The 144,179-nt window shown below is 34.8% G+C and overlaps 2 protein-coding genes and 1 long non-coding RNA gene across 5 annotated transcripts; 2 read left to right on the top strand and 1 right to left on the bottom strand.

Annotated features, from left to right (window-relative positions):
* Nucleotides 1-53,871: 53,871 nt before the first annotated feature.
* Nucleotides 53,872-60,478, bottom strand: LOC123534173 (uncharacterized). Its single transcript, XM_045316283.2, has 5 exons — nt 60,323-60,478; nt 59,542-59,737; nt 58,517-58,650; nt 58,041-58,173; nt 53,872-54,351 (listed from the first exon to the last, which is right to left on the bottom strand). Exons 1-5 carry the CDS (start codon nt 60,357-60,359, stop codon nt 54,171-54,173), a joined length of 681 nt encoding a protein of 226 aa, XP_045172218.2. The 5' UTR covers nt 60,360-60,478; the 3' UTR covers nt 53,872-54,170.
* A 23,247-nt stretch (nt 60,479-83,725) lies between these two features.
* On the top strand, nt 83,726-124,348 carry LOC123533659 (uncharacterized). 3 transcript variants are annotated; one of them, XM_045315404.2, is made up of 5 exons: nt 83,726-83,788; nt 94,381-94,481; nt 104,038-104,968; nt 106,733-106,857; nt 120,698-124,348. In XM_045315404.2, the coding sequence occupies exons 3-5, from the start codon at nt 104,133-104,135 to the stop codon at nt 120,796-120,798; spliced, it is 1,062 nt and encodes a 353-aa protein (XP_045171339.1). In that variant the 5' UTR covers nt 83,726-83,788; nt 94,381-94,481; nt 104,038-104,132; the 3' UTR covers nt 120,799-124,348. The 3 variants fall into 3 exon arrangements, with proteins under 3 accessions (XP_045171339.1, XP_045171340.1, XP_045171342.1); XM_045315405.2 differs by having other exon boundaries at nt 83,729-83,768; XM_045315407.2 differs by lacking the exons at nt 83,726-83,788; nt 94,381-94,481 and adding an exon at nt 100,631-100,726.
* A 6,205-nt stretch (nt 124,349-130,553) lies between these two features.
* On the top strand, nt 130,554-138,346 carry LOC123534743 (uncharacterized). Its single transcript, XR_008366442.1, has 2 exons — nt 130,554-137,245; nt 137,347-138,346. It is a non-coding gene; the product is annotated as an uncharacterized LOC123534743 (long non-coding RNA).
* The last annotated feature ends 5,833 nt before the right edge of the window (nt 138,347-144,179 follow it).

Here is a 144,179-nt window from a genome sequence, read left to right as displayed (position 1 = left end):
AATGCTCAAGTGAGTTTTTGTGATCGCTCGATGTCAGGCGTCGGTCATCTGTCTGTCTGTCGTCTGTCAGCATTTAGCTTGTGTATGCGATAGAGGCTGTATTTTTCAACTGATCTTTATGAAATTTGGATAGAATTATTAACTTAATAAAATCTAGGTCAAGTTTGAAAATGGGTTATCTGGAGTCAAAAACTAGGTCACTAGGTCAAATCAAAGAAAACCACTGTGTATGTGATAGAGGCTGTATTTTTCAATTGATCTTCATGAATTATTGTCAGAATGATGACCTTGATAAAATCTAGGCTAAGTTTGAAAATGGATTATCTGGGATCAAAAACTAGGTCATTAGGTCAAATCAAAGAAAAAACTTGTGTATGCGATAGAGACTGTATTTTTCAATTGATTTTCATGAAATTTGGTCAGAATGATTGCCTTGATCAAATCTAGGTCAATTTCGAATGCATGTCATCTTTGCTCAAAAAGTAGATCACTACGTCAAATTACTTGTTTACCCATTTTTGGTCCAATCTTAATAAAAATTGGTCAGAATATTTGTTTCCATTAAATCGCTAGTTCAAACATGTTTGCACTGTTATGGTGTGTTTCTCAGGTGAGCGACCTAGGGCCATCTTGGCCCTGTTGTTTTTGTTTTCTCGTTTGGGCAAACAAACCGCTTTTCTTGGGATTGCACTCTGTGTGTATCATTGAAGGTTCCAAATACACCGTATGAACACATCTGCGGATATCTCTAAATTGATTATATACTTAGAGCATGTGCAAAGGCGTGAACGGAAGCATGTATTTCCACTACCACCCATGTACATGTTCAATAAAAACTAGCCGGTATTTATTTTATTTTAGTCATGATGGGTGGTCTGTGAAGTGGCCTATTTTTCTTTTTTGATATTTTGACTAGAGTTTGCACGTGCGGGATTGTTGTATTTAGTTGTATGTTTTTCCCTTTTTGTGAACAGAACTGAGAAAATGAGGAGTAAAAACAGACTTTTACAATGAGCTTCCAATGTTATATTACTGAAGACCAATTATTCGTTGAGAATCTTGTTTACTGTTTTGCTAAGATAGAAATGTTCCTGGAGAGAAAATATTGTTTGGCTGACCTGTTGTGTTTTATATGCATAGGAAGTATTCTAGATATCTGGGGTTAATTCTTTTTTTTTATCAGAGGTTTAGGAGTATGGAGCGCGTCAGCGTATTAAGCTATAAGAAGTTTCAATAGCTGTTAAAATAGTCAGTATATATATTAAAATACTTCTTAAATATTCATATTGTGACTTGATCTGATAACATTATTATCAAACAGAATTTCTGAAAAGCTTGCTGCCTATACTTTTCCTTTAACTGTAGAAGCACAATATCAAATTATGTATATACTTGATACTGCAGCAAGAAAGGTTTGCATATTTCCTATGGACCGTTTACAAAAGCCTGCTTACGAACGTATTAGAGAAAATATATTCTGTCTTGATCGAAGAATCAGTTGAATTCTAACATTTTTAATGTCAAAATGAAGTTCTGTAAATATATCAAACATGTAAATATGTCAAGAGTGCAAATATGTCAAGCGTGCAAATATGTCAAGGTGCAAATATGTCAAGAGTGCAAATATGACAAGAGTGCAAATATGTCAAGAGTACAATTATGTCAAGAGTGCAAAAATGTTAAGCGTGCAAATATGTCAAGCGTGCAAATATGTCAAGAGTGCAAATATGACAAGAGTGCAAATATGTCAAGAGTGCAAATATGTCAAGAGTGTACAATTATGTCAAGAGTACAATTATGTCAAGAGTGCAAATATGTCAAGAGTGCAAATATGTCAAGCGTGCAAATATGTCAAGGTGCAAATATGTCAAGAGTGCAAATATGACAAGAGTGCAAATATGTCAAGAGTACAATTATGTCAAGAGTGCAAATATGTCAAGCGTGCAAATATGTCAAGAGTACAGTTATGTCAAGAGTGCAAATATGTCAAGCGTGCAAATACGTTAAACGTGCAATATATCAAACGTGCAAATATTTCAGACATGTAGATATATAAATAATGTAAATGTACCAAGTATGCAAATATATCACAGCAAATGTTCTGCTATTTTCTCAGCAATACCTAATGTTGACTGATTTTGCTCAAGAGGTCTGGTATTTTACCAGCGATTCAGTTTCGATTTATTACTCTGAATTTGTACAGCTAATTGAAGGTTATATTTTTGAGGATGTGCAATTGTTAGAATGATTTAACGAGCTAAGTATAGTTAAAGTCTGCCAAGTGTAATCACTTACTGACTAATAATGTACTTTAAAAAAACAAAACGTCTGTAACTATGGCAACTTTATATTTCCTTTATTGATACGTTATATGGCATACTTTGTCAAATCCTGCCGTAAGCGTCTGTCTGTAAGTGTATTTGATACAATAAAAAAAAACGTCTTGATTAATCGCAAAACGATAAAAAGGAAAAAAACAATCTCTGTGGATTTGGCGCATACAAGAAAAAATATGTAATTTACAATTTACATCACCAGCTAATCCTCAGACGACAGTAGAATATCCTAACAAATATTTGTAGTGTATGTTATATATCTGTAGGGGTAAGTCACGTTTTGTTTGTAAAATGTCGAAGTGAAGTAGTCTGTACAAGTTTGCTGACAGTCTAACAACATCTGACCTGAAAGAACTAACTATTAATATGTTTTACCTATCAGTCAATGCATGGACATTTTGCATCTCAATAAGCAACAAAAAGAACTGTATGACACCAATCAATCAAACGGAACAGCTTTGAATTAATATATTTTAAGGAGCACAATAATACAATTAAATAACTGACTAGTTATAAAAACTATGCCGGGTTAAGCAGGACAGATGTCAAATATAGAAACAATAAGACCCTTGACTTAGAAGAATAAGAATGAGTTAAAATTTAAACAATATTTTAACAATTTTTATAAAAAAAAATAAATGCGGGCACACGTTTTCTATAAACACACATCTAGTTTGATTATTTTCAACCGTTGTATAGAAATCAGTTAATACGCATCTTATTAAAAGTCACAGACTATCATAAAATGACTTTTCATAGGAAACTATTCAAATCTCTCATTTCTTTCTCAGCTCTACCAGGTTTAGACATAATTGTAAACATTTAGTGTAAAAAGGTAATCAGCTCTGATATGGTCATCAATTATAAGAAATATTTCCATTCGTTAAGTTTACTTAACCTAGGAAATGTAATAATGATACACTAGATCGTCAAAATATGTTTTAAAAAACATTTCTGCATCTATTAAATCTTTGATTTTACTAGTAAATTGTTAACAGTAGACATGTTGCATATTATTTTTAGCTGTTCCAGAAGTCATGAGTAAAAGCTCGCTTTTGGTATCTTTTCTTCTTCTCTTACTCAAGAAAATATATTGAATAAAATAGGTTCAGTTTAGGAATCTTTTATCTTTAGAGACTGCATTTCAAGAATAAGAATTTGCTTGTCGCAACTACAGATATTGCATAACCTTCCGGGTAAACATTTATGTGTATATAACCGGTTCAATCTTGTGTAGACCATGACTTTCAAAATGCCGTTTACAAGAAATAACTTTTTTCCTTGCTTCTATACCATTTTCTCTCCTTTTTTACTTTTTCCAAATGTTGACCAAAAAGATTACACGAGTGACAAATAGAATTATCTGCTCTCATTATAGAACAATACTGATACAGATGTGAGAAGAAATGCCAGCGGTTGTTATTTTCAATTAATATGTTAATGAACATTGCCTTTTATTGAATTGTACATTGTACAGCACTTGATGAGTACTTTGAATGTACGGTATTTAGTCAATATCAACTAGTTATTTATCGGCACAAACAGGAATACCTGCGAGAAATTTATGGAAATTTACTATAGTAAACAAATACTGACAAGTAATGTATCGAAAACAAATATTGTAAGGAAACCCTAATTCAAATCAGTTGGATAAAGAAGATTAATGAAAGCGGTATAGACTGATCAAAGTCGTGTGTACATTGCTAACAAGAACCTTTAATCCTGACGTACCAGTAATCAGTCAGTGTGATTAGTTCAACAGTTGTTTGAATTTTGCTTTTGAAAGACATTTCTTAAGGAAATACTTTCTTGTCAATTCTCTTCAAAGATATAGCCTTACATATGCATTACTTTTACACTCTTCAGCAAAGTTCACTAGAATTCTAGTATTCAGCGTACGAATGAAAAAGATCAACTCATTGAAGATTTTAATTCAATTTATCTAAGAGTTTGTTTGTTGCCATAAACTGGATTTTGCAGTTCAAAAGTTCATGGCCATATCTCAATAAAGAACAGTAAGACGGAATCTGATGCCTATAATCAATGAGCTTTATGTTAATACTAATTAAGCACGCGATTCGATCATTAGTGGTGTTTAAAAAAAATCTTATAATCAAATTGTAATAGGATATAATATTGATTATCTATATCCCTTATCTATATCTATGTTTTATGATCTAGCACTTGTTTTGAATTCAGAGACAATCATCCGGACCCGGAGAAAATATAGAAAAAATAAAATTTTGCTCTTCTTGATGAGATGAATTACAACCAAAGTTTCATTAATACTGTTTGAGATAATTAGAATATATGCAGGACACGAATTTCGAGACTAAAACGTTTTGCCTTTACTTGTGACCTTTACAAAATCGGCCTGACTAATAGACAGACGGTCAGACAACGAGGTGACCGTCGTTCTCCCTTCTATTAGGGACAACTACAGTTGGTCTTAATAAAAGAAGGTTATCGGCAATTCATTATTTCTGGTCCTTTGGGATCATGGAATCCAATCAGTTTATTGTATGAAAGCGTCCAACTTAAGTCTGTGATATGGATGTGACAGATATTGAAAACAAATACTTACGTTTCTTGTACAAACTCGGTCAAGTCATGATTTAATCAAACGTATAGGGCAGTCCAAATAAAGAACTATTTCTACAATTTACATGTACATTTTTGTACATTGATAGAACACCCTTAGTGTCTTATTGTTGAATCCGAGAATAATTAATGACCTGCAACAAGTCTTTTAAGAAAGATCTGCATGGATGAAGGATATGGAAAACCAATATAAAATTGTATTAAAAATGAATGGAAAAAAAAGGAACTTGTCAACATTTTAATAATAGATGATTGTGTGCTTTTTTACAAAACGAATATGTTAGTAGACTAATTAAAAGATCATAGATTATAAATATTAGATGTTTCATATCTTTGTCCTTCTACGTCCGTTGTAAATTTGTGATTTTCGATTGATTACAAGTTGTGATAGGACCTAAATCGAACATCACATCGATACAGTATAAGAATTGACACAATGAAAGAAAATAATGGTATTTTCAAAAAGAATTTAAATGATATTTAGGAATAAACCTTAAAACCCACTATCTTGTGATTTGGAAGATATTGGTAACGTAATGTAGTATTACAAGAAAAATAATCCGGTGACCTAATATTTTTAATTAATTCACACCTACAAAAAATAAAATGTCCATCGTCATATTTGTCTTTTTTCCAGTTCTCTCATATCTGTTTTTACATGAGACCACATTAAAGGGAACATTTTAATTAAACATATGGAATCACTTTAGCGTAAATAGCGACTTTTAAGTTAAAAATATCTCCCCAAATTTAATATGAAAATATAAGGAGTAATAAGCAACTCGATTAATGAAAACAGTCTGGCAGTCTTTAAATAATGTTTCTTCAAAATGGATAATAATAGGCGTGTTTGAAGGTTAAAAAGATAAAAGATAAAAGTTAAGAATTATCTAGCATGCATTAAATCGAGATTATGCTAAATTCTGTATTCAACCAAATGCCGAAACGGAATCATTAACTTCAAATCTTAAACTATAGCGTAATTACGGAATCCTGTTCGTGCCACTTTAATTTTTGCCTCACCAACACGCGGCATTGCGGTCGCCTTGTCCCAAAACATATGCATGCGAGATTTAACAATCTTCGCGAGTTTTTTATGGCGATAACGATCGTCTTAATTTTCGCATGTCTCTTAATTCTCGCATCGGGAAATTGAAATTCCGCTTAAACAATGATACATAATTGTCAGAATTAGTGAAACCTTCTTTCTTTTTAAATACAGGACAGAACGATCCATATCAAACAGAAGTCTTAGGAACTCCAGAAATGATCATAGGATTTTCTTTTCGTTTTTACAAAATATCGTTGTTTTTAAATTCTTATGAGAAACCGAGTTTTATGGTGTATACTCCATTGTAAATTTCAGTCATTTTGGACATTCATTTTTTAACATTTGTATTAAATTATGCGGAGCATCTTCCTACTTTACGACTATTGACTGGTTACGATAAAATGTGCAGCAATTTCCGTGTTGATGACAAAGAACTTGAATCTTGGAAAATGAACTGTTTGGCTTTCACGAACTGTAATTCATGGTAATTATGTTTACAAACATACTTCCAATTTTTCTTACTTAGTGCATGAGTCGATACAAGTGTCTAAAGATTAAATGCACAGGTTTAAAAATGTCCGTTGTCCTTTAGATCCTTATAACATTTGAAAATTGGAAGGTTCTAGTTCATTGGAATCCATTATGCATATTGATATAACACAACACTAAATAATACAAAAGTAAAATCAAAGTGGTATATCAACTGTATAGGAAAAGATATTTTATAACCGGAATAGCAAGTAGTCATAATTTAGTCTGGAAAAAGATTTATAGTGCTAGTATGGTGCAGACGGAGAAAAGTGATCAGTAAAATATAATATTTCTTTTCTCAAATGCTCAATATGTATGCACTGATAGGTGTTTTATCGTCGGAGTCTCTGACGATAAAAAATCAACAAATTTCAGGATATTCGGTCTTTTCAAACAATATTTATGTATATCATGATTTCTTAGTTCATTAAAAGGTTTGCATTCCAACAAAAAACGAAATACATCTTCTAATTTATTGCATAATAAGCATTGTACTTCATTTTTGTCAATTTTTCTAGGTTAATGTAATCGTCCTGGTAAACTTGCTAATCTATGTGCAGACACTCAAAATCTTGTCAAAGCATATCTAAACTTTATATCTATATAGTCTAAATATATTTTATAACTAAACTCATTTTAGATGTTGATGCACGTGCTGAATTACTTAATTCTTCATTCCAGTTTTTACTTAACGTTTCGTTTTGTTTGAATTCGTTAATAAATACATTTCCAACTTCTTAAAAAATAACACTATTTATAATAAATTTCATATGTGGATTTAATAGATTTTGCTTGTTGTTCTTATTTGTTTTTGTTTTCAATGTCTTCAATCATCATTTTTAACCAGTATTTAATGACTCTACTTCATATGAAAATATTTGACAATTTCTATTTTAAATGATCATATATTCTCGTTAAGCCTCTGTCTACTCTTGGAAAAAATCATAACTTTACGTGTTTTTTTTTTCTACTTTGAAAATGAGCTTTCATTTGTCGCAGTAGCCATTGAGAACTTAGCCTTCTTGTAATTCATTAAAAGTTACAGAAAACAGTAAAACAGTACTATGTAGTCTGCATGTAATATGATAAGATCCCTTATATATAAATGACTTATCAAAAAATAATTTCCCTAAAAAGTTTATGAATTTTTACTGAGGTCCAATACATGTGATCGGCGCAACCCGTGTGTCGCAACAATATAGATTTTGTGATTTTTCTTTAAACTATTAAAACAACGCATCTTGTCAATATTTTCGCTAAATGTTCATATGTTTGTTAGCGTTAATTATTCTTAAGTCACGCTGCCAAATTTCGACTAATTGCTGTCAGTAGTTCTTTAACAGTTTTCGTTTCATACATACGAGTTATCAAACATATCATGTAAAAATGGCGACGTCGAAAGATTCCGTGGCGCACCGGAAAGTCGTCACATTCTGCGTAGAATACGGAATAACTCCGAAGCAGTTGTAACATGATGTGAGGCATCAGAATGTTTCGAGGATACTAGCCTTAAAAAGATTCGCAGATTTTCTACGGGGCAATTCATATTCAAAGCGACAGAAAAGCTGCGACGATAACAATATACGGCAGAAACAAGACGGCGTAAACGCCGATATTGTGAAATGGGAAAAGTACTGTACAGCTGTACAACGACTATTTTATATGTACCAACAGTTTATAAATGTCACGTGATATTTTCAATTGTATTCTCTGCCGTCAAAAGGATGCACATTACGCAATCTGTGGTTGACGGTAATGATGTTACCACTTGTACCGGTCGCTACTATGTCCTCTTATTTAACTTCATTAGAACACATTTTATTATTATTTTCTGAGTGTATTCCTAAATGCTGTGTTATATGACTATGAAAACCTCGGTAATTGATGTCAATTATTTTCCATTTTATTTCCAATATCTACGATGTAATGGGACAGTCTTCGTTTCTCAATATAATGTTGAAAAGAAGAAAATATACAACATAGCCTATTACTCAGATAGTGTTAGTATAAAATCTCGTGAAGCAATGTATCTTTATCATATGTTATCCCAAATTTTCGTAATAATCACGTTCCAACGTGCCTTACATACAGAGGCAGCCATTCCAGGTGCCAGTTTCTCCTCTTCCTGTACAAATGCGGAGCGTTCAAACCAGAAAGACAATGCAAACGGAAACCCTGTGAGCAGAGAAAAGAGAAATTGTTTAGATACAGGCAGGTAGTCTTGCTCGCCTGGTTGTTCACCTGCCCAAGGTATAGTACCTATACACGCGAGGCTGGCTTGCCTGAAACAAACAGTACTGGCTTTTAATCAATATTTTCATTATGATGTTATAGAGTTAGACCATGGGCTTTTAATTAATATATTTTATTCATTAAACTAAATTTTATAATTACAGATTATGATTTTTAGTTTCACCTACCTTAAGTTAAATGTTAACAAGAAGAAAACTTTAAACAGTTGACGTTAAATTGTAAGGATAACATCTTCGGTAACAAATATTTGCAATCAGTATTATATGTATGACTTTGATATTCATTTTACGCCTATACTTTAGTCTAATTGTCAGTTGTAATACATTCAAATCTTCTAGAACAGAACAAATTTGTGTATAAACATTCGACAGCAAACAAGTGGTGATTTATGTTACAATATTTCTTACATTTGAAACTTTGGGAATGTGTGAGCTCTGTCAGGAAGTAGCTGATCAAAGTAAGCACGTAATTTGCTAGTTTGCCTGATATCTAAACACTTAGTGAAAATATACTTTTTGAAGTTTACAATACGTTTAGAAAAAGCGGTGTTTACACCGTAATTAAATTTTAGAATGATCACGTTTTACTTTACTATATCACCCCATTTGTACAATGTGACAAAAATAAACATGACAGTTCTGTTCGACTATAGAAACAAACATATTGATTTTTTACAAGAAACAAATATTAAAATCTCTTTCAGCCAGGGCAGACCCCTGCGTTGTTTTTATATTTGTTATCATTCTATTTACACATGAAGGTTTTTTTCACTAATTTGTAAATTCTAGACGTTTTAGTGTTTTTTTAGAATTTTCAAAACTGGGTTGAAGTCGTAAAATGACGGTTCTATATACAATTAGCATCGAAATTTTGATATTTGCGTGGACGACGAGAACAACGTTATTCTTCTTGTAATCATCAATAAGTATAGAACGCAAGGTACGGTCTCTATAGCGTCTCATAAGCCGTATGTGACTGCGTGTATAACATGTGCTGTAAGCTGCTTAATTGTAAAAATATTCCCACATGGCAGAATAGTTTATTTTCAGAATATGTGTATCTTTTATGTAGGACAAATGCTTCAATTTAACGTACTCGCTCTAAGAGGGTATTTTATGTTGGAAAACTGTTAATAAAAATAGGTCTTTAAAGACATGATGCCGGCAGTATGCATTTTTCTGAGTCACAGATAACCAGTGACTACTTTTTCACTCGGAACTATTCAACCCCCTTATTTCTTTTACACTTTAATAAGTTATAATTGATTGTTTTCTATACAGCATTGGTTGTTTTCTATACAGCAAGCAGTGAGCGAAAAAACAACCTGTAGGAATTGGTGGTTTCCTTTATAGCAAGCGATGAGCGCTGAAACTGCCAGTAAAATGGGTGATTGTCTATAGAGAAAGTGTTGAGCGCTGAATCTGTCAAAAGAAATTGATGATTTTATGTACTACAATCGTCGAGCGCTGAAACAGCCAAAAGGAATTCGTAGTTTCCTTTAGAACAAGCGGTTAGCGCTGAAGCAGTCAATATTAACTAGTAGTTTTCTGTACAGTAAGCGGTGAGCGTTGTTCAGTCAGTATAGGAACTTATGGTTTCTATATGCGCTGAAGCAGTCGTTAAGAATTAGTGGCTTTCTACATAGCAAGCGGTGAGCCCTGAAACAGCCAACAGAAATCGGTAGTTTTCTATATAGCAAGCGATGGGTGCTGAAGTAGCCAGGATTTGGCGGTTTTCTAAATAGCAAGCGGTGAGCGCTGAAGCAGACTAAAGGAAAGGGTGGAGCGCATCTATTTTATATAGCTAGCGGTGAGTGCGTAAGCAGCCAATAGAAAATTGTGGTTTTCTATACAGTAACAGTTGAAGCAGCCAAGGAACACTTGGAACGGTAAGAGGGGAAATAATTTTCTTCTAATTCACTGCGTTTAACCGCAGAAAATTATATTTTTTAGAGCAAGCGGCAAGCGTTGAAACAGCCAATAGGAACTCGTGGATTTAAATAGTTTAAGAGACGAGCGTTGACGCAGCCAGTAGAATTTCTAGGTTTTCTACACAGCGAGAGTCGTGCGCTGAAGCAACCAAAAGGTACTGTTGGTTTTCTATAGAGCAAGTGGTAAGCGCTGAAGCAGTCAATATGTACTTATGGTTTTCTATATAACAAGCACGTTAAATTGTAAATTGTAATTAGGATATTTAAAATATCAAAATACATTAAAATCACAAAATCTTGTCAGTACATTTTAATCTTTTCCGTATTGTTGTTTTTAAAACCTTTAGCCTCCAATTTTGAAAAGTTATCATAGAACGACATTATTCTGATCATGATATTTTGTGAATGTCGTCAAATGGCGCCTGCAGTCTCAAAGAAAGGATCTCTATTAATATTACTGCTCCAATGTTGTTTATACGTAAATAAACATTATTTTCTTTCTTCCTATACAAATAGTGTAGTGTATGCAAATATTAGTATTTAAAACATTTAGTATCAATCACTTCCAATGTACATATCACATTTGGTAAAACGGAATGTTCAAAAGCAAGAAAATCGCTTTGGATTTTAACTGTTTCAACAATTAAAGGAAAACAATCATTGAGTTCAAAGTTCTTCGGAATCTTTAGTTTCAAAATCTATGTAACGATTTTTGAACATAATTCAATACGCGTATATAACCCTATAATTAGAGACATTAATGTTCAATGTCTTATAGGAGATAATGGCGCTGGCAATAATTACACTCGTGACAAGCAGAATTATCCGCTATCACTACTGGAACAAACTTGATATTAGAGGAAAGCCTGAACGTCAATGGAAGACATCTTACGAAATGATTGTAAATCAATGTTTAAACGTGTTTATGTCAGTTGCTTTCTTAAAGAATAAGTTTTATCGTCAGATACATCTGCTTCTAACCGCGCTTGGTTTGAAACGTTACTCAAAGTGTAACATTCTTTCATGTGAGGAAGCTATCTAGATGCCTTGCGGAAAAGTGTTTGCGCACGTACCTATAATTTAATAATAAATTCTGTGAAAATATCCTTTGGAAGGATAGAACGCACCAAAGCAGCAAAATAGTTGTTATTATCCATGGTGCGTAGTAAGTCATTGAATGGAAATGCTTCCGAAACTAAAAATATCTTGACTTCAGTTTAAAGCATTTGGACGGGAAGTTACAAGTATTTTACAATCAGATTTCACGGAAGCGTGTTGTTTTCCACTTTTTCTTTACATTAAACTGTTCGTAACGGGGAAAGGCTTAAAATTCGAATATCAATGTAGGTTAACGTTATTTCCTTTAATCAAACCAAAATGGACTCAGCAAACCGGAAAATACAAACGATTTTGTTTTTGCACTGACAATTTTCTGAAAATTTATTTTTGCAATAATTTCTGAAGCGGCTAAAATGTTCTTCTGGAAAATATACCAACATGACTGAATGTATGATTTTTATTTCTACGCATCTTTTGTGTAAATCAGATGCTCTGATTTAACGTGTGCACTGTTCGAATGATAGCATTTGATTTTTTAAAGAATATTAAATTTCAAAAATGAATAAATCTTAAGAATGACATTTTTATGTTATTACTGATATTTCCTGTACGAAATCATATTGAAGTATTACCACGCTACGCTTTATATGGCATTAAAGTTAGATCCCCACCTTTGATCATATATGTAATGAATGATTTATGTCTTCTTTTGTAGAACTAGTCACATGTTATATTTTAGTTTTATGTTTATTGTGTTTACCATATTCGTCATTTAGATATTAAATGACAGATTTCAATCAAACTTAGCTCTTAGTTTTGTTTAATACCATCAAACAGAGCTCATAAAGTGAGTTTACCAGGGAGCTTGCATAAAGAATATTAAATTTCAAGAATGAATAAATCTTAAAAATGACATTAAAGAAAACACGGGTTTACGCACACTTTTATATAACCTAAATAAAATGTAACGTTCCAATCTGTTTTGGCTAAATCACTTACTCTGTGCCACAGTACAATTTGTTGACCCCTATATCTCCAGTGACAAGAGCAATTTTGATAGTAGGTGTGTGTATGCTCGTCAACGGGAGATACATCAGTAAATTTAAATCGTCAGATAGGAACACAATATGCTTCTCATTGCCGTGTGTTTGAAACGTAACTCTGAGTGCATCATCTAAGAATCTTTCACTGATTGCGGGTAAAGATGGGAATATCCGGCACGAGGGTAACTGTTTAGGCGGTAACGAGGCTCCTTTTTCTTGCATGCCTTACTCTTCAATTTGTAGAAGATATAAAGAAAAACGAAGGTTTTTCTTTAAGGCGCTATTTTGTTATAGTAGCGTATGAATGCACGCATTCATTCATAAATTATAGCACGTGAGTCATCTTACACCCCTGGGTGTAAGATGAGTTTTTCTAGCACCGGAAAAGCACGGGAAATTCCTGCCTGGCATTCAAGAATACTTTTATCTGAGCATGATCATTTTGCCTCTCAGGTCTTCCACTACTATTAAAGCTGAAAGCTGAAAGGGACTGCTTCCAAACGTGAAATACCTTAAACTTAATTTGATATAACGTTTAAAGGCAGAATCATGAAAAGGTAAATCTAGTGTGCTCTATCCAAGTAAAAGGAGTTACTTTCCATAAATGTTAAATCTGAACCGTAAGCAAGATCAAAGACGGAAATATTCATTTAGGCAGATAAGTTTTAAGTAACTTGATTTATTTTATTATAATTAAGTAATCTTAATTTATTGGTGGGTTCTAAGGTATTTATATATATATATACAGTCAAACCCGGCTGTAGAACCTCCCTTCAAAGATGCTCTCGGAGATCTCTATGACATAAGATGATAACTATAGATTTCAACGAATGTAATGCATTTTAGATTATAATACTAATAAGACTTACAATATGCCATACCGAAATGCACATTACGTGTATTGAGGGCCACTCAATATTTTATGAAAATAAAATTCGTCAAAACGAGATTTGCAGAGAATACACGTTTACTTAATAGGTACAGCAGCTCATTGACAAACAGTTAAAGTCTTGAGCTAGAAAATATTATTTGCTATGTACCTTAATTTTTAACATGTATCAATATCTATGAAACTCGCTGCATATTTTACATATTGTATATCTTTTAACGTTACAATGTCATTCAGGTACATGTACATATGTACATATTACCCAATAGTTCGTTTACTATAAGCCAGGGTCATCATGAAACCTTTTGCGGAGGTTTCAGTCAAAATGTATTATCTATTTATTTTGAACGAACATCAGACGAACGGACGCACGGATAGGAAACAGATAGCCTTAAGACTTTCAACTAGAAGAGTCTTACTGCCACTGACTTGTTACGTCATAAACAGAATATGCTTGAACAGTTTCCTGTGACGTCTTCTTTGCATTCATGTTATCGAAATTATTATTCATATTATTATTGTTATTATAATTATTATTATTATTATCATTATTCTCATAATTGATTCAAGTCTGTTTTACACCTATTTTCGTTATTTCTTGATTATTTCGTTTTCCATATCAATGCATTTTTATAACTTATTCTTTTACACGCAGGCAGTTAAGTAATACTTGCACTGGACCTAGATAAATCGGATCTAATAAAATTAACCAGGTACAGCAGTTACCTTTCAACACAAGGTGCACCAATAGCTGCCGATCCCAACCATGTCACGCCGCTCTTATAGCTAAACTGTTTAAAGTCATTAGGAGAATAGCCGGTTGACGACATTAGTTTTCTGCAGCCCCTTATACCAGAGATTGACCGCTGTTGTTGTGTTAATGCTGGTGTTACAGTTGTTGACGTAATGGATTATCCGCATCAAAGCGTACAGGCTAGAACTGCGTCTAAAATTAATGTGTATGCATTTCATTAGCGTGTAACAAAATTGATAACCCAAATCCACATTTTAGTCATTAAGAAATATATTTATAGCTGAATATTGTTCAAAGTATAACAATAATCTGTATTAATTTATATAAGTCCTTGTATATGATAATCTTTTGCAATTGCAGAACGCAGCCATGCAAAGTATTAGCAGATTCGGTTCGATTAACTTGGTTCATGGAAAATCACTCGTCGCACTCCCAAGTAGTTGGGCTTATTCCATTTAGCTCAGAATGTTTGTGTTTTTATTTCTATAGCACCGTTCTCCATAAGTTTCGTTGTTTTGATGGATTTTATTCTTATGTAAAGTACTTTCAGAAACAGTAACTAGACTCAAGTATGTAAAGCACATCTTACCTTACTTCGAACATGTCCGCATGACATTATTTTTTACAATTCTGAAAGAGCTTTGTAATTTCACTACAATAAATTAATAATATAATTATGTATAAATCCGTGAATTATTTGACTTAATCATGTCGTTTTCGTGCTTTGGAAAAATATTTTTACGACTTAGAACTGTGACAGTCTGTTATTAATTTTCATAAGCATCGTTTATCATTTACTATTATACATTACAAGAGTTGAGATCCAGGTTACACTGCTGATGTATAAAATTGAAAATATATTTTACATTTCTTTCGAAACAAACAGGAGCTAACCAAGATGTTACATTATGAAAACATCCAATATACACGTATCTTTCTTGTCAGCTGTAAATGTTTCATGCCATGGTACGAACCCAACTGGAACGCTCTCTTGCTGGTATAGCTAATCAAGTTAAAATAGCCTATTTCTTTCCATGCAGTCTCTACAATCACTCCAACCATCTGACCGCCTTTGCATAACTGAAATACTGTTGAAAACGGCATAGAACCAATATTAATTGTATGTCGCCCCTTTCTCATCGGATCTGTTTGGCTGTAACTAGAATATGCAGCATGCTTTTTATCATTTGAAACAAGTTATTTAAATTTAATTTTGACAATTAATAAAGAAACAACCATTTGTATATTTCTTTTATTTAATGACATAATAGTTTGTATTTTTTTTTTTTTTTTTTTTTTTTTTTTGAAATATATTACGCTACAAAGAAAAATTCTTTGATTCACCCAAACGTTACAAAATCATGTTACAAAATATTTCCGCAACACGAGTATTCTAGACAATGTACGTTAGAAATGCATAAACCTCAATACACCTCGTGCGGAACCAGTACTTGCATATTGTACATATGATTTAAGTCCATAAATAATTATGACTGAGAAAAATGTATAGTAACTGACGTACTGCATTTTTCAAGCGCATGTACATGCAACCAAAAACGCTCGACCACGCCCATGTTTTACCTGTGAGTGTTTGTCAGCTCACTATACCTGTTTATATTTTAAACTAAAATTCACTTCAGACTGATCCGGTCAGTGATTGAATAGTACCAAAATAACTAATATCTTGCTGACTGTACGATAAAACATGTGTCTCCATTCCTTTCCAGAGGATATATGCAAATGCCGTATAAACAGAAAGTTAATCAATCAAATTAATAGGCGCAGACATCTAAAGAAAATATATAATGTATACTCATCTGAATTGTGAATTCTCAAAAACAGTAGCACTGCAGTTTTCCGCCGTATTCTTCTCCTATGAATTTTTGTAAACGATCTGTCCTCTACGGATTTCCGATAAAGAATGTACTTGTCACTGCACTAAATTTGCCCATGAAAAACCCGTGGGATTAAAACTTGTCAGACTAGTATTTGAACTGATACGACTATAAATACAAAAACAGGTGCGGATTAGCAGTGAGGCGTTATGTTAGGCAAGACGATACCCACCAAAATTAAAATAATCTATTTCTTAAGAGAACATAAATTTACATATTTACAGTTGTATTTTTTAAAAACATAATTGTATACATCAGAGTCAAGCAAATATGCGATAAATTGACTGCAATAGAATAACGTGGTTTTGTGTGCAGATTTGGCGAATGTATAAGTCTACAGTTGTTATTTGTATTGCCTAACGACCTCATCTCATATATTGCTAGTAAATCAGTATAAAGGATTACACCTAATATGTTATAATTATTTTATACGTCTCTTACAAACTTTAATAACAGGTGTTGTTAGGCATTTAAATTAAATCCGTAGAAACTTTTTCCTCACCTGTCAGTGTTTCCAAAATAACATAGCTTGTCCTTTGTTTGAGAACCTTTACAACAAATAGCAGTTATACATGTTGTATTATATATTAGTTTCATAATAACAACATCTTCGGCCTCATAGAAGCACTAAATGTTTGTACATATGAATCCTTTTTATGACTGTATGCAATTAATTACATATTTGCCTTTATGAAATCTATAAAAGAAATGATTTAAGGTTACATGAATACGGTGGCACAGAGGTGACATGCACTACTCTTTTTTTCAATTGCACTTCTCTTTTTTATGTCGTTCCCACGAGATACTAACTCGAGGGAACGACTTAGTGTGTTGTGGTAACGAGATACTAAGTCGTGGGAACGACATAAAAAAGAGAAGTGCAATTTTTAAAAAAAATGCATTGAAAAAAGAAGAATAGCATAATAAAAAAAGAGCAGTGTAATAAAAAAAAAAGATTCTAACACGATCCGATTTATTTTCCTATTAAACAAAGAAGGCTGAAAACAGTGAATTATTATACAATAATTCACTGTTCTGACGTCACAATTATTACGTCATATCGTCAAACGGCAGAGCGGCGCGCTGGAAAAGAAACCAATTGAAAACGGGCAAATATTTAATGAATGCCGTCAATGATGTACTTTAAAGTCCTTGGTAACGTGTTAGAATCGAAATAATATATCTCATTTAGTTATTTGCTCTTGAATAAAATCATTGTTTGTCGTTCAGATGCGTATTATTATATCATTCGGGCTGCGCCCTCGTGATATAATTCCTTCGCATCTGAACTCCAAACAATGATTTATTCAGCGACAAATCACTAAATGAGATATATTATTTCTTAAATAGTACAGTAAAAAAAAGAGTAGTGCATGCTAGCTATGTCGAGGGAACGACTTAGTAACTCATGGGAACGAGTTAGCTATGTCGTGGGAACGACTTACTATCTCGTTCCCACGACATAGTAAGTCGTTACAAGCTATCTCGTTCCCACGAGTTTATCAGCCAATCAAATTGTTTGTTATATTTATTATACCTGTGATCATCATGGCCGACAGAAACAATCATATCGTTAGATATTTATTACAAAGGGAAGTAACTTATCATTTATAGCAAATATATAAATTGCGCATGTTACGCAAAATTTGATTGGTTGACTAACTCGTAGGGACGAGGTAGTTATGTCGTGGTAACGACTTACTATGTCATGGGAACGAGATAGTATGTCGTTCCCACGAGTTACTAAGTCGTTCCCTCGACAAAGCTAGCATGCACTACTTTGTTTTTACTATACTATCCTTTTTTTATTACACTATTCTTTTTTTTATTGCGCTACTCTTTTTTTCAATGCAAGACTGTTTTTTTGAATTGCACTTCTCTTTTTTTCAGTCGTTCTCACGAGTTGGTATCTCGTTACCACGACACAAGTCGTTCCCTCGAGGTAGTATCTCGTGGGAACGACATAAAAAAAAGAGGTGTGCAGTTTAAAAAAACGTGTTTTGATGAGTAATTATGTCTCCCCCAGGAGACATGTTGTTTTTGCCCTGTCCGTCCGTCCGTCCGTTCGTCCTTCCGTCCGTCCGTCCGTACGTCACACTTCATTTCCGAGCAATAACCATTTGACCTAGAACCTTCAAACTTCATAGGATTGTAGGGCTGCTGGAGTAGACGATACCTATTGTTTTTAGGGTCACTCCGTCAAAGGTCAAGGTCACAGGGGCCTGAACATTGAAAACCATTTCCGATCAATAACTAGAGAACCACTTGACTCAGAATGTTGAAACTTCATAGGATTATTGGCCATAAAGAGTAGATGACCCCTATTGATTTTGGGGTCACTCCGTTAAAGGTCAAGGTCACAGGGACCTGAACATGGAAAACCATTTCCGATCAATAACTAGAGAACCACTTGACCCAGAATGTTGAAACTTCATAGGATGATTGTACATGCAAAGTAGATGACCCTTATCGATTCTGGGGTCACTCCATTAAAGGTCAAGGTCACAGGGGCCTGAACATTGAAAACCATTTCTGGTCAGTAACTTGAGAACCACTGGACCCAGAATGTTGAAACTTAATAGGATGATTGGTCATGCAGAGCAAATTACCCCTAACGATTTTGGTGTCACTCTGTGAAAGGTCAACGTCACAGGGGCCTGAACATTGAAAACCATTTCCGGTCAGTAACTTGAGAACCACTTGACCCAGAATGATGAAACTTCATAGGATGATTGGTCATGCAGAGTAGATGACTCCTAACGACTTTAGGGTCACTCTGTTAAAGGTCAAGGCCACAGGGACCTGAACATGGAAAACCATTTCCAATCAATAACTTGAGATTCTCTCGACCCAGAATGTTGAAACTTCATAGGATGATTGTTCATGCAGAGTAAATGACCTTTATTGTTTTTGGGGTCACTCCATTAAAGGTCAAGGTCACAGAGGCCTGAACATTGATAACCAGTTCCGATCAATAACTTGAGAACCACTTGACCCAGAATGTTGAAACTTCATAGGATGATTGAACATGCAGAGTAGATGACCCCTATTGATTTTGGGTTCAGTCTATTAAAGGTCAGGGTCACAGTGGCCTGTTCATGTAAAATCATTTTTTTGGAATTAACTTGAGAACCACTTTACCTACAATGTTGAAACTTAATAGGATGATTGGACATGCAGAGTAGATGACCCCTATTTATTTTGAGGTCACTTGCTCAAAGATCAAGGTCACAGGAGCCTGAACAGTGACTTGAGAACCACTAGGCCAAGAGTATTGAAATTTAGCGGGATGACTGGATATGCCAAGTAGATGATCCCTATTGCAGCCAACCATCAGTGTCTCTTTGACTTTCGCTCCTGACCCCTTTTGACTTCTTGCCTATAGGACTTTGCATTGGGGGAGACATGCGCTTTTTTACAAAAGCATTTTCTAGTTTTAATTGTTATTTAAGAATTATAAACACTGTTAAAACTAACGGTGGTTTACGAAAAAGAAATCTGCTTGCAACGTTTTACTAGATCAAATATCATTTCAATGTAGGGATATCGCATGTTTTTTCGTGTTATAACGTCTGTAGAATCCCGAGGGATTGGTTGGTGCCCGAGCCCGTAGGGCGAGTGTACCAACGTATCCCGAGAGATTCTGAAGATGTTTTTGCACGAAATGAACATGCTCTAACGCTATTCTAGCATAAAACGCGAAAAAAACGAATAAATGAATACATTATCCCTCAACGTCATTAAATTTCCATGAAATGCGCGGGAATATCTGAGTTGTTTTTTCACGTTGACGTTATTTCCATTTGAATTATCCGTTTTGGGGCCGTAATACGTTCACGCTTTGCCACGGAACGCGCATATATAAAAAGGTGTTATAACAGCACGTCAGCGCGAGAATCTCTCTGTTAACACACGTTTTCTCTCTTGTTAAAACACCCCCGAAAAGTGACAAGAACAGCAGTTTTATGTCAGAATATTGTATATCCTATCAACCCTGGCTCATCGTTTTTTGTTGTTGTTGTTGTTGTTCTTTTTTCTTTTCTTTTTTTTTTTTCTTTTTTTTATGGATATTGATATGCATGTCGCTTAAATGTAAAGTATCAAATGTTGTTGCAACAAATCTATTTAAACGCCTTTATGTAAACAGTCGTACATACTAAAACTTCATAATCAGTGATCAGTCAGGTTTGCCCTGACAGACCGAAGAAGAATCGTAATTAAAACTGTTATTTTCTGGTAATATTGACACACCAGTAGTATATGATCGGTTATATCTGTATGGGGAATCAGGTTGTTAAAGAGGATGCTTCCAAACGTCTAAATGTTAAATGAACAATTCTACTTAGCTTGCAACTGCAGGTAAATCGCATGCAATGAGTAAACTGAGATCAAATACCGCGGAATTGTCACGTGTAGACGTTTACGCGGTAAAATGGTAATCAGTTACAATCAATATTTCCCATTCAGAGACCTACTTTAAGGAAAGTGTTGAATTCTTGCCTAATTTCTAAGTTAACGATCAGCGTTGTCACATCAATTTAAGTCAGTAAATTATTTAGCGAACTAATTATTACAAGTTCTGAAGTTTCCGTAGCAAGTTTGTTTCCATACCTGGAATTTTAGCAAAGGTCATGTGCAGCAGGATATATATTTTTGTTTGGCTTTAGTACGAAACGTTCATAGCGCGTAAGTCTCTCGAGAAACACAAAAGGTCGCACATTGTATGTTTAAAAACAAGTTTTTTTAATTGCACTTTGACAGACCCAAGGTATGTATCGTAGAAAAAAAATGAATTAGCCCGTGCAATATGAGTAAAGTCCGAGTGGTTCTCTTAAAGTTTGGTCATAACAGATTTTTCATATAATGTCAATGCTGGTATAATGATGCATGAGCTTGTATGACGGTAATAAGACACATAAATTTAAATCATGTAATAATCGTGAAATAATGCTTTATAAATATTACATAGATAAAACAAATAAGAGAAACATATATGATATGTAATGAATTTCATAATATAATCAAAATACTGTCAGATAGTTATAACTGTTTTGAAAAAAAAATCACTTTTTGAAGCTCATTCAAAAGAACTAGTTCAAAAACATTATGTACTGTTGGAAATTGTGTCAGATCTTGATCACTTCATGTCTTCAAATTTCCTCATTAACCCCATTTCTGATGTTCAACATTTTTGCTGGCTTGAAGAACAATCAATTAACTTATCTCGACCCAATTGTTTTCTGGTGAATACGCTTGTGAACTTTTAAAATATTATTTTTCCTTAAATGAACATTTTTGCAGGAATATCTTTTGCAATGCATTGTGAATTATTTGGTCCATAGGCTAGGAGATTAGCTGCATTGCCAAAAACGATTTTGTGTCATGTTCGAAGTATTGCTTCTGTTGCAAGATTTATGTAAATAAATTTCTCTCTTTTATGTTGTCTGATTTATTAGCTTTTCCCATGAAGGTTATACCATTTTGGTTATTTCTCTTCAATTGGAAATGTTCAAATTTTGTCTTCAAACACCATCCAAAGGCAGTGCTTGTCCGTTTAAAATTTTTCAACCGCTTTGGGGGTTGTTGTTGACTTTTAACTAAAAATATCAGACAAAATCTTTCTTGGAATTCAGTACGAGCGATAAGACTTTAAAGGGCGTTCTTTCGTAAGAATAAAAGCAGATATGTAATTCGAAAGTCTAAAGAACAGAATCAAACACTTTTGTAAGGAATTGCATGATTGAATTCAGGTCACTAGTCTTCAGTTTATAATCGCAGTTTTTCTTTCCTTAAATGAAGATTATCAATAGTTTTAAGGTCTTGATGTACAAAACCTGTGTGTTTTTTTTTCATTTAGGGGCTCTCAGTGGCCGAGTGGTGAAGGTCGCTGACTTCAGTGCAAGAAGGGGCACCTGGGGTCTACCTCTACCATGAAAGCTAAGCTGGAAAAGTCACCATATGCCATAGTTATGTCCGTGCGACGTTAAACCAACAAATACAAAAAAAACAAGGTTATGCAGAAGATTCGAAAAGCCCGTCAAAGTTGTAGCCCATGAATCCAATGCCAAGTGTAGTGTACTGTCTTTCTGTATTTTCACTGGTTTCCTGCTAATGATATCATATCCATGATTAGTTATTGCGGCGTCATCAGTAGACAAAAATGCATTTGTAAAAACTCATTTTTAGAGTTGTAATCTGGATTCAACAGAAACTTCTGAATATGTAATATAATGTTCTGAACCACTGAGAGAAGGGTATAATCCAATAAGACCCATAAATTAGACTTACACCTTGGCTCAAATGCAGTTATTTGTGGGACCTTATTTATTATTAACACTTTGACTATGGCACGAATTATCATCTGGTATTTAAAAATGCAATAAAGATCTATTTTGAACAGAATGTTTCATTTTAAAATACATAGGGTGGATAAGAAAAGTACTTTTTTATATCGAATGCTATGCATTGGTTACATGTCTTTAAGTAGGAAAGATTGCAGAAGTATCTTCCGACAAATACTGATGAACTGTAACTAGTATTTCACGGCTTTCGATGCAGTTAACATATTGTCTGCATTTTCACAAGGTTTCCATAAATAGTATGATCTATATCATGCTCTTAGATAAAGTAGCTGAAATTGAAGTGATATTTTATTCGTCCTATTTCTCTCTTATTGATTAGTCAATGGGGAAACTTTGCTTCGATCTGGTTGTTTCTTTTTGTCCGCTTTTGGTATAAATAGTCAATTAGTCTTCTATATTTTGACTGTTAAACATAGGTTGATGTGTTAAAAGTTTTATTCAATATCAGTAGTATTTTGCATAAAAACCCTAACCAAGGAAACGTTAGGCCTGGGTTTATACAGGCTGAACCGCCGCTTGATTCAGGAAATGGGTAACCGTTTCTGCGACGATCTGAAATCAATAATAGGCTTTTAAGAAAATGATGCATATACTTTGATGTATAGTTACTGCCAGAATTATCAATTAAGATGTGTCTCATTGGTAAAATGTTTAATTTATTCAATCATAAGATTCAAAAGGCAAAATCTCCCTACATCTTGGCAGTAAGCAAGCTATTTTGGTTGTCAAATTCTATGAATCAAGCATGCAATCTGTATTTTGCTCTTGCTAATGGAGTTTCAATGTCCCTGTCTGCAAACTCAGAAAAATACATGGCCATTTCTTCTCCTTGTATTAAATGTTGCTTTATCCAATAAGCAAACACGACAATGATCTCACCATAACAGTAAATTAATTACATACAGCTTTCACAGTTATCATGTCTTTACTGTCATCATGTTGATCTCATTAACACGTTACTTACATCAGACACATCTGAACATTCCACTGCCGTGTTATTAACATGGTTGTTCCGCAGCTGTATATCTACAAGATATTTCACTCTCACTAAGTAAACTCATATGAAAATACTTGAACAGTTCTGAAACAATGAAGTCTTTACATACCGGTATCTTCATAATTTCAAAAGGACAGTGCGCAGTGATATCGGACTATGATGATGATAATGAAAGAAGCCAAGTCCACAGTATTATCATGCTGTATCTGGTGCCAGCATGCCTGAATTTTATCTGCTGTGAGGAACAAGAATTTTATTTCCTCAACAACAATTACACAAAAGCATGGGTGACTGTTCTCTATTGTAAATATGGTACTACAAGTATCATCCTCAAACTGAAAAGTTTGAGCAAATGAATCTTCAAAGTGTAAAATGGATATTCAATTGAACTTCAGCCCAATGTGCTGTGTGGAAACACTCTCCTTTTAAGATTTTAGTTTGTGTACATCAGCAAAGATGTATTCTAAATACTAGTATGAATGACTGATTTCTTTGACTATAAAAATCATCACCAATCCCCATAATTGCATGCATTATACTTTGGTTATTTTAAGAGTCGTAAAGCACTGCTGCAGCAATGAAAATACAACTTAGCATAGCTAATGATTTACGTAGTAAGATATTATTAGTAAATAGCATAATTCTTAAAAGTTCTCTTTTTTTCAATAATAATGTCATATTTTCAAGTAACTATTAAACAAACGGTGTAAAGCAACAACCACAATGATCGAAGTACAATACATATCTTGAGTCGTTTTAAAGAGGGTTAGAACTGTGTGTTTGCTGTGGGAATGCTTACGAATACACGAAAACCTTATAAGCATGGGATATTAATTTGCTACATTTTTATGCGAAATAATTCTAGTACACTGATTTTCATGGACATGTTAAATAGGGTTTTCTTGGATATAAAGATACCGGTAGTCAACTGAAGAGTAGTCGTTACTTTGAGAATTTTCCATTTAGATATATCCTATATGTTGAACTCTGTCTATTTGTTTGAAAGACGAAATTCACAAGTTAGCTGTCTGCATGGTCTCGCACATGCTCTGACATGATATATGTTATCATATTTTAATAATTCTCTTTTAGCAATGGATTCAGAGCAATATGTCTCTCATTTCACTACTCACATGGAAATTAGCTTAGATTTAGCCCTGTGCCTACGGAAAATCTACCCTGACGTTTTATCTTTCTTTAGTAATAACAGAGGTAATCAATAGACGGATTTACAATGCTATTTGTTGACCTGAATTTTTACCGGATGTTTTGACTTCAATGCGCATGCGTTCTTTACGTGTGGCAAAAAGACTGAACAATAAGTAAACCTACTGAAAATCATCATTATATTACGAATTGTTTTGCCACAATAAAGAAGATTTTAATCACACAATTTATTGTACAGAATGTACTGATTAAAGATAGATATCTTTATAATCATCTCTTACCTGAGAAGCCGGCTTTATTCTTATTTTCGTCAGAAAAGAACAAGCATTCCAAGGTCTGGGTCCACTCACAAAACAATTATAAAACTTGTTCCTTATATTTGAAAATGCCATTTTTTCTTTCATTTTATCTGTCAAAGGAGTTTTTTCTTCAACTTCAAATAGCTGTTGTGTGTATTTTTCCCCGACTTAAATGACATCTGTTATAAATTACAAGGAGACGCGGCTCTTTGCCACTGAAGTTGCTGTTTTAGGCAGATCACTACCAAATCAAATGTAAGCCTCCGCTGGTCTAGTTACAAGTAGTGGCATGAAGGTGCTAATTCGCCGGATATACCTCCGTGGTCCACTCGAATGTAGTTCATATCAATATATAGAGCGATTGTCCCGCCCAGTAAAGGCCATTTTCATGCCAGATATAAGCTTTATTGATGTTTGATTGTTAAGCGGAATGTCTGCAGATAATTTTAAGCTACGTTTTATGCTTCAGAAGTTGAGTTGAAGCTGTTTGGTAACATGAAAGTGAAAGTATGTATTTCCTGATGTCTGCCTACGCAATATTAGCGTTTTCATCACTGTCTCAGTCACGTGACCATGGTTTCACTGCATTATGGTCAACCCCATATGTTTTTGGTATTATTTGATTGCTTAAAGACATGCTTTCAAGACAAGGGTAGTCTCGCAGGAAGTGAAAGACTAGAAATGCTGATAAAATATGTTATAAATTGTTATTTTTACATAGAAAATAGTAGCGGAGACATTTAATACCATCTAACCTATTATCCAAATATAAATAGTGCTAATCTTTCTCCCTTTATCGTGCCCTTTCTCAACAGCACCGTGTTTTCTTTTACTCTACCGCGTTTCAGTATGTATAGGTAGCATTCTATCGGCATGATCCTATCGCATGCTAGGTAAAAATGGCGGCGTAAGAATTTAATGTCTCGAAAAGGGAAATTGAAAAAAGCGAAAAGGACTAAATTCAGCGGGTTGTATTTAACGAACTGTAGTTTCCTTATATAAAAGTTAACACCCCCTTTTCTTTTTGTTTTTCTAATGTAGCGATATAGGCGATATAGTTCTTTATGGGGATATAAGTCTCTGAAAATCGGATATGCTAAAAATGTCGAAAACCCGTTATAAAGTAAGTTGATTTTATATGAAATAAATAACAGTCGGATTTAGTGGTGTTCAGCCTTTAAGTAATATACAGGAAATTATTACGTAACTATTATGCAAATGACATGATAAAAGATAGGTCATCTTGGTGATCAAGACCCGATGTCACCTAATAAGACCGGATCATAGAAGTTACTGAAGCATATACAATGTCTTTGATGTGATTTACTTTAATGCCCTTCGGTCATCAATGCCAAAATTAGTACGCACTCGAATTAATATATCACTTGGAGAAGCTGTTTTTAAATCAAAAATAAACATATCACACGATATCTTAAATTTTATATAATATCTACAAGAATACCCTTTGGAACTTTGAGGAAGCCTCCGTGGCCTTCAGATCACTGCCCCTCATCGATGTTGGTTCGAGCCTCACTCGGGGCGTTGAATTCTTCATGTGAGGAAGCCATCAAGCTGGCTTACGGAAGGTCGGTGGTTCTACCCAGGTGCCCGCTCGTGATAGGGGCACCTGGGGTCTTCCTCCACCATCAAAGCTGGAAAGTCGCCATATGACCTATAATTGTGTCGGTGCGACGTTAAACCTAACAAAATAAATAAATAAATTCGAACTTTGACGGACATTTCCATTTTAAAACGATGTCAATATAGATATAAAAATCCGTAAGATCTGAATCAAACCGAGGACTTAAATTACAGTTGGAATTTATTTACGTAAGGAAAATACCTAAAATATCTCTAATGTTTATATTCTGGACCATTTTCATATTTTTAATAGAATCGAAAATGTATCGTGCGCAGAATAATGATAATAAACTTGAATTCCGAAAAAAGTAGATCATGGTCTAACAACAGATAAAGTATGTAAGTGTAAACACTCTTCCCCACTACCCGCCCCTCTCTGTTAAATTTGACCGCTGGGGTCACCACCCCACAACTTTAATATTGTTGAATAAAACCTTTAATTTCAAAGAATCAATAAAAATGAAAAAATAAAAATTTTAAAATGACAATTATCTATTTGAATACGGGATGAATTGATCCCCGTTTGGGTATAAATGGATACAAAATCAAAGGAGGGATTCTGTCCATCTTTGTTCTCTACGTCAATGGTCGTTAACACAATACCGGTATCTAAGTAAGTGAATTCTATCTTGATAAACTTTAAGTTGGCTATCACTCACGTATTTAAATTATTTAACTGCTGGACTGAATGTCTTAATTACTTCAATATGAACTAAAACCAAAGCACATAATACCTATTTGGCTTCCTTTCAATACCAAAATACCAATTTTAGGGTGCATTTGAAAGGGAATGACCATACAAAGGATTAATTTTGGAGAAAGTCATAATTTTAAATGTCTTCTCACGTTAACCAGATGTAACCTTTGTTGAAAAATTTATATTCAGTTTTATTACTCTCTAACAATATCACTGAAGTCTAAAAACAATTAATAATATAACTGTTTTCTATGGCATCTATACTGACCTTGCTTTTCTACAGATACATGTAGCACATATAATCAAGGCAACAACGAATCAAATGTCAGTCAATAAATTCATTCAGTTTTCTTGAGAAAATTAACGTTATCTTTAATGAAAGCCGTTATCCTGATACAAGATGTATTGAATAGTGTAATAATTCTCATAGGAATAAATTGCCTTCATTCAGTACTTTCAGTTCTAAGAAAACCTTTCTTAGCAATCCGTAATATGTTTTATTCAATGTTCGTAACAAATCACGTCTATACTGACAGATTAAATAGCTCCTTCTCACCACGGCTGATGATAGTAGAGTCAATTAATGTCATAGGGTCAGGCAGAAAAACATTATAGCGAAATCTAAAATTGTTGTTTAGAAGTTCATCATACATTGCGGTGACAATCGTTTCTCTAATCAAATAGTTCTATCCTATCCTATTATTGCTGTAAATCATCTAAAAAAAATACAGATATTGTCATCATGCGTATGTGACTTTTTTTTCTATTGTCCGTCGTATGTTACTCTATATCTGATTCTGAATTGTTTCAATGTTCTACGATTGTTTAGCTGTTTCAGAACTTGTGTATGTCCCTCGTATTTTCCATTGAATCGGAACTATTTGAATGTAACTCTTATGACACTCTATTACAGTACGCCCGTTTGTATCTGTACTTTGAATATCCTTCGTATGTACCTGTGTATCTTGCTACATTTTCAGATCCTTTGGGATTATTTGGTTCATTCATTATTTGTATAAAAGAATTCCATTTTAGCCAGTGCTTTGGGGCTTTACGAGTGTTGCAGTTTTTATTACCTCACATGAACAGGCTCAATAAAACCGAGTCTGCTATTATTTTGCTTGGTAGTATTTTATGCTTGCAACGGATCTTCGTATAGATTTTATTTCCTATAAGATACGTTACACCAATGCTGACTTATATTTTTTCGTCCGTCTGGTACTTACTATAATATAATTACCAGACGGAAGACCTAGTAGCTAATTGGGTAGGCTGTATTAGCTGATAGCATTATATTAACATTCAAGTCACGAATATTCTTGTTATCAACAGAAATTCCTTACTGACTAATGATGTACATCAACACGCCAGAACGACTGTATCTATGGCAACTTTGCAAAAGTTGTATGGGTTTATGCAAGATCTTGCTTGTAGGTGTATACGGTTAATAGCAAAACAATATTTTTTATTGAAATCAACATACAAAGTGTACATACCATAAACATGACAGGCAAACATTTTAACATATATTAAACATGTCTACATATAATGTATGTAGGCCTAACATAAAAAATTTCACGAATAACTGGAAAAAAATATTTTTTTCATGAAATTTCAAATAACCGCTAAGATGATGAAATTCTACCAGAAAATTTTGTTATGGTTTGTAGATGATGTAAATGTTGAATATAATGTGGTTTTAGATATTCCCGTATGTTTTCCATGTCAGAACTTGCTCTTTTTGCCACTTTTTGGCTTTGCAAAAATAATTTGGCGGCTGTTGTGTACACTTTAAATCAAAGTCTGATAAAGTTAATTCATATTCCCCATTTATTCATCCGACAACTGTATGAATTAAAAACATTAACATGGAAACAGTATCATTCCCGTATATCAATTTGAAATATTATTAACTAATCTGAATAAGTAATTAACAATAAAAATGTGCAAACGAGATTCAAACCAGAGACTGTAATCCACTGTCAAATGAGAAAATGTATTTTGAAATTGTTTGTAGTGTTTACTAAAAAGGTCAGTAAACCGACAAGACGTGTTGTCTTAAGGAACCCTACGTTACAATTTGTCCACTTCCTGCTCATAACTCTAAACCAAATGGTTTCGAACGCAAGACTTCAAGAATGCAGATTGCCTTTTAAAGAAGACACAATTTAAAGAATTTGAGAAAACGACCGTTGGTCCAATATACAATATAACTTGCACCTTTAAATATCTTAGAGGGGAAATCACTTTTTCCTTGCATATTTACTTATTATTGAGTAAATGACACGAGTGACAACAGGATGATTCGCTACCACGACTATAGCAATGTAAGCGCGGATGTTATCTGAGAAAACAATCTTTAATCAATATGTACACATGTTAGAGACACTTTTTTATATGAGAGAGCGCAATATACAGTATTCAGTGGGTATCTGCTAACAATTCATCGCATTTTGGACTTCAACCGTCATGAGTGATTTAATATTATGATAATGTTGTAAAGAAGAATTTTTTTCCTATAAAAACACTTATTCTGTTGGCTCAAAATATGTCACAACGTTGTTACCAACACACTTTTCTCTTACCAAAACACTTGTTTGTCTATTGCTCATCTTTTGATTTTGATGTTGATGTATGTATGTATGTATGTATGTAACTGCCTAGACCCTTTTAAAAATCTCTAGGTCGCAATTATGTGTTAATTGCTCACTCAAATGGTTTGACTGGTTCAAAAGTGATTTGAATGTCATTGTCGAAAAATATTTTTTTTTTGTTGTTCGAACAAGTGAATCAAATGACTCAAAAAGAATTTGAAGGCTGCTGTCAAGACATTTGCTCCCATGAAAATCACTAGTGTCCCTATTTCTCTCTACTGCATATTAATTTTTCAAAAAATTTTAAAGGTTGCTGCCAGGTACATTCGTTTCAAAGGAAAAACTTTTTTTCTACAACTCAAAATACAATATGAATATTGTTGTCTTCTTCTTTATTATATGCAATAGACTAACGCATTCAAACCAGGCATGGGGGAACTGTAATCAGTAATCTCCCTTTAGATCTACAATTGTTGTTGTTTTTTATGTCAAATACACACTAAATTCACACACACCTGTTCCATTCCCTTGTTGCATACAACTGTTGTATCCTTGTTCACACAATAACTTCACATACAAGTGTTGTATCACTAACTTTAAGCACAACTGTTGTATCTCTTTGCTCGCACGCACACTTCATATACAACTGTTGTATCTCTTTGCTCGCACGCACACTTCATATACAACTGTTGTATCTCTTTGTTCGCACGCACACTTCATATACAACTGATGTATCTCTTTGTTCGTACGCACACTTCATATACAACTGTTGTATCTCTTTGTTCGCACGCACACTTCATATATAACTACGCACACTTCAAAACAACTGTTGTATCTCTTTGCTCGCACGCACACTTCATATACAACTGTTGTATCTCTTTGCTCGCACGCACACTTCATACACAACTGTTGTATCTCTTTGTTCGTACGCACACTTCATATACAACTGTTGTATCTCTTTGCTCGCACGCACACTTCATATACAACTGTTGTATCTCTTTGCTCGCACGCACACTTCATACACAACTGTTGTATCTCTTTGCTCGCACGCACACTTCATATACAACTGTTGTATCTCTTTGCTCGCACGCACACTTCACATACAACTGTTGTATCTCTTTGCTCGCACGCACACTTCACATACAACTGTTGTATCTCTTTGCTCGAACGCACACTTCACATACAACTGTTGTATCTCTTTGCACGCACGCACACTTCATATACAATTGTTGTACCTCTTTGCTCGCACGCACACTTCACATACAACTGTTGTGTCTCTTTGCTCGCACGCACACTTCACATACAACTGTCGTATTTCCTTGGTCATGTCGGATCAGTTTTCACATACAACTGTTGTATCTCCTTACTCACACGCTGATTTCACATACAGCTGTTGTATCTCCTTGATCACACACTGACTTCAGCTGACTACAAATGTTTCTCCTTGGCCATGTCAGTATCACAGTTCAAATACTAGTATGCATCCTTCACATACAACTGCTTTATCTCCTTGTTTATGTCAAGGTCGTATTATCTTCCAGTAACACGTCAATGGTATACAGCCACTAGTTCGGTAAAATATAATAGGGTTATTATAACAGTAGCTTGATCTGGGATGCAGTATTCGGCTCGAGTGGATTTTGCCAGATCGGATTTCACGAGGCGCGCAAGCGCCGAGTGTGATCCGACTTTGCAAAATCCACGAGAGCCGAATACAAAGTCCCAGATCTAGCTACTGTTATAATGACCCTTTTATTATATACCTTTACCATTTTGATTCTTGTTTTGTTCTTGAACGAAATCTTCAATGTTTATCGATATTAAATGGAACTTAGTGAAGTTTTTATGTGCGCTATTTATAGAAATGTGTCGGGTTATGTATATTAATGAAAATAGTCCGGCAGCATACAATACGGAAGGTACAATACGGAATTTAAAAGGTACAATACGGAATTTTTGTCTGTTTGTTCATATTTAATTGTGAAATACAAGCCGATTTTTTTACAGAATTTATATAGGTATATAATAAATCTTGATATAACTTGTTCAAGGGACAATTAAACACATGTTCAGAAACATAAATATACACAAGCACTCATACACGTGCATGCGTGATACATTTCAACATGCAACAAGCATTACCATGGTTATTTATTTTTTGTTTTATCAAAGGTGTAGTTTATGTATGTTTTCAGGGGGGAACTCGTAAGGTTGTTTGTCCCTACGCTGTTGTCAACCCTCTGGTGAAAATGAATACCAGATTACTGAGTTGTTTGGTCCCGTATCCAAGTTCCCATTTATATTTTACAAGAACAAAAAGTCCAGTTTAAAATTCTATTCCTTTTTCTTTTTTTGAAAAATGTCATTCGTTTGAAAAACTGTTCGTACTATAGCTTTTCATACAGTTATTTAGTGTGTATTATTTTCAACCATTCCCACATTGCTATTTATACGCATTGGCATATTTACATAAAGACTGTTCAGAACTCTCCAGTTTTATAAATATGGGCATAATCTTACTTTAATAATACTTTTATGGCTTGAATTTCCAATAATTTTCCCCGTTTGCACTTGTAAGGGTTATCTGCAGACCTATACCCTTGTGAATAATATTTTAGCGTACTACAAAGCTCATAACGCTGTAACATTTATGAGAAAGAAAATTCGTACTCTTCAAGTTTTATAATAAGTCCTTCTCTTCAATATTTAGTCTAATCTTGTAAAAAATATGGCTTTTAAGCAATCAATTGAATTAATTACAATTTAACTTTTAAGATTTAACGATAATAAAAGGTCTGGTCTACATATATTTTGTTTTGACTCAAATATCTGAAATCTTATGTAAAATATTTTTATGTATGGCGTAAGCTTTTCTGTATAATAACAAGGTCCACAGCCGAAAAACACAACAGGAAATGATACTCCATTCTACTATAATTGTCAGATATTGTCCATCATAAAACAGTAACGGGTCTTTGGAAAACGCTAACTTTCCCGGAAAGTGGGTTTTCTTTGTATTTTATGACAAATACAGACGCCATCGGAATAAAAAGATCTGTTTTGATGTGATTTCTGTCTATAAAGATATTGAAGAATTTCCTGTGGATCATGTCACCATTATATGTTTGACGGTTATTATTCACGGACATAAAACAATAATGGACATATAGAAACGGTCATTGTCCTGTATGGTATAGTTGTTTCTTCGTATCTTGTATAACCGTTCTGCACTTCGACCGGACCAGACAAGAATTAGGAGACAAAAAGTTAGAATTCTGTCGTGCTGAACGAGATGAAATAGCGAAACTTCAAGCAGCGACTTTTATTTCTGAAGGATAGGGTAATATTTCATCTATACGTGATCTGTGATGCGTGTTTAAAGTCGTATTATTTCCTCGTCATATCAAAAGTACAAGTATATTTTTGAAAAGTAACAAAACAAAACAGTCACAAAACACAAAGAGTAGAGCCATCAGTAAACTGATGCATGTGCCTTGTATATATCCTGGATATAGAAGTGCGGCATTATTATATATGCTTACTTAGGACATAAAACTTTTAAAGAAAGTGTTCTTGCATATTTAATTTCAGAAATGCTATTCAATAGTTACAGTGTTATAAAAAACTGTGAGTTACATTTTAAGACCTTCACACTTCATATCATTGATAGCAGTTTAAGAACCTCGAAATTGCATTTTATAGTTGCATTGCATTTATTTTGCAAAGGGTGATGTTTATTTAGGGTCCTTTGTGGGTGTCACAAATTGACATACGGGCCTTATTTTATCTGTAGCAAATGCAGGTATTGCATCATCTTTTTGTAAATTTTTGAGTTATTGAGGTAAATGTCAGATTTCATGCATAAAATACCTCTAATGTTTTTCTGTATTTCATAACTTAAATTTCCATGTAAATTTCATTAAATTCGGTTCAGTAATAAGAAAGTTGATATTTTATAAACTTCAGTAATACATGTTTTTATCCCCAAAACCACTATAATGGGCCTCAAATTGTCAATTTCAATCCGCGCCAAAGTAGTTAGATTCCCCGGCAATATCGTGAATCCCGTGGAAATACAAATAGTCAAGAGTTTACGCATAGGCCGTGAATCCCATGAAATTTAGTATTTGGCGGGACATTACCCTTTAAATAGACTGGACTAGATATGCCTTGCGCACACCACCTTCCGACATTATAGACGAATCTATGTCTGATTAATTTTTCTTGCTAGAAAATAATGCTCGATCGAGGTAAGAAATTTATTTGTTAGATTTTTGTATGATTTTTGCATTACGATTTTTATTTGGTAAATTTTTGTGCATTCTACAGAATTCTGTAACATTTATTTTTCGGCATATGATTTTGGCTAGTTTCGGTATGTCAGGATAATTTATTAAATTTTTCAGACTTTTGTAAATTATTTCGAAAGAGGAATCTAAAATGTTTCATTTATATAAGATGTAAAATTTGTACTGAAATTTGTAACATGATAATTGTAAAGCACTGTTTCAAAAACTTATGTCAAACATTTTGTTAATTATGGAAAGCCATTACTGCATTGTATTGTTATGTATAAATCTATATGGCAAGTCTAGTACCATGTATATATTATTGTAATATGAAATTGTGTGCCAGTCTATATTGCATATACATACAGTGTCCGTTTGTTGTATGACATTAGACATTATATTGATACAAATTATTGTATAACGTTTGATTTAAATTGAATTTTGTTAATTTGTAATTGTAAATAATAGCTGCAGTTTATCATGTCCGTATCTATAATGTTTTCATCATAAACTTTTCATATCTTTTTCATACTTTGACTTTAGTTTTTTAAGTAAGTAATTTTTGAAATAACGGAAGTAATTAGTGACGTATTTTAATCATGTGACGTATGAACTTAGTAGCACATATATTTTGTATAAGTAGCACGTATTATTTATGGGAGCCTACGGAGGTATGGTGTACCCAAAGGAACAGTTTTATGCCCTGACTTATTTGTTTTGCTATGGTGCTTACCATATGTTATATTTTAGCTTCTTCCGCCAGACGATTTTACCTGGTGATGTCATAATCCGTAAGTACAATGCCCGAGGTTCACTTGTCTTCACTCGCCTGGATGTGATATTCCCAGCGCAGAGCTTACGTCCCATGGTTGTGCCGTAAACCGCAAAGACGCTGATTTTTGTTATCCTCTGAAGTCAGCTCAGGGATGCAATCACCTACCACCATAGGGAGCCAATACGGAATCAACGTATTCACGGTTTAAAGGGACTTTATTTCAAGATACGTTTTGATATTGTTTGTGCTACTTAAAGTTCGCAATTAAATTAAAGAACTGTGACACGTCACTTTAGAATGGAACTGTAAGATCTTTTGTATCCGGAGATACTGAACTTTGATTTTTTTTTCTTTCTTATAATCAGTTTTTTTTTTCATATCATCTATGCATTGTTAATAATCATCTTATGTAAATAAATTTGTAAATACTGTAAAGGGTGTTGATTTGTTCTGATGGTTACTGTCGCCGGTACGGCCATTCCTGTCACAGTGGGATAAGGCGTTTATTAGGAATAAGCTATTTATATTGTGGTATACGGAAGTACATGTATATATTGTCAATATAAAAAAAAACACTTTTTGCAAATAGAATGGGTGCGTTTATTGGGGACCATATAAATGGGTATACGGTAATACGTGAATATCCTGGAGAGCATTAAGTTGGCTGTCAGTTGACGGTTGACGGTTGAATATTCAACTGACTTCTGGTCATCAGTTGAACATTCAGCTGACTTCTGGTCGTCAATTGAATATTTAATTGACTTTTGGAAATCAGTCGTCCGTTGATGAAAGACGTCCGTCCCTGTTTGTCATTTTTCCAGGAAATGTCTTGTGTGTAGGTTACGGTCCTTCAAATATTCTTGGTTTTCAAAGGGCCATAACTTTTTAAAAACGCACGGCTAAAGGCCCTTAATTTCATATAATGGAGGAAGGGGACAGATAATCGGTGCTGCTACTTGACGTTATGTATGAAACTTTCAGTAGAAACTTGAATCATCAACGGACGACTGATTTCCAGAAGTCGGTTGAATATTCAACTGGCGACTGTCCATTAGTAATGAGTTAATGCCCTTACCTACCTGTTTGACAAAACATCTGCCCCTGTTTTTCTTTTATCCAGCAAGGTTCTTGTGTCTTTAGGTTAGGATCTTTCAAATATTCCTGCTTTTCAAGGGGCCATAACTTTCTATATATACGCAAGGCTAATGGTTCTTAATTTAATGTAATGTTGACAGGGGCAAATAATCGGGGCTACTTCATGTAGTCATGTATGAAACTTTCAGTAGAAACCTGAACCACCAACTGACAACTGATTTCCAGAAGTCAGTTGAATGTTCAACTGACGACCAGAAGTCGGTTAAAATTTCAACTGACGACTGGCTACCAGAAGTGAGTTGAATATTCAACCGACGACTAGAAGTCGGTTGAATATTCAACTGACAACTGTCCATTAGAAAGGAGTGAAGGCTTGTAAAAACATCTGCCCCTGTTTTTCTTCTATTCAGCAAGGGTCTTGTGTCGTATAGGTTAATGTCGTTCAAATATTCCTACTTTTCAGAGGGTCATAACTTTCGCAAATGGCTCTTAATTTAATGCAATGTTGGTAGAGGCAGATAATCGGGGCTACATCATGTAGTCATATATGAAACTTTCAGTAGAAACCTGAATCATCAACTGACGACTGATTTCCAGAAGTGAGTTGAATTTTCAACTGACAACTAGAAGTCGGTTAAAATTTCAACTGACGACTGGCTACCAGAAGTGAGTTGAATATTTAACCGACGACTAGAAGTCAGTTGAATATTCAACCGTCAACCAACTGGCGACCAACTTTATGCTGGTAATATGCTCAGAATATGCGTAAGTTCACTTGATTGTTTAAGAAATATACAAACAATTATATACATTTTATTTAAAATGGTAACAAACAGATCTGGGTATTTCCTGGCATTATATTTATAGTTTATGACTTCATATTAGTGCCAGTACTATGTGACGTCACCTAAGTGCACGCTATTTTAGACTTTGAAAAGACAGGAATGTCTATCCCTGGTGTGTGCTCGGACATGTCTATACTTCCCCTCTTGGTAGGCAAAAAACGCGCCACTCACACGAACTTTTTCGGGAAACTTAAACACAACCTTAGAAATTCATTATTAGGGAAGAAAAATAGTTTAAACAAACAAATGTCGTTGTTCTGTTATAGATATGAAGGATATATAATATTCTTTTGATATTTTACAATTGTTTAATAAAAAAGTTTAAAAATTTAAGGTACAAAACGGTAAAAATGCATCGTCAAAGTTGCAGTATATTACCGCGCTTCAAATCGTTAAATATACAGGTGAGCTTAATTTCCTCTATGATCTAATACTGGTTTTACCCTATTTTGCTATTTGTAAATGTTTTATATGCATTTAAGGCATCGCCACAGTCACAACTCAGTATCAGTTCATATTTTCAGGCCGAGTATTTTTCTCTTGAAAATTGCACTAAAGCCTTAACAGCTGGTCAAATTATCATCAACATAAGAAGCATATGATGATTTATAGTACATATGCCGCTTGTAAAATATTTGAATCTCGTTTAGACAGAAAATTTACCCCAAAATATTGAAATTTTATGTGCAGTAGAACTCCAATATAAAAGATATTACAAAGACAAAATTTAGTTAATTTCATAGTACAATATGTATACTGCAAACTCCTACGGATTTTTGTCGAAATTGTTCCTGGTTATTGCATTAGACACAAAAAGACAACCCCATGTAAATTTAATTTAAAATGTTGTTTGTACATGCATTACTGACCACAGGTAACCAGGTAAACCTATACATAATCCTATAATATCACCTGTTTATATACATGTAAATTATGTGTGAACAGATAACACAGATTGGATAAATTGATGGTGTTGGGACTTTTATGTATTATTCAGTAATCAGGTAAAATTTCAAAATAATTTCTGAAGACTTTATTCTTCACAGTCTGCTTTACAATTGGCTGTAATTATCTTTGAAATGTATTGAATATATATCGAGTTTGACTGCAGATAAAATTGCAAAATTTTGTCATAAAAAATATCGAATAAAGGCATAATACAGGTAGTGAAATGCACATCCTTCTGCTTGCATATGTTCACATAGATATTTAAAACATAATTATGACAAATTTATTGACTTTATAGTTACCACTTAGTCATCTTTTATTTTTATGAAAATTTGCATGTAAAATTTTGAGTCAAATGGCTGCCACTGTAGGCGATGCCTTAATGTAAAAAAAACTGTATTTTTGACTTTTCTTTAACTGTGACTGAGTAGCTTTAACAATATTATTTTAGATTAACTTACGCGATGTATACGCAATAGATTTAATTAAGGCAACACTTCCTTTTTGCCAACATCTTTATTACCTTAAGAACGACGTGCCGAGCTTCATAACGAGGACAGAAAAACATAACAGGAAACAAAACAACATCACTGTTTTGAAGTCAATGCCAAGGAAATCAGTGTGAATTCTTTATGCTGATATTTGACCAAGCAAATATCTAAACCGCTGATTCCTTATAAATTATATTCGATCTTGTAATTCAAGTTAACTTGAATTCAGAAATCTAACTCACGAACAGGTATCCTCTTATGACTGGCTATAATCACTGACTTCAAACCAATTACTCCTATGGATCCGAGACCCCAATTGGAGTGTAAAATTCTGTTATGCGAGGTAGTTATCTATACGTCTTGCGGAAGCTGAAAGGTTCTTCCCAGTTACCCGATCATCTATGAATTAATGTCCGGTTTGTTCTTCCGACCTTCAAACTGAAAGTCGTTAAGTGGCCTGCATTGTATCGATGTGACTTTTTACCTGTCGTGAACAGTAACGATCAAACCGAGAGTCTGTTACTGTTTTCCTGATTGTGTTCTGAGATTCTAAGGGACCTTATTAACTATTACAGCAGCTGCTTTTAATTGCAAAAGTCTTTGCACTTGGACTCAGTGTTGTTATATATATGTCAAAAGCCAAAGCCTGAGTATTACCAATCACTTGCCCCTCGTACTCTTGTTGAACAGTCAATTTATTCAATAAAAATACATGTATCTTCAATATGACGCATTCAGCAACTAATGTTTAGATACATCCTTTTGAATATCTAATACCTATACATATTACGTATCATTATACACTGAAATACAAACAATCTTGACCTTCCAGATAAAAAGGAAGTAATTGTAAGAGATCAGTACATCACATCACATCACAACAGAAAAACATCTTGAGCTATTATATCCACACTAATAATAAGAAAAAAAAACAGGAAGAAATGTTCTTGAATGTGCGCTCCTTCTACTAATGTCACCGACTCAAACAAATAAGGTGATTCCTGTAATTACTTTCGCCACTGTCACATCGCCTAACAGAAAGCTTTTAAGTAAATGACGTACTGAATTTGATATTATAATTGACTCGACAGCAATTCTAGCTTAAAGATTTTATAATTGTATTTTTCCAGTAGCCCATACTTTTTACTTGACGAAAGGTCATTAAGGGTTGAATACTCATTATGTTGTCATTTATAACCACACGCAAAAACATTTAATTTCCAAAACTAATCTCTATTTTATATTTTTGATTGTTCAAATATCAAACATATTCGATCATAAGTGTTATATTTTATTTATAGTCTTAATAAAATCTATTAAGATATTATTTGGAAGCAAGGAAACAAAATGTCTGTTAACGAAATGCAGCACCATGCACCTCCCAGGTTAAAGCAAAGCTCATTATAATAATTTGAATGTACTGACTGCTCTCTCAAAGGACCAGAATATATAACAAAAGGCGGATGGAATGTGATAGAATAAACAAATATTTTGCTGCCTTTAAACATTTCAAGAGAAGTCGGCCACTGCGAAATAGCTGGCCATTCCGTGCTTTTTGAAGAAAGTTTTTATCTTCCTGTAAGTGGTAGCAATAAATTCGGGAAGCTACATATATACGCGGTACAATAGATATTTCAGCTCTTCTAATTGCATTATCGCCACCTCAAAAAGGGTTGCACTTCTTAAAAATATAGTGTTCTTAGTATCACCTCTCTGATAGTTGGAATATTGATAATGCATGGGGGTTCTTTACAACACTTACGGACTCTGTCTGGATGACATTTTCAATATGGATAATCCATTATTTGCTCAAATGGTTGATACTATATATGCCTGGGTGCTCCAACAATTCTGATTAATAAGACTCCTTAGAGTTTGAAGTTATGTTGAAGAACGTTATCAATATATTAGCAAACAGGGTATCCTATAATAAAACTGCATACATATTTTGTGGGATTTCAAAATTTCGTAATAATCTGAAGGATATTATTAACAAACATCTTAAGATTCTGGGTCATGGAAATTTTCTAAGTGTTGGGATAGATTATAAACGGTTGTTTTAAAAGAGGTTAAGGAACGACTATATTGAGACACGCTGAATATTTATTGCCCAGCCTTTTACAGTTGGACGCCATGCTTTTCTCTTCCATTGTGTCTGACGGGACCGGTGAGAGACGTCATGAATAATAATATCTGTCATGTGTTTACGAATCGGATAGAAATATCCGTTCCGAGGGCACCTGCGCATTGGGCGGTAATGAGGCTTTGTCTTCTAGCTTCTTTAGTTGGACCCTTGGTGGTGTACTTTCCAGAAAGGCAATGGGTACATGCATATTTGGTTCGTTATGGTTTCTTTTATATATTTTTACACGATATTTCTTTGTATTTTACATATACATGCATATGTAAGGTATTCACTTGGCGGAAATAACTTTTATTTACACGTTCTATAACTCTTGAAAATAATGGGGATTAAAGAATAAGGGTTTTGCGCCATTGAGGATTTGCCGTTGCCCTTTTCTCTGTGTTCCTCAATGCCTTTGTCTTGTACTTGTGCTCTTTTTTATGTGTTGTCTATTTTTTATGTGTATATGTCGTTTAAACATGCATACACACACGGTATTACTTGTTTTTAACCTCAAGCTTAATAATATGTAACAATAAAATTTAAAACTGACATCGTCGTGGTCAGCCATCAAGAATTTTTAATTTAAAAAAAATAAATTTATTTGGAAGTTGCATGCACCCTCAAGCTGCGCCTATTTCACAACGGTTTTCTTAGTTTCTTTACACAATATTGAGAAAATCTGGAAAAAAGAACGAAGGAAGAAAATATGCATAATATAGTCATGTATTAGCAACAACAGCAAGATTTATATAACAAAATCGATTTAGCATGTCTTTGGATAATGAACAGTATACAATATTAATAATATCAAAACTGTTTTGAGCAATATGCGTATAAATAAATGTAAGTAAGATTTCAAAGCCTTGATACATAAACTTACGTCAAAAATTTGCATATATTTAATTGGCCTTTTTTCTTAGCAGATGAAAAGAAATAATCAAACATTTTCAAATTTTGGCCACAATAGTTTTGGCAGATATTTTACCCGTAAGTTTTTATATTTAGGACATGTTATTAACACATGATACTCATACTACAATTTGACATATACTTTGATTCCTAGCTATACCACTATACCTCCTAGTTTCAACAGCTACAATGTGAAGATATTCTAAAACAACTGAATAATTTCCTTAAGTAATCATTATCTACATTTATGAGATATGATTCAAACATAAACAGCGTTTTAAGTTTTGAATAGTATTCTAGTTTTGGCATGTTTGTTATACTACCATGCCGTTTCTGTATAAACTGATCTCATAAGTTTTTTGCTGTATTGGAAATTAGTTTAAATTCGGCGCCATATGGTTCCAGAAATATCCATATCCTAGTTATTCTTAAGGAGTTTTACATGCCTTGACTAGAGTGTACATCTAGGCAAACTTGTTACACCGATCTTTAAAAATATCAGTCATAATAAATTCAGGATTATTTGTAAGCTTCAACCAGTATTTAAAACTCTCTCTTTACAAAGTTTTGAGAGAGGATACCTTCCAAGTGCCCCCTACACTGCCATATTTGCGGTTTGCATTTTTACATCGAGTATTTTTACAGAAATTCATATGACATGCAACTTGTATCGTATATGCCCAATGCTTCGGCACACTATAACAGAACTGGCTCAACCATACAATCGAACAGTGTCAATAAAATTTTAACATCAACTTTTATCCTATAAAAATGAGAATATAAACCATTAACGGCTTTAAGTGCTTGATCTGACAGCGCTTTAATAGCTTCAGATAACGCTCCATTATCATAAAATTTCACACCAATGTGATGCCGTCAATTCTGGGATGTCGGGTGTATGTAGAACGAACGTTTCTGTGCAATTTTACTATTTTTATTTTATCCACAATAGTTCAAATTAACAAAAGGTATACATTTATAACAAAATAAATAGTCAGCTTTTGAATACCGGTTATCCAGTTAATATAATTAGATAAAAAAAATTAGTGTCACTTTCAACGTCGGTTAACCGAACTAACAAGAAATTAAACATTAAAGTATAACACGCTTGTTCTGTGGATATCCACTAACTAACTGTCTTTTCTCCTGGATGCTGCATTATTTCTTATCTTTTCAATTTAAGATCTTCAGCCAATGAAATCACAGATTAATATCTTGACAATCAGTATATTCGAATTAAGAAAAATCGTAAATAAAGATATAAAACAAAAAAATTATGCATATTATTCTTATACAGTCTTCTTTAGATCTTATCACATTTATGATAGTGATCGAAGGAAGTGGCAAACAATGGAACAAAGACCTTGTTAGAAATTATCTACACTTCGCACTCTTGCATTGCATAACAAATAATCAGCTTAATTATCTACAAATATTACAGAACCTAGCAACTTAAAAGTTTACAGCAGGACACCAAGATAGCAAATTAACTGGTGTATTATTAAATGATTAATTAGCAATATCTTGCATTATATTGCATGATTCCTGATCCATTTAATCGTAAATATATCTGTTATTTTCAATCAAAAAACTGTTACTTTCAATAACATGGAGACATCTGAGATACTAAACTTTTACAGAAAGCATTTGCTAGTTCATAAAATCGACCAAAATAGGCCAATATGGTCGTAAATATGGTCTTAATTTACAGAAATAAGAGAAGTTTTAAGCAATTAAGCATCATTTTACACTTTTGAACTAAAAGATTCTGGCAATAACTTGGGGAGTGCTACTCATAAGTTGAAAACAACTAATTCCGAAGGTGCAATGAAATGAACATGCACTAATGCTAGCATAAAAAGTGTAAGAAAAATCTAAAAAAAAAACTAAATACATTGTCGATCAATGTCATTAAATGTCCATGAAATGCGCGGAAATGTCAGTGTTGTTTTATCACGTTGACGTTATTTCCTTTTTAATTATTCGTTATGTGGCCGTTATACGTTTACGCTTAGCAACGTAACTCGCATATATAAAAGGTGTTTTTCTCTTAGCACGTGAGCGCTGGAATCTCTCTACTCTCTTGTTAAACTACCCCCGAAAAGTGATAAGAACGGCAGTTTTATACTAGAATTTATATACAAAATCTGTTTACTTAACTTTAATAACGTTACTTTGACATTTTCCAGATTTTCAAAGACTTATATTCCCATGAAGAACAATATCGGTTCTATAACAAAAAGGTTGTTAGCCTTTATATATGAAAGTTATGCCTTATTAAATGGAACGCAGCCATTTTTATCTGGCATGCGATGGCAGCATGCAGATTTCAAAATAAAGCTACATATATAGAATGTACATACCGAATTCCGGTATAGTAAAAAACACGATGGTAATGAGAACGGACACAAGGAAAGGAAAACAGAGTCGGACTGGACCAGAGTAGGCTTACATTTGATTTGGTAGTGGTCAGCCTAAGCATGTTAATCAAGAAATAGTAGATCCCAAAGAGTGGTTTCTCGTTGAATCAAATCATAGTTTGGAGTTAAGATTCGATGAGCGCACAGTCCGACTGGTATAATAATAATACGCATCTAAACAATTATTTCATTCAAGAGCAAATCACCGTTTAAGATATACTATTTCGATTCTAACACGTTATCTACTATATGTATTATCTACAGTATGGTTCTTAATATGTTCACCAAATATTTGTCTGTTATGTGTAGTTTTCTTTTCCAGTGCATATGTTGGGTAGAATGCACTTTAGAGGCTCCCCAGAAGTTTACACTGCGCATGCGCAGCAAGTTGGAGTGTTGGGGTGGCGTGGGAGGGGGGAGGGGCAGCAGCCCCCAAACATATTCATCTAAAAATAAAGTTACCGCGTATAACTTTAATTTTTAACCTTAAATTTAGCCTGCTGGTGGCAAATGATTTTGCCTTTGCGACCAGTGCAGAGACCAAGATCAGCCTGCAAGTCTGTGCAGGCTGATCATGGTCTACACTGTTCGCTATTCAGTCAGTAAATTTTCATTGATCACCCCTTTAAATAATAAATGATATTGCCCAAATTGAATGATGGACCAGTCCAATTTAAAAATTTAGCAGGCTAAAGGTTAAGATATTTTTAAACTACTATTATTGTAGGGACCGCTAAAGTGCAAGTGCTCCCACATGTTAAATAATGATACACAGTTTCTAGCAACGCTTCCTTATAAAATCCATTTTATTCAGAACGACAATTTTTATTGCATCTATATTCCCTAAGCACATAGATCTGATTCAGCAACAAATCAAATGTCAGTAAATCAGTTCATTCAGTTTCCAGCTAAAAATTAATGTGTGTTGAATAGGGTAATAAATCTCACAGTAATAAATTGCCTTCGTTCAATGCTTTTATTTCTAGGAAACTCGCTTTTTGCAATCCGCAGTATGTTTTATTAAATGGCCATAAATACATTACAAATCACGACTATGTTGACAGATAAAGTAGCTCCTTCTCACCAAGTCTGATAATGGCAGAGTCAATTAATATCACACAGTATTGGGGAGAAAACTACTGCAGTGGAATCTGCACTTGCTGGTTAGAAGTTCACAGTACATCCAGTGATTAAAACGCTTCTCACTTTATGCTACAAATCAAATGATTGCATCTTTGAAATGCCTCTCGCCCTACTTTAAGTTTTAAAGCAATCGAAATCATATATTTTAGTTACAGTTGTTAAGATGCTGTCAATATGAATGTTTTCAATGCCCTTCACGTGGAGGGGTGAATGCAAAAGAGTTCTAAGTGCATATAAGTAAAGAAGCACTTAGAACTCTTTCGCATTCACCCCTCGAATTGTGTTCCTTTATATGTAAACCGTTTAAATTTTCCTCATATTTTCGGTTTAATATGTATTCTCTTCGTTTGTGACTGAACTATTTGAATGTCCACCGTGTGTTAGTCATTTACTGTATGTCCCCTGTGCTTCTATACTTTGAATGAGGGATGTCCCTCATATGTTTCTCTGTGTCTCTGCAGCACTCCAAAATGACTTAACTGAATTAGAAAAATGGAAACTCAGTGGTCAATGGAATGTAATACTGATAACTGTGAAGTCAGCATAATTTCAAAAAAGAAACACACTGACCACCTTCCATATAAATTACATGAAATCGTACTTAAATCTACAAAAAAAAAATGAAAAATAGTTAGGAGTAACAATTAGTGAAGATTGGAAAAAACATATAGAAACTAAATCATCTCAAGCATAACAAACACTCAGATTTATTTAAAGAAATATCCGAAGCAAAGAAAAAGCCTAATAAACTTATGTAATTAAAATCTAGAATGTAGATCCCTCGGAAGCACCGGGAACAAGGCAAACAATGAAAATTGCAGACTCGGTTTGATTGAGTCTGTTCATGAGCAGTAATGGAAAATGCAACACTGTCCACGCCCCCTAGCACCGCTTAAAGTTAGAGTTGAAATCAATGATCCCGAAGGACCAGAAAATATAACAACACTGAGATGAAGTCGGGTCGACTTTTTACGGCCGCCACACAGCACTTAACATCTGCTGTTGTGAAGTAAATAAAGTCTGGAAAGTAGACCACAACTTAAATATTGTAACACAGTCTGGTACCCTTGGCAATAAAACATTATCAAATGAACTATAAAGAGTGCAAAGAGCTGCAGCAAGACTACTCCCATTACAGAAGTCTTTCTTTCCCCGTACAATCAGACTGTGGTATATCATCAAGGCCAGTGATAGTCTACATGGCTTCACTGCTAGCCTAATTTCATATATGTATTAACAAAATCAAAGCATGTTTTTTATTTTTACCATATTTGTCGTAATATAGTCTTTTTAATACAGACCCGACCTCTCAACCTTTATCAGAAATTAACTCACTTTTTCCGTAGAAGTAAAAGTACCTGAACTTTTAAAACAAAGACTCTAGAATGATCTATTATATGTTCACTGTTTTAATGTATCCTTTATGTCTCTCTGCTGCTGTATGCTCCCTCTATTTCTGTGCTTTGAATCCCACACGTATGTTCCGTTTTATCTGAACTTCTTCTAGCTTGTTTCTCCTATGTGTCTGATATTTACTAAAGATGTACTTCAACTGGACAAAGCTTCTGTAACTATATAAGTATTTTAGCCAAATCTTGTCTGTAAATGAATACCTGGAAGAATAGAGAGGTTGCGATTTCATGTGTGTGCACATAGCAAACTGACAGTAAGTCTTTTAAACATCAAAAATAATAAAAGTAATCTTTCTGGTCTATCACTAAACAAGAAAATAAAATTTAAATCCTTATAGTAAATCTATGATTCAAGATAAAATGTAAATTAAGAGAATTAAAAATGTTTGAATAAGGCGAAACGATGTTTGCCATTAATTCGACTTAGATGTTATAAATGCGGAATATCCACGTTCTATATTTGTACCAGCAGTCACAAATCTTGTTCGTAAATTTTATAAATATTTGCCGATCACGGTTAGATGGTGATTTTAATTTCAATATGGTGGAGTCTTGCCGACAATGAAATGCAATATGGATATTTCAAAATTATATGGTATTTGTGTTACTGTGCATTTCCGAGTACACTGTAAATTTCTCATATTTCTCATATTACAGTAACTCAGTATATGCAATATAGTATTATACATTGTGCTTAGTTCATGCAAGGTATATGTATAGCATTAAATAGGTATTCGAACCTTAACACAATATGAGATACATTGTATGATGAAGTATGATATGATATGGTAATTGTTTGATGGTTTATCACCACTGACTATAATATACATGTCAACAAAAAATTTACTATATATATCATACAAAAGTGAAGAATAAATGAAAAATATTGTAACTGGCAACTAAAAATTGTAACACCAGAAACAGACTGAAAAAAACATCAGGTTTTGTAAATATGAGATTTCTGTAAAGAAAATAGGAAAGAATGGGTTGATAATACTAAAGGGAAAACAAAAATAAAATATGTTTGATGGAACGGAAATACAAAATATTCATAACTAAATACATATAGAGAATATAATAAGTAAATATACATGTGTGATTTAAAATTGTGCAAAGTACTGAAATGGTCACCGCTACCTCATTGTGATACTACCACCAGTGACATTAGGATTGGTTCGATGTATGGAATTATCTCTTCAAACCTGAACAATCGGCAAATCTACATACGTAGTATTTTTGTGTAGAAAGCATGGAAAGATAATTCTGGTGCAGTGACATCAAATGTCACGGAACTATTACATTAAGATGTTATGAGCTGCAGAAGAGTGATCAGCTGAAAAGGGCTTTAATTTGACCTAGACTAAAAATGAAATCTCGCCATTTGGCAGTCTGCGTCGTCAAATGCTTTGACATTAAGTATATGGTTGATGATTACAGATTACAGTTTTATTCCATCTCGGGAAGTTGGCTTTTGAAACAAGCTTTAAAATCTAAGTTTCGTAACTGTACCAATATTTTAATATTTTGAATTTACAAACCACTGAACAGGAAAATATAACATAAACTTCACTGTTATAGTTTTTCTAATGATATTGGACATTAAAAAGCCTGATCCTGTGACAGTGTCAGCAACATATTGTGATGCGATAGAAGATTTCCTTTAATTCGGAGGCTCCTGTATGGTATTTCACACTAAACATTAAAGAAATAAGATGCGAGCAACCTGCAAAACAAACACCTTTGGTCTTTACCATATAATTTGACAAATGATAACTTGCGGATACGTTAAATCAATTTTTTTAGTTATAAAATGTCTGAAAAGTTACCTCAAGAAACCCGATTTTCAGACCCGTGTAGAGGACTCCGTTGCAGAGTGGTCAGGATTGCTGACTTCGAACCTCTTTCCCCTCACCGTCCTAGTTTAAGTGTAAAATTCTTTTATATGGTAGCTATTCATTTAGCTAACGGAAAGTCAGAGGTTCCACACAGTTCGTCTATGAAACAATGCTCGGGGTAGGGATGGAGGAGGGGATGGTGTTATACTTAGTGTTATTTGCGTTTATCGTTTGATGCCTTTTAGTTACCACGACGTCACCTGTGTACTTGTTTGTATTTCAAAGGGAGTTGAAGTAAAACAGTCACTGAAACCAGAACTATTTTAGTGTTGATGTCAATCCCGGCAGGTGGGATGGTATCTGAGGGTTTCTCCCACAGTTGAAACTGATATTTACCAAGCGACCTACGTTGTGACGGTATAACTTACAATTCAACAACAGACAGAAATAAAACACTTTTGAAATCACTTGCAAACGTTTGTGAAAAGGGCATCTGCGTTGTGTTAGTGTTACTGGTATATCTGTTACAGATATGTGTAGATCATTGTTCACTGATCAAGTGTGCACGAGTCATAATTATGAAATAGGAAAATAAAAACTTAGAGATCCTGAGAAAGAGAGAAAGTTGTCATTTATTTGACGTTTGGCTGTAAAAGTGCGAGTTTTTAACAATAAATGACCTTTTGTTACGTTATAGCGGTGAGCTACTGTAAAGTAAATATCATGACTTCTTGATACTTTTAAGGGCTGTCCAATCAATCAATGTGTCATTTTCTTAAAAGCTTTTTGATAGGTGCCGTGAAAGTGGCAAAGGTAATGACAGAAACTGCTTCAATAAGTATCAAAGTCAATGCAATTAGTAGGAGCAGAGCACATTCAAGAACATTCCTCTATATTATTTACGTTAATGTCCCATTTTGTCAATAAAATAGTACGAGACGTATTGCTGGTTTTTATAATTCGTTATCTCCGCTTATCTCATTGGTCGGTTACTGGTCATATGAAGGTCCGTAAAAAGTGATTTCTCCGCAGAAGTGTTTTTCTTATGACAATAAACCACGAGCTGTACTAAATTAAGATTTATCATATTTGTAATTATGGTATACATGGAACTAAAGAGACATTTTGACAATATTTTTTATATTTCTAGTACATTACGACCGTCGTAGTAGAACATTTCTTCTTATAAACTATCTAATATTATTTTTTATTAGACTCTTACCCCTCTTTAGTCACTGAAATTATTAAATAAAACAAAGTATGAAAATATTGTCGAATATCCACGTTTATTGAATATCACCTTTGTCAGGTCTCTTTTGTGTTCACTTCCTCGACATACAACAACAGATAAAAAATTGTCAGGTCTCTTTTGTGTTCACTTCCTCGTCATACAACAACAGTTAAACATTTGTCAGGTCCCTTTTGTGTTCACTTCCTCGTCATACAACAACAGTTAAACATTTGTCAGGTCTCTTTTGTGTTCACTTCCTCGTCATACAACAACAGTTAAACATTTGTCAGGTCTCTTTTGTGTTCACTTCCTCGTCATACAACAACAGTTAAACATTTGTCAGTCCCTTTGTGTTCACTTCCTCGTCATACAACAACAGTTAACATTTGTCAGGTCCTTTTGTGTTCACTTCCTCGTCATACAACAACAGTTAAACATTTGTCAGGTCCTTTTGTGTTCACTTCCTCGTCATACAACAACAGTTAAACATTTGTCAGGTCTCTTTTGTGTTCACTTCCTCGTCATACAACAACAGTTAAAAATGAAACGGAAAATTTTGAGAGACACATTTAACCTGTACAATGTATGACATATTTCACCTCCCAGTGAAAAACTACATTTATTGACGGAGTGAAAACTCTGAGAATGTAACTATAATAATGTAAATTTTGTCTTGTCGTTGGCGCAATAAGCATGTGACGTGTTTGTATGTGTACGTGCACTAGATACTCACAGGCTGAACTTTTTGTAAATTATATCATCCCTTGTAATAAACGATAGTAAAGGAATTTTCTAATGAGTAGGCAGTTTGACTGATTGACAATGTCTGAACAAATTCAAATTTGGGTATTTGGGTATTTGTTCATTCTCGAAAACCAGAGGTCTACCATGGTTCTCCGTCTCGGGATTTTAGCGAACATTTGATGGATGAGAACGGCATTTGTTTTACGAATGCGACTTTAATGATAGCTTTCATTCTTTTTGCTTGAATGATTGACACTATTCATTCCACGGGAGCTCCTGTAGAATAGCACAAATAGTCAAATACCATTATTTTATTCTTTACTGGATGTATAGCTCTCTATGCCTGATGATAGCAAACATACAATTTGTTATAAGATACAGTGTTGTATTTTTTCATCCAGATGAGGATGTAGTCCCAGTGTAAAATTCCTCAATGTTGCTAGAGCGTGCAGTAATGCGAAATACTTCGATTTTTATCATTACACTCGTCACTCGTCCATGTCTTTTACTATCACAAACTATTTCTTCACTACGTTTTACTATAAGAATTCAGGTTTTGTCACAAATTAACACTGTCGCGCCTTAATTATAATAAAGATATAAAATAAGTTATTGCATCATCTTTCTCTGTACTTTTTTAATTTTGAGAAAAGTGATAGCTTTCTTTTTTTAAACTAAGCGTGTTGAGTTTTATATTTATATGCTTCCATTTTGATGTAATTGTTCACAAAATCGTACCAGTATCAAGAAAGTTAGGGTTTTCTTACAACCGTTCTTACTACAGGTGACGGGTACACTTACCTTGGTCTTTTGATAGATAAATATTTAGACTTTGGCAGTTCCTGTGATATGCAGGCTCCATAACCTCAGATCCCCTTTCTAATTTCCAGTTTGTTTAGTTCTGCTCATTGTTTTCTCGTTTAGGGCAAACCCATTATTTTAACTGGGGACCATACGCCGCTTTTCATGGAATTACACGCTAGTGTAGCATTGAAGGTTCCATGTGCACCGCCGTATGAACACATCTGCGGATGTCTCTGAATTGTTTTTTGTACTTTTAGCATGTGTAAATGTTGAGTTCTGCTCAACCCGGGGCTAGAGGGCGTGGACGGTAGCATGCATTTTAACTACCGTCCATGAACAGGCTCAATCAAACCGAGCCTGCAACATTTTCGTTTTTGTTGTGTTGAGCGACCTGTGGAGTTTCCACTTTTTCTATTTCAGTGTAACCGCCAAGTATGTTGCTCAGTGCTTGAAGAGCTCTTGGGTTATTAATAGCAATATGTAAAGCTTTTGGTGGTGTACCGTACAATATTTTCAAAAAACTTTATGACAGTACAGTATGGCCTGTCATAGCTTACGGTTCCTCACTCTGGGGTACAAAGTCATATTTCTGTATAAATGCTATTCAATCCCGAGCCATGCGGTTCTTTCTTGGCACTGGTAAACATACACCCAACAATGCCGTATATGGTGAACCCTCATGTGAAACAATGGAAATCTTAGCCCATCAGAGGCATCGGTTGAAATCACTGGATATAAGTAGAACTAACAGCAAGATCTTCACTTATTTTTGTTATTAAAGTAACACTCGTTGTTAGAATTGGTAGTATCAGTTTAAGAATCATACGAACAGTATTAATATGTTACAATCACTAGATATGTGTAATGTTTAACATCATTTTTGTGATAACGTTTTGCAAGATACTATGGATGATTTTAGTAGTGCATGGAGTTCCAATATTCAGAATAAAGTTGGTCCATCTGCATACATACAGATTGTTCAAACAATATTAAGGTCTACCGGCTTCCCAGGTTTAGGGTCTTCACGGGATAAATATAGAGTCTAACACCAGTTTTTGGCAGTAACATTAACTATATCCTTGTTGGAGATTTCTGTTGACTATTAAAATTCACGTAATTACTATTGATATCAATAGCTTTAGCATTGAGTACATCTCTTAAATCTTGATATGCATTACATTCAAATTTTCAACTTACAATTTACATATTGGACAAACACGTTGATTTTCTGGAATGTTTTCATACCTTCCAGTTTCTAACCTAGGGGGAGCAACCCCACATCGGAATTGCTAAAAACAGATCTATATTTGACAGATAAATGTGATTTGAGGTATGACTCTTTTTCATAATACCCCCAGAAGACCATAAACCTGGAGGAACATCGGGATCAACATATTCCGCGGATCGATTGTGCGATCGTTCTAACTTTGTGCGACCTAGTGACACAGCACATCTTTCAAGACACCAAAAGTAATTAATGGAATTTCATGTTAATGGCAATATATTCCCTGTAAAGTTTATTGCGCAATAAACGGAATTAAAGATCGTCCTGAAAACAAACAAAAACATGACAATAATTAAGCAAGCAAATTTTGCTATACATTTCTGGCATTCATATGCAACACGCGATTGGATCTAAGACATTTCCCAATCAATCGAGCTGATACAAGTTTTTGCCGAAAGTGCCAGCTAGGTTCTCTTAGTGCATTTCACTAGCTTTCAGACTGTAAATCGAGATTTTAAAGGAAATTTGTCGTATCTTTGTTTTTTTTAATTTTTCGAGTTACGACAGTTTTAGCTCAGCACTCAAAACCTACTAACGCATTGCAAAACCTCCTTGGCTGAGTGGTTAACTTGCAGAATTCACTACCCCATCGGCAGCGTGGGCCCGAATCATCGCCTGAGGTGTAGTCTTCTTCGTCTGAGATAATACAGATGGATTACAGAATTTTCGTGGTTCTACCACGTTGCCTCACCCGAGCCTGCAACAATGTTTGAATGGGAATCCTGGGTCTTATTGCACCTCGAAATAATCGCACCACCAAAAGCTTTAAAAGTCTTCTTTAACCTAAGTTGTGTCTGACACTAAACGTAACTGAATAAATTAAACTGAACATTTCACCAGTTTCAAATATGATATTCAGTTTACAAGCAAACTTTGATTTTCGTCACAAGTTCAATAGTTTTATTCAAAAGCTCCAATAATTTGTCTCAGTAGTATTGCATCGACATGGCATGTTTTTCCAAAACAAGTTCTGATATTCCATTCATTTCAACGAATACTGTACTACGTTCATTATTTGTATAATTATCAGGCGTTGACTGGTCAGACGTCTGAAGATTATTTGTACAAATCAGGGGTTTACGTATCAAATGTGTGCAGGTAGTTTGTACAAAGAAATGGTTGACATCAAATATGTGAATATGATTTGAACAAATTGGGTGTTGACTTATCAGATATGTAAAAGAGATACGAGTCAGCACAGTAATACAATGACGTTTCTGGCTTTTCGCTTGGATTCTTACTATTTGACAAATTTTGTTCACTAATGAAATATTTCAAAATTTTAGCCTGCTGTTTTAATTTCAAGCTTTACGTGACTTTCCATATTATGTATGGGATGTATTTTTCAGTTGCGTGAGACACGCCATGTTTTCCTTGAAAAGGAACAATTTGTCAGAATTAAAAAGTATAACGTCAGCTCACAAGTTAATCATTATTTATTAGAAATAACGCATTTTGGCAGGGTGATTAGATCGTGCAAGACAATGATTATATACAGTAGAGTATGCATTTATAACATAGAATTAAACGTAATTTCTCAGAAACAACATAAACATTTTAAAAATGATCAACTAGGCAATAAGGCAATGCTCATATCATATCATCAAAATTATTCTTTTATTCAGCATATTGCCTGTATTCTGTAACTAGGGAAAGAGCTCAAAAAACTTCTTGCGTTGGTGACTTAACTATTACAACAATGTCTTACATACAGAATCTAGTCTTTATTTCCTACAATGTCCATAACGACGGTGACAGGGAGGTCAATACCAAGAGCATGTGGTACAGAAAACGTCAATGTCCGGAAGGTGTAAAATAGGATACTGTCACGAGATCCCACACAGGTGTTAGAAGACCTCAGCTCCTTTGCGTTGCACACAAGAACTTGCTCTACAATTCTGTAAAATATAAAAACCAGTCAGACATGTGCTATATACGTGTATTAGCTATATACATGTAATAGGTTACTTAACATTATTCTGTACAATAGGGCGATATATCTAAACCAGAAACATAATGGAGGAGCAAGATGTTGTGTTGTTTTTTTCGGAAAGGTTCTAGTAAATAAAAAAAACGGATTCATGTTATACATCCTGAAAGTTTCTTAAGTGAAATCTTAAAACATTTTAGTGTCAAAAATGGGGGTGAAATTCACAACACAATAAGAGCACCAAGCTCTGGAAGAATGTATAAAAACGACGGATCAAACAGAAATTAAATTACTACAAACTTTGAAGAGAAGCTGACTTTACAGCTGACTGCATACTTTGTGGTCTATTCAACAGAAATATAAACGACGTTCAACCACAAAATTTAGACGAGATGTGCTACATTTGCCTGTGTCTTCTTGAGAGTTTACAACATCGCCGAATTCATACCATTTTATTGATTAAAAAGTTATTGTTTAAAAGGAAGCACTTGCAGAGGAGGTTTTTAGATTACACTCGCATTGTGTCGTATTCGGTTGTGCTATTTTTGTACCTGACTCGTCTTCCTGGATACCTTACCTGTTCTTCAAAAGTAACCGAAAGCTGTTAAAACAATACAGTTATCGTCAAGGTATATGATCATCTGGTTTAAGATTTTTTAATTACAAAACTTTTACTTGAGAAATCACACGTTAACATGTTTGGGATGTAAGTCTTAATGCGACTAATCCACACATTGTGATTTGTGATTTTTTCAAATAAATGTCACCGACAGGCAAAATGCCGCTACGGTTTTATAGAAGAATACTCTCTAGATGGCTGCAAACAGGCAAAACCGGCCCTATCAAAAAGTCATGTTATGCATATTCTGACATTCTCATTCTGTCAAATTGTACATGTACCTACTATTTCATATCTCCTCTATTAAATCATGCCATTTATTGCAGGTCTTTCACTCAAAAATTCACCAATATTCACCATTAAATAGAGGAACAATTTTCCGCGTAACCACTTCCGTATTGTCAACCAAGGGCAAATAACTGTGGTCTTGTGCCATATAACGTATGGGGTATTGGGCATAATGTATATATATCTTAGATATTGATATTTATAATGGAAGGGAAAAGATTGTATAGCACTAAATTATACATTTATAGCCAAAAAATCAGGCATAGATATATTCAAAACTATTTCTGACTGCCCTCTTTATATATAAGGTCCGTTATTACCATTTTTAGGTCAATTTCTTTCTTTAATGCATCAGTTAGTTTGCATCAATTTGATTTTTATTATATTTAGACATTTGTTTTTCTTATATTTATATAAATTCTTCCCATTTATTTTTTTCAGTAATAACTAATTATGAAAGAACATAAAAACATTTGAGATCAATTAAAAACTCAATGTAAATTTTATTGTAAGTACTGGGTCAAATTATGTACGTTATATCGCTCGTGTTTTCTTTAGTCAACTACCTTGTAATGTTACAAGTGTTGTCGGAAATCGTAGGCTTTGCGTCTGCTCAAAACAACACTGAAATTGTTAAAGGACCAATTTCGATTTCAATTCGGATCGCACATGAAAGGTATCTTTTTATCCATCAGTATCACTGGCCAAAGAAAATACTCGTACTCAGATTTTAAAAAGTGTTTAATCGGTTGCTTATAAGTTAATATTATCAATATAAATGCCCTTTTTACGATTTATTTAGTTATAAATTCTTTATTCTACTTTCCGATGCTTGCACAACTTGAAAAAGTGTAAAGCTCCCGTACAGGGGACTCTTATCCCAATGTTAGTAATTTTAGTTTGAACTTATAAACTCTGGTCGAAGAGGTCATAATTATGCCATTGCATAGTATCTCTTGATATGCAGCTAGATGATAAAAGAATTGATTTTGTACCATTTAGGGTGATTAAATCCTCATGAACAGATAAAAATAAGTTTCAAATATAAATTATGTAAGGCATTTATCACTTTACAGATAATATACACTTGGTAACTTACCCAAACAAACAAAACGATATATACATGAAATCATAAAAACACATGAAAACACTTCGATTTCTGACTCCCATTGCGCAAACAAATTTTGAAGTCTGCTAAATAACTGCTCTTTAATAAGGCCCTTGCAGTAAATTGCAGTAAATTGTAACAAAACATTTGTTGGAATCATAGGAGTTAATGCGAATTAAAATCAGATAAATGTTGAATGTACCATAAGAAAAACGCATGATGAAATCCTTCATTTTGCATCATTGCGCATCTACTTTCAAGATATCTTGATTCTATTTGAAAAATTGCATGAGATTTTAAACGAGAGAAAACGCTGCTTTGTTTAAGATATCTTAAAATGAAAAGATTTCATAAAAACCTCAACCCTGGAGATGCTTACTATTAAGAAAAGCTCATACTTGAATCTTGCGAACAACACCCAACACAACTTGATACGGAAAGGGCTGAACCAAACATTAACTCTGCCAACCCAAAGAATTAATGACGATTATTATCCAAGTTAATAAATTATTTCGTATTCCATAAAATCGTTACTCATTATTCCATTTCTAATTTTGAAAGTGTTTGTATCTTGACAAAGTCTGTTTACAGTCAATATTACGCCTATATATACCAGGCTTTCATCATCAATACGCTGGACTTCACTATGAGTGCTATCTATATAATGCGGTTTACCATAGATAAAAATATTTTTTATTTCAATTTATGAGAGAAAATGTTATATATGCAATAAACAATGTCACTCTGGAAGTATTTTAGCTCCGGTATAAATTTCATACATACATTACGCCTCTACTAGCCTTGCTGATCGGCAGTACGCTCAGATAGCTTATATCCTTAGCTTTGAATGCTACCTAGATAATGTGTTTTACCATATATAAAAAAGTAATTGTCATAATTTATGAGAGAAAATGTTTTATAAGCAACAAAACATGTCATTGTGCAAGGATTTTAGCTCTAATATCAAATTTATTTATACATTTCACCCCATTTTGCAACATTACGCATCATTTTGCTACTTTACTCTTTTTTCTCACTGACACTTGATGTTGCTGAACGGAATCTCGTTTTATTTTATTTTTTTATATAAACTGGGAAACCCTTATCAGAAATCGTACGCGAATGCTATTATTTTAGATTCATAAGAAAAACCACGATTTTCAACAGAATTCGATGAAGAATACATTGTTATAACATCAAGTAGGGCCTATGAGACATAAGGGTGAATTTAGGAAATGTTTGATTTTTTCAAGATGTCACATCACGATGCGTGGGTTAGTCGCTTTAAGTAAAAATTGATGAGAATACAGTGTATGAAAATATGACACTGGCTATTCATAACAGAATAAACGTCGCTTCACTTGAAGGCACTATACCGCGTGACAAGACAATTACTTTACCTTTGCTAGATATGAGCTGTATAAAAATATCTCAGAAAGGATCCTTCTGAAGCACAGAACCACACTCGGTTTGATCGAGTATGTTCATGAGAGGTAATAAAATATACAACTACACTCTTATGCCCTCACACCCATCTCCCCTTTCCCCATAACCGGCTTAAGCGGAATTCTGATTCATTAAAAATGTATGTTGTCCGTGACCCCAGAAGCTAGAAAATATAACAATACTGAAAAAATGTTACCTCCTCATTTCGTTGACGCCATCAACAATGCCTACATGATACTCAATGTCATGGATTTTATTCTCGCAGGTGTCAATGATATCTAAAGCCTGGCTCATACATCTTGTATCATACATGAATGACTCAGGAATCACTTTATAAATAGATAGTCAAACTTTGATACGTGGTAACACTAAAAATCTATTTTCGTTGTAGTAATATATAAAATTAAAATTTAAAAACACTTAACATTCATTCTAAAGGTAACACATACTTGGTCGTCTGCCATTGATATGAAGCTACGCGGCAGTACATCGGAATCATATTTTGATAATGTAAATATACATATATATTTGCGATCCGTGAATTTAGTAATTAACCGCAACAAATAAATATAGCAACAAGTCAAACACCACACGAACGTAGACAACAAATATTATAGATGTTTAGAAAACAACAAGTTTATGTAACAACATGACAAGCTGAAAATAATTTACTTGTTTTATATTCTTCATCTAGTTGACCATTCTTGCACACACCACCTGTGTTACTGACCAGAGAGACAATCTGACCTCGATTCCTACATTTAAGCGCTTTCCCATCTGTACACGACGATGCAGTTGCCAGGACGCTATTTAAATAAAGTATTTAGTATCAGAATTCAGTAGACCCTATTTTATATTATAAGCTTACAACTTAAGAAAATTCGATTTAAATTATAAAGGCAAACAAATGAAAGTGCCTTTGAATGTTAATCGTCCTAAATATATGACCAAACCGGTTAATATGAAAGAGCTTGATGTTGTATCCGGCTCAAATGAATTTTGCTACTGCTGTAAGGACACTTTTTTATTATATACCTCTACTTTTTTTGCTTTTTTTTTCTCTAAAAGAAACAAAAACTTTGAATTTAGGGGTTATGAATTTCAATGAAAATAGTTCAGCACAAGCAAAGTATGGAGTCGACTTTGATTTCTGAATTAAAGTATGAAATAATTTTGTGAAACATTCATGAGAATGATAAGCATGTATTTCAAAAACAGGTTCTCAGTTAATATGTGCGCTGTAACGTTTCAGAATGGTACTGACGCATGTTGGTAGTGGGTACCAGAATTGGGCCAAATTATGGTTGTCAGCAACTGCTTTAGACACAACGCAATTGTAAAGTGCAGTACTAAAATGCGTTAGACACATCTCCACCCGAAAGTGTAGTAGTAAAATGCGTTACACACAACACCATTCGGGGGAGAAGTACTAAAAAATTCTTTCTTCTTTTACCCGGAATAATTAAATAAATATCTCCTTTTTTTTCTTTTCGTCCATTTAAAACAATGTGATGTTTATGAAGAAATATCTCGAATAAGCTCAGAAAATATTAACTGAAATAATGGGAAAAAATCACGTATTGTTTACATTTGCATTATTCAAAAGAAACGCCGCTGAAAGTTTTGCTAATTAAATGTTGTCATTGCTGCAGCTGCTTTGTTGTTTTTGTTGTTTTATAACAGTTAAAGGTTCTAACCTGCACCAGTAGTTTAAAACATCTAACAGATCTTGTCTATTCAAACTGTCCTTGTCAAATAAGATTGTATTTCTGTCCGAGATGTTGTACATTGAGAAAAGCGCGCAGCTAGAGAATGTCTCGTACACCGTACGGTACGAACCGCAGTCAGTTATTGTGTGTTGACAGTCAACAAAGTAGCTGCCTATGGTTGTCACTGAAATTAGAAATTATAACACATTTTTTAAATTACACGAAATACATATCCTATAAATCTTTACATTTTAAAACAAATATGTGTTCTTTATTTTTAAATAGCATTACGTTAACGTTTTTGCCAATCAAAATAATACACATTTACTGAATGACGTACCGGTCAAAAGTCAAAACTTGAGTCGAAGGGGAAGCGGTGGTCCAGTGGTTAAGATGCCGACCGCTCAACCCGAAGTCGTGGATTCCAGCCCACTGGGGTCAGACCTCGCTTCATATGACACCAGTACTGGTTTTCCAAGGAAGGGTATTTAGGGTAATTACTATAAACTAAATTATAATAATAAATTCACTGCGGTCTTAAAAGGGTATAAACTTCAGCCGAGTCGAATACTGACTTACATGTTTCTGGTCGACGGACGACGGACGGACGGAAGATTACTATTAGACGGATGAACGTACCCACGGATAGACGGACGGTACAGAATGATTCCAATATAATCCACACACGCTCGTTTGATGGGGATATAAGATACTACACGTACGCGCAATTATGAAATCACATCATATATATAAATGAAAATGTACTAACCGGCAAGTGCACATGCTATAGCAACCTTAAATTCCATTTCTGATCAGTTTATATGTCTTATTTTAAAGATTGTTCTCTAGCGGAAACTGGAACAAGATTTGATATTAACTTATGAAAAATGCAGATATTTGGCCGTAAATGTCAAATACATTAAGAAGTCAGTGAGAATTATAACTACTAGTAGTTTATAATGATATTGCAATTCCCGAGGGCCAAACAAATTCAAAATATTGAGTAGCATTTGTAGGAGTAGAAATTTGATCATTCAAATAATGCATGCAGTTTATATACTTTACTTACATAGTCTCTTTAAAAAGCGGCTTGTAGAATGTTAAGAGCGGATCTGATTAACTTTTTCTGATCCCAGCATTCTGTATGTAATAACTCAGTCCATAACAAACAATAAAACCCGCAAATTCAACTATTTTTACCAATTTCTGATTTTTGTCTTTTATAAATACATTTTTTTGTGAAGTCATCCATTTAATTACAACTACACAAGCCGGTGCTGTAATTTGTATCATGACAAATAACCGTAGCCTTGATCTAGAAGGAAAATGCACTTCCCTTGTTCAAAAAGAAATACTAGTTGGACAAAACATAAATATTTTTGAAGTTTTATCTATTCGACTGTATATTATAGTGTCCATGTATACATATGAGTGCACTAAAAAACTATACACATCCCCTACACTGTACTCGGTCTTTCAAGGAGTGCTTCTCTACAGATAGATGTTCCACTTAGGCTGTAACTCCTTATACTAAATAAGGATTTTTTATAGAAAAAAAGACAAAAGGAACTCACAATTGACAAATACGTCCTGAAAAAAATTAGTTATCTGAGTAGTCTGTCCTTGCTAAAACAGGGTTCCAATTTTTGCATGCTTCTGATGTGTACACAAGGCTGAGAAACTAACAAAATTTAAAGTTTGCCTTTCTAAGCCATGCATCTGGAGTAAATTACTGTCCATTAACATTGCTCAATTTAATAATTATATGCTAAATTTGCTGTTTTCATGAGCGGATAATTTGATATAGAAATAGTTAATGTATTCATTGGCGTTCGACATTTAACATGTAAAAAGTTCACACAAAGGCCGTCGGAATCTCTCGAGAATATTGTTATTATTGTTTGATTTATTATTATAATAAGAAACAATAGCCACGACATCCGACACAAAATATATCGTGTTTTATTCCCAAATGGTCACCATCTCTTCTATATACACAGAAAATTCGTGACAATGTTTTCCCCGTCAGATGAATTCGAAAAATGAGGGTATTGTATGGGCGGCGGTTACCGCCAAAATTAATAAATATACAACCCATTCATAAACAAGTCAGTCAGTGCAATACATTTCAATGTCGTCTAGTTCAAAACTCCATCCCGTCCAATATTTTTACACTCACTGCATTGTATTTTGAAACCATTTAATACAAAACTTCATTCTATCCATTTAAACATGGAACGATGCATTGTAAACCTTGTTGCGATGCACCGTAATATGAAATCATCCAATAAAACATGAAACCATGCAGCTCAATGTGAAGCCGTTTAACACTACGTGAGTACGTGCAGTGTAAGATGAAATGATTCATTACAACTTGACGCTGTCTAATGCATATTGACACCGCTTTGTGTAATAAAGAGCGGTGTATAAAAACTTGATGCCATGCAGTCCAATGTGAAGACGTTTAACGCATCATGAGTTCGTGCAGTGTAAAGTGAAACGATTCATTAAAGTTTGGCGCCGTCTAATGCATACTGAAACCATGTTGTGTGATTTGGAGCAGCCTATCAAAATTTGATGCCGTGCAGCCAAGTGTGAAATCGTTTAACGAAACACCAGTACGTGCATTGTAAAAGGTTAATAAGACTATCAGTTCATAGGTTTGACCTTTCATAAATATTGATTCTGGAACACTTTTACATTACGTGCCTTCTGTTGCCTTAACGTATGTTAGGGTTTCACCTGGCAGCTAGGTATAACTTTTATTTACACTGTCTTGTGACTTTGGAACATGGGGCTAAGAGTGAGGTTAGGTGAACCATAAACCGAGTTAAACTCCACAGTGGTGGTTTTGCCACTGACCGTTCCAAGGCGGTGCCCCACTGTGTTCCTGTATTTGTTTGTTTTGTCCTTGTGTGTTTATTTTGTTTGTATGTGTGGTGTATGAGTGTGTGCCTTTGGGGAGGCTGTGTTTTTGGAACGTGGCTTTCCCTGTTGGATATTCTTCCTTGTTTTCACATAAAAATATATTGAAATTTATCCTAAAACCGACCTTGTGGTAAAAATCTAACATTTAATTTTAAACATTTCCTGCGATTTATCTGAATATTTAAAGGGACCTTATTTCGTGAAAATCTTTCTTCTCAGTTAATGCTTTGTCAGAAGTATGCTTCGTGAAACAGAATCAGTAAAAGAAAAAAATAATGACAAAATTGAGTTAATTTTTTTAATCCTATGAAATTTATGTTTACATGTTTATGCTTTTAGACAGTATATCAAACTTACATGTACTTCATAATTTTTGTTTGTGTGTTTTTTTTTTTTTTTTTTTTGTTTGTTGTTTTTTGGGGTTTTTTTTTTTTGGGGGGGGGGGGGGGAGGAGTTGTTTGATTGTTTTTGGTTTAACGCCGTTTTTCAGCAGTATTTCAGTTATGTAACGAAAGGCAGTTAACCTAACAGGTGTTCTTGGATTCTGTACCAGTACACACCTGTTCTCAGCAGGTAACTGCAAACTTTCCTACATGTATCCATGTGAGACACAATGTCTTTTATCAAATCGTAACGGAAAACATTGCCAATCCCGTACATCTGCGCTCACCCTAATTGAGGTTATCGAGCAGGTTAGAGGTAGAGAGAGGGAGGGGAGTGGCGGCGGAAAATCTTAAGCCGTTTTTAAACTGTCCTTCATTTAAGTTGGACAGTCAGTTTCCTTGATTTCATACTAGTATTAACTTTATATCCCCAAGTATCTGCTACGTTCGCTCGGATCCCCTAACAGGTCGTATGAAATCCAGGAAACTGACTTTCCAACTTAAATGAAATATTGTTTAAAAACGGAAAAAGACCCTGTCCAACCAAAACAACAACAACAACAAAAGGCTTAACATAAGAAGAAAGATGTTTCACGAAAGTAAGGTCCCTTTTAATATTCAAATAAATCGCAGAAACTGTTTAAAATTAAATGTTAGAATAGTACCACAAAGTTGGTTTTAGGACAAATTTCAAGATGTTTTTCTTTTTATGTAAAATTGATCCATAATTTATATTTATAACAGGTCAAACTCGTGTTTCGTTAAATGGTTCCACATTTTGCTGCATGGCATCAAATTTTGATACGCCGCTCCAAATCACACAACATGGTTTCAGTATGCATTAGACGGCACCAAACTTTAATGAATCGTTTCACTTTACACTGCACGAACTCATGTTGCGTTAAACGTCTTCACATTGGACTGCATGGCGTCAAGTTTTAATACACCGCTCTCAATTACACAAAGCGGTGTCAATATGCATTAGACAGCATCAGGTTGTAATGAATCATTTCATCTTACACTGCACGTACTCACGTTGTGTTAAACGGCTTCACATTGAGCTGCATGGTATTATGTTATGTTGCATGATTTCATATTACGGTGCATCGCAACAAGGTTTACAATGCATCGTTCCATGTTTAAATGGATAGAATGAAGTTTTGTATTAAATGGTTTCAAAATACAATGCGTTGAATGCAAATATATTGGACGGGATGGAGTTTTAGACTAGATGGCATTGAAATGCACTGCACTGACAGACTTGTTTATGAATGGATTGTATATTTACTAATTTTGGCGGTAACCGCCGCCCATAGTATGGTTGCACCTAAGGGGTAACCGCAAAATATGAGTATGGTTAAAATAGGAAATTTATTAGCTATCAGAATATATGCATCCTGTGCATAATTTTTCGTCACTCGGTTGAATGCACTACAGTAAAATTGTGGTGTTTTCCTTCACGTGATAAATCTTACTTATGTTTTCAGCTCTCTGTGTGTCCATCTTAAACGTTATGTATGTCTCCAATGAAGAAAGCGTACTTATCATATGTCTATATAAATTGTATTTTACAAGTAAATACGAACAGACAGAAAAAATGCGTATTGTACATTTTGTATTGCATGTTGTCAAATTACTTTCATTTAATATGCATGATCGGACACAGTTCTATATATAGCGCACAGAAAAACTACACTCATTTCTATTTTAACAACGATAAACTGTAAAAAAGCATTGAAGCTTTCGTTCGATAACAAAACGACAAAAAAAACATTATAACAGTAGCTAGATCTAGGATTTTGGCATTCGGCTGTCTTGGATTTTTGCCAGGTCAGATCACACTCGGCGCCCGACCTGGCAAAATTCATTCGAGCCAATTACAGCTTCCCAAATCAACCTACTAATATAATAACCCTATTTTATTTACGCATACAGTTTTTGGAACATTTAAACCCGAGTACCTGGACAAAGTTTCCCTCTCACATACTCAACTCTGTATCAGGGTGGCCATACCACGTGACTTGTGACATCATAAATGATATGGAGTTTAATGGCCGGAACGTAAACAAAAGCAAAAACAGGTAGCACTTTTCAGGCTTGCTCCCTTATTTCTCGGCCATTTTTAAAACCGTATAGAGCAGTGCAAACAGCACACTTTGCTCTTTCCTCGGTACTGTAATTTTACTTCGAGAACAGCGTATTTTTTCCAAACATTCGAACCGCAGTTTTGAATCGATGCATAATTTCTATATAAATTATGGTATGGCGGGAAGCAGTTTTCATTTTTGCAATGTTTTTTGGTAAAATCTATAATTTTTCGAAATTTTTTGTGATTTTGGAGATTCGGTGGTTTGTTCTTGACTCCTGTTTGTTGTCTTGACGTTTAAAAGGCGGAAATAAGGAAGATTGCGAGAGGAATGTTTTATGATATGGCAGGAAGCTGAATAATTCTTTGATATGGTGGGAAGCCATATGTATAATCCGTTCCTATAATCGCGCGAAATTGTGCAAATCTTCATTTATTGTATATGTATACAACTAAAAAATTCCAGCAAAAAGAAGACTCATGATTTTTTTAACAGAAATTTTCTGCTGGTGTTATAAATGGTCAAATAGAATCTACTTGGATTAACATACTTTGAAATGAAAAGTGAAATCGTTATTTTTATTCACAGTAAATAGATATTCTACATACATCACGCTTCTATAATATACGTACATATTATTGATATTTTTAACTAAATACCAGACACTTGCCACAACCACTGTACAATAGCATTTAAGTTCAAGTTTTTTTCATTTGATACAATCACATTACATTTCACTTAGAATACGCAATAATGTAAAATCTTAAATTGAAAAACAAAGGCAGTTCAAAACTTCATTTTAACAAATCATTACAATCATCTCTAGCGTACCCATTCCTCTACATGTCCTACCCGAAAAAAATCGTATCCTTTCAAAGAAAATGCACCTTAGAAGGGATGTAGTATGATTGTTAATGTAGACCAACGACACACCTTTATTTGATATAAATGAATGATGATAGCACATTTTTCAGTAAATCAATTTAATCTTAGGCTTTTAATGTGTTATAAGAGATGAATTATTTTATACCATTTTAATTCTCGGCAGAGTTTACGTATTTTGAAAGTACCGAACACTCGTGCTAAACGAACATGCATTTAATATATGATATAAGACGTTACAGCTTAATAGCTTTTGTACTTAACAGGAAATAAAAACTCTTAGGAGTGGTTTGATATGGCTTGTAGAAAAAATCTGAATTTTCAACAAAACTTCTAGTCATATATATTGTATATATGTATATTCGTGAAACAGTTGTAAGCATAAAGTTCGAACTACATGGTCTGTGAGCTTATATAGACATATATCTTCTATTTTCCAAAGTTTTGTCTTTACAATTATAAGATTAAAATGAAACGTATGTGATTATAAAACTGGTGATTAAACATTTTGCAATAAAAGAGTTATTTAGTGATATTTTGTCTATACCTTGAAAACACACATTAACTTTCATCGACCCCTGCTAGAAGAGTAATGAAGAAAGGCTCAAATGAACTTGTTTAAAGGCTTTTATTGAAACGAAACAAATGTGGAATTGTATCCCTGATCGATTTCTTAACAAATACTTCATACATAATGACTGCTTAATAGTGGTGACCATTAAAGCAGGTTTAACTGTTCTACAACAACATAATCATTCATTACTCATTGTTTCAATATGTTACATTAAAACATGTTCCAAAAAAATTGCATGATCATGGATCGACTGTAAGAAATTTTTGCTCATGTTGCTCATATATATAAAACATTTATAAGCTCATTTTGTATGTCATTTTGTAACATCAAGTCCTATTTTTGACGTTTCAAGTAATTTGCGTGTGTTTTCTATATCAAATACCGACGCTCCGTATTGAGCGGCATTTCTGTTTCTATTAACTGTCTCTTCTTCCCATTGACACATATTCTTTCTTTGCTATCGAATGAATGATCCTTGAAAATATAAATAAGAAAGACTACTAAATTTTTGTTTGTATTCTCCAGAACTGCTGAACATTTAATGACAGACAGGCTTTTGCTAGTTCTTAAAATGCCTATTTATTTGTGATGATAATATATAAATATCTAGAGATGACATTGCACATTCGAATTCGAACAAGAGGAAACAATGACACTATTTCGCCCATCTGAGTGAAACGCCCAAAATAAATAAATCAAATTCAATGTCATAAAAACTGTATATATAGTCCAACTTTCACCACTGATCCTTTAAAGTAAAGAAAAATAGACAGTTGGTCAAGGTCAAGATCATTGAATGTCAATATCAAAATCAGTTTGAAAAAAAAAACTGTACACATTGTCCAAATTTACATATTGTCCAAATCTTCAAAACACAAAAATAGGTCAGAACGTCATGATCAAGGTCCTACTAGATAAAAACTGAAATATATTTGCAAAACAGTGAACAATATCAAAATTTCATTACTTAGCTTCAAAAACAAGAAAGTAGGTCAAAGGTTAGGATCAAGATCATTCAATGTCAATACTAAATTAAATTTCCAAACTTTATACATAATTGAAAGTCACCACTGTAACTTGAACAATATTTTAAGTTTCATATACATTTTGTACATTTTATATACATATAGAGAAATTAACAACAACCTCTGGTGGCAATATCTAGGAACGATTTGTGTAAAATTATTTAGCAATCGGACAAAATGTCTTTTGAAGATGTTTCTCTTTTATCTTCATTGGCCCCTAAGTGAAACCAAGCGGAACCGTTGGAAAAACATTGGAAGAATACCATCAAAGAAACACCCACACATCACATGGTTAAAGATGGGGTATCGTTTGAAGAAAAGTGTAGACGGACAGGCTGACGGACAGACGAACAGTGAGCAATCTGAGCATTTTGCTCAGGTGAGTTTAAAATATGGTTTATCGGTAAATTTTCTACACGCTTGATTTCGGAGAACCTCATAGTTATTTACGAGTAACACCCAATAAAACAGCTCAAAACCGGAAAGGGTCTGATTCTGTTGTTGCTGAAACCTAACTCAGTAATATAATAAACAACTACAATGTATAGGTTCGTAACATATATCAAATGATTAATTCTTGTCCACCATGCGGCACTGTAACTGTTCCATGGTCTGTGCTGGCTAAAGATGAAGTCTCGGCAAGTTTGAACATGTAGTATGTTTTGTAGGTCTGTAAGTAGAGGGCCTACAAAAAAAAAGAAAATCATCAATAAAATTTAATTTTGATTTTATGTGAATCTTCCATTGTGTAGAGTCAAGGATAAAAAGAATCTATTATTGTCTCGCCCTAGACAGAATAAAGAACGAGACTCTGCCGAGTTCACTGTACGTAGCTAGTACCAAGGATGAGATGAGATTTCTTTGTTCACAGCCCATAAGCAATGACAAAAAAACAAGATAAAACAATGAAGAAGGACAGGGAAGCAAGACAACATAAGACACAACGCACAATTTTTAACAATTCTAGAAGACTGGAAGAACAACGAATAATCTTACAAAACAGAAAATATCCTAAAATTACGGGTCATAAGGAATAAAATCTAGTTAGATCTTCCAAAGTCAATGTTACATAAAGACTCAGGTCGTGGTTTCACGTGTCTTATTGAAAGTATTGTGTGAATTCTTTCAAGATATATAACATTTTTAATTATTTTCAAAATCGCGACAGAACGTAACAGCAAAAATTAATTGTATTTTATTTAAGTCAAGGTCATTAACAGGGAAATAAATGTTATAGTTCTTTAGGTAAACTGTACCTGCATTACAGTCTAAACCATTCATTACATTTCTTATTCATTTATTGTATACATTCCAATTGAGACATGGTCGCTAGCAGTCTCGAATCAATGACCCACAATCAGCTAAGTAGTTTGTTTTTATTTGACACGGAAGTTTTTTTAAAAACATATGTTGGTACTTATACCGATATGCTTATACGATTGTTTAAATTTACAGAAAGTTGAAATTGCTTCCCAACATATCATGCACATTTTCAACTTCCCGCCATATCATAATTAAAGCGTTTCTTGGAATATTGGCCAATTTTCTACCTTATTTTATATCATGGCAATAAATTCGAGTCTTTTACAAACTATTTTACCCTTGATTATCACTAACATGTTAAATAAAAAGATCAAACGAATAAATTTGCAGAAAATAAAGAATGCTTCCCGCCATATCACCACTTTTTGTAGAAATTTCGCATCGATTCAAAACTGCGGTTCGAATGTTTGAAAAGAATACGAGTTTTCAAGGCAAAATCATGGTTCCGAGGATAGAGCGAACTGTGCTGTTTGCACTGTTCTATACGGCTTCAAAAGTGGTTGTGAAATAAAGTCGCTAGCCTAAAAAAGTTACCTGGCACTAGCTTATTTTCATGCATCGGCCATTAAACTCCATATCATTTATGATGTCACAAGTCACGTGGTATGGCCACCCTGTGTATAGGAGCAGTACCATGCTGCACCATAGGAACAAAGAAATCGCCACATTTTGATGAATTATTTATTTAAATTCTACTGGATTTACTTAAATACATGTACCTTACACTAAAATGAAAATGTGCATAAAAAGCTTTACTGTCGTCATATATGGAATTTTAGGATAAAATTGACTGATAATTTATTGTCATGTCATCTCAGTTAAATATATCAATGTAACTATCGTTGTGATGTACATAATGTTACTTTAAATTGTATGACGTTTATAACTAACAATACATGAATACATTTCTCAACCGACTATTGACACTAAAATCAAACAGTCGCAATAAATGGAATTATAGTACCAAATCTGGTATAATAATAATAATTATTATACAATGTAATAATAATAATGGGTAACACTGTCTTGAAGATGATTTTATATGCTAAAAAATAGATGCAATATCAGTCCCTGTAATACTGTACTGATGTTAAAGAAATGACACCCTATAAACGGCAAAGGAAGACTTACGCCTATATATTTCTGGTTTTAAAATGGTCAAAAAGTCAAACTCAAAACAGATATATCATTAAAAAGAGATCGGGATAGAAATGAACTGATCTGTTAATACTCACTTTCAGGAAGTATCACTTACGTTCCATGAGGTTTGTTAGAATACCTGCATATTTTTTCTAACGAATATCTACATAAGATATATGTCTAGAAATATGTCTTCTTTTTCCGCATATTGGAAGCATTTTACTTAATATCAATACAGTCTTCCAGAGATTTTTCTCCTATAATAAAACCAAATATTACTAAAACTGAGAGACCGTGATAACACAATCAATATTTCAAAGTCAGTATGGTTCTACAATGCCATTTATTTCAACAATATAATTGGGTTATTATAACAGTAGCTCGATCTGGGATGTTGTATTCGGCTCGAGCGGATTTTTGCCAGATCGAATCTCACGAGGCGCGCAAACCGACCTTGCAAAATCCGCAAGAGCCGAATACAAAATCCCAGACCTAGCTTCTGTTATAATGACCCGTTTATTATAATATCTAGGGATATCATGCGAATCCATCTTTGATCTTGCATTTTGTGGTAAACTGAATTTGAGACTGAAGACTGAGGTTACTTTTGGTTTAACTAGAATTAGTGATTGCATAGTCTAAGTTTTGTGCAGCGACGAAGTTTTCAGTACTTATCGATATTAAAATGGAACTAAGTGAAGTTTTTATGTGCGCTATATATCATTTATTGAGAACTGTGTCAGGTCATGCATATTAATGAAAGTAGTCCGGCAGCATACATTACGGAAGGTACAAAACGGAATTACAAGTCGATTTTTTTACAGAATTTATATAGGTATATAATAATACTATTTATTATATTTAAGCGGCCAAAAAGTCGAAATAAAAAAAGGATATCCTTTCCGCACCTGTAACGTAATAAAACGTATTAGCGTCTGGTGGCCCTTTCACGCTTCCGTAGAATCAACAAATATTATACGAAATTCATTTTGAAAATATTTCTGAAATGTCTAGGTCTGCAGCTCTCAACTTACATCCGACGCATATACTGACACTTTCAGACAACATCAAAAAAGACCTTTTTTAGGCGATTTGACGAAGTTCCAAAAATCTCTATACCCTTTCTCCGTTACGGACCCCTGTGGGATTTGTGTTTACTTCAAATATGTTTTCGTAGATGATAAGCTGACATGTCGTGCTAAAGCCCAGGTGTTTTCAAATGGTTAGAAAATCTGAATATTGACTCCCCATTAGCAAAAAAAAAAGTCCACGCGCATCCATTTTGACGGGGTGACCCTGCGCGTGACCCCTGACTATCGACCAATGCAGAGGCGACTTTCGTTTTCAAGTTTAGCATGTCTACTTTCATTTTTTTTTACTTCCGGAAATAGCTGAAGGTCGAGTGACGTCATTTTCTGTGTTGTCAAAAACATGCATATGCCTGCCCGGTGTCCTAAGCCGGGATATATAATTAAATTAATTTAACAGACGTGCACAGAAAACTAGTTCAAAGAGGTGTAGGCCTACTACTATACTATACTATCACAAACCAATATAGTAACAAGTTAAAGCATAGCAAAAGTTCCTTCTAGGGCACATCTATATAAATATATAACGATCATTTTGTAAAATTTTGGTTGCAATGTCCGTTTTATATCTTGGTCATCAGTGTATGGAACCCCAGGATCGGACACAAGGACAAGACCATTCTACCTTATTGACATTCCGTATCCCTCCGTTTACGTTACATTTTGCACCAAGGATGCGTTTAATTCTGTACAAAAATACAAAAAAAAACTAAAATTTTGAAAAAGAACTATGTTGTTTTCTACTGCCTAAAAATGTCAAGTCCGCTATTTCCAAAGTATTTACGCAAACATAAGTTGTTAAATCCAACAACTAAGTAAATCCGTTACCACTTTCAGCTGAGAAAAAAAAACCACTGGCTGTAGGCCTACACATTGACCCGGTCAGAGCATGCAGTGTACCATTCGATGCGTGAATTTGTTGCGCACAATTAAACAATTAGAGGGTCGCAATGGTGTTTGTTTTCACATATTGATCATGCATTCTAAGGTAACGATGCATGTTAACCTTTGTGACAAGTAAGATTATTGGCATGTTTCAACAAACCTCGGAATATGTAATCCGCAGAGCGCGTGCAGCCAGAAAGTCGCCTCAATTAGGAAAGAATAATTTTAACGTCAGAGGTTATTTCTAAGGTCTAGGAGTTTGATTCGCCAGCCTGTAATGACAACAGCTTTCGATGTCAGTTGCTCAGTCAAGTGTGACTTACGGATTCCAAGTGTATAGGACCAGAATGATTACATTATGATAAGGATAATATCTTATCAGTAAATGCTTTTTTTTTGTCGAAGAAAGTATGCTGCAACACAGATTCCTGCAATACTAATACTAAGGCGTAAAAAAATGTTTGTTTCCGGTATCCTAACCTACCCTAAATGTTTTGCCCGACCCTAAATGTTTTATGGCCTTGGAGAATTTTTTTCCCATTTTGTTTACAAAAAAGTTGCAAAACTGCACTTTTTATGCTTTAAACATGGTCAGTGATGTTAGAAATCAACTTACTGATGCTCTAAAGGCATAACTCCCTTATCTGTATTCATTATTTGACACAAAAATAATTTCCGAAAAGTTTCACTTAATTAGCTTCTAATAAAAAAATCCAAGAAAATATCCGACCTACCTACCCTAACTTTTTTAGCATGTTACCGGAAAAAAAGAATTTTTAGGCCTAATATTTAAAAATGTATTTCTTAAATACACCATAGACAGACTTCTGTATGTATACGATGAATTTCAGTATAATGTCGAAGCCGTTTAGATAATAAAGAATATAGATATATATCTATTGGGCTCACACCGTCAACAAAATAAAGTTGAATATTTAATGTAGTTGAGGTCATCAAAAACTAGCGTTTTTCTGGCCTCAATGTAAAACCAACGTTTGTTATATTTTTATAAAAAAAAGATGATAAATACCTTTGTAGTGTATCCCTGTTGTAAAATAATTCATTTTAAACATCTACTTTTTGTCACTGTGACGTTATTGCTCTTCGGATATGGTGGTCGTGGTGTGCACTTTGTTTCCAAATATTACAGGCTGATACGCTTTCTAAGAATGATGGACACATAAAGATATGAAAATGTTAAAAAAAGAAATTGCACCAGTGTTATAATGTAATCGAAATGTCCATTTCATTAAATATACATGAGATCTATCTACATTTTGCGTAAATCAGAATTTACCTCAGCAAATTAATGTATTATGAACTCACGTTTCCTAGGTTTCCTTGCAGGTAAACCGAACGTTGACAAAATGTTAGAGGCGACTGTATCATTATCTTTTTATCGTCAATGTTGTTCTTCCATTTCACTAGATCTACCGTTTACAATAACATTTCAGTTTTTAATCGATTAAGCATTCAGCATTTACAAACATGGTAATATAAATGAAATAACTCGTGCTGAGGTTATTTCGATCGTAACACGTAAACAAATATTATAATCCACATCTTTAAAGATATTCACAAAATTAGTGAGCTTTTCTTCTTCCAGTGCGTCGCAATGACGTTTAACGGTATGACGTAATAATGTTGACATTCAATTCAGCGCATGATTTGCGTCATAACACACACTTTCGGTAGGGAATAAAATCGGTTGGTGTACGTAGCAGAAATTCTTTTGCGGATCCAAATACGAATATAGTCACAATCATGTGTACAAATGTTTACTAATACATGAAAGAAAACAGTACGTGGCGCAAACGCTTTCAATAGAACTATAATAAATGATCATTATAGTTCGCTTTTCACAATTTCGTCAGTATTTCATTTTTTTCTGATTTCATCGTTCATTTGCTCACCAAATGGTCTCTCTTGAGGCTTCAGTAACACGACCTGCCTCTAACAAGTCCCGAACGTATCCCGGCCTTAGGCTACCGCATCTCGATATGTATTGAAACGGTAGCTATTTATATTAACAAAAAATTAAAATGAAGAAGTTTTATCAATTTAATTGAAAAAAAAGACATAAACCTCCCGAACTAAGGAATATTTCCAACGTCATTTCTTGAAATTGGGTCTTAATGTAACAGTTGTAACAGAATATAATCATAATATAGTATAAAACTGGGCGTGCATCCGCACATGTACATAATATTTGTAAAGTAATCATAAATCAGTAAAATGATATTTTATTAGAAATATTTATTTCTTCCTTTTTTCAGACGTGACTAATTCATTACACAATTTCTAAAATTTTACTTTTGCAGTTTTTAATGCATTAAAGTACTATCTGACAAAAACCGGTAGTCGCAAATATATTGTTAGTTGAGCTTTGGACATGGCTGTATCGGATATGAGCATTATTTTTTTTCGCCAGGAAGTTAATACTAATAGTCTGATAACGAATAAATATGATGGAGCATTTTCATTCTTCAACTTAATGTGTTTTGTAATAATGAAAACAATTAAAACAATACATATTCTGCGTGTTATTGATGTTGACATACACGAAATCCGTGCGACAACTATTTAACTTCGCAAATATCTTCTTAACTTCGTACGATTGTCGCAAATTTCGTACGAAATGCGTAAGAAGTTCGTACAAAAAAAAAAAAATTCGTACGAAGTTTTGAGAAACAGGCCCCAAGATATGTGATGAAAGAATATAAAAGGTTTTGACATCTTGTTATTTACAGCATAATAGGTGTAAACTACAACTATTTTACGGTGTGAAATTTCATCTGAGCACCGATAAATGATTTCATATTGATCTGTCATTGATTTCTTATTTTTGCATTCCAGTCAGTTCTTCAGTATTGGTAATAACGAAAAACATCGAATTTATATTTGGTCTGGTTTATTTAAGTGTATCTAGCATCAAGAGAACTAACTGCTTTGATCATGTTGGAATTTATACTCAGTTGATTATCTCTCTTCATATATTCCAACAATGCAATATATGCTACTGTAGATTGGGAAATATTTGTGATAGTTTTATTTTCACTTCTGTTCACAAACAATGCCACTCACCACTTCAAAATATTTGTGATTATCAATCTGCATCATGTCATAAGACAAAAACGCTTGCGTTTCGCTATTTCTTTACATTGCAAATATGACTGCTAACCCTGGAAACGCAAAACAATGCACACTTGAAAATAATCCAATCTACGGTCATTATTATTGCGCTGTTAGTAACTGATAAGGTGACAGATAAAATGACAAAAATATTTGACAAGCGCATTAGTTCTGAGACGGCAAAGATTCGTAACGAGTTAGACAATAAACTGAGTGATATGAGAAGTGAGCTTACAAATGATATGTTACAGTTGTCAGATAAATTTGAAGACTTAGCAAAGAGCCAACATATGTTGAGCAATGGGACTAGCATTGAAAACAACATAGTGATTAGAAATTTACCATATAGTGTCACTGAAAATATTCAAGGAAAAGTTGATAATCTTGTTCGAGAGGGGCTACAGCTTAGTGATATCCGTTGCACCAATGTGGTGAGGAAGGATCAGTTTGGCGACGGTAAACCAGGTGTGGTTATTGCCCAATGTAAAGATAATGAGGAAAAGCAGAAAATTTTAAAAGCTAAATCAAAACTGAAAGATAGTGGCAGGTTTCGGGACGTGTTTATTCATAGTGATCAGTCAAAGGAAGATCGTAAATTAGCTTCAAATATGCGTACCTTAGTGAAAGCTATAAATGAAGGAAATCAAGCTTTAAAAATTCAGGGTACACGTGTTGTTTGTGCTGGACCTTCAAACATAGATAATTCAAACATAGGCAGTACAAGAAATGGTCAACGAGAGGAAAGGAATCGTTTTAATGGGTCTAACAGAGACAATGAGTCATCATCTGACAGGAGGTATGACAACAGAAGAGGATTTCAAGATGCTCGTGGTAAAGGACATGAAAGAAGGCAACATTATGGAGGTCAAAGGCGTCGCTAGTTATCTGCGGGATTTTGGAATGTGAATGGCTGGAGTCATGACAGTAGTTCTATAAACTTTCAAATTAGAAATGATTGTATTAATTCTTTACATCTTGACTTGATAGGTGTTGCTGAAACACATCTAAGAAATAATGATATTTTGTTGTTAGATAATTTTAAATGGTTTGGTAACAATCGGAAAAGAGTGCATATAAATGCTTGGACAGGTTCTGGGGGTGTGGGTTTTTTAGTGAGAAATGAACTTTTTGATGTATTTCATGTATCTATTGTTGATGATAGTTACGAAGGAATTCTTTGGTTATGTTTAAAAGATAAAGTAACCAGTAAATGTCTGTTTGCTTGTGTCTGCTATCTGCCGCCTAAAAATTCTTCGAGACAAATTGATGTATCGTCTTTTTTTGACAAACTATTAAGTGGTATTTACCAGTTCCAAAATGAGGGAACAATATTTATCTGCGGAGACTTTAATAGCCGCTGTGGAGATGAGTCTGATTTTATAGAAGGGGTTGATGTTGTTCCTCCTAGAAATATTATAGATTTTACAAGTAATGAATATTGTGATGTTTTTATAGAATTTTTAATAAGCTCTAACTTCTGTATGCTAAATGGTAGAAATTTTATCAATAATGATTTTACTTGTGTGAAACCTCAAGGTTGCTCAGTAGTGGATTACTGTCTTGTAAGCTATGATGATTTACACCTTTTTATAGATTTTACAGTTATTCGTTCAACGGATCTTGTAACATCTGCAAATATTTTGCAGCCAGTTGGTATACCTGATCACTCTTTTCTTAAATGGAATATTTCATATGTTTTTGATAGTGATAATATACTTGTAGATAGTAGAAATATTGAAACAGAAACAAAGTTTCAGATTAATAACATCCCGGAGTCCTTTCTTAAAGATGGTGGTATTATTGATGAAATTTTTCATACTATTAATAGTTTGGAACAAGGGTATCGAACGCAAGATGATATAGATAATACTTATAAAACACTTTGTTCGGTAATTAAAAAAGATATGTGGGATAAATTACCACGTAAGCGTTCTTTTTTGGATAGCACTTATATTAATAAAAAGAAAAGGGTTGGGAAGCCTTGGTGGAATGATACTTTAACTGAATTATGGAATAAAGTTTGCACATCAGAAAGAGATTGGCTGAAATGTAAATCACCTGGGATTAAAAAGCAATTAAATAATGTATACAAAAATAATCGTAAAGTATTCGACAAACAAGTGCAAAAAAGTAAAAGGCAATACTGGTTTTATTTACAGGAAGAGTTGTTAAGTCAGGTTCAGACAGATCAGATTAGGTTTCGGAAAACAATTGGTAAAACTGGTATAAATAAGACTAAGCAACAAAAGATTCCAATGGAAATGATTGATAATGATGGTAATTTGGTTACTAATCCTTCAGAAGTTTTAAAGTTCTGGAAAAACAGTTTTGAGAAATTATTGAATGGTGACCGAAGTGAGAACTTAAATTATAATTTGGAACGGATCTTTGAGGAAAATTTCATTCCTGAAATTGATGGTAATATTTCGCTCCTTGAAGTAGAAAGAGCTGTTTTGAAGGCTAAATTTGGTAAAGCTACTGGTTTTGACAACCTCCCTTATGAGGTATTTAAAAATGATACAGCTTTGAGATTTTTACATGTCTTTTTTAATGTATGTTTTGTAACAGGTAAAATACCATTACAATGGGGAAAAGGTATTATTAACCCTATCCCGAAAACTGGTTATACAGATCCTAGAGACCCAATGAATTACAGGGGCATAACACTTGCTCCAGCCATGTACAAGTTGTATTGCTCTATTTTAAATGAAGGGTTATCAGTCTGGCTTGAAAGAAATGATAAACTTATTGAGGAACAGAACGGTTTTAGGAAAAAACGTAGTACTGGTGATCATTTGTCTAGCCTTACTTCTATTGTAGAAACACGGTTAAAGAAGAAAAAACAGACCTTCGCAGCATTTGTTGACTTTAAAAAAGCGTACGACTGCATAGATCGGTCAATTCTCTGGGATAAATTAGTTAAGTTGGGTATTAATTGTAAAATGTTACAAGCAGTAAAGTCACTTTACGCCAATGTTAGCTCTTGTATCAGGTTAAACGGATTTTCATCAGACTGGTTTGACGTAAATATAGGTTTAAGACAAGGCTGTATTTTATCACCTGTTCTGTTTAATTGTTTTATTAATGAACTAGGAATTAAAATCAAGGCATTAGGCCTTGGTTTAGAACTTGACAATGGTGAAATGCTTTCAATTTTATTGTATGCAGATGACATTGTGCTTCTGGCTAATAATGAAAAAGATCTTCAAACAATGCTTAATACCTTGAGTGAATGGTGTATTATTAATAATATGAAAATTAATGCCAAGAAAAGTAACATTATACACTTTAGACGTAATTCAGTCCCTAGGTCTCAGTTTGTTTTTAAATGTGGTCAAGAATGTATTGATGTAACAGATAAATATGTTTATCTAGGTCTAGTGTTAGAAGAACACTTAGATTATAATGTTACAGCTAAATTTGTGTCACAGGCAGCGGGCAGAGCTTTAGGGTTGTTGATAGCAAAATTTAAAGCTTTAGGTGGAATGCCTTTTGAAGTTTTTACTAAATTGTATGACAGCCTTGTGTGGCCAGTTATTGCTTATGGGGCAGCTATTTGGGGAACAAGAAATTTTTCTTGCATTGAAGCTATTCAGAACCGTGCTATGCGTTTTTTCATGGGGACTGGAAGATATACTCCTAATAAGGCAGTAGCAGGTGACATGGGTTGGACACCAGCCTTTATAAGACAACTAAGATGTATTGCTATTACATGGTGTAGATTTTCAGAGATGCATACGTCTCGTTTGAATAAAATTGTTTTTAATTATGGTTTACGACATGCAGGAGGTTGCTGTAAAAATTGGCATCACAGAGTAAAAGAACTGTTTATTCGGTATAACTGTGTAGATTTTTTGAACGGTGAACGTCATAGTAAAAGATATATGTGTAATAAGTTAACTGAAAAGGCAATGCATGAATATTTAGACCAATGGATCGAGTCTCTGCATGTCATAAACAGTAATAATAACAGTGGATGTAACAAATTAAGAACTTATCGTACTTTTAAATTCAGTTTTGAAACAGAGTTGTATGTTAAATTAAATATACCACACAAACATAGGTCTGCATTATCAAAATTTAGGTGTGGGGTTGCCCCGATCAGGCTTGAAACTGGCAGATATGAAAGGCTTGAAGTTAACCAGAGAATATGTCCAGTGTGTAGGTTAGGAGTGGAAGATGAAAAGCATGTCTTGTTAATTTGCAATCATTATGAATCTATAAGAAAAGATTTATTTGAAAAAGCAGTATATATTAATGGTCAGTTTCAGAACCTATCAGATGATAATAAGTTGAGTTTCATTCTGTCTAGCCCAGATATGATAAAATTGACAGCAAAATCCTGCTTTCTTATTCTTAAAAAACGTGCTGAATATGTATATACAGTATAATCGGTACCTTAAAAAATAACGAATGAGCAAAAGTTAGTCGGGGTTGTCTCTTCTTTTAAAGGTTTTTTTTTTGGGTTTTTTTATGTTTTTATGGAGCGTTTTCTGTTTATTGTAAGTATACAAGTATAGACTATATTAGCTTCTACTTGATATGAAACATTATTGTTTCAAAGCTAATTGTGTATATAGAGACTGTTCCTCCTTTCTCTCTCTCTTCAAGCTTGAATGTATGAAACATTTTGGTATTATTTAATTCAAGTGTTTCAAATATTCAAGTTGTGATGTCTCATGACAGCCGGTGATATATTAAGATTGGCTGTTCAAGAAAGTAGAGCTATTGTATTTGCCCCAATTACAGGGGCTTTAAAGGTTTTATTTTAGATATTCATGGAGCTGCAGTGTGTTTATCTTTTACTGAAAAGTTAACTTTATCATTTTTTGTTGTTATCAGGGGAAGTAAAGCACCTTTAACTTCTTCATTTGAATTATGAAAGTAACTTCCCTTGCTTCAGTCATAATTTATACTAACGAAAGTTGAGCATTCTGTTCTACAGATTCTCCTTTTTTCTTTTGATTGGTAACCTCACTCTGTAATATATCTATAGTATTGCAGATAATGTAGTCATATTTGGTAATTAAAGTGTATATAGTTTGAGAGGATGGTGCTAATCAGTTTATGCCTGATCTGATCAGGGGTAATAATTGATATTTTACATCCATTCTTTAAGCTGTGCATTTTTGTGCCAATTTTGCTAATCACTTTTTATGTAAATTTCTTATGGCAGTTTTTAGGCTTGCTCGGGTTAGATAGTTAAGTCAGGATTAGCACCATCAGCTCAAGTTTTTAAACTTAATTACTGGAGCAATTGTATATCATAGTTTTACTAATTATGTGAATATTGATAGTCTCTTATAATTCTGCTGAAGAATGGTCTTGCAAATTTTTAAAGTGTATAAACTATGTTTTTTATGATTGTATAATGTATGCAGGAATGAGACTTTAATAAAGAATATATATATAGTTATTCTATCGCACAATAACAATGAGAGGTGACAACATATTTTTCTCACCCGTTGTATGTTAGAGATAATTAAGGCGGTTAAATAAAAGGTTGTAATAATTCAAAATATACACAAGATAATAGGTAGATTTCTCGGAAGCACAGTGCATCACAATCACAACCTCAGAGCCGCGCATTTGCAAAGTAAGCCCACAACAAAAAGAAGCTGTAACGGAAAAAATATTACAGACAGGTTGCTTCAAAATTCCAACAAGTAGGTAAGAGAAGCAAATATAATTATGTACATGTATACCTTCGATTTCCAGTAGGCGTGAAAAGTCAAATACAGGATCAAAATGTTGAGCCAGTCGGCAAACCATGGGTCAACAGCCGCGCATATAAATGCTCAATGATTCCAAGGAATCAGTAAATCTATAACAACACTGAGAAATAGTACGGGGCAACCTTTTACAGCTACCACACGGCACTAAATGTCCGCTGTTGAAACTACAAAAGATAATAGGTAAGGGTAGCTTTCTCGGAAGCACAGAGCACCACAATGCATTGATCTGAAAATAAATACAATGCAGTTTTACATTAATAAACAAACTGATCAGTTGATATGTATGTGTTGAGTTTATTTATAGTCGCTACCGGTTGATACCATATGGGCGACTGGTTCTACAATTATTTCCCTCCTCCTTCGTAACATCATCTTTTCTTCACTCCCGTTAGTTGTATCTGCGTGGTTATGTTGACTGCGTAGTTATGTTGTGACATCTGTTATGTGGTGCCATCTTATGTTGAATTCTGCGTTGTTATGTTGAAATCTGCATTGTTATGATGAAATCTGCGTTCTTATCTTTCTACAGTTCAGACCTCCTTCCTTTTATTGCTATATAAAACGTCTGGTCATCCGGTCTGCATCCCGCCGCCATGATCTGTGGTAGTCCCCTCGGTCGTCCACATCATTAGTCGTCTTCAGCACCCAGATTCGGCAAGCCTTTATATCGTTGTCGTCACCAAAGCAGACCAATTTGTTGATGATATGCGACAATTTCCGCAAAGCCGACCGAAGCTGACGTCCTTCAGTGCCCATCTCGAGTCCCTGTTGAGTCATGTCCGCTGCCATCGGTCTGCTGCCGGGTATCCGTCAAGAGCCGCAAGAGTGCACCAGCCAAACCGGTGATTCCAACCCGGTGGGCTCGGTTAAAAACAGGATAAAAGCAAGATAAAAACATGCTGTCGACGTAGATATCCAACAGGGTGCAACTCTTCAGGTTCTCAAGTCGTGGCGCGGCTCATCATGTAGACCATCGACGAAACGACGTTGTACATATCGGCAGGATTCATTCCGGTTGATTATTGTTCCCTTTTTACGGCCACACTCCCCGGTTTTAGTCATGTGGCGCTAACTAAGTCGACAATATACAGACAATATACATGACCCAGTTAGCGCCACATGTGCCCTCTCCACGACGTGCACGCACCGGGGAGCTCGGAGAGGCTGATCAATTGGTATGTGTAGGTTATAGTTTTAAGATATTGTTTTCGAGCGAGCGTTAGCGAAGCGAGAAGTTAATATCTTAAACTTATAACCGTCTCACAGTTAGCCCCAACTCAGGTACAGTGTTACTGGGCGGAGTCTATTAAGACGTAGCATTAAACAATTAAATAATGCATACAGTCGATGTGACAGCAATTTCATTGGCAGTGCAACTTGGACGAACTGTAAATTTTAATGTATTACGAAAGGTAGTAACTCTTAAAATTACGGACTTAGTTCCTTATAAACAACTGAAACGTCATGTTGGGACATAGTCCTGAATGTTTTCCATCAAACTGAATTTTTACTATTTCTAACTTTGTTATATCTGTGTGTTTTTCATATGAAATATATAGGAGAAAAATACAGCCAGAAAAGTGAAGTCCTTACAACCAAGATTTCCTTTTAACCGAGTTCATTTTAGTAAGTGTTACTGTAGTGAAACTGTATTCGATTATTTGTGTATTGAACGCAAATTCGATTATTCGTTTCCATCCCTACAATATAGCCCCGTCCCCTTCCGCCCCCACCCCTCCCCCACATCTCTAACTCAATTGTAAGGTCTTTTGAATAAACCTCTTGTAAAATTATAACAGGACCAACCTTTTGCGACTGAAGGATTAACAGAAAGATGGTCAAACAGGCTGACCAATGGACAAAATGAAATTATGTGCATATTTTTCAAACTGTCCTTTATATGTATACTATGTCTCATGAAAAAATATTTTGTACTTTGCAAGTTTTTGCTAGATCCGACGCCTGTCGACTTACTGACTGGCGACAAAACAAACAGTTGAGTAGATGTACAAATGGACAGAATAAACTTATAAACACATTTTTTCTATTAAAACAAAATCTCTTGAACTTTAAGTTATAGAAGTATCCACCTTTTGTGACTGATGGATGGACAGTTGAACAAACAGAGGGCAAACACATGTCCAGTCCCACAGGTTTTATCCAGTAGATGATGACTAATCAGGTCTTAATATCAGTATACAAGTATTTTTATTCATTTAAAATAGCTGTAAGCTAGACATACTGACAATATATTATACAAACGTGAGAAAAATCATTCATTTGAATATTAAAAATTCAAAGGTGGCTTATTATTACACTATTTTGTAAAAGTATGATATTACCTAAAATATCTGTATTTAACATAATAGTCAAAGTTGCTCACTTGAGCAAATTGATCCAAATAGAGGATGATTATGAAAATCCATCTCGGGTCCCTCAAACAGAATTCATTTTAATTCAAGCTCTGACAGGCACCATGTGTGGCAATGTAGACTCATACTTTAAACAATATTTACGAACAAGAGGGACATGACGACTCTAATTCATTCACCTGAACTTGACATTTTGACCTTTAACATACATATATACCATAACACTTCACCGTGCTGAAATTTCCTCTAAGCAGTTAATTGCCTTTAAGACTTTATTGCAAATGAAGAAAGTGGATGACAGGGCAATGTAATTTGCAACAGAAATTATCTTGTGACTTTGCTTCTGACCAAGTTTCATCGAGCAGTTCTTTAAAGTTCAATTAAAGGTTTGTCTGTGTTTTACTGTGACAGCCCCGAAAAGCAGCCAAATGGAACAATGAAAAAAGTTAGCATTTATTTTACTATGGTAATGACATTGTAGTTCTTTCTAAGTCTCTGGAAATCTTATATATTGGAAAATTTCGAACTGACACTATCTAGACGTAATAAATGCATTTTATATAAAATAAAGCACAATCGAATTTAGTGGTGTTCGCCCTAGAGTACGGTACGGTACAGAGAATAGTAACAACCCGGAAATGGACAAAGAACAGCTGAACTAGTAATTACTTATATTTTACTGTAAGAAAGTATTTCTTTAAATTCTGTTACAACAACGAAATGTGATTTGTTGAATTCTGATATTTTGTTACTTCGTACAAGTGATATAGTGAAGATTTTTGATGAGAAGCATTTAAAAAAGTATTCTCATAGTTGAGAAAGTTTTCCGGTACAAATTGGAGAGACTAAAGTCTGTACTGATTTACCGTGATGTTGAGATTAACTCGTTTTAGCCTAATTTTAATCAGTTATCAAATGGAAAAATGTACCATAAAAACTTGAATATATCGTCGCACCACGTAATTTTACGCACACCTATTTCGACGCCATTTTTGTTTTGACCTCGTTCTCGATTAACTTGGGGTTTCCGATGACGTAGTTACTCGGTGTAATGACAGAAAACATCATGGTTACTTTTACCGATAAAAAAGTTGGAAAGTTCAGGATTTGAAGATATTTATCAACTTACATTTATCCTATACATAATTTTTAATGTTTCTACTAATGCAAATTTTCATCCATTTTAAAAACTTCCCTGTGGAAGCTTAGATTAAAAAAGTTACTGGAAATTTTGTTGTACGTCTGCAGCCGACTTTGGTGCTATCAAGGTCACATCACTGCCATGTGACATATGTAGTCGCACTATTTTATGCACTGTTTTGGAAGGTGTACGCATTATATATCAATGCGACCATTACTACACACTTCATTTTTTTTCTCTTGTCAAGTAGGCTGCGAACATTGGGATCATCTAAAGTTTTGTATAAAACAAAATGTGCCAAATTCCTCTGTAAACACTGCAGTCCAGAAAAATGAAAGAAAAAACATCAGACAGTGTGTATTAAAAAAGCGGAGTGACTATTTATGTTCTTAGCCCCTTATGTTCATGAATGTTAAAATGTTTTCAGATTTATTTATATCCTTTGGCCTTAATATTTATTATCTACTTGCATCTGCTTTTGTGTCAAGTTTTATTGCAGCATCCATGACAGTTATGGTGTAGCACATTGCTTACAGTGATTGCACAAATATTTATGCCAATCAAAAGCTTCGTAACAAGTATCATGTAAGATGCGTCGAAATAGGTGTGTTAGAAAAAAGTATGGCCGACCACACTAGTTGTTGTTTACCTTTTGATTTCTGGCAGTCAGTTGTTTAGAATAAGATGTTATTGGTATGATTCAGTGCATAAAAGGTTAGTGCACATGCAACATCTAATAAAGTCACGTATTGTTACTGAATGAAAAAGCGCGGCCATGTTGCTTGTTATGTGCGTCGAAACTGGTGAGTCTGGGATATTACACTAGCGTGTATATTACAACCCCCTCCCTCTTTTGTATCAAAATCTTTGGAAAAACACAATACACTGTAATATAATACACATCGAAAATCAGTCAGAATTTTGTTTTCAAGCAGCCATTTTTTGCGGCAACAACTTTGACTGAAAATTGCACTCGCTGCTTAACCAGTTACGGACTTCTAAAAAAAGCCATCAATATTTACAAGTAAGTACTGTGAGAACAGGTATTCTGAGAACATGACACTTTCTTTTAAACTGTCAACACCTCAGCTAGCTTAAATGTATACGTACGTGTGAACAACATTTCATAATTACAGGCACATCAAAGGAGAAATTAATTTACGTGTTTGTGTAACAATGTATTGTCGACTGAATTGATCAGTAGTAATTGGCTTGGAATACAGAAATAAACAAAACGTTTTAATTGCATTTTATTTGAACAGCCTCTGACAGAAAATGTTTTTACTAATGTTACACAAATCGCGAATTTTTGCACTTCACAAAGTTTTATTAATTCTACTGGCCCATTACGACAATTGACTAACTTCGTGAACACAGGGCCGCTTAAATGATTAATCCCTTAGGAAAAAAACTGCTCAATTTTGCAGTCCTTTTGCAGTGAAACAGCAGTTTTTTCTGAAAACTGCATTTTTTGCCAGTTATTTAAACTGTTTCCAGCATGAAATGACCAGTAAAAAGCAGTTCTTTTAGAAACTGCAAATAACTGGAGGATTGAAAAACTGGTGGTGGCCAGTTTTCTGCAGTTATTTTGAAGTTTTTATAAATGTTTTTACAAAAAGCAGTTTTACGGGAAGTTAAATGCAGTTGTTTTCTAAGAGCAGTATTTTCAGCATCTTTTATGAACAGTAGTATTAAAAAAACTGCTAAATACTGCTTCCTGATGTCCCATAATGCAGTGCAAAAGATGGCCGCTGACAGTGAAAACTAATATTACATCAAAGAGCTATAAAAATATATAGATCGGCAACTTGAAAGGCATATATCTCGCCAACATCACGTGGCAGCTGAATGAGCTCTCGTTTTACCTGTGTTTGAAACAGACAGAAGGATAAAATTTGTGTTGTGAAAAACTTTCTATCAGATCATCTATTGGTTCTCTACCAAGTTTGTTCAAATTATCCCCCTAGGGTCAAATATGGCCCTGCCCTGGGGGGTCACAAGGTTTATATAGACTTATATAGGGAAAAACTTTAAAAACCTTCTTGTCCATTCAAATTCAAATTTGGACCACATGTATAGTTTTGAGTGGCTAGATAAACCTTGACATGAGTTGACCTTGATCTTGACCTAGTGACCTACTTTAGCATTTCTGTAGCTACCGCCTTCAAATTTGGACCACATGCATAGGTTTGTGAACCGAAATAAACTTTGACCTTAACATTGACCTAGTGACCTACTTTCACATTTTTGAAGGTACAGGCTTCAAATTTGGACCACATGTATAGTTTTGCATTCCTAAATGAAATTTGACCTTGATTTTGACCTAGTGACCTACTTTCACATTTCTCAAGCTACAGCCTTCAAATTTGGACCACATGCATAGTTTTGTGTACTGAAATGAACTTTGACCTTGAGATTGACCTAGTGACCTATTTTTACATTTCTCAGGCCACAGTCTTCAAATTTGGACCACATGCATAGTTTTTACCTTCTTCCACATTTTTCAAGCTACAGCCTTCAGATGTGAAGCACATGCATAGTTTTGTGTTCTGAAATGAACTTTGACCTTGAAATTGATCTAGTGACCTACTTTCACATTTCTCAAGCTACAACTTCTAAATTTGGACCACATGCATGGGTCACATGCACAGTTTTGTGTATCAAAATTAACTTTGACCTTGACTTTGACCTTGAGATAGTCTTTAAATTTGGAACTTTCAAAAATGGCTCAATGGTGGGTGCCAAGATCACTCTGTGATCTCTTGTTTTTTCATGTTATTAGTATTTTTCTGCACGGGTCAGGAATGAATTTATGATTGAAAGTCTGATAAATCAACAGTTGTCATTTGAAAATTGGACCCGATTCGGTTATTACGTGCCAGCTGTATCGCCAGTGTGATACCTTTATAAGCGTCTGTTGAGTTGATCACGATTGATCAAGTCGGCAAACGCTTCAGTAAGATAACGCGCTGATACAAGCTCATGGGCGATTATCTCCTGTTGCCATTCTGTGTATAATCTCTTCTTTGATTACATCTTAAAAATTTTAAAAAAAGCATGCAATTAATAGCAACTTTAGCGTACAGCACCATACCTGCTTTTATTGTCTAATTTTCGGAGATATTTACGTGATATCAAACTAAGAAAAAAATGTACGAAGCTTTACTTTGGTGTATAATATGCACCCCTTTGTGAAAATGAAAAAAAAGTAAAAAACCTGCGTAATATATTCAAGTTTTTACAGTAACACATGCAGGCCCACAATAAGGATGGTAACAATAAAGTCTTCTGAAGGGTGAACTTATTTTCCTTTTGTTAAATCCTTCATTCCATACAGAAGTTCTGTTGATTGCCTCTGAATGTTTTCAGTCAAACAGATGTCCTTAGCATATTCTAGATGTGGTCTGACGAAACTTTGTAAAGGGAAAGAAAAATCTCAACATCTAAGGAAGAAAATGTATGCATCTATCCGTCTGTCATAATTTGTGTCAACAGCATAACTTTATAACCACAAAATGTATTGACTTTAAACTTGGCATATAGGTAGAGCGCTTGATTCCCGGCTCTTTAGGTCAAAGGTCAAGGTCACATATTGAGCTAAAATGTCAAAACTGTCCATCACATTTTGTGTCCAGAGCATCACTAAATAACCATGCAAGATATCGGCACGAAGGTAGGTGGCGGCAAGATGATGTGCAGAGCACTTGAACCGGGTCTGTTGGTCAAAGGTCAAGGTCACAAATTGAGCTCAAAAGGAAAATCTGTCTGTCATATTTCGTGTCTGGAGCATAACTTATTAAGATGTAGATAGGTCTTGATGAGAGGATGTGCAGAGAACATGAACTTGGTCTATAGGTTTAAGGTCAATGTCACAAATCGAGCACAAAGGTCAAACCTGTCCATCATATTAAATGTTCGAAGCATATTTTATTTATTAACCATTCAAGGTATTGACTTCAAATTTTGGATGTAAGTATGTGGTGATGAGACGATGTGCAGAGTGCATGAACCAGGGTGGTAGGTCAAGGTCACAACAAGGTCAAATCTGCCCATCTTATTTAGTGTCCAGAGCATAGAGCGGATGTGGGTATTTCCGAACAGTTAAGCAATAATGTTGAATGTTCGGAAATACCCACTTATATAGCCATTTTAAAACAACTAGTTTAGAAAGTGATTCCTACTGATATAGTGTGTATAATTCCGAACTATATAAGTATACAGATATTGTCGGTATAGTGTGTTAAAGATATTACCTATTGGACATGTATTCCCGAACAGTGGGGGTAATTCCGAACAGTCCCAACTTTTTAAAAATAGACCATTTGTTAACAATGATAAACATAAACATTCTTTACATTATTACTTGCATTTTTAACTAAGAACTTCATAAAAACAAAACGTATAACTTGTATTTACAGAGCATCCGTATCTAAACCTAAATTTGCAGAAACAACACAGCACAACATCTCAACAACTTTCTGCATGATTAATGTCCAAAACGTTGATCCGGTAAACATTCTTATACATGATGCAATGTGCAGTGTTATAACTGTTCAAAATGTCTTTGAATCTGTGTTTAATTTAACAGTATTTTCATTCAAACGGAAGTTTGTCTGTAGCGTCAAATAACTCATCTGCCACACATTTAAGGTGGGTGAAATCTGCAATTTGAAATTTGTAACTTTTATCATTGGCCATACAGAAAAAACAACACCATTTTTCTGGGGTACAACATAGACGATACATGTACATAAAATTTTAAGGTGTATTTTGACCTATCTCTACCTTGTAGCTGGAAAATATATTTTTTTGGACTTGGAATTATTTTTTATGTGTGTAGATAATAGTTTCTGTTAAATAACTTAAGTTTGGATTAAGATATTGAGATGAAACTTGTTTTAATTGGCTGAAATGTTTGAGCCATTCAGGTGGTTTGTCAGAAATAATGGGCTCAACATTGTTGCCCTTTGGGCTTCAACATTCTTGTTCTTTAAATTTTGCTCCCATCCTCCTCTGATATAACCCTTTGGGTGGCCCGCTTGGTGGACCTCTTGTTTCACGTTTTGAGCAGTGGCTCATTGAACTTGAATTCATTATCAAAAATAACTCCTTTAGAAATCTTTTTGCTTTTATATCAATATTTTGAATAGTCCAGTATTATCAGACATGTAATATGTATATCAGCTTCCTTTCCTAGATGCATGCACTTACATTTCCTGGTGTTAAGTTATAGTTGCCATTTATCTGACCAAGCTTATGATAGACCAGTTTCATATTAGGCGAATTTAACATTCTCGGGATTTCTCGCCAAATCCCGAATTTTTAAAACTAGGCGAGGACTGCTGGGTTGTAACCAAGTGATAATGATATTAAAGCGAGAGGATGTTGTTGGACAAAATTTTATACCACTCCTACAGAAAAAATCAAACACCATTTTGAAAGAAATCTTTAATGTTAATTTTAATTTGGTTACAAATATTAGACCAAAGTTATATCCAAATAACTTGCATGTGATACAGGCTTCTAGCATTCGAATAAGTTGGATATTTTTCAAAATGAGTAGTGGCTATTTTTAACATGAAACCCACTTTTTGTTAAGTTCAATTTTAATAGTAAAAAGATTTTACCAAGGAAAAGACAATTTCAGTATTTCTAGTGCCAAAATATTTTCGGTCCTTTGTAGCATTTTCAACTGCTACAAACAATGTATAAAGTTAGTGTCTGTTAGGAATAGTTATTAGTAAGTTTTTGCAATGTTTCTTTTTCATTTAATTTTTAGCTCATCTGATTTTTGGGGAAAAAAATGATGAGCTATTGTCATCACTTGATTGGCGTTGGCGTTGCCTGGTTAAGTTTTATGTTTAGGTCAGCTTTTCTCCTAAACTATTAAAGCTATTGCTTTAAAACTTGCAACACTTGTTCAGCATCAAATGACAATAGCTGGCTCTGTACAGCAAGAAACATAACTCCTTCCTGCTTTTTACAAGAATTATGGCCCCTTTTGGACTTAGAAAAAGTCAGACTTCTTGGTTAAGTTTTATGTTTAATTAGGTCAACTTTTCTCTTAAACTAATTTAAAGCTATTGCTTTGAAACTTGCAACACTTGTTCACTATCAAAAGCTGACTCTGTACAGCAAGAAACATAACTCCATCCTGCTTTTTGCAAGAAATATGGCCCCTTTTGGACTTAGAAAATATTATATTTCTTGGTTAAGTTTTGTGTTTAGGTCAGCTTTTCTCCTAAACTATCAAAGCTATTGCTTTAAAACTTGCAACACTTGTTCACCATCAAAAGCTGACTTTGTACAGCAAGAAACATAACTTCACCCTGCTTTTTGCAAGAATTACGGCCCCTTTTGGACTTAGAAAATATCATAAAAACACACGGGTAGAACAATATTTCTATTATACAGAGACAAAAATAATCAGATAAGTGTCTGCACCCGCATGGCACTGCTCTTGTTTAAGATGTGATAATTATTACGATATATCAATGTTTCCACCAAGCAGTCTGCGCTTCATATTGGAAGTCTGCATGTCCATTCTTCAATAACTTCTAATAATTATTCTAACATTTGTTTTCCTATTAACAAAGAAGGGTGAAAATTGTGTGGTACTATACAACAGTTCAGTTTTCTGATGTCACAATTATTATAGTCCCAGTGTCAAATGTCACAGTGCGTGCCGGAAAAGAAAACCACACAAAACAGGCAAATATTTGGTGGATGTCATCAAGGATGTACATAATAATCATCGACTTCGTGTTAAGAGTCGAAATAATATATCTCAGGCAGTGATTTTCTCTTCAAATGGGTATTATGTTGTATTACTCGGGTTGTGCCCTCGTGAAATAATTCACTCGCAGCAACAAATCACTGTTTGGGACATATTATTTCTTAAATTACACAAGACTGTTTAACCTATTTTTAGCTCACCTATCACATAGTGACAAGGTGAGCTTTTGTGATCGTCCGTCGTCAGTCCGTGCGTCCGTCCATCCGTCAGTCAACAATTTCTTGTCTGCACGATAGTGGTTTCATTTATAATTTTATCTTAACCAAACTTGCACACAACTTGTATCACCATAAGATCTCGGTTCCTTTCTTGAACTGGCCAGATCCCAATATGGGTTCCAGAGTTATGGCCCCTGAAAGGGCCAAAATTAGCTATTTTGACCTTGTCTGCACAATAGTAGCTTTATTTATGATTTGATTTTTACCAAACTGGCACACAACTTGTATCACCATAAGATCTTGGTTCCTTTCTTGAACTGGCCAGATTCCAATTTGGGTTCCAGAGTTATGGCCCCTGAAAGGGTCAGAATTAGCAATTTTGACCTTGTCTGCACAATAGCAGCTTCATTTATGATTTTAATTTAATCAGACTTGCACAAAACCTGTGTCGCCATAAGATCTTGGTTCCTTTCTTGAACTGGCCAGATTCCATCATGGGTTCCAGAGTTACGGCCCCCTAAAGGTCCAAAATTGGTTATTTTGGCTTTTGCAGCCATATAGAGACTTCATTTATGGTTTGATTTGATACAAATTTCCAAAATATCTTCAACAACAATAAATCTTGGATTCCATGACAAATCAGATCCAATCGTAGGTTCCAGAGTTATTTTATATCTGATTACCTCCCCTGATTGTAATCAAAATGAATTTATATCAGTAAGTACTTATAGGACTTATTTGAAATTTCATTATTGTCATTAGTTGGACTGAGCCAATCAGGGTAGATAACTATGGACTGATTTTATGTCAAATTACCTCCCTTTATTTCAAATTAAAATGGGTATATCTCCATAACTAATGAAGATACTGATCTGAAATTTCATTAATGTCAACAGATTTATTTGGCAGATCCTTCTTTTGTTCACTTACAATAATTTTCTTTTTAATTACTTACCTTTTACGTTACTGTAAATAGCTTATTTTTAGTAACTTTTTTATTACTGGCTGTAGGGAAAAACCCAGACCACTTTTCTGTGGTACAACATGGATGGTACCTCCAATTTTTAGGTGTATTTTGACATATCTGTACCTTTAAAAAAATTTTTTTTTCTTTTTGGTTAAATTTCTTCCCTTTGTTGTTCCTGTCCTTTGGACTTAGATATTTTTTTTGAGGACCTTCTTGTCCTCAAGTGCAATGATAACAGATGAGCGATTTAGGACCATGATGGCCCTCTTGTTTAAAATGTTTCCGTGTGTTTCACAGCAGCATCACAGAGAAATATTAAACTTACTGGTCTGTTGTCTGCACATAAATGTTTATCCCTTTTCTTCAAAATAGATGTTATTTGTGCTTTTTAGCTCACCTGAGAAAAAAATGCTCAGGGTGAGCTATTGTGATCACTCAACATCCGGCATCCATTACTTTGTTGTCCATCCTTACTTTTCTTTAAATGGCGTCCCTTGAAACTGTGTAGTGGAAGTTGATGAAACATGGCCTGGATGTTCCTTGGATGGTTTTCCAACAGAATTGCTTAAAAAATTCCATTCCATATAGAATTTTGGTTGTCAAGGTACCTTTTTGAAATTTTAAAACAGGAAGAGCTATGCAGGACATTTCGACACTCGATCTAGTATCGAAACCTGTAATCTGCAGTGTACAAACTTGACTAAAATTATGTCAGAATCTTTAATAATATGCATGCTACAAAATTACTTACATAAAAGAAATTGGCAAAATAGTGAAAAATAAAACCACAATATGGAATGAAAGAAATGGAATAGAAGAACCATGTTTTCAGTGTTTAAAGGGACTAACCCACACATTTTAGGGGGAAAATAATTTCTCTCAGAAGTCCATAAAAAGTGGGTACCCTGAAAGTGATTAGTGGTACAAACTAATTGGCATAAAATTTTATTCTTATAAATCACCAAATATATTGTGCTGAAGATAGTAAACCGTTGCCATGCTTTTGAAATAATGCAGAAAATTTATAATATTCTTCTTGCATTTTTACCAGTATCTAACTTTTATTTTCACCCACTTTATCATTTTTCAGCATCATATATACATTCTATGCCAGACTTGATGGAAATAAACATGTTGAACAATTTCACCCAAACTGTGGACAAGTAGCTTTAAGCTGCATGATTAATTGCCTATATTATGTTATCATGATAAATTTTGTTTGTTTTCAAGCTGCATGATTAATTGCCTATATTATGTTATCATGATAAATTCTGTTTGTTTTCAAGCTGCATGATTAATTGCCTATATTATGTTATCATGATAAATTTTGTTTGTTTTCAAGCTGCATGATTAATTGCCTATATTATGTTATCATGATAAATTTTGTTTGTTTTCAAGCTGCATGATTAATTGCCTATATTATGTTATCATGATTTGTTTGTTTTCAAGCTGCATGATTAATTGCCTATATTTTATATATTGTTTGTTTTCAAGCTGCATGATTAATTGCCTATATTATGTTTTCATGATAAATTTTGTTTGTTTTCAAGCTGCGTCATTAATTGCCTATATTATGTTATCATGATAAATTTTGTTTGTTTTCAAGCTGCATCATTAATTGCCTATATTATGTTATCATGATAAATTTTGTTTGTTTTCAAGCTGCATCATTAATTGCCTATATTATGTTATCATGATTTGTTTGTTTTCAAGCTGCATGATTAATTGCCTATATTATGTTATCGTGATTTGTTTGTTTTCAAGCTGCATCATTAATTGCCTATATTATGTTATCATGATAAATTTTGTTTGTTTTCAAGCTGCATCATTAATTGCCTATAATATGTAATCATGATAAATTTTGTTTTTTTTCAAGCTGCATCATTAATTGCCTATATTATGTTATCATGATTTGTTTGTTCTCAAGCTGCATCATTAATTGCCTATATTATGTTATCATGATTTGTTTGTTCTCAAGCTGCATCATTAATTGCCTATATTATGTTATCATGATTTGTTTGTTCTCAAGCTGCATCATTAATTGCCTATATTATGTTATCATGATTTGTTTGTTTTCAAGCTGCATGATTAATTGCCTATATTATGTTATCATGATTTGTTTGTTCTCAAGCTGCATGATTAATTGCCTATATTATGTTATCATGATTTGTTTGTTTTCAAGCTGCATCATGATTATTTTGTTTATTTCAGAATCCAGAGATGCTAGCTTTCAAATAAAAACAGCTGTTCTTTCGTTCAGAATGAGACCTTCGACTAGCCTCTGGGACTATGTGGATACTCAGGAACAAAAGGTGATATTTAATGGTGCCAGTGTATAGGACTTGGGAATCATTTAATGTTTGAATAGTCTGTCAGACTAGCTAGTGTACTGAACTACAGTTTCCATCCATTTCAAATGAAAGTTATTGATACTGTACAGTGTTCATTCCAGGCCGCGCCATGGGGCCATAGGCGCGTATTTTACCGTATTGGCGCATAAAAGTTTGCCCTATAGCGCCCGTCGGGCGCACACTTTTTCAGAACAGTCCGTTTACAATGAGCCGACTTCCAGAAGTTGTGAATCGAATACGACTCTTCCGATGACGTAACGCGCATTTTCATTGGTCGATGTTAAAATAGTAGCCAGTCTCCGGTCGCCTAACAACATAAAGCTTTCAATGTTGCTATGCAATGGCGGACAAAAAAAAAACAGTCGCGATACGGAGAAAAAAGAAATCCAATTTTACGTTTTTCTCTAACCGTTGAAAAAAAGCAGACGATGGAGAACAAATTTCCAAAGAAAGATGACATGTTCGAGACCGCTAGACCACTCAATAGCGTAACCGCTTAGCCAAAATCAGGCGACAAACATTAATTCCGTAGTAAATCCGCATTCATAGCTGTCGGACTTTCCGTGGTTAAGTTTCGGTAACGGTCAAAATATTATGACTTGTTTCGTTTTTGTCGTGTTGAGCGACCTGTGAAGTGTCCACTTTTCTCTTTGTAATTATGTTTCACGAACCGCGAAAATAATACCTTGAACTCCATGTAAGAAAAGTGTTAAAAATACAGCCTTTCCTTTCATGTAAATCAGTTTTTCTTTCATGGCCCCTATTTTTTTCAAATGTCCCCAATTTTTTGCCATCATGGGGCCCTTTGACCCCACTTAAAAAAATCCTGGAATGAACACTGGATACATAGATTTATTAGTGAATATATATGCCATGAATACAAACATTACAAATATCACATTAAGATGAACACCAATACAAGCAAACATTCAACTGTATCACAGAAATAGCTATATTTTATATCTCTAATTGATTTAAGGCAATAAACTACCCCTTTTAACATACATATATATCACAGGATAACCCATAAAGTATTTCTTCTTATTTCCAATGGGGTCCTTGTGAAAATTATCAAGGTACAAAATATTGGCTAGACAATTGGCCCAAGAAAGACAACTGTTACTGTCATAAATGATAATCTATACAAGAGTTACATGTAATTGTCTATCAAAGAAATCCCTGAGCAAAAGCTAAAATATGTTCGTTTCAAGTATCACAAATATCACAGTTGCATTCAATTATGACATATATATCACAGAATAAATCAGGAATATTGCACACCAGTTGATATCATACAACTAATGAAAAATAAAATCTGATTGTTCAGCACTTCATACATTCAATGAACTCCATTTTGACTGGGTTTTTTTAGCTCCACTATTCAGAGAATAGGGGTGCTATTCTACTCGCCCCTGCGTGGGTGTGAGCTTTCTTGGTTAAAGTTTTTCAACAACCTTTGTTTTTCTGTCATATCTTTGTTACTATTGCTTATATTTTACTATAACTTTACATAAACATTGTCCAGCATACAAACAAAGTATGTGCAGGGGCTGGGCCCATTATACCCAAGGTCAAGGTCACCAAGTTGTAATACTTGGATTTATTTTCATGTTAAATTTTTCAATGGCTTCATTTATAGACATATCTTTGGTACTTTAAAAGATAATGAGTTGAAATTAAAACTGTTTCTTTATAATTAGTTTTTTGGTAATATCTGCTTTCTGGATATAACTATTATATCTTGGTAGAGGTCTCTTATTGAGACATAAATTCATTTTACTGTCAAATCGTCGAATAGGGGAGCGCACTGTCTTACAGACAGCTCTTGTTTAACAGTATGCTTGTTTTTTGTTTTTTATGCCCCCGAAGGGAGGCATATTAGTTTTCAACTGTCCGTCCGTTCGTTTGTTAGTTCTTTCGTCACAACGTTAACTTTTTGCATGAAGGCACTTTACTCGCGAACCACTGCACCCAGGACCTTCAAACTTCACATGCTGATAGTACTTATTGAGTACACGACCCCTACTGACTTTGGGGTCACCGCATCAAAGGTCAAGGTCACAGGGGCCAATGTTAACTTCTTGCATGGAGGCACTTTACTTGCGAACCACTGCACCCAGGACCTTCAAACTTCACATGCTAATAGTACTTATTGAGTACACGACCCCTATTGACTTTGGGGTCACCAGGTCAAAGGTCAAGGCGCTGCAGGGGAATTGTCACCATTAGTGACAGCTCTTGTTTTATGTTATTAAGAGCTATTCCAGTCATTGATAGCTGGTCATTAAATTTGGTCATGAACATACATGTGTAAACTTTCATAACTGATTTGTAGCTCACCTGAGCACAAACTGCTCAAGGTTAGCTATTGTGATCTGTGACCCTGTGTCTGTCATGATGTGGCGTCAGCTATTTGACTGTCAACACTCTAGAGGTCACAATTTTAGCCCAATCTTAAAGAAACTTGGTCAGAATATTACAGACTTGTCTTCAAACAACATCTCTGAAATGATTGGGTGGAGGTTGATGAAACTTTGCCTGGATGTCACTTGGGTGGTCCTCATTCAAAGTTGTTCAAACAGTTCTGCTCGGTTGCACATAGGGACCGGCAGAGCTAAAAATAGAAAAATCTTCTAACAACATGTCCTCATAAAACGCTGGTCCAGTGTCAAAATAATTTACACAAGTTGTCCTTACGTAAACTGTCAAGGGTGTTCAAATTATTACAATTCATCAAAAAACATGGCCACCAGGGGGGCGTGGTCTATTTTCCCTATATGAATATAGTGGAAACTTTAAAAATCTTCTTGTATGAAACTGCTTGTCCGATTTTTAAATAGTTTCCATGAGTGGTGGGGACATATAGATTTGGTCTTGTCTGTGGGTGCGTGTGTGTGTGCGTCCGTCCGAAGTTCGTGGCGTGCCTAGCTCAAGAAGTATTTGATATAAATTGATGAAACCTTGCATGAGTCTTTATCATGATATGAACTTGCGCACATCCTATTTTAGCTCAACTTTTCGAAGAAAAAGTAGAGCTATTGCACTCACGTCGGCGTCGGCATTGCCATTGGTTTTTGAAGTCAAATATCTCTGTTACTATCAAAGCTATTGACTTCAAACTTGAAATAGTTATTTACTATCAAAGTCTACACCAGGAGAAACAATCCCCATAACTCTGATTTGAATTTTGACAGAATTATGCCCCTTTTTAACTTAGAATGTTTGGTTAAAGTTTTTGATAAAGTCAAATTTCTGTTACTATCAAAGCTTTTGACTTGAAACTTAAAATACTTATTTACCATCAAAGTCTACACCAGGAGACACAATTCCCATAACTCTGATTTGAATTTTGACAGAATTATGCCCCTTTTTAACTTAGAATTTTTGGTTTAAGTTTTTGATAAAGTCAAATATCTCTGTTACTATCAAGGCTTTAGACTTGAAACTTAAAATACTTATTTACCATCAAAGTCTACACCAGGAGAAACAATCCCCATAACTCTGATTGAATTTTGACAGAATTATGCCCCTTTTTAACTTCGAATTTTTGTTAAATTTTTTTATAAAGTCAAATATCTCTGTTACTATTAAAGCTTTTGACTTGAAACTCAAAGTAGTTATTTGCTATCAAAGTCTACACCAGGAAACACAATTCCCATAACTCTGATTTGAATTTTGACAGAGTTATGTCCATTTTTAACTTGGATTTTTTTTAAGGCGGTAATTCAGTCAAGCACTGAGAAAAGTCGAGCGTGCTGTCTTACAGACAGCTCTTGTTCGTCTGGCTCACCCTCCTATTTCCAGAGTTATAGCCCCTGAAATAGTCAAAAATGCACATTTTCACATTATGACACGCCTAGCTCAGAAAGTATATAATATGAATTGATTAAACCTTGCATGAGTCTTAATCATGATGTGAACTTATGCACCTCCTATTTTTCATCTTGGTCCGCCCCCAATTTCCAGAGTTGTGGCCCCTGAAATAGGTAAAAATGCACATTTTCACCTTGTGATGCGCCTAACTCAAAAAGTAACTCATTTAAATGGATGAAACCTTGCATGACTCTTTATCATGATATGAACGTGGGCACCTCCTATGTTTTGTCTGCCTCCGCCCCCTATTTCCAGAGTTATTGCCCCTGAAATAGTTAAAAATGCACATTTTCACCTTGTGACGCACCTAGCTAAAAAAGTATATGATATAAATGAATGAAAACTTGCATGAGTCTTTATCATGATATAAACTTGCGCACCTCTTATTTTTTGGCTGGCTCCACCCCCTATTTTTAAAGTTATGGCCCCTGAAATAGTCAAAAATGCACATTTTCACCTAATAATGTGCCTAGCTCAGAAAGTATTGGATGTAAATTCATGAAACCTTGCTTGAGTCTTTATCATGATGTGACCTTGCACACTTGGCATTCTTCTTGAGAATTTTAGCGCTTATAACAGAGTTACGGCCCTTGAAATAGCCAAAATAGTGTATTTTTTGTTTGTGATACTCATAGCTCAAAAAGTATATAGCCTGGAATAATGAATCTTTTTCATAAAATGTTTGTTGAGGCTATATTACCCCCTTAAGACTGCAAACATTTGAATTATTGCACCAGTGGGGGCACACCCTGTGTCCTACAGACACAAAAAATTTCTAGTTCATATTGAAAACTTTTAAAAATTTCTTGTCAGAAACAGCCCAATTTTAAAATAATATTACACACGTGTTTCTTGGATGACCCTTTACGAAGATTGTAGAAATTATTCTATTATTCTGTTTCATCAAAAGCATTGCGTGGTCACTTTACCCCGTATTTCTGTAGTGGAAACTGTAAAAATCTTCATGTTTGATATTATTTTGTCATATCACATCATTTCCCCAATGTCTTACCCTACCGCAACAACCCCCCACCACCACGAAAAAAAAAAACAACCACACACATACACATTATCTGCCTGTATTCATTTAGTAGAAACTTTATACTGTTCAAGCAAGCAACTAAACTCAGGTGAGTGATATAGCGCCATCGTGGCCCTCTTGTTTAATTATTATCAGTATTATAATTGACAGCAATCAGTCCGATTACATTAGATTACAATATAAGTGTACATATTTCACTACTTCAGTGATGTAGACTTATATTGTATTGTATATGTTTCACTGACAACAATTATCACAACAGTTGTTATTGTGTTCCTCATATTATTATCACAACACTATGGCTGCCATCCATTCACAGTTCAAAATGACTTATTAGCATATCCTTGGAATGGAGTAAAATGTTCTCATCCAATTTGTGTAGAAACATTTTTTGAGCAGACACTTTATCAGCTCATAAAGGTCCACTGGGTTCAAAAATATTTTAGAATCTGACCATTGCAGCATTTTTACACATTTTGAATTACCAGACAAAAATCTCTAAAGATGTTTTAGACCATATGCAATAAAGATATTGAGTTGTCTGATATCAGTGTTTTTTCCAGCGATTTGGCAATGCGGCGAGGGCCATTGCAAATAGGAAAAATACGTTGTAAAAGGTCTTAGTTGGAAATGGTTAAAAATAGTTAAATTTGCCTTTTTCTTTTCCATTGAAAATTATGATGTTCTCTTCACATGAACAGCAAAAGGGAAGGCGCAAAAGTTATGTCAGTGCTGCTTAATGATAACGGGCCACTGTTTTGACAACATCCGCACTGAAACAAAAATCCAATAACCAATTATAATTCACATTATATTTCTGTTTAACTTCTTACTCTACAACATACAGACTTCAAAAATGAATAAATATTCTCACTATGGATCCTTAAAAATCTTGAGCCATGGCATATGCCATTAAAAATTATGGAATGATGACATACATCTTGCTGCGCATGCTAGGTTCTTATCTAATATTTATGTGTCCTACTGTTTGTAGACTTGATTATAGTGCTAAATCTCCTTGGTGATGGGCTAGAAACCTGCAAATACATTAATAATGCGATAACAACCTTCAACAGTCATTCGTATTTGTTTATATAAGGGCCTGTGTCAAGTGAAGCAGCTGATAAGATAAACCAGTCAATAATGTCATCATACTTTATCTCTTTTTATAGTTCCCTGTTCAATTTAATATCTTAAGAGTTTTAAGAAGTATTTATATCCTGTTGACAGTAAAAATTAACCAACACATTGTTAACAACTTGGATTATTTTTTAAAAATTAGAGTTGAAAGGTGGGTAAAAAAGCCTTTTTTGTTTGTATTTAGAGTAAACATTTTAACACAATAAATGATATAAATTACAAAAAAGTATATGCCTAACATTGAGAATTAACAAAAGGCAACATAGAAGAAAATGATCGTGAATCCTGAGTATCTAAGACATTTCTGAAATGAAGGTGGAATAAGAAATTTTTCAGACATTGTAAAATACAGGTAGAATGAAGACACTGTAAAATGTAGGTAGACTGTTGATTTGTTATGACACTGTAAAACGTAGGTGGAATGTTGATTTATTCACACACTGTAAAATGCAGGCAGAATGTTGATTTATTCACACACCGTAAAATGCAGGCAGAATGTTGATTTATTCATGCACTATATTGATTTGTTCAGACACTGTAAAATGTAGGTAGAATGTTGATTTATTCACACACTGTAAAATGCAGGTAAAATGTTGATTTGTTCAGACACTGTAAAATGTAGGTAGAATGTTGATTTGTTCAGACACTGTAAAATGTAGGTTGAATGCTGATTTATTCAGACACAGTAAAATGCAGGTAGAATGTTGATTTATTCACGTACTGTAAAATGCAGGCAGAATGTTGATTTGTTTCACTCACTGTAAAATGCAGGTAGAGTGTTGATTTGTTCAGACACTGTAAAATGTAGGAAGAATGTTGATTTGTTCAGACACTGTAAAATGTAGGTAGAGTGTTGATTTATTCAGACACTGTAAAATGTAGATAGATTGTTGATTTGTTCAGACACTGTAAAATGTAGGTAGAATATTGATTTATTTAGACACTGTAAAATGCAGGTAGAATGTTGATTTATTCACACACTTAAATGCAGGCAGAATGTTGATTTATTCACACACTGTAAAATTCAGGCAGAATGTTGATTTATTCACACACTGTAAAATGCAAGTAGAATGTTGTTTTATTTATACACTGTAATGCAGGCAGAATGTTGATTTATTCACGCACTGTAAAATGCAGGCAGAATGTTGATTTATTCAGACACTGTAAAATGCAGGTAGAATGTTGATTTGTTCAGACACTGTAAAATGTAGGTAGAATGTTGATTTGTTCAGACACTGTAAAATGCAGGTAAAATGTTGATTTGTTCAGACACTGTAAAATGTGGGTAGAATGTTGATTAACACACACTGTAAAATGCAGGTAGAATGTTGATTTATTCACATACTGAAATAGGAAAAAAGCTTTTAAATGACTTCTTCTCACACTCCACTTGATGTATCTTTACCAGACTTGGTCTGGAGCATTCTGGTAAGTTTCTTTTTCCAGATTTGTTCAAATTTTTCACCTTTATCCCATTTGTGGGCCACCATAGTTAAAAATAGAAAAACCTTTAACAACTTCTTTTCATGAACCACTTGATGAATCTTTTCCAAACTTGTTTGTATACCATTCTTGTAAGATCCACCCTGCGATTTGTGCACATGGTACCACACCGGGGTTACGAACCAGTTGATGGATCATCACCAATAATTGTCTGTTGAAAAAAATTCATTGCAGAAAAGATCAGAATTTCTCCCGGCTTTTCTTTGACATTTGATCTTAACATTTTTAGCTCACTTGAGCACGAAGTGCTCAAAGGTGAGCTTTTGTGATCGCCCTGTGTCCGTCGTCCGTCTCCGTCCATCGTCAGTAATCCGTCATTAACAATTTCACTGTTAACACACTAGAGGTCACAATTTTGGCCCAATCTTAATAAAACTTGGTCAGAATGTTACCCTCAATAAAATCTTGCACGAGTTTGATATTGGGTCATCTGGGGTCAAAAACTAGGTCACCAGGTCAAATCAAAGGGAAAGCTTGTTAACACCCTTGAGGTCACAATTTTGGCTAATCTTAATGAAACTTGGTCAGCATGTTACCCTCAATAAAATCTTGGATGAGTTCGATATTGGGTCATCTGGGGTCAGAAACTAGGTTTTACAGGTCAAAGCAAAGGAAAAGCTTGTTAACACTCTAGAGGTCACAATTTTGGCCCAATCTTAATGAAACTTGGTCAGAATGTTACCCTCAATAAAATCTTGGATGAGTTCGATATTGTGTCATCTGGGTTCAAAACTAGGTCACCAGGTCAAATCAAAGGAAAAGCTTGTTAACACTCTAGAGGTCACAGTTTTGGCCTAATCTTAATGAAACTTGGTCAGAATGTTACCCTCAATAAAGTCTTGGACGAGTTTGATATTGGGTCATCTGGGGTCATAAACTAGGTCACCATGTCAAATCAAAGGAAAAGCTTCTTAGCACTGTAGAAGCAGCATTTATGACTGTATCCTCATGAAACTTGGTCAGAATGTTGATCTTGATGATCTCAAGGTCCGGTTTGAATCTGGGTCATTAAGGTCAAAAACTGGGTCACCAGGTCAAATCAAAGGAAAAGCTGGTAAACACTGTAGAGGTCACATTTATGGTCATATCTTAATGAAACATGGTTAGAATGTTAATCTTGATGATCTATAGGTCACATTAAAATCTGGGTCAGGTGGGGTCAAAACCTAGGTCACTAGGTCAAATCAAAGGAAATGCTTGTTAACACTCTAGAGTCATTTATGACTGTATCTTCATGAAACTTAGTCAGAATGTTAATCTTGGTGATCTTTAGGTCAAGTTTGAATCTGGGTCATATGGGGTCAAAAACTAGGTCACCAGGTCGAATCAAAGGAAGAATGTGTTAACACTTTAGAGGCCACGTTTCTGACCATATCTTAATGAAACTTGGTCAGAATGTTAATCTTGATGATCTTTAGGTCAATAGGTCAGGTGAGCGATACAGGGCCTTCATGGCCCTCTTGTTTAAATTTCTGATCACTGACTAATTAAGACTCAAATCCATTTGTAGTAATTATGCATACTTTTCCATGCCTGAAGAAATAGTGCATAGTTTGAAGGAGATTAAAGGCATCTATTCACCTACACCGACAATAAGGTTTTAATAGACTTGTCCTCATTTTTGTGCCACCCCTAAAAATTTTTTGAGGTGGGCGTGGGGGACACTTAGATTTGCCTGTACATCTGTTGATTGATCCATCTGATTTCATCTTGCGCATAATTTAAAAAGTCACCAAACATCATAATTTGTAATTCAGCATTTGAAGATGTGTACCTGGGGTTTTATTTAGATATTCCACTCAAGAATGGTCTTTGACTTGATCAAAAATATGCAAAAAGGACTTAAAAGTTTGTGTTGCATGTATTTCAAAAATGATTTTACCTCTTTTTGTTTTATTTTTTATCTTAAAATATGATTTTTGATGATGTATTGGAGTATCCCATCCTTTTTCTTTGTAGATCACAAGCACAGAAGACATATTTCTCCAACACTAAGAAGACCGGGTTGATTTTCGAGGAGAACGCAGTTGTTTCTGCACCATAAAACAGTAAAAATGATGCGGGTCAAGCAGATTTTTATGTTGTCAGGGCTTGGAATTATATGTACAGTACTGTTCATAACTGTACGCAAGGATATGCCAGAACAGAATAAGTTAACAGTAGATGTTCTGGAGAAAATAGATAATATTGTTTCAAAAAGTAAGACATTTAGTCTAGCAACACAAAATCCAAATACTAAGAAAGCTTTGACTAAAAGCCATAGTAATGTTATAATCGAGGATGAAAACGATTTGTTGTCAGTTGCAAGAAAAATAAGTTCCTACAACAGAACAGTTCTTGTAACCATGGTAAATGATGCATATTTAAAGTTTACATATAGCTGGCTGTGCAATACAAAGAATATGGGCATTCATAAATCTGTTTTAATCATCACAACGGACCAGGTATCGAAAGATAATTTAACACGAGATTGGCCGGAGGTCAGTGTTGTAGCGATGGACATGAAATTAAAGGGAGATCAAACATACAGTAAAGTGGGATATGTAAAAATCATGGTAAAAAGAACAGAAATGATACTGTCTATACTGATGGCTGATATAGAAGTTTTTGTCTTTGAAGTGGATTGTTTATGGCTTGCCAATCCTATACCAGATTTACAGAGTATTACGGGTTACGATATTCTAGTCAATCCTGTTGCCAGAACTAACAACCGTGTTTTTGCGGGAGGTTTTCTTTGGCTGTATGTGACAGACAAGGCAAAAGCTGTATGGAAGAAAGTTACTGAGCAAATGATTGCATTAGGAGAGAGAATTAGTAAGATGTCAGACAATGCACAGGTTTCTGAAGGGGAGAATGACCAACAGTTCTTCTCAAGATTAATTAATGAAAGGTATGACAATATTTTTGAGAGTTTTAGTATTTTTTCCTGTCTTTTAAAACAAAAATTATGATTTTGTTTGAAATAAGCTGTATATATGCATGGTTTTATCATTTACTTTGAAATTATGTTTTCTATATCACTACAGCAAAAGGCATAACAGAAGCACTTACTCAACACTTGATACTGTGAAAGCACATATTTTTGCTGGGTTAAAATTTTTGCGAATTTGAAATTTTGTGTATGTTTACGAGGTTTAATATTCACAAAATTGTAAAAATTGTAATTACTTGAATTCGAATTATACTAATGCAGGTGAATATTTATGCGAGGATTAATTTTCGCGAGAAGTAGGGCCTCGCAAATATTGCGAATATTAAACCCCCGTGAACATTTCTGACTTTACAGTAGGTACCTCAAGATCTAGTATTATTTTGAAATTTGATGTACGTCTAGAAAAATGTTGTGATTGACAGGTCAAAATGTTTAAATTGGATTATGTAATTCTAATCATTTTAGGATCCCTGACCATTTTTGAAAGGTCACAAAAATTAGGCATTCATTTATCACATTTTATAAACAAGTGAATATTGTAGCAAGAACATAAAAGCATAACAAAAACAGGGAAACAGCGTTATTCTGTCAAACACAAAAATTATCATTTTCATCATATTTCAGCACATTTTAGGGAAAGTGCTACATTGATATGTCCATGAGGAGCCGCGAGAAAAATGGCTTGCCAGCGAACGTGCATAGACAGACTGTAATTTCAAATGGCATTTTGTGATGAACAGACCAATACATATAGAAATGCTGTTCCTTGGCCCAACAGTACTCACTGCAGTAAAGCATCCTACAAATAGTCATGTGTTATATTAGAATAAGATTTGGCGAAAACATTCAATAAACGTGCTGGAAGCGATTTAGGAATTTATCTACCTTAATGGCTGGTCAATGGCTGACTTGTTTGCCTGCATACAAGCGTTTGTTATCAATATGACACAAAATATCATGGTTTATTTCTGTAGCTGATGTGTATCTAATATGTCTCCCCACACTGGGGGAAATATACTGTTTTTGCCCTGTCCGTCAGTCCGTCACACTTCATTTCCTTTACTCAATTACTGGAGAACAATTTGACCTAGAACCTTCCAACTTCATAGTGTGATAGGGCTTACAAAGTAGGTAACCCCTGTTGTTTTTGGAGTCACTCGATCAGAGGTCAAATTCAAGGGTCTGAACATGGAAAACTGTTTCTGATCAATAACTTGAGAACCACTTAACCCGGAATGTTAAAATTTCATAGTATGATTGGACATGCAAAGTAGATGACCCCTTTTTAATTTTGGGTCAATCAAAGGTCAGTGTCATAGGAGCCACACCATGGAAAACGGTTTCCGATCCATAATTTTCATGGGATTATTGGACATGCCTAGTAGACGACCCCTATTGATCTTGGGGCCATTCTTTCACATGTTAAGGTCTCAGGGGCCAGAACATGGAAAACCGTTTCCAATCCATAACTTAAGAACCACTTGACCCAAAACATTGAAACTTCATGGGATGATTGGACATGCTGAGTAGATGATTCCTATTGCATTTTAGTCACAAAGCCAGCCATCAGTGTCTCTTTGACATTAGCTTCTGTCTCCTATTGACTTCTTGCCTATTACTACTATGCTTTTGATTAAACATGCTTCAAAAGCATCTTCTAGTTTTCAACTGGTTTCAGAATTTAGCTATATGACTACGGTATGTACATTGGTATATTTTCAGATACATGAATGTGAGCATTAAGATGTTGAATTTAGATGTATATGCTGATGGACAATGGTACAACTTACCAGAGGATAAACGTAACCAGTCTCATCCAGTTATAATTAACAATAACTGGGTGGTAGGTATGTTGCTGCTTACTGTTACCACATGAAACGCCTTACACAGTTATTTTTATGCCCCTGGCATCTACTCATGTGGGAGGCATATAGTGATTGTACTGTCTGTTTGTTCGGCCGTCCATACGAGGTTAACCAAATGGGACCGTTTCGTCTAGCATCAATACCCCTTACTAGAGTGACTTGATACTAATGCAAAGTAACCTGTGACCATTCCTCATCTTCAGACATCACCTAACCTCAGTTTGACCTTGACCTTGACCTCATTGTGGACTTAGGTTGCTTTATATGGGCCATCTGTTGGTTAACCAAATGGGACCGTTTCGTCTGGCATCAGTACCCCTTCCTAGAATGACTTGATACTAATGCAGACGTAACCTGTGACCATTCCTCATCTTCAGACAACACCTGACCTCAGTTTGACCTTGAACTTGACCTTGTTTTTTACTTAGGTTGCTTTGTATCTACAAGGATGCCACCGGGGGCATCAAGCGTTTGTTTTACCTTTTAAAGTCAAAACATTTTTAAGATCTATAACATATACCTAAAGGTTGAATGACTCAAAGCAGACTTTGAAATATTCAAAGGTCAAAGTGCGAATAACTAATAATCTCCAGTTTTGCCTGATTTTGTTAGATACTATTTTCTTATAATAAATAGACAATTACCTTAGTTGAAATGAAAGATAGAAATATCTTTCTTCAAGTGTACAACAGATTTTCATAATTAGCTGAGCCTCAAGGGAAAAAATCAACATTTGCCTTTTGGTGTTCATAAGTGGAAGACATTTAATTTTATCTGTAAACAAAGACATTTTCTTACTGTCCTTCACCACCCTGCCAAAGTTTTTGAAGGGTTGGATATTCAGACTTGCCCTAGTCCAATATATTGTCCGTTTGTCTGAAATTTGTGAATTTTGGATCTCAAAAAATATTTGACCAAGACTTATAAACATAGGAGTATTATTCAGCATGTGAAGTTGTGCACTTGGTTTATTAAAGATTTCACTCAGCCAGACCAGAGTTATGACCTCGACTTAGTCAAAAATATGCATTAAGGATATAAGAATTTGTGTACCATGCATCTCAAAAAGTATTTGACTTTGATGCATAAAACATTTGAGGATTGTTATAGAACATGTAAAGTTGTGCACCTGGTGTTCTGTTTAGGATGTCACTCAGCCAGACCACAGTTATGGTCTTTGACTCTTTGAAAAATGGACATGAAGTGCTTAAAAGTTTGTGTTGCATATATCTTAAAAATCAAACAATCCTGGCTGAAATAAAACCACAATGCTGCCTTAATCACATAGTGTTTTGATCATTTATGACTGATTCTACATGTATCGCACATTTAATATGAAATAGTTAGCAAATCAGTACTTGCAGGTGCCTTATGTTCATATGGCACATGTATATGACATAACAGGGACTACCTTAGCCAGGAAAATAAGGGAGAAGTGACTTCTCCCTCCAGGATAAATTGGGAGAAGTTTTGAAATTTAGGGAGAAGTCTAGCAAATGCATGACAGGACATTGCTTACACACATTAAATAACAATGACATTGTTTATTCAGTTTTATTTTTAGCTCGACTATTCAAAGAACAGTAGAGCTATTGGACTCACCCATGCGTTGGCGTCTGTGTCCCGTTTTGGTTAAGGTTTTGTATGTAAGCTGGTATCTCAGTAACCACTTGTGGGAATGGATTGAAACTTCACACACTTATTCACTGTGATAAACTGACCTACATTGCACAGGTTCCATAACTCTATTTTGCTTTTTTTACAAAATTATGCCCCTTTTTCGACATAGAAATTCTTGGTTTAGGTTTTGTATGTAAGCTGGTATCTATGTACCCACTAATGGGAATGGATTGAAACTTCACACATTAATTCACTGTGATAAACTGACCTACATTGCACAGGTTCTATAACTCTTTTTTGCTTTTTTACAAAATTATGCCTCTTTTTCGACTTAGAAATTCTTGGTTAAGGTTTTGTTTGTAAGCTGGTATCTCAGTACCCACTGATGGAAATGGATTGAAACTTCACACACTTGTTCACTGTCATAATCTGACATGCACTGTGCAGGCCCCATAACTATACTTTGCATTTTTTTCAAAATTATGCCCTTTTTTCGACTTAGCAGTTTTTGGTTAAGTTTTTGTATGTAAGCTGGTATTTAAGTATCCACTAATGGAAAAGGATTGAAACTTCACACACTTGTTCACTGTCATGAGCTGATAAGCACTGTGAAGGTTCCAAAACACTTTTTCCCATTTTTACAAAATAATGCCGTTTTTTCGACTTTTGTATTCATTCAATTGACAAGGCTGTTGAATAGTTGAGCGTTGCTGTCCTCCGACAGCTCTTGTTGTTAGTGTTATCTGTTTATGAAATATGAATAAAAACGGTGCAATGTTTCACCAGTACACTGTCAGTACTTTTACTGTACATGAAACAATTGACACTTTACACAACACATTTTAATCCAGCAACAAGTACTTAATACTTTCCTGGATTTCTTCCTTCCTAGGACAGCTTTCTCTATGTTAAAATCTTTCATACCTCTGTCAATCTATTCAATGGTTTGCGAGTAGTCTAAATAACCTGTGACAATCAGTCAGTGTTTAAGTTTAATAACGGTCCATCCGCCCTTTCAGACACAATGAAGCATATAAATGCCCCATAGAGTATAGACCGCAAATAACCTGTGAGAGTCTAAAAATTGAATATGACCTTAAGGGGGAAAAATTTACTAAATTTGCTTATTGTAAATTATTTTCATAACAGGGCTTTCCTGTCTTACCTCTGATTAGGCGAAACAGAAAAATATATTTCAAATTACAGTTTAATCGCATCATATTCACATGGACAAGAAAATAGATTCACACACATTTTCAGGGAATTATTATTTAGTTTGAAATAATAGACTTAAAAAAAGATAGGAAATTATATAATAAAGCAGTTGCAAGTATATATGAGCCGTGCCATGGGAAAACCAACATAGTGGGTTTGCGACCAGCATGGATCCAGACCAGCCTGCGCATCCGCGCAGTCTGGTCAGGCTCCATGCTGTTCGCTTTTAAAGCCTATTGGAATTGGAGAAACTGTTAGCGAACAGCATGGATCCTGACCAGACTACGCGGATGCGCAGGCTGGTCTGGATCCTCGCTGGTCGCATACCCACTATGTTGGTTTTCCCATGGCACGGCTCATATAGTTCCTTTTTATGCTCCCCAAAGGGGAAGCATATGGTCACTACATCGTCCATCTGTCCCGCAATTCTTGTCCGGAGTATTTCTCAGCAACTGTTGGTTAGAATTTAGTGTAACTTCACAAGAAGCTTCACTATCAAGAGGAGATGCATATATTGTGTTCGTGTTCCAGGCGGTTAACTTTTCACAGAGTTACTGCCCTTTGATTATTCAACAGTTGTATATTCTTATCCATAGTATTTCTCAGCAGCAATTGGTTGGAATTCATTGAAACTTTGTAGGAAGCTTTACTATCAAGAGGAGTCATGCATATTATCTTCATGTTGTGGTTGAATGATTTTTTTATTGAGTTATTGCCCTTTGATTATTCAACTGTAGTATACTATAGTACAATTCTTGTCCAGAGTATTTCTCAGCAACTACGAGTTGGAATTTTGCCAGACATTTTAGGAAGAGTCACTGTCAAGAGGAGATGCACACGTTTTCTTCATGTTTCATTCCGATGATTTTTCACTGAGTTTTTGCCCTTTGATTATTCAACGTTAGTAAACAGTAGTACCATTATATGTCCAGAGTATTCCTCAGCAACCACTGGCTGGAATTCATCAAATTTTCATAGGAAACCTTACTGTCAAGAGAAGGTGGGCATATTTTCTTCATGTTCCGGTCGTATGATTTTCACCGAGTTATCACCCTTTAATTATTCAACATTAGTGAACTATAGCACCATCATAGTCAAGAGTCTTTTTCAGCAACCACTGGCTCGAACTAATTGAAAATTCATAGGATGCTTCACTCTGAAGATGAGGTACGCATATTTTCTTCATGTTCCAGTCGGATGATTTTCACTGAGTTTCAGCAACAGTAAGCTATAGCGCCATCATAGTCAGGAGTTTTTCTCAGCAACCACTGGCTTGAATCCATTTAAGAGGAGATGTACATATTTTCTTCATGTTCCGGTTGAATGATTTTTTATGCCTCCGAAGGGAGGCATATAGTTTTTGAACCGTCTGTCAGTCTGTCGGTCTGTCCCCAATTTTTGTGTCCGGTCCATATCTTTGTCATCCATTGATGGATTTTCAAATAACTTGGCATGAATGTGTACCACAGTAAGACGACCTGTCGCACGCAAGACCCAGGTCCGTAGCTCAAAGGTCAAGGTCACACTTAGACGTTAAAGGTCATTTTTCATGATAGTGCATTCGTGTCCGGTCCATATCTTTGTCATCCATGGATGGATTTTCAAATAACTTGGCATGAATGTGTACCACAGTAAGATGACATGTCACGCGCAAGACCCAGGTCCGTAGCTCAAAGGTCAAGGTCACACTTAGACGTTAAAGGTCATATTTCATGATAGTGCATTCGTGTCCGGTCCATATCTTTGTCATCCATGGATGGATTTTCAAATAACTTGGCATGAATGTGTACCACAGTAAGACGACGTGTCGCGCGCAAGACCCAGGTCCGTAGCTCAAAGGTCAAGGTCACACTTAGACGTTAAAGGTCGTATTTCATGATAGTGCATTCATGGGCGTGTCCGGTCCATATCTTTGTCATTCATGCATGGATTTTAAAATTATTGGGCATGAATGTGAACAACAGTAAGACGACGTGTCACGCGCAAGACTGAGGTCCGTAGGTCAAAGGTCCTAAACTCTAACATCGGCCATAACTATTCATTCAAAGTGCCATCGGGGGCATGTGTCATCCTATGGAGACAGCTCTTGTTCAGTGAGATATTGCCCTTTGATTATTCAACATGTAAACTATGTATGCCCAGTCAGAAAATCCCCTTTTTGTTCTTTTGGTATGCAATAATCATATTTTGGTGAGCATCCATCGGTTTTACCAATATTTTCTTGTTTATGACTTGCATGCCTTGCACTAAAATTCTCCATTTCTCTGTGAAATCTCTCACTAATCTTAGCTGAGGGAGAAATGACCTCCCTTATATCTAAGCCTAACTTAAGCTCTGTTGTTTTTCAATTATTCATTGAAAGAAAAAACATGATTGTAAGACTTTTCAAACAAAACCAGTTTCCTAGGTTAGTTAAATGTGCTATCACCAAGAAGACAATAAAAAGGTCACTTAAACATGAGAGTTTATTAACCATTAGAGATAAAAGTAAGAGAAGGACTCCAGCCATTGTAAAAGAACAGTCAGCAGGAAAATATCGCTAGGGAAAACTTTTGTGTGGTTTTAAATGCATATTTAGATAAGTGTTTCTTGGAATTGACCTTTTTCTTCCTCAGCTTGAGAGACAAGTACACAATTGTCACAGCCATGTGATGTATGTGCTTGTTGAGAAACAAGTACACAATTATCACAGGCCATGTGATGTATGTGCTAGTTGAGAAATGAGAATCGAGTACACAATTGTCACAGGCCATGTGGTGTATGTGCTAGTTGAGAAACAAGTACACAATTGTCACGGGCCATGTGATGTATGTGCCAGATGAGAAACAAGTACACAATTGTCACGGGCCATGTGGTGTATGTGCCAGTTGAGAAACAAGTACACAATTGCCACGGGCCATGTGGTGTATGTGCCAGTTGAGAAACAAGTACACAGTTGTCACGGGCCATGTGGTGTATGTGCCAGTTGAGAAACAAGTACACAGTTGTCACGGGCCATGTGGTGTATGTGCCAGTTGAGAAACAAGTACACAATTGTCACGGGCCATGTGATGTGTGTGCCAGTTGAGAAACAAGTACACAATTGTCACAGGCCATGTGATGTGTGTGCCAGTTGAGAAACAAGTACACAATTGTCACGGGCCATGTGGTGTGTGTGCCAGTTGAGAAACAAGTACAAAATTGTCACGGGCCATGTGGTGTATGTGCCAGTTGAGAAACAAGTACACAATTGTCACGGGCCATGTGATGTATGTGCCAGTTGAGAAACAAGTACACAATTGTCACAGGCCATGTGGTGTATGTGCCAGTTGAGAAACAAGTACACAATTGTCGAGGGCCATGTGGTGTATGTGCCAGTTGAGAAACAAGTACACAATTGTCACAGGCATGTGATGTATGTGCCAGTTGAGAAACAAGTACACAATTGTCACAGGCCATGTGATGTATGTACCAGTTGAGAAATTGTCACAGGCCATGTGGTGTATGTGCCAGTTGAGAAACAAGTACACAATTGTCACAGGCCATGTGATGTATGTTGCTAGTTGAGAAACAAGTACACAATTGTCACAGGCCATGTGGTGTATGTGCCAGTTGAGAAACAAGTACACAATTGTCACAGGCCATGTGGTGTATGTTGCTAGTTGAGAAACAAGTACACAATTGTCACGGGCCATGTGGTGTATGTTGCTAGTTGAGAAACAAGTACACAATTGTCACAGGCCATGTGATGTATGTTGTTAGTTGAGAAACAATTACACAATTGTCACAGGCCATGTGGTGTATGTGCCAGTTGAGAAACAAATACACACTTGTCACAGGCCATGTGGTGTATGTGCCAGTTGAGAAACAAGTACACAATTGTTACAGGCCTTGTGATATATGTGCTAGTTGAGAAACAAGTACACAGTTGTCACAGGCCATGTGGTGTATGTGCCAGTTGAAAACAAGTACACAATTGTCACAGGCAATGTGATGTATGTGCTAGTTGAGAAACAAGTACACAATTGTCACAGGCCATGTGGTGTATGTGCCAGTTGAGAAACAAGTACACAATTGTTACAGGCCATGTAATGTACCGGTATGTGCTAGTTGATAAGATTGTTTTAACACAGACAGTTGTATATACAGATCAGTTAATGATCTCAGTGTCTCTTGGTATCGCACCAATACAAACTTGTTTTCCACAAGCAGCTGATGTTGACATTCTCAGTGTCTCAGGTGAACTTTTTCTCTATAAGTAGCTGATGTAAGTTGACATTCTCAGTGTCTCAATACTTGTTCTCTATAAGTAACTGATGTTATGTTGACATTCTCAGTGTCTCAGTTAAACTTGTTCTCTATAGGTAACTGATGTTAAGTTAACATTCTCAGTGTCTCAGGTAAACTTGTTCTCTATAAGTAGCTGATGTAAGTTAACATTCTCAGTGTCTCAGGTAAACTTGTTCTCTATAAGTAAGTGATGTAAGTTGACATTCTCAGTGTCTCAGGTAAACTTGTTCTCTATAAGTAACTGATGCTAAGTTAACATTCTCAGTGTCTCAGGTAAACTTGTTCTCTATAAGTAGCTGATGTAAGTTAACATTCTCAGTGTCTCAGGTAAACTTGTTCTCTATAAGTAACTGATGCTAAGTTAACATTCTCAGTGTCTCAGGTAAACTTGTTCTCTATAAGTAGCTGATGTAAGTTAACATTCTCAGTGTCTCAGGTAAACTTGTTCTCTATAAGTAAGTGATGTAAGTTGACATTCTCAGTGTCTCAGGTAAACTTGTTCTCTATAAGTAACTGATGCTAAGTTAACATTCTCCGTGTCTCAGGTAAACTTGTTCTCTATTAGTAACTGATGCTAAGTTAACATTCTCAGTGTCTCAGGTAAACTTGTTCTCTATAAGTAGCTGATGTAAGTTAACATTCTCAGTGTCTCAGGTAAACTTGTTCTCTATAAGTAAGTGATGTAAGTTGACATTCTCAGTGTCTCAGGTAAACTTGTTCTCTATAAGTAACTGATGCTAAGTTAACATTCTCCGTGTCTCAGGTAAACTTGTTCTCTATAAGTAACTGATGCTAAGTTAACATTCTCAGTGTCTCAGGTAAACTTGTTCTCTATAAGTGAGCTGATGTAAGTTGACATTCTCAGTGTCTCAGGTAAACTTGTTCTCTATAAGTAGCTGATGTAAGTTAACATTCTCAGTGTCTCAGGTAAACTTGTTTTCTATAAGTAATTGATGCTAAGTTAACATTCTCAGTGTCTCAGGTAAACTTGTTCTCTATAAGTGAGCTGATGTAAGTTGACATTCTCAGTGTCTCAGGTAAACTTGTTCTCTATAAGTAGCTGATGTAAGTTAACATTCTCAGTGTCTCAGGTAAACTTGTTCTCTACAAGTAGCTGATGTAAGTTAACATTCTCTGTGTCTCAGGTAAACTTGTTCTCTATAAGTAACTGATGCTAAGTTAACATTCTCAGTGTCTCAGGTAAACTTGTTCTCTATAAGTAGCTGATGTAAGTTAACATTCTTAGTGTCTCAGGTAAACTTGTTCTCTATAAGTAAGTGATGTTAGTTGACATTCTCAGTGTCTCAGGTAAACTTGTTCTCTATAAGTAACTGATGCTAAGTTAACATTCTCCATGTCTCAGGTAAACTTTTTCTCTATAAGAAGCTGATGTAAGTTAACATTCTCAGTGTCTCAGGTAAACTTATTCTCTATAAGTAGCTGATGTAAGTTAACATTCTCAGTGTCTCAGGTAAACTTGTTTTCTATAAGTAATTGATGCTAAGTTAACATTCTCAGTGTCTCAGGTTAACTTGTTCTCTATAAGTGAGCTGATGTAAGTTGACATTCTCAGTGTCTCAGGTAAACTTGTTCTCTATAAGTAACTGATGTTATGTTGACATTCTCAGTGTCTCAGGTAAACTTGTTCTCTATAACAAGCTGATGTAAGTTAACATTCTCAGTGTCTCAGGTAAACTTGTTCTCTATAAGTAGCTGATGTAAGTTAACATTCTCAGTGTCTCAGGTAAACTTGTTCTTTATAAGTAACTGATGCTAAGTTAACATTCTCAGTGTCTCAGGTAAACTTTTTCTCTATAAGTAGCTGATGTAAGTTAACATTCTCAGTGTCTCAGGTAAGCTTGTTCTTTATAAGTAACTGATGCTAAGTTAACATTCTCAGTGTCTCAGGTAAACTTTTTCTCTATAAGAAGCTGATGTAAGTTAACATTCTCAGTGTCTCAGGTAAACTTGTTCTCTATAAGTAGCTGGTGTAAGTTAACATTCTCAGTGTCTCAGGTAAACTTGTTCTTTATAAGTAACTGATGCTAAGTTAACATTCTCAGTGTCTCAGGTAAACTTGTTCTCTATAAATAGCTGATGTAAGTTGACATTCTCAGTGTCTCAGGTAAACTTGTTCTCTATAAGTAGCTGATGTAAGTTGACATTCTCAGTGTCTCAGGTAAACTTGTTCTCTATAAGTAGCTGATGTAAGTTGAAATTCTCAGTGTCTCAGGTAAACTTGTTCTCTTTAAATAGCTGATGTAAGTTGACATTCTCAGTGTCTCAGGTAAACTTGTCTCTATAAGTAGCTGATGTAAGTTGAAATTCTCAGTGTCTCAGGTAAACTTGTTCTCTATAAGTAACTGATGCTAAGTTACATTCTCAGTGTCTCAGGTAAACTTGTTCTCTATAAGTGAGCTGATGTAAGTTGACATTCTCAGTGTCTCAGGTAAACTTGTTCTCTATAAATAGCTGATGTAAGTTAACATTCTCAGTGTGTCAGGTAAACTTGTTCTCTATAAGTAGCTGATGCTAAGTTAACATTCTCAGTGTCTCAGGTAAACTTGTTCTCTATAAGTAACTGATGCTAAGTTACATTCTCAGTGTCTCAGGTAAACTTGTTCTCTATAAGAAGCTGATGTAAGTTGACATTCTCAGTGTCTCAGGTAAACTTGTTCTCTATAAGTAGCTGATGTAAGTTAACATTCTCAGTGTCTCAGGTAAACTTGTTCTCTATAAGTAAGTGATGTAAGTTGACATTCTCAGTGTCTCAGGTAAACTTGTTCTCTATAAATAGCTGATGTATGTTGAAATTCTCAGTGTCTCAGGTAAACTTGTTCTCTATAAGTAGCTGATGCTAAGTTAACATTCTCAGTGTCTCAGGTAAACTTGTTCTCTATAAGTAGCTGATGTAAGTTAACATTCTCAGTGTCTCAGGTAAACTTGTTCTCTATAAGAAGCTGATGTAAGTTAACATTCTCAGTGTCTCAGGTAAACTTGTTCTCTATAAGAAGCTGATGTAAGTTAACATTCTCAGTGTCTCAGGTAAACTTGTTCTCTATAGATAGCTGATGTAAGTTGACATTCTCAGTGTTTAGGTAAACTTGTTCTCTATAAATAGCTGATGTAAGTTGACATTCTCAGTGTCTCAGGTAAACTTGTTCTCTATAAATAGCTGATGTAAGTTAACATTCTCAGTGTCTCAGGTAAACTTGTTCTCTATAAGTAACTGGTGCTAAGTTAACATTCTCCGTGTCTCAGGTAAACTTGTTCTCTATAAATAGCTGATGTAAGTTGACATTCTCAGTGTCTCAGGTAAACTTGTTCTCTATAAATAGCTGATGTAAGTTGACATTCTCAGTGTCTCAGGTAAACTTGTTCTCTATAAATAGCTGATGTAAGTTGACTTTCTCAGTGTCTCAGGTAAACTTGTTCTCTATAAGTGAGCTGATGTAAGTTGACATTCTCAGTGTCTCAGGTAAACTTGTTCTCTATAAATAGCTGATGTAAGTTGACATTCTCAGTGTCTCAGGTAAACTTGTTCTCTATAAATAGCTGATGTAAGTTGACATTCTCAGTGTCTCAGGTAAACTTGTTCTCTATAAGTAACTGATGCTAAGTTAACATTCTCCGTGTCTCAGGTAAACTTGTTCTCTATAAGTAGCTGATGTAAGTTGACTTTCTCAGTGCCTCCGGTATCATACCAATACAAACTTGTTTTCCACAAGTAACTGATGTAAGTTACTACATCTTTACCTTATATACTCAACTTCTCCTACAGTTTCCATCTAAATCAAATGAAACTTGTCATCAGGATGAAGTGGACATTCACATTTTGTCAGGACTTCCATGCCAGAATATTATTTTATGAGTTTATGCCTCTTTTTTGGACTACATTGTATTAGAACTACTTCATTAACTTGTGCACTTAACTTCTCCTTAAGTTTCCATCAGATGCAAATAAAATGCAGTATACATTATCATCATCACATGGACATGTGCATATTTTTGGGACTTTCATGTCCAGATTTGTTTATCAGGATATATGGCCCTTTTTGGATATGATACTACAACTACGTCAGAACATTGTGTATACAAGTTTCCATACAATTGAAATGAAACTTTTTATATATTATCAGCATGAACTAAATAATTGCGCATATTACAGACTTTCATTGTAGTGTTTTTTCTGGAGTTACGGCCCTTATTTTGCTTTGAAATATTACTATTACAAGTACATCAGAACATTGTGTACTCAACTCTTACATTTTCCATCCAGTTGAAATGAAACCTGTTATACATCATCAACACTTCTAAATATTACAGCTAGTTGTTCTCCAACTTTAAGGATAGACCTGTATATTCAATTATTATTCAACTTTACAATATTACACACTGTATTAGATCAATTGCAAACATCATATGAAACAGACAGAGCTAATACAAAACATAACTGAGTCAGTATGAGAAAAACAGGGCCAATACGAAAAAGCAGGGCCAATACGGAATTCAAGCATTTTGATTGGTTCAAAAGAGAGGGCCAATACGGAGAAGCGACTTCCGTTTGATTTTTAAATGACGCCATTTTGTTTTACATCAGAATTATAGATTACATTTTTTTTTCACATTTTGATAAAAAAAAAGTCATCCAACATGTTTGAATTTAATAACCAAGTATGACTGAGCGGGATGTACGTCTTCGGAGATTACAACGGTACTTTCGCTTATTCGGTATTGTGTAAAATGCAAGTGTTTCCTGTCAGAAATTCTAGCAGTTGTCAAGGAAAATAATAAGAAAATATGGAAACTCATATTAATTAAAAGGATGAGACTTATCTTTAACAGACATTTTGATAGTGTGGACTATTTGTGCAATGATAAATAGCGATTCAAGTGCTGGAAAGTGGATGAATAAATTGGCGAACAAGAGTGTCAGTTGTGAACTGCAAACAATTTCGGATAAGAATTAAACGAGGCATGGGACTATATAATATGTGCTTGATTGGTTGTATTATCTTGATCAACACATATGTGTATAATTTTGTGTCTCGTTGTTTGCAGCCTAAAAGGAAACGACTTTTAAAGCAGTTTTTATCACAGTTCAAATGGTATGGTACTCGCTAAAGAAAATAAATAGGAATTCATAATTTTAACATGTCCAAAACATTGCGGAATGATACTTATTTCACTTGGGTATAGGAGAGATCGTGTTTGCATACAAATTCTATTTTTAGAACTGATAAGACAGTGATCGGGTGGGCAGAAGCCGACCGTCCATGTTTTTTGTAAACAGTGATGTTTTTCTAACGGTCTAAACTTTCTTAAAACACAAATTACATAAATAATTTTTTGATCAATGGAAAGGTTATAAAACAAGCAATTTATTGATTACTTTTAATTGTTATTTCGAAATAAAATGGATCAATTATGAACGCTTAACTTACACTGTTTTTCTAAAGGTTGTGAAAATCACTACGCCGCTTTTAAAATTATATGTCATTTAAAACGTTTATTCATTGAAAAAAGATATTTGGATACAAAAATATGAAGATTGTTAGTATTTCAAATCTTTTTGAATTTTGAAAATCCATAAATGAGCAAAAAAGTTATTAAAAATTAAAAATTCTGATTCATTACGCAAACGGTGTTAAAATCATTTGTTTTGCCAACCACCAGATAAACAGATGTTAACGCGTGACGTCACGGCGATCTCTCCTATTGATTACAATTTACTCGGACTTTATCATAGACTCCCTGTGTAAAATCTCAAACTTTTAACTAAAATAAAGGTATTAAATTGATATAATATTTCAATGAAACTTCAAAGTTTTGTTGTTTAAAGCATCATCTGGGGCATGTGCAGTGAAAAATCTTAATTTGATTTCTAAAATAGTTTGATATTTATTTCTAAAGTCACTATATGTTCATTGCAAATATACTGTTTATACCCAAGTGGAAACTGGCAGGTACTCGAAAATGCAGCTCTCTGATTGGTCAGTTAGAACCCCTAACATACTGTGATGTCATGATAAAGTTATGAATTCCAAAAAATAAGGTATGTTCTAGTTACTCTTGATTTTGTCGCATTAAAAGTATCTTTCAAAATTATTCTCAAGTACCTACATACAACTCATTCTGTTTTACTGGCGAAAATGATCATGATTTCTAAAATACGTCTAAACTGTAAACAACTTGTCAAAGAATGACACGATTTTTCACCTGAACGTGCATAGCCTACGGCCTCGGGCCAATACGACTACCCTTGGACAAATAACAAGGCCAATATGAAATTGCTTGATTAATAACATTATATTATTGGTGGGTAGATCATTTATATAGCAGGTTGATATAGGCCTGTAATGATAGACTGGATGCTGTGGTTCAATGGTAAAAATATTAGACTATGAAACCAGCAGTTGGATCTCCTGCTACTCAAACTAACAAGTGACATTCAGATAAGAGTCCTATATATGGATGTTTTATACCTTGCATGCTTAAGAACTAGGGAAGCTTTTTGGAAAACGAGTGTTCTGTATCACTATCATCGCACTTAGAATTACTAACAATCTTCTGGCGGAGTCACCCATATTGGTTACTAACGGTGACTGTAAATAAAACTTAATACAAACATACACACTCTGATGTTACAAAATTGTCAATATGAAATTGTTTGCGATTCAGTGTTTGTTAATAACCAGAATGTCATTTTTATTTCCAGGTAACGAGGCAAAAATAAACAGAGCAAAGAAATGGAAACACTGGTTTATCCATGATGATCTTACATGTGATATGGATCTAGTCAGTCAGACAGTCTATTAGGCAAGAGGAGGATTTAACATTAACATTTCTTATGCCAAATTCTTGTAACATTCCACTGGCCAAATTCTTGTAACATTCCACTTGCCATATTCTTGTAACATTCCACTTGCCAAATTCTGTTAACATTCCACAGGCCAAACAGTTCCATAGTGAGTCTAGTCAACAGGAATGTCCACAAGGCCACAACTTTTCATTCAACAGGCCAAACATGTGTTTCTTTAGCAAGCAAAACATTCCACTGGAGGATTAATACTTGACACAATCCACAACGTAGAAATGCAATTTCCACCGAGAGTTGTCCCACCCTAAATAGATGTTCCACCACGGAAAATGTTCCACCATGACAGTCGTTCCATCAAGAAAGTCATTCTTACGAAGAAGTCATTCCAAAGTGAATGTCATGTCAAGTTGAAGGTGATTCCACTATTGAAGAATACCACAGAGAAGGTTATTCCATCCTAAGGGAGACTCAAATTTCCATCACGTCTAGAAGTTCAAATGTTTCATTCCATACTTAATCATTCCCAATACATTACATCTTACCATTGTTTGATTCATCTTATGCTAATTTTCTTTCCACTATGGTTTTATATCCTGAATGTAAGATAGAAAATATTGAAGAATTTTGTTTTGTACAAAGTTTACAGTTTACCAAGACGTCTTTTAAGTATTGGCTTATGATGTCTCTAAGAGAAAGTTACAGGTTCATTAATGTTTTGAAATATTTTTTTTCTCAGGTAAAACTGAAGTCTATTGTTTTCTGATAAAACTGAAGGAATACAGTTTAACCTCACCAAAGAATATGATGAACTGTTGGGATCACTTACTGTTTGGCATCCAGCCGTTATCCATTTTCTTGACAAAACATTTCCATTGAAAAAAATTCATGGAAATTAATGAAAGTTGGCCAGAACATTCCTTGAATTGTCTTCCTCCAATGTTTTTTTAACGGTTTCATAGCTAAAAATAGAAAAAATATTCAAACGACGTCTCCTGAACAACGTGTTCAGTTTTTAAATAATTCTACACAAATATTCCTTGTGTGACTACCATGATTGTCAAAAAAGAAACGGCATAAGAGAGCTTTTGCCAAAAATGACCAATGACAGATGGGTGTCATTATTTCACATGCTTAATTTACATATGATTCATCGTGCTTGTCGATGGTCGCCTTTGAGACTAGCTGTAAGTATGTTACCTTGTTTGCAGAATATTAAGAGTAAAAATTTGCAGTTACTGTCACTGGATACCGACAGTTGATTCTGACTTGCACACGTACACTCAAATGACACCCAGAATAGGTTACACATATCCAATTTTGGTTTTTGCTGATTATTCGATAATTTGACCAATATGACAACCTTTTATATGATGTATCAGTCATACCTATAGTACTGGTATTTGACTTTTATAGAGAATCAGTACACACCCAAAACCTGCAGGCATGGTCACTTTTACCATGGAAACTTAAAAATCTGCCAGCCAGAAAGTGCTTTTCTGATTTTACCAATTTTAGAATAAGTTTATACCAGTAAACCTTGAGTAACTCTTTACCAGTTACTAGCATTTTTAGCTCACCTGTCACAAAGTGACAAGGTGAGCTTTTGTGATCGCGCAGTGTCCGTCGTCCGTCGTCCGTCCGTCCGTCCATAAACTTTTGCTTGTGACCACTCTAGAGGTCACATTTTTCATGGGATCTTTATGAAAGTTGGTCAGAATGTTCATCTTGATGATATCTAGGTCAAGTTCGAAACTGGGTCATGTACCATCAAAAACTAGGTCAGTAGGTCTAAAAATAGAAAAACCTTGTGACCTCTCTAGAGGCCATATATTTCACAAGATCTTCATGAAACTTGGTCAGAATGTTCATCTTGATGATATCTAGGTCAAGTTCGAAACTGGGTCACGTGCCTTCAAAAACTAGGTCAGTAGGTCTAAAAATAGAAAAACCTTGTGACCTCTCTAGAGGCCATATATTTCACAAGATCTTCATGAAAATTGGTCAGAACATTCACCTTGATAATATCTAGGTCAAGTTCGAAACTGGGTCATGTGCCATCAAAAACTAGGTCAGTAGGTCAAATAATAGAAAAACCTTGTGACCTCTCTAGAGGCTATATTTTTCATGGGATCTGTATGAAAGTTGGTCTGAATGTTCATCTTGATGATATCTAGGTCAAGTTCGAAACTGGGTCATGTGCGGTCAAAAACTAGGTCAGTAGGTCTAAAAATAGAAAAACCTTGTGACCTCTCTAGAGGCCATATATTTCATGAGATCTTCATGAAAATTGGTCAGAATGTTCACCTTGATGATATCTAGGTCAAATGTGAAAGTGGGTCATGTGCGGTCAAAAACTAGGGCATTAGGTCTAAAAATAGAAAAACCTTGTGACCACTCTAGAGGCCATATTTTTCATGGGATCTGTATGAAAATTGGTCTGAGTGTTCATCTTGATGATATCTAGGTCAAGTTTGAAAGTGGGTCACGTGCCGTCAAAAACTAGGTCAGTAGGTCAAATAATAGAAAAACCTTGTGACCTCTCTATAGGCCATATTTTTCATGGGATCTGTATGAAAATTGGTCTGAATGTTCATCTTGATGATATCTAGGTCAAGTTCGAAACAGGGTCATGTGCGGTCAAAAACTAGGTCATTAGGTCTAAAAATAGAAAAACCTTGTGACCTCTCTAGAGACCATACTTGTGAATGGATCTCCATAAAAATTGGTCAGAATGTTCACCTTGATGATATCTAGGTCAAGTTTGAAACTGGGTCACGTGCCATAAAAAACTAGGTCAGTAGGTCAAATAATAAAAAAAACTTGTGGCCTCTCTAGAGGCCATACTTTTCATGGATCTGTATGAAAGTTGGTCTGAATCTTCATCTTGATGATATCTAGGTCAAATTTGAATTTGGGTCAACTGCGGTCAAAAACTAGGTCAGTAGGTCTAAAATTATTAAAATCTTTTGACCTCTCTAGAGACCATATTTTTCAACGGATCTTCATGAAAATTGGTCAGAATTTTTATCTTGATAATATCTATTTCAAGTTCAAAACTGGGTCACATGAGCTCAAAAACTAGGTCACTATGTCAAATAATAGAAAAACGACGTCATACTCATAACTGGGTCATGTGGGAAGAGGTGAGCGATTCAGGACCATCATGGTCCTCTTGTTCTGATAAAGCTGAAGCCTAGCTTTTATTCTGATAAAGCTGAAGTCTAGCATATTTCTGATAAAGCTGAAGCCTAGCATATTTCTGATAAAGCTGCAGTCTAGCATATTTCTGATAAAGCTGAAGCCTAGCTTTTATTCTGATAAAGCTGAAGCCTAGCATATTTCTGATAAAGCTGAAGTCTAGCATATTTCTGATAAAGCTGCAGTCTAGCATATTTCTGATAAAGCTGAAGCCTAGCTTTTATTCTGATAAAGCTGAAGTCTAGCAGATTTCTGATAAAGCTGAAGTCTAGCATATTTCTGATAAAGCTGAAGCCTAGCTTTTATTCTGATAAAGCTGAAGTCTAGCAGATTTCTGATAAAGCTGAAGTCTAGCATATTTCTGATAAAGCTGAAGCCTAGCATATTTCTGATAAAGCTGAAGCCTAGCATTTTTCTGATAAAGCTGAAGCCATATATTTTTTCTTTGTATAAAATGAATCAAACAATGGTACTGGCCTGTTAAATGGCCTGATTAGAGAGGGAGCAATTTCACACATGTAAGGGCACACATATGTAGGATTTAATTCTTGATTTCTATAATGGTCTGAAAGGCCTCAAAATTTAGAACATTGCATTGCAACTTGCTCTCATTACTTACACTTGGAAAACATACATGTAGAACAAAATTCTGAAATTCAAAAAGTATACTGTATACATTTACATGTAAATTTATTTGAAAATATTAGCAGACATACTATGCATATTAATTAACTACACATATGTGAACACATGCAGGTATTAAAATTGTAATCTGTCAGTTGTTATGCATAATGTATACATGTATATTATGTGATATATTTTGTGGTATGATATCCTGTTACAGCTGAAGTTTTCTTGAAAACATCATTTTTATATTGACCAAAAGTGATATGGGTGTTTTCTAAAGCAAAATTTACACATTCACAATGCTGCCTTAAAGTTATAACCAGTGAAAATTGATGTATACACATGATTTAATGAATGTTAGAATTCCTAATAATTGGAATAAGACTGCAGTTTATAAATATAATAGTGGTGTGTTGATGTACGTACTTTAAATTCAAACTGTAACTATCATTTTGATGCTAAGAAAAATGTATAAGTGATAATATTTAAACCAAAGTTTTTTATGTTTCCAAAGGGAGGCATATAGTTTTTGAACCGTCTGTCGGTCTGTCAGTCTGTCCGCAATTTTCGTGTCCGGTCCATATCTTTGTCATCCATGGATGGATTTTCAAATAACTTGGCATGAATGTGTACCACAGTAAGACGACGTGTCGCGCGCAAGACCCAGGTCCGTAGCTCAAAGGTCAAGGTCATACTTAGACATTAAAGGTCATTTTTCATGATAGTGCATTCGTGTCCGGTCCATACCTTTGTCATCCATGGATGGATTTTCAAATAACTTGGCATGAATGTGTACCACAGTAAGACGACGTGTCGCGTGCAAGAACCAGGTCAGTAGCTCAAAGGTCAAGGTCACACTTAGACATTAAAGGTCATTTTTCATGATAGTGCATTCGTGTCCGGTCCATATCTTTGTCACCCATGGATGGATTTTCAAATAACTTGGCATGAATGTGTACCACAGTAAGACGATGTGTCGCGCACAAGACCCAGGTCCGTAACTCAAAGGTCAAGGTCACACTTAGACGTTAAAGGTCATATTTCATGATAGTGCATTGATGGGCGTGTCCAGTCCATATCTTTGTCATTCATGCATGGATTTTAAAATTATTGGGCATGAATGTGTACCACAGTAAGACAACGTGTTGCACGCAAGACCCAGGTCTGTAGGTCAAAGGTCCTAAACTCTAACATAGGCCATAACTTCATTCAAAGTGCCATCGGGGGCATGTGTCATCCTATGGAGACAGCTCTTGTTTCCTGTTGTAAGCCATACTTACTCTAGTCATGATTGAATGTATTATATAAAAAATATAAGTTCAATTTTAAAATGGACCACTGGAACAAAAAAATTTTAAATTCATAATACAGGTACCTTGGCATTGGATGTTAAAACGAAGTTTTTATATTTAAGAGTAAGGTGTATGTTATGCTTTGATGATGAGACTTGTTACTGCCTGCTTTGATCTTGTATTTTACAATGGTGACAGGGAAACAGTTTTAACCTCTTTAAAGGACCAACAGCCAAAGCAAATAAAGTACTTGTGGTTTTAATGGCATTAAGAATTTTTATATTAATTATTTGGAATGTTATACTGCCTAAGGAACAAGTACAGCATTTAGCACACTTTCAGCATTGTTTCTAAATATAATACTGTTCATGCAATATATGTTTAAATGGTTCTTTTTAACATGATGACACACCTGTTTTTCTTCGAGCTAGATGTTCAGAAAGTATTTTATAAAATTATACAATTTTTAGCAAGTATTTTCTTGGGAGTACTTTAGACTACAAAGCCCTGTGGGTGATACAAGGGGTGATAGTGTGAATGTTAGTGGACAATCTGGTACATAGTGGTGTACACTTTATATTTTTATAATCCAGTATTTTGGAAAACCTGTTCTTACATTTGCACATTTGTTAATACATTACTTTATACAAAGTATAAACTAAATAATTATCAAAAACAATACAGTTTAACATATTTTTAAAAAAAAATTACCTTGTATATAAAATTGATCACAATATTTGATATTGATACTTCGTTTGCCAGGTTTTTAAGTAATGTTTTGCCTGTATATTTGTATATATTTGTACTTGTAGCCAGTAGATGAAAATGTTACTTTTATTTGCTTCTTAATTGAAGAAGCGAGATGTATTATTTTACAGTGTTGTTTTGTTTTAATGCATTTTTTAACTTCATATTTTACTAACAAGCATACAAGGATCATGTTTTAAACAGTGTTGAAAAACTATTGTTAAAAATAATAGTATTGTTATTTTTAGTCACTAAATGGTTTTCTTTTTACAAATTATTGTTAATTAGTTTTTTACTTGGTGCTTAGCAGAATTTATCTTTTTTCTGTCGAGTAATTTGTAGAAAATAAATCAATCTAGTCACTGAATATTAGCCTCAGTCTGTTCACAGAATGTTAAGTTATTGTTTGTTATCCTCTTAAAGACACGCCACAACCTAGTCACCTACTTTTATCCCCCACCTGATCTTCATGAAAATCATTCTCACAATGGAAAATGGCAGGCGGACAATTTAAGGCCCTTCCAGATTGATTGTACTTTTAACTTCTAGCTATTTTTAATCTTCATATTCATTAAATCTATCATGCAACCTATCTTGAAGTTAAAAAACAGTAATGTAAATATCTTACACTGTAGAAGCAAAAATTGATCTAAACTTATAAAATGTATCAAGTACTGTATGATTCTTCTGCTTCAGTTTAATTAAATATTAGATCATAAGCACACAAGTCTGGCCCCATTGTCACTGTCATTTTTTCGATGCATATCATGTATAATTACCGTCATGGAACACAGTAGAGTACATTTAACCTGTGGTGAGTCTTTAAAGGGAAATTTATTCAGTGCACGGTGAATAGAAATTTACAAATATTGTTAATCATATGTATAATTGTTGAGTTTTACATTATTTTAATGAAAATGTATTTGAATTGATGTCACTGATTCTAGTCTTAATGTTAAAATGTGTCTCAAAAGCTTTAAAAACATGCTTAAAATTGTTTTGTCATGCACTATGGGGCTGCATATAGCTCCCTCAGTATGTCTTACATTATTTGTGTCCGCACCATTATGTTGCTTCTCAGAAACATTTTCTGTGATATTTATACCGAGGGAATGTAGATGTAATTAGCTTAAAGCTCTGAAAAACACTTTCCGGAGCTCTGTACTGAGGGGATATATGTGCTTAATTCAATATTCACTGTCAGGACGCTCCCGTAGTGAGGGGATGTGCGCAAAGATTAATTTATAAAATTTAAAGAAAATCTTTTTATCCTCCCTGGTGGGGGGCATATAATAATTGCAGCATCTATCCATCCTTTAGTACATCTTACTTTTTGAATTATCTTCCTTTACTGAATGCACATCCCAATTTTGTGTCCGCTCTGTAACTTGTCATTCGTGGAGGGATTTCGAAAAAACTTTGCACCAATGATCAGCGTGACATGATGATGTGTTGCATCCTTTTTGAATTATCTCCCTCTGTTGAATGTTTTTGACCAGTGTGTAACTAAAACTACTGTAGAGAATGTATGCAAATTACACACAATGATAGAAGACATTTAAAAGAAGTGCAAGGTCTACCCATCTTATTTTTTGAATTATTTCCCTTTAATATTGAATGTGCATCCCAGTTATGTATCTGTTCTGTAACTTTATCATTCATGGATGTATTTGACAAAATGTTTACCCAGATATTACATATCAGTTACCACTTCCGTTTAAATGAAGCTTGAAGGGGGGTTGGGGGGGAGGCATGCACTTTTTCAAAAGTAGGCTCTTGTTTGTGCCTGAGTTGCAAGGTGAAATGTGATGGTGGGGAGTAGGGGTTTTATTGAACCTTATAGCATTCAGGAAATAGCCTTACATGTTGTATTATAGTCATGAATGATTATTTATATCAAAGAGAACTTTTTATCTTTTATGGATATGCTGATAGTTTGGTGTTAATCTGAATCTCTATCAATATCACTTGTACGCTTGCATGAATCTGATGAATTTTTAACTCTTTTTCAGTTTTGCATTTTCACAAGCAATCTTTTGTAAAGAAATAAATCTTAATCCATCTTCTTACGTAGTTGTGTTAAATTTTTATTAAACTATGTACACCTCTAAGTCTGTTACAAACTATGTACACCTCTAAGTCTGTTACAAACTATGTACACCTCTAAGTCTGTTACAAACTATGTACACCTCTAAGTCTGTTACAAACTATGTACACCTCTAAGTCTGTTACAAACTATGTACACTTCTAAGTCTGTTACAAACTATGTACACCTCTAAGTCTGTTACAAACTATGTACACCTCTAAGTCTGTTACAAACTATGTACACCTCTAAGTCTGTTACAAACTATGTACACCTCTAAGTCTGTTACAAACTATGTACACCTCTAAGTCTGTTACAAACTATGTACACTTCTAAGTCTGTTACAAACTATGTACAACCTCTAAGTCTGTTACAAAACTATGTACACCTCTAAGTCTGTTACAAACTATGTACACCTCTAAGTCTGTTACAAACTATGTACACCTCTAAGTCTGTTACAAACTATGTACACCTCTAAGTCTGTTACAAATTATGTACACCTCTAAGTCTGTTACAAACTATGTACACCTCTAAGTCTGTTACAAACTATGTACACCTCTAAGTCTGTTACAAACTATGTACACTTCTAAGTCTGTTACAAACTATGTACACCTCTAAGTCTGTTACAAACTATGTACACCTCTAAGTCTGTTAAAAGCAAATTTCCATCTTTCAGTTGACATTTTACTGGAAATTGAAGAACTTTTGAGCTTACAATTAATGCAACATTTAGGTTTGTGGTATTTTAAAGCATCATTCTGTAAAATAGAATTTCGAAAAATAGTATAATATGTATTTGAATATTTCTTGTTTTATAGGTAAGTTTATGAAAAAATAGTTTTGCATGTGAAATGTACTGACTGTTCATATTTTGTTGTCCGTATTACAGTGAGATAAAACATAAGTATTACATGTATGTTAATTGTTTTATCATTGTTTGATTCTGCTTTATATGTTAGGATGTGTGTTATTTTATAACTTTTATTTTAACATTTTAAATGTTTTTCACATAAAATATATCATATATCTAGTCTTTTAAATCAAATTTTGGATATTTAGAACTTTTTACAACTAACAGTCGCAGTATTGATTACTTTTACTTATACAAAAGCACTTTTTTAACCTTTAGCCTGCAGCAGTTGGTTTTGCATTTGCGACCCGAGTGCAGACCATGATCAGCCAGCACATCCATGCAGTCTGATCATGATCTGCACTGTTTGCTGTTCAGTCAATAAATTTTCATTGGACACCCCTTTGAATTAGAAGTGGTACTGCTGAAATTGAATGATGGGCCAGTCAATTTTACAAATTTAGCAGGGTAAAGGTTAGAATTAATGAACATACAGTGTTATCCTGTGCTTGGCAACATAAGCTTTAAATACATATCTGTATCTAACATTCACAGGTTTAAAGGCAGATAATATGCTGTATTTTTAGCTCGACTATTCGAAGAATAGTCTAGCTATTCTACTCACCCTGGCGTCGGCGTCGGCGTCACACCTTGGTTAAGTTTTTGCATGCAAGTACATACAGCTATCATTTAAAGGCATATAGCTTTGAAACTTATTTATTCTTTTTCTAGGTCAATTACCAACCTCACTGGGTCAAGTTCCATAACTCTAACATGTATTTTGAGCAAATTATGCCCCCTTTTGGACTTAGAAAATTCTGGTTAAAGTTTTACATGCAAGTTACTAGCTCCAAAACTAATGTAGATATTGAATTGAAACTTCACATGTGTCTTCGGGGTTATAAAACTAGTTCATAGCAGCAAGTCCCATAACTCTGACCTTCATTTTGGCAAATTATGCCCCCTTTTGGACTTAGAAAATTTTGGTTAAAGTTTTGCGTGCAAGTACATACAGCTATTACCAAAAGGCATATAGATTTGAAACTTATTTTTTTCTTTTTCTAGATCAATTACCTACATCACTAGGTCAAGTCCAATAACTCTGACATGTATTTGGCCAAATTAGCCCCCTTTTGGACTTAGAAAATTCTGGTTAAAGTTTTGCGTGCAAGTACATACAGCTATTACTAAAAGGCATATGGATTTTAAACTTATTTTTTCTTTTTCTAGATCAATTACCTACCTCACTGGGTCAAGTCCCATAACTCTGACATGTATTTTGGGCAAATTATGCCCCCTTTTGGACTTGAAAATTCTGGTTAAAGTTTTACATGCAAGTTACTATCTCCAAAACTAATGCAGATATTGAATTGAAACTTCACATGTGTCTTCGGGGTTATAAAACTAGTTGACAGAATCAAGTCCCATAACTCTGACATGTATTTTGGGCAAATTATGCCCCTTTTTGGACTTAGAAAATTCTGGTTAAAGTTTTACATGCAAGGTACTATCTCCAAAACTAATGCAGATATGGAATTGAAACTTAATATGTTTCTTCGGGGTTATAAAACTAGTTGATAGCATCAAGTCCCATAACTCTGATATGCATTTTGGTCAAATTATGTCCCCTTTCAGACTTAAAACTCTTTTGATATTTAACATTTCGGGTAATAATTTCCTGCTTCTGTGACAATATTTCGAATAGTCGAGCTTGGCTGTCTTACGGACAGCTCTTGTTAGCTCACCTGTCACAAAGTGACAAGGTGAGCTTTTGTGATCGTGCGTCGTCCGTCGTGTGTCCGTCCGTCTGTGCGTGCGTCCGTAAACTTTTGCTTATGACCACTCTAGAGGTCACATTTTTCATGGGATCTTTATGAAAGTTGGTCAGAATGTTCACCTTGATGATATCTAGGCCAAGTTCGAAACTGGGTCACGTGCCGTCAAAAACTAGGTCAGTAGGTCTAAAAATAGAAAAACCTTGTGACCTCTCTACAGGCCATAATTTTAAATGGATCTTCATGAAAATTGGTCAGAATGTTCACCTTGATGATATCTAGGTCAAGTTCAAAACTGGGTCACGTGCCTTCAAAAACTAGGTCAGTAGGTCTAAAAATAGTAAAAGCTTGTGACCTCTCTAGAGGCCATATATTTCACAAGATCTTCATGAAAATTGGTCAGAACGTTCACCTTGATGATATCTAGGCCAAGTTCGAAACTGGGTCACTTGCCTTCAAAAACTAGGTCAGTAGGTCAAATAATAGAAAAACCTTGTGACCTCTCTAAAGGCCATATTTTTCATGGGATCTGTATGAAAGTTGGTCTGAATGTTCATCTTGATGATATCTAGGTCATCTTCGAAACTGGGTCACGTGTGGTCAAAAACTAGGTCAGTAGGTCTAAAAATAGAAAAACCTTGTGACCTTTCTAGAGGCCATATATTTCAAAGATCTTCATGAAAATTGGTCAGAACGTTCACCTTGATGATATCTAGGTCAAGTTCGAAACTGGGTCACGTGCCCTCAAAAACTAGGTCAGTAGGTCAAATAATAGAAAAACCTTGTGACCTCTCTAAAGGCCATATTTTTCATGGGATCTGTATGAAAGTTGGTCTGAATGTTCATCTTGATGATATCTAGGTCAAGTTCGAAACTGGGTCACGTGCTTCAAAAACTAGGTCAGTAGCTCTAAAAATAGAAAAACCTTGTGACCTCTCTAGAGGCCATATATTTCATGAAATCTTCAAGAAAATTGGTCAGAATGTTCACCTTAATGATATCTAAGTCAAGTTCGAAAGTGGGTCACGTGCCTTCAAAAACTTGGTCAGTAGGTAAAATAATAGAAAAACCTTGTGACCTCTCTAGAAGCCATATTTTCCATGGGGTCTGTATGAAAGTTGGTCTGAATGTTCATCTTGATGATATCTAGGTCAAGTTCGAAAGTGGGTCACATGCGGTCAAAAACTAGGTCAGTAGGTCAAATAATAGAAAAACCTTGTGACCTCTCTAAAGGCCATATTTTTCAATGGATCTTCATGAAAGTTGGTCTGAATGTTCATCTTGATGATATCTAGGTCAAGTTCGAAACAGGGTCGTGTGCGGTCAAAAACTAGGTCAGTAGGTCTAAAAATAGGAAAACCTTGTGACCTCTCTAGAGGCCATACTTGTGAATGGATCTCCATAAAAATTGGTCAGAATGTTCATCTTGATGATATCTAGGTCAAGTTCGAAAGTGGGTCACGTGCCTTCCAAAAATAGGTCAGTAGGTCAAATAATGAAAAAACGTGACCTCTCTAGAGGCTATATTTTTCATGGGATCTGTATGAAAGTTGGTCTGAATGTTTATCTTGATGATATCTAGGTCAAGTTTGAAACTGGGTCAACTGCGATCAAAAACTAGGTCAGTAGGTCTTGAAATAGAAAAACCTTGTGACCTCTCTAGAGGCCATACCCTTGAATGGATCTTCATGAAAATTGGTCAGAATGTTCACCTTGATGATATCTAGGTCAAGTTTGAAACTGGGTCACGTGCCTTAAAAATCTAGGTCAATAGGTCAAATAATAGAAAAACGTTATGACCTCTCTAGAGACCAATTTTTTTCAATGGATCTTCATGAAAATTGGTCAGAATTTTTATCTTGATAATATCTAGGTCAAGTTCAAAACTGGGTCACACGAGCTCAAAAACTAGATCACTATGTCAAATAATAGAAAAAACGACGTCATACTCAAAACTGGATCATGTGGGAAGAGGTGAGCGATTCAGGACCATCATGGTCCTCTTGTTTATAATCATATTCTTTATGTAAAAAAAATAGTCAGGTAACTGATGATGCCATTTGTCTGTAAATGCTTTCATTCTTCCAACTCAGGAATAGTGTACGAGTTTTAAATATCAGTATAATTAAGGTAGAAATTTGTTTTTGTTTTTTGCTCATCACCCTTTAATTTCCTGTCAAAGGATAACATATGTGAAGCTTAAGTGTAAGGAATTAATGTGAGTGAATTATTCTAGATTTATGTCTATGGTGATCATGCATTTGTCTATTATCTGTAATATTTCTGAGAAAATATTTGTTTGTGTACTGTATAGAAATTTGAATGAAAACATACAAAAATGTCAATGTTAATGGCAGTTTTTTTTTATCCTCCGCCGATGAAATCGGGAGGGGGGGTATTGAAATGGCGTTGTCCATCAGTGCGTCCGTCCGCAGCCATATCTCAGTAACTAGCTGGTAGAATTTCATGAAACTTGAAATAAACATGAAACAACATACTGCAATGATGCTCGTCAAGTTTTTTTTTTTTGATTGGTCAATTTTCCTTAGAGTTATTGCCCTTGATTTAATGAAAAATGCCCGTCCGCAGCCATTTCTCAGTAACTGTCATGTAGAATTTCATAAAACTTGAAATAAACATGCACCAACATACTGCGATGATGCCCGTCAAGTTTTTTTTTGATTGGTCAATTTCCCTCAGAGTTATTGCCCTTGATTTAATGAAAAATCCACGTCTGCAGCAATTTCTCAGTAACAAGCTGGTAGAATTTCATGAAACTTGAAATAAATATGAACCAATATACTTCGATGATGCCTGTCATTTTTTTTTTAATTGGTCAATTTTCTTAGAGTTATTGCCCTTTAATTGTTTAAAAATCTACAGATTTGTACATAACAAACCAACCAATTGGTAGAATTTCATTAAACTTCTTTCATTCTTTTCCATGAACATTTATTATAAACATGTGAAGCTGTGTACCCACACCTGGTCACCACCTTGCCTTGGTCACCCCCCCCCCCCCCCCCCCCCCCCCCCCCCCACAAAAAAAAGAAAAAAGATAATTTTTCTTTCAAACCTTCCATGAATATTTATCAACATGCAAAGTTGTAACATTCCCCCACCTCACTCCTCCACCCAGTCATGCCCACCACCCCAAAAAAAATAATTTTTGTCATTTTTAATTTTCCATCAATATTTATAATCAACATATGATGTTTTGTACCCTCACCCAGCCAGCCCCGCTGCCCCTCACCCCTCCCCCACCAAAAAATAGCATTCATTTTTTGTTAAATTGATTTTGACTAATGAAATTATTTGCCTCTTAGTAACATCCTTAACTTTTTGCTGGACATACTGTTTTGCTGTTCCTCACCACAAACCCTTTCAGCGGGGGATACCAATTCATCGAATTTGTTCTTCCTGGTATAGTACCTGTGTTGAATTAGGGTTTTGACCATATACTATGTATTGGTGCATTCGAAACGACTGATAATTGTTATAGGTACATTTATAGAATAGTATTCCAGAAAATGGGTCCATGTATGATAAAAGTATTGATGGCTGTATTGGTAAAGTATGCACAGTTTGGACATCTCCAAAGTTTGTAGGTATATCACCTTTATTTGATCTGTGCGGGAAAAGTTATTTGAATCACATAACATGTGTACAGTTGTATTATATGTACACATTTCTTGCTTTGTCTACTGTATTTTGCATATCACCAGTTGTACAGTGGAACCTCCCTAATCCGAACCCCTCTAATCTGAACTTTTTTCTGGTCTGGGCATGTTCAGATTAGAGGTACCACTGTATTGTATGTACACATTTCTTACTTTGTCTACTGTGTTTTGCATATCACCAGTTGTACAGTGGAACCTCCCTAATCCGACCCCCTCTAATCTGAACTTTTTTTCTGGTCTGGGCATGTTCAGATTAGAGGTACCACTATATTGTATGTACACATTACTTGCTTTGTCTACTGTATTTTGCATATCATTTTTCAGGTCTGTTTTAACAGCATTATTAATTTTGTGATACGAAATAGTATGATCCTACTTAAACTGTTCATAATACATGCATGAAAAGGAATCTTTTTTAGCTCACCTGTCACAAAGTGACAAGGTGAGCTATTGTGACCGCTTGATGTCCGTTATCCGTCGTCCGTCGTCTGTGGTGCGTCAACAAATTGTAAAAAAATCTTCTTCTTGAAAACCACTGAGCAGAATTACACCAAACTTCACAGGAATGATCCTTGGGTGGCCCCCTTTCAAAATTGTTCAAAGAATTGAATTCCATGGAGAACTCTGGTTGCCATGGCAACCGAAAGGAAAACCTTTAAAAATCTTCTTCTCAAAAACCAGAAGCCCTAGAGCTTAGATATATGGTGTGAAGCATTGCCTAGTGGACCAAATTTGTTCAAATCATGACCCCGGGGTCAAAATTGACCCCGCCCCAGGGGTCACTTGATTTTACATAGGAAAATCTTTTAAAATCTTCTTCTCAAAAAGCATAAGCCCTAGAGCTTAGATATTTGACATGTAGCATTGCCTAGTGGACCTCTACTAAAGTTGTTCAAATCATGACCCTGGGATCAAAATTGACCCCGCCCCAGGGGTCAATTGATTTTACATGTGAAAATCTTCAAAAAAAAATCTAAAAATAAACCAGAAGGCCTAGAGCTTAGATATTTCACATGTAGCATTGCCTAATGGACCTCTACTAAAGTTGTTCAAATCATGACCCCGGGGTCAAAACTGACCCTGCCCTAGGGGTCACTTGATTTTAAATATGAAAATCTTCAAAAAAATTCTAAAAATAAACCAGAAGGCCTAGAGCTTAGATATTTCACATGTAGCATTGCCTAGTGGACCTCTACAACATTTGTTCAAATCTTGACCCCCAGGGTCAAAATTGACCCCACCCCAGGGGTCACTTGATTTTACATATGAAAATCTTCAAAATTTTTCTAAAAATAAACCAGACGGCCTAGATCTTAGATATTTGACATGTAGCATTGCCTAGTAGACTTCTACAAAATTTGTTCAAATCATGACCCCCGGGGTCAAATTGGCTCCGCCCCATGGGGTTATTTGATTGTACATAGAAAAATCTTCAAAATTTTCTAAAAAAAAAAAAAAACCAGAAGGCCTAGAGCTTAGATATTTGACATGTAGCATTGCCTAGTGGACCTCTACAAAATTTGTTCAAATCTTGACCCCACAGGGTCAAATTGACCCCGTCCCAGGGTTACTTGATTGTGCATAAGGAAATCTTCATAAATTTACTAAAAATAAACCAGAAGGCCTAGATCTTAAAGTTTTAGCTAAGAAATTTGTTCAAGCAAGCAACTCTACTCAGGTGAGCGATATAGGGCCTTCATGGCCCTCTTGTTTTTATAAAAAGGACCATTCTGTAAGATGTGAAATACCAGAGACAAGATACTTAAAACAATTATGAAAAAGTCGTGTAGAATCGTTTGAAACTTGTCTATTACTAGCCTGGGTTCATATCATGTTACTTGGATTCCTGTCAGGTTGCCTAGATTCCCGTTATATTACCTGGGTTCCTGTCTGGTTGCCTGGGTTCCTTGTCAGGCTGCCTGGTTTCCTGTCAGGTTACTTGGATTCCTGTCTGGTTACCTGGATTCCTGTCAGGTTAACCGGGTTCCTGTCAGGTTGCCTAAGTTCCTGTCAGGTTGCCTAACTTTCTATAAGTCTGTCTGGGTTCCTGTAAGGTTGCTTGAGTTCCTGCCGGGCTGCTTGGGTTCATGTCAGGTTGCCTAGGTTCCTGTAAGGTAGCCTGAGTTCCTTTCAGGTTGCCTGGTTTCTTGTACGGTTGTCTAGGTTCCTGTCAGGTTGCCTGGGTTCCTGTCAGGTTGCCTGGGTTCTTGTCAGGTTGCTTAGATTCCTGTCAGGTTGCCTGGTTTATTGTATGATTGTCTAAGGTCCTGTTAGGTTGTCTTAAGTTCCTGTCAGGTTGCTTAGATTCCTGTCAGGTTGCCTGGTTTATTGTATGATTGTCTAAGGTCCTGTTAGGTTGTCTTAAGTTCCTGTCAGGTTGCTTAGATTCCTGTCAGGTTGCCTGGATTCCTGTTAGGTTGTCTTAAGTTCCTGTCAGGTTGCCTGGGTTCCTGTCAGGTTGCCTTAGTTACTGTCAGGTTGCCTAGTTTCTTGTCATGTTGTCTGGTTTCCTATCAGGCTGCCTGGGTTCCTGTAAGGTTGTCTGGTTTCTTGTCAGGTTGCTAAGTTCCTGTAAAGTTGCTTGGGTTCCTGTCCAGTTGCCTAAGTTTCTGTCAAGTTGCCTTGTTTCTTGTCAGGTTGCCTTAGTTCCTGTCAGGTTGCCTGGGTTCCTGTCAGGTTGTCTGTATTCCTGTAAGGTTGCCTATGTTCCTTTAAGGTTGTCTGGTTTTCTGTTAGGTTGCCAGAGTTCTTGTCAGGTTATCTGGTTTCCCTTGAGGTTGCCTGGTTTCCTGTCAGGTAGTCAGGAGGGTTTTGTCTACATTTGCAAAATTCAATAGGAGAGGTTGTTGCCCAGAATGTTTTGTCTATACTATCACTTGTATAAACACTTCATATGTTATATACAAAGGATTAAGTATCAACAACTGTTTCCCAGGCAACCTTAACCAGCAACCTTTACAAAGCATAAATACATGTTTCAAGTGTAACACTCCAAGATTCAAACACCCATTGGTATTTCTGTTGTTATGTTTTGAATTTCTTCCCTAGTGTGAAGGAGTTTCGTAATCAGAAAATCTTTGGAACTAGTTAAAATGTAAAACAGTTGTTCCTTTTATATAACAAATTGATGATAAATGATGCATTTAATTTGAAAAACGTGATTTTACACAGTAAAGGGTTTGTAAACTTGTAACATGTATGTGATTCAGCATTATTTCAATTATTGTGATGCAGTTTTGTATATTTTGTATGTTTATGTAACAGTTACTTTTTAATAAAATCATATATTATTGAACATTGTTTTGTGATCATTTAGTGTTTAGCTTAGTTATATGAAGTCTAGGTAGTGCTTTCCTACTTGACCCAGAGTCAGCATCCTTCCACATCTACACCTTGGTTAAAGTTTTGATACACTTTCTCTTTTTATCTCTGTATTAACTTGATGGATTTGCTAAAACTTAAACAAGAGCGCCGCCAAGCGGGGCAATATACGCCCAAAGGCTTACATCATAGGATGGGAGCAAAATTTTAAGAACTTGACTGTTGTAGCCCCAAAGGACTGGAACAACAAAAGGAAAACTTCAAAAAACAAAACTAAGTCCACAAAAAAATATTCAAAGTCTACAAAAAAATCCTTATCAGGTACAGGTATGTAAAAATACACCTTAAAATTGGAGGTACCATCCATGTTGTACCACAGAAAAGTGGTCTCGGTTTTTCCCTACTGCCAATAATAAAAAAAGTTTCAAAATAAGCTATTTATAGTAACATGAAATGGAAGTAATTAAAAAAAAATTATTGTAAGTACAAAAAAGAGATCGGCCAAATAAAAACAAGAGCACTGCAAGGCAGAGCAATATACACAAAGCAAAGTCATATATGACCTTTGACCCTTAAGTGTGACCTTGACCTTGAAGCGAGTCATCCGGAACATGTGATGTGCACGCTCTGCACATCGTTACAATGTGGTGAACATTTCTGCCAAGTTTCTTTGAAATCCTTTCAGCAGTTCAAGAGTTACAAAGTGGACACGAAACAAACTGATATGACTTTTGACCCCTAAGTGTGACCTTGACCTTAAGCGAGACATCCAAAACATGCGCTCTGCACATCGTCTTGGTGTGGTGAACATTTGTGTAAAGTTTCCTTGAAATCCTTCAAGGGGTTCAAGAGTTACAGAGCAGACACGAAATTGCTAACAGACAGACGGACAGACAGACGGACACCAGCGTCATAACATAATATGTTCCTTCGGGCATATAAAAAGCTATTCCTTATCATCACCCAAATCATATTGCACTAGGATCATCTCGCTCAAAGGTTTAATGAATGATGTCCCCTTTTTAGCTCACCTGAGCACAAAGTGCTCAAGGTGAGCTTTTGTGGTCGCCCTGTGTCTGGCGTCGTCCGTCGGCGGCAGCGGCAACAATTTGCCTGTTAACACTCTAGAGGTCACAATTTTGGGCAAACCTTAATGAAACTTGGTCAGAATGTTACTCTCAATAAAATCTTGGACGAGTTTGATATTGGGTCGTCTGGGATCAAAAACTAGGTCACCAGGTCAAATCAAAGGAAAAGCTTGTTATAACTCTAGAGGTCACAATTTTGGCCCAATCTTAATGAAACTTGGTCAGAATGTTACCCTCTATAAAAGTTTGGACAAGTTTGATATTGGGTCATTTGGGGTCATAAACTAGCTCACCAGGTCAAATCAAAAGAAAAGCTTGTTAACACTGTAGAGGCCACATTTACAACTGTATGTTCATGAAACTTGGTCAGAATTTTAATTAAGATGATCTCAAGGTCAAGTTTGAATCTGGGTCATGTAAGATCAAAAACTAGGTCACCAGGTCATATCAAAGGAAAAGCTAGTTAACACTGTAGAGGCCATATTTATGACCATATCTTAATGAAACTTGATTAGAATGTTAATTTTGATGATCTTTAGGTCAAGTTCGAATCTGGATCATGTGGGGTCAAAAACTAGGTCACAGGATCAAATCAAAGGAAAAGCTAGTTAACACTTTAGAGGCCACATTTATGACCATATCTTAATGAAACTCGGTCAGAATGTTAATGTTGATGACCCTTAGGTCAATAGGTCAGGTGAGTGATACTGAGGGCCTTCATGGCGCTCTTGTTACTTAGGATTTTAGTTTAATTTTGCTGCTTTTTCACCATATCTCTGTAGTAACTAAATGGATTTGATTGAAACTTTACATGGTTGTTCCACATCATCATACACATCATAATGACACGAGGTCAAAAATGCAGGCACCAATATGTTATGAGTTATGCCTCCTTTTTACTTAGAATTTCAGGTTAAAGTTGTGGTGCACTTTTGCTCTATCTCAGTTTTCATAAAAAGATTAGATTCAAGCTCAAAATATTTGTTTGGCATTTATATGATTTGACACAAAGTGCGTTACCTTTGCAGAAATGTTCCATGAATTACGGCCCCTTTTTAATTAGAATTTCTGGTTGAAGTTGTAATGCACTTTTGCTCTATCTCAGTTATTACTAAATGGATTTGATTCTAATCTAAATAGTTGTTTTCGACATTATTAGCACCACCATATGACATATTTTCCCCACAAGCCTACTGTCATTATGTATGGTGTGCCATATGCAGGTCTGTTTACTATGGTGCCCCTTAAGTGACATGTTACACACTTTTTTTCCAATTAGGTAATATGAGACTTTTTTTCATTTCGTTTAAATGAAATCATTTCGTTTAAACGAAATAATCATCTATCTCAGTTATTACTAAATGGATTTGATTCTAATCTAAGTAGTTGTTTTCGACATTATTAGCACCACCATATGACATATTTTCCCCACAAGCCTACTGTCATTATGTATGGTGTGCCATATGCAGGTCTGTTTACTACGGTGCCCCTAAAGTGACATGTTACACACTTTTTTTCCAATTAGGTAATGTGAGACTTTTTTTATTTCGTTTAAATGAAATAACTTATTTCGTTTAAACGAAATCATTTCGCATCTTTCTTCGCATTAACCACTAAAATGTAATGGATTTTTATCAAACTCGATGTGTAACAATATCGTAAGGTCTCCTGCTATTTTGTTACAAATGGGGATAGGGACCAATTTAGCTAAAAATATAAACACGTTAAATGACCTCTTCTCATGAACCGCTTCATGAATCTTCATCAAACTACTGCTGTAATTATTTGTCTAAGGATAAACGAAACAAAATTGCAACACTACGAAACCTTTGCGAAAAATTAAAAGAGAACCATTTAAATTGTTATAGTGCGGTGTTTAGTTTTGCAGTTTGAAAAATGTTAGATGAAAGATGAATGTTAGATGAAAACTTCATAAACTTCTTTCCTCATTACAATTCGCCGACCATCATTTTTAAAGATATTCCTTGTTTATCATATCTTTTATTAAAATGATAAAAACATCGGACTTTTATTGAACACTTTCAGGTTATTTCAGACACTCGCTTCAAGACGAGTGTGCCAGCCGTGGGATTTTGCGACACTTCAATTGCAATATCTTCATCATTTTTTAACTTACAGACATGTTTTATATATCAAAATGTAGTAAATCATATACTCTTGAAATTCTTATTTTATATGCATCAGCGCTCTGCGAAACTATGGCAACTCTGGACTTGCCGCTTCCCCACCCCCAGAGTTTTTCTTGGAAAATCGTCTTCTCGCATACAGTTTACACCATTTTCTGCTCGTAAATCAGTCATATCTTGGTTATAGTTATAAATTTTCTATCCACGTAAAGGGAAATTCATTCCTTTGGAAAATAAACCTCATTTTTACAACACACTTGAAAACATTACCAAAAAGGGCCTGTACGCACGCCCTCTCCCTCCTCTCTGAGGTTCGTTTGTACTATCTATATATTCATTTTCGCCATCTTTGGGTGTTAATAACGACTGCTTTCACATTTTTTGATGTTGTTTAGCAACATATAGTAGGTAGGTGCATAAATATAGCAAAATAATGATGTAAGTTTAGAAACAAGTCATATGAGGGCCGCGAAAATAGGTAAAAACACGAAAAAATGAACATTTTTAAAACAGGTGGTCTAAACCAAAGAAGTATAAATTAAACAGGTTTTGTGGAAAACATTTTTCAGGTATTTATTCAATGAAGCTGGTGGCATTGTAGACACTTGTATGAGAAGATGATTGATGGGTAGATAGTTCCTTTGTTGTGTAGTGACCATGGTAGAAATGATGCTAAAACAGGTACACATTTTTTTCATCCAGGTGTTATAAGCAGTGTAAATAATTTATTGCTTAAAAAAAAAGGCAAGATACAAATGTCCGTAAAGTCCTTTCAGTGAGTATTAAGAATGATCATTTCCATGAAGTGTTTATGTTACATAAGTTAAGGGTTAGGTATGGCGACCTTTATTCTTTCTTTGGTATATCATGATATTTTAGGTGGCCAAGCGGTTATGGTTGCCAACTTTGAATCACTAAGTTGCCTCATTTACCGCTGCTGTGGGTCCAAAATTCACTTTGTGCTAAGAATTCTTTCATATTGGGGAAGCTAACCAGCCAACTTAATCCTTTTGTGCTGGATGCGATTGATTCTGCCTTTGCGACATCTGTGCAGTCTGATCATGATCTGCACTGTTTGCCATTCAGTCAGTTTCCTTTGGTATGCACCCCTTTTAACATTTAATGGTACTGTCCAAATTGAAAGATGGACTAGTTCATTATGGGAGTTTAGCAGGGTAAGGGTTTAGGAAGGTTGGTTGTTCTACCCTGGTGTCAGCCTGTCAAAAAATGATGTAAAGCTGGAGGGGCATCTTGGGTCTTCTTTAACCAGCAAAATAAACTCTTGTATAGCATTTACTGTTGTAAGAGTGCCACAATTTTCTTTAGATCTGAGTCTATAAAACGGGAATAGAGTCTTCTTATATAAAATTTTATTAACTCCATGTAAGCTGCAGAAAGCAGATCTGTGTTACTTTAAAATTATGATGGCAATATTTGAAAGAAATTACGCAAACTTTGCAAGTTGTTTTTTTTCAGCAACAAACAAAACAGTTTCACAATGTTTATTAAAGTATTTATTTTTCTCCATATGATATTTGAACAATGCATGTATTTACCAAAAATAAAGATAAAAATCTGCAAGGACAATTGTTTACAGTCTGAGAGCATTATATGCTGTTGTGAAAGTAAGCATAAGTGTTACTTGGGAATATACTTAAATAAATTGGAAAAAAAACAAAATAATAAATGATTAGTGTTACAAATATTTGATTAAAATATCATTGTAAATACATCAGGCTATTAAAACATGCATAATCCTGTAACAGAATTAAGGGAATTCTGAAACTAAAAATTCCTTAAAAAAAGAACAATATTTCATTATTTTATTTTTAGCTCACCTGTCACAAAGTGACAAGGTGAGCTTTTGTGATCACGCAGCCTCCGTCATCTGTGCGTGCGTCCGTCCGTAAACTTTTGCTTATGACCACTCTAGAGGTCACATTTTTCATGGGATCTTTATGAAAATTGGTCAGAATGTTCATCTTGAAGATATCTAGATCAAGTTCAAAACTAGGTCACATGTGCTCAAAAACTAGGTCACTATGTCAAATAATAGAAAAAATGACATCATACTCAGTTCAAAACTGGGTCATGTGAGGACAGGTGAGCGATTCAGAACCATCATGGTCCTCTTGTTTGTTAATGTTCCCAATAATGATTTAAAATCATGTATAGAGGTAAATTCTTGGGCATGATATATTTCTCAATTTAAAACATGCTCTTTTACTGTTGGTTGCCATGGCAACAGGGCTAAAATTAAGCATTTTTAGTTTTTCTGATCCCTCGATGTCCGGCGTACGTCTTCTGTCTGTCTGTCGTCTGTCGTCCGTCAACATTTAGCTTGTGTATGCGATAGAGGCTGTATTTTTCGACTGATCTTCATGAAATTTTGTCAGAATGATTACCTTGAAGAAATCTAGGCCGAGTTCGAAAATGGATCATCTGGGATCAAAAACTAGGTCACTAGGTCAAATCAAGGAAAAACCTTGTGTATGCGATAGAGGCTGTATTTTTCAAGTGATCTTCATGAATATTGGTCAGAATGATTACCTTGATGAAATCTAGGTCGAAT

The sequence above is a fragment of the Mercenaria mercenaria genome, chromosome 12 (genome assembly GCF_021730395.1).
Source record: "Mercenaria mercenaria strain notata chromosome 12, MADL_Memer_1, whole genome shotgun sequence".
Classification (NCBI taxonomy): domain Eukaryota; kingdom Metazoa; phylum Mollusca; class Bivalvia; order Venerida; family Veneridae; genus Mercenaria; species Mercenaria mercenaria.
This window is presented reverse-complemented; position numbering and strand designations above follow the sequence as displayed.

Excerpts from the sequence above, each read along its gene's own strand:
- LOC123534173 (XM_045316283.2), bottom strand. The coding sequence starts at position 60,359 with ATGGAATTTAAGGTTGCTATAGCATGTGCACTTGCCG. Across the intron at positions 58,651-59,541 it reads GTTTTAAACTACTGGTGCAG|CGTCCTGGCAACTGCATCGT; the intron begins GTTAGAACCTTT and ends TTATTTAAATAG. Across the intron at positions 54,352-58,040 it reads GGCGTCAACGAAATGAGGAG|AATTGTAGAGCAAGTTCTTG; the intron begins GTAACATTTTTT and ends TATATTTTACAG.
- LOC123533659 (XM_045315404.2), top strand. The coding sequence starts at position 104,133 with ATGATGCGGGTCAAGCAGATTTTTATGTTGTCAGGGCTTGGAATTATA. Across the intron at positions 104,969-106,732 it reads TCAAGATTAATTAATGAAAG|ATACATGAATGTGAGCATTA; the intron begins GTATGACAATAT and ends GTATATTTTCAG. Across the intron at positions 106,858-120,697 it reads TAACAATAACTGGGTGGTAG|GTAACGAGGCAAAAATAAAC; the intron begins GTATGTTGCTGC and ends TTTTATTTCCAG.